The 118752-nt window shown below is 59.3% G+C and overlaps 7 protein-coding genes across 28 annotated transcripts in view; 4 read left to right on the forward strand and 3 right to left on the reverse strand.

Annotated features, from left to right (window-relative positions):
* Window positions 1–16166, reverse strand: part of LOC101100193 (paraneoplastic antigen Ma6E-like) — an 18523-nt gene extending 2357 nt beyond the window's left edge. The window contains exons 1-3 of the mRNA XM_045050402.1: window positions 15972–16166; window positions 105–621; window positions 1–2 (exon numbers count right to left, since the gene is read on the reverse strand). The exon at window positions 1–2 is cut by the window's left edge and continues 1195 nt beyond it. Of these exons, the coding sequence (XP_044906337.1) occupies window positions 1–2; window positions 105–605 (503 nt within the window). The 5' untranslated portion in view covers window positions 606–621; window positions 15972–16166. The remainder of the gene's footprint in view (window positions 3–104; window positions 622–15971) is intronic.
* A 5656-nt stretch (window positions 16167–21822) lies between these two features.
* LOC105259692 (wiskott-Aldrich syndrome protein homolog) lies at window positions 21823–33135 on the forward strand. 19 transcript variants are annotated; one of them, XR_002739732.2, is made up of 5 exons: window positions 21823–22542; window positions 22848–22870; window positions 26627–26755; window positions 27545–27705; window positions 28076–29871. XR_002739732.2 is itself a non-coding variant. In XM_023248800.2 (4 exons), the coding sequence occupies exons 1-4, from the start codon at window positions 21823–21825 to the stop codon at window positions 27379–27381; spliced, it is 960 nt and encodes a 319-aa protein (XP_023104568.2). In that variant the 3' UTR covers window positions 27382–27535. The 19 variants fall into 19 exon arrangements, 5 of the variants coding, with proteins under 5 accessions (XP_023104568.2, XP_023104567.2, XP_023104571.2 ...); XR_002152850.3 differs by lacking the exons at window positions 21823–22542; window positions 22848–22870 and adding exons at window positions 24342–25702; window positions 32832–33135 and having other exon boundaries at window positions 25995–26755; window positions 28076–32398; XR_002152862.3 differs by lacking the exons at window positions 21823–22542; window positions 22848–22870 and adding exons at window positions 24342–25702; window positions 32979–33135 and having other exon boundaries at window positions 25995–26755; window positions 28076–32398.
* Window positions 33136–45609: 12474 nt separating this feature from the next.
* Window positions 45610–47304, reverse strand: TREX2 (three prime repair exonuclease 2). The gene is made up of 2 exons (XM_006944101.5): window positions 47166–47304; window positions 45610–46635 (listed from the first exon to the last, which is right to left on the reverse strand). The coding sequence occupies exon 2, from the start codon at window positions 46599–46601 to the stop codon at window positions 45891–45893; it is 711 nt and encodes a 236-aa protein (XP_006944163.1). The 5' UTR covers window positions 46602–46635; window positions 47166–47304; the 3' UTR covers window positions 45610–45890.
* Window positions 47305–49141: 1837 nt separating this feature from the next.
* Window positions 49142–74928, reverse strand: HAUS7 (HAUS augmin like complex subunit 7). 3 transcript variants are annotated; one of them, XM_045051374.1, is made up of 10 exons: window positions 74773–74928; window positions 73781–73896; window positions 69232–69299; window positions 66420–66481; window positions 57654–57745; window positions 56959–57117; window positions 56750–56846; window positions 55977–56189; window positions 54817–54931; window positions 49142–49273 (listed from the first exon to the last, which is right to left on the reverse strand). In XM_045051374.1, exons 1-10 carry the CDS (start codon window positions 74869–74871, stop codon window positions 49206–49208), a joined length of 1089 nt encoding a protein of 362 aa, XP_044907309.1. In that variant the 5' UTR covers window positions 74872–74928; the 3' UTR covers window positions 49142–49205. The 3 variants fall into 3 exon arrangements, with proteins under 3 accessions (XP_044907309.1, XP_019680036.1, XP_044907310.1); XM_019824477.3 differs by having other exon boundaries at window positions 56959–57120; window positions 74773–74927; XM_045051375.1 differs by lacking the exon at window positions 74773–74928 and adding an exon at window positions 74382–74574 and having other exon boundaries at window positions 56959–57120.
* Window positions 74929–83855: 8927 nt separating this feature from the next.
* LOC111558761 lies at window positions 83856–86971 on the forward strand. The gene is made up of 2 exons (XM_023249368.2): window positions 83856–84177; window positions 85829–86971. The coding sequence occupies exons 1-2, from the start codon at window positions 84123–84125 to the stop codon at window positions 86113–86115; spliced, it is 342 nt and encodes a 113-aa protein (XP_023105136.1). The 5' UTR covers window positions 83856–84122; the 3' UTR covers window positions 86116–86971.
* On the forward strand, window positions 86385–91149 carry LOC109496649. The gene is made up of 5 exons (XM_023249324.2): window positions 86385–86492; window positions 86905–87051; window positions 87155–87387; window positions 89972–90296; window positions 90736–91149. Exons 1-5 carry the CDS (start codon window positions 86385–86387, stop codon window positions 90862–90864), a joined length of 942 nt encoding a protein of 313 aa, XP_023105092.2. The 3' UTR covers window positions 90865–91149.
* A 7784-nt stretch (window positions 91150–98933) lies between these two features.
* Window positions 98934–113579, forward strand: BGN (biglycan). Of its 2 annotated transcripts, XM_019824478.3 has the most exons (9): window positions 98947–99091; window positions 106371–106498; window positions 108521–108772; window positions 109095–109207; window positions 109550–109763; window positions 110307–110417; window positions 110634–110727; window positions 110813–110951; window positions 112343–113579. In XM_019824478.3, exons 3-9 carry the CDS (start codon window positions 108523–108525, stop codon window positions 112538–112540), a joined length of 1119 nt encoding a protein of 372 aa, XP_019680037.1. In that variant the 5' UTR covers window positions 98947–99091; window positions 106371–106498; window positions 108521–108522; the 3' UTR covers window positions 112541–113579. The 2 variants fall into 2 exon arrangements, with proteins under 2 accessions (XP_004001049.2, XP_019680037.1); XM_004001000.5 differs by lacking the exon at window positions 106371–106498 and having other exon boundaries at window positions 98934–99091.
* The last annotated feature ends 5173 nt before the right edge of the window (window positions 113580–118752 follow it).

The raw sequence follows: 118752 nt of genomic DNA on the forward strand, positions 1-118752 counted from the left end.
GCCTGGCCTCCTTCCTCACCTCCAGCTGCTGCCCCGCCTCCAGCTCCTTCCTGGCCTCCAGCTTCTGCCTGGCCTCCTTCCTCACCTCCAGCTGCTGCCCCGCCTCCAGCTCCTTCCTGGCCTCCAGCTTCTGCCTGGCCTCCTTCCTCACCTCCAGCTGCTGCCCCGCCTCCAGCTCCTTCCTGGCCTCCAGAAGCTGCCTTGCCTCCAGCTCCTGCCCCATCCCCAGCTCCTGCCTCGCCTGCCAGGGCAACCCCTGCTTGCCTCTGGGTCTGTGCAAGGAAATTGAGTGTATCCTCTGACTCTGATTCCGGGGCCTGGGGCAGAAAGACCACAGTCCAGGGTCCTCCCATGCCTGGTATTTGTCGGGGGATCACACTTCGGTTTAAATACTGAGCCATCTCCACCAAGGCGACCTTGGATCTGAACTCCTTTCTGAACACCTTGCCCAGCACTCGGTATCTGCCCAGGGGCTGGAGGGCAGCCTTCACGGCCTCCTGGAATTCCTGGTCCTCACAGTCGTCGGGAATGCCCAGGATGAGCAGCGAGCGCTGCTCATTCACGCCCATCCACCTGCACCAGTCACGCAGCACTGCCACTGCCATCGCCACTGCTCACAACCTGAGGGTGGAGAGAAATGACTGGAGAGGGGCACAGACTGTCGCAGCGTGAGCCCCAGCCTGTGAGTGCAAAGGGGCGAAGGGTGTGTCCAGAGCACACAGCGCCCCCCCCCTCACCGCACAGCCAAGCCCATCCTCCTCACACTGGTGGCCCCCTCTGCCTCTCCTCCTGTTTTGTTTGATATTCCAAAAACTTTTTTGATACTATACTAATTTATTTACTAGATACAGAGCTAGTCACCTTTTCTTTTTTTTTTCTGGCATCACCTTTAGGAATTGCTGTTTCTCCCAAGGAATATGTCAAGGTTTCAAATTTTTTATGTACATTTTTCCATAATATTCTCTCCCTTCTCTTTCTGATGTCTGTCTGATCTATAGGGATAGCCCTCTTTCATTCCTGATACTGGTAGTGTTCCCTTCCTTCTTTCTTGATTACACTCAACAGGGCTTTACCACTTTTGTTTCTCTTTTAAAAAAAATTTGGGGGGGGACACCTGGGTGGCTCAGTTAAGCCTCCGACTTCGACTCAGGTCATGATCTCATGGTTTATGAGTTCAAGCCCCATGTCGGGCTCTGTGCTGACAGATAGCTCAGAGGTGGGAGCCTGCTTCAGATTCTGTGTCTTCCTTGCTCTCTGCCCCTCCCCCATCCCTTCTCTCTCTCTCTCTCTCTCTCTCTCTCTCTCTCTCTCTCTCCCTCCCTCTTTCTCTCTCTCAAAAAAAAATTTCTTTTTTTAATTTTCTTTAGGTTTGGGGCACCTGGGTGGCTCAGTCGGTTAAGCGTCCAACTTCAGCTCAGGTCATGATCTCCTGGTTCACGAGTTTGAGCCTGGCGTCGGCCTCTGTGCTGACAGCTCTGAGCCTGGAGCCTGCTTCAGACTCTGTGTCTCCCTCTCTCTCTGCCTCTCCCCTGCTTGCACTCAGTTTCCCTCCCTCTCTCTCTCTCTCTGTCTCAAATGAAAACATTACATTATTTTTAAGTTTATTTACTAATTTTTGAGAAAGAGAGAGCTAGGGAGTGTCAGAGAGAGAGGGGGAGAGAGAATCCCAAGCAGGCTCTGCACTGTCAGCACAGAGCCCATTGTGGGGCTTCAACTCACAAACCGTGTGATCATGACCTGAGCCAAAACCAAGAGTCGGACACTTAATCGGTGAGCCACCCAGGCTCCCCTTGTGTCTCTCTTAAAAACAGAAGCCGACATATGGCTTTGTTAAATGTCTCGATAATTTGCTTTCTAGTACTGATTTCTTTTCTTAGTTACAGCATTTTTTCAGCCAGCTAATTTTGCATTTACTTTATTCTTTTTATAGTTTCTTTGAATGCACCATTAGGTCATTGACCTTATGCCTTTCTTCTTTTCTAATATAAATATTTAGAACAATACATTTTCTTCTGATTGCTTCTTTAGCTGCCTCCCAATAATTTCAGTAAGTCTTGGGTTTATTATTCAGTTTGAAATATTTTCCAAGTTCCTTCGTGCTTTCTTCTTTGAGCCACGAGTTTCCAAATATTTAAAAATACGTTACCGTTACTAATTTTAAATAAAACTCCCCTGTGACCAGAGAACTTATTATGTAAAAACACAATCCTTTAAAACTCATGGAGACTTTTTTATGGCCCAACATATGATGTATCTGGGTGAATGTGCAAAGCACTTTTGTAAAGAATCTGTATTTTCTGTGGAGGACAAGGTCTTGCCCCTCCCACGGCTAGAATCCTTATTCCATCTCCCATCTCGGAGGCGACCCGAGGCCCCCCCCCCCCGGTACCCCCCCCAGAACCCCTCCCCCACGCACCCTGGGCCAGTCAGTGCAGTACCTTCCAGCCCATCCCCCTCCCCGCACCCAGGCTCACAGCAGGGTGGCAGCACCCATCTAGTCCCTGGAAGCAGGGCTCCCCGACACGCTTAGACATTAGCCTTCCTCTCCCACTTCCTCACAACCGGAGCTCTCCGTCCCCCCTCCCAACCGTTACCCCTCGCTCCCTTGCTCTCCACACCCTCAGCCAGTCACCCTCCCTTGTGGCCCTCCGAGTCGCGCACCCACCTTAGCCGCCCCCTCTAGCCTCCCCACACCGAGGAGTCCTCCCACCAGCGCCTGCCAGCAGGGACCCTTCCCACACACACACACACACACACACAACCCGAGCGGGCGCCCCCTTCTTGCCAGGGGCAGTTGGCGCCCTTCTTTCCCCGCTCCCCCTTCCCCCGCGCAGAGCCCGGTAGCTTCCCCCCCCCCCACGCCTCCCCAGTCCTAGGCTCCTCCCCATCCCCCCCACCTCAGCAGGGCGCTCCTCCCCCTCCCCTTCCGCCACTCCCAGTAGCCGTTAGTCCTCCCACCCAGTCTGAGCACCGGGCACCCTTCCTCTCCCGCACCCCCGACACCAGTGGTCAGGAGCTCTCTCCCCCTAGCCCCCGAAGCTAGCCGCCACCGCCCAGCGGCCAGCCCTGCCCTCTCACCACCCCACCAGGGAATCGTCCCCGCCACCGTCCTCCCCAGCGGTGCTCCCCTCAGGCCTCCAGCCTCTGGCACCAGGGAGCCCTCCTTACCTGCTCCTCACAAGCTTAGATATTAGCCCCACTGGAGCGCCCAACCAGACGCCCCTCAGCCAGCAGGCCTCCTCTCGGGCCTCCGACACTGTGGAATCTTTCCTTCCCTCGGGTGCCCCCGCCCCGCTCCCACACCGCCACGGGCGTCCGCGTTAGTTCTCCCCTCACCCGGAAGCATGCCCACCGTCTCCCCAACCTCCATTCGTGCCACGAGGACTCTGTTCCGGCCACCGCCCCCCGCCCCCGACCACAAGCCCTCTACTCTGGCCACCGGGCACCACCAGGAGCCCTCTATTCAGGGGACTGCCCCCCCCCACCCACAAGCCCTCTATTCGGGCTAGGAGGCCTCTATTCCGCCCAACGCCCGCCCACGAGTCCTCTATTCCGCCCAACGCCCCCCCCCCCCACGAGCCCTCTATTCGGCCACTAGGCCTCTATTCTGGCCACAGCCCCCACACAAGGCCGCTATGCCGGACACCAGCGCACCCCCCCCCACGAGTTCTCTTTTCCGGCCACCGTCCCCCCCCTCACGAGGCCTCTATTCCGGACAGCCCCCCAGCCCTCTTTTCTGGCCAGGAGCCCTCTATTCCGCCCAGGAGCCCTCTATTCCGCCCAAAGCCCTCCCCCCACGAGCCTTCTATTCGGCCACTAGGCCTCTATTCTGGCCACAGCCCCCACATAAGGCCGCTATTCCGGACACCAGCGCACCCCGCCACGAGTTCTCTTTTCCGGCCACCGTCCCCCCCTCACGAGCCCTCTATTCCGCCCAACGCCCCCCCGCCCCCCACGAGCCCTCTATTCGGCCACTAGACCTCTATTCTGGCCACAGCCCCCACACAAGGACGCTATTCCGGACACCAGAGCACCCCCCCCCCCACAATTCTCTTTTCCGGCCACCGTCGCCCCCCTCATGAGGCCTCTATTCCGGACAACCCACCCAGCCCTCTTTTCTGGCCACGAGCCCTCTATTCCGCCCAACGCCCCCCCCCCCACGAGCCCTCTATTCAGGCGAATGCCCCCCCCCCACGAGCCCTCTATTCAGGCCACGAGGCCTCTATTCGCCCAACGCCCGCCCACGAGCCCTCTATTCCGGCCAACGCCCCCCCGCCCCCCACGAGCCCTCTATTCGGCCACTAGGCCTCTATTCCTGCCACAGCCCCCACACAGGGCCGCTATGCCGGACACCAGCGCACCCCCCCCCCCACGAATTCTCTTTTCCGGCCACTGTCCCCTCCTCACGAGGCCTCTATTCCGGACACCCCCCCCCCCCAGCCCTCTTTTCTGGCCACGAGCCTCTATTCCGCCCAACGCCCTCCCTCCACGAGCCCTCTATTCGGCCACTAGGCCTCTATTCTGGCCACAGCCCCCACACAAGGCCGCTATTCCGGACACCAGCGCACCCCCCCCCACGAGTTCTCTTTTCCGGCCACCGTCCACCCCCCCTCATGAGGCCTCTATTCTGGACCCCCCCCCCAGCCCTTTTTTCTGGCCAGGAGCCCTGTATTCCGCCCAACGCGCCCCCCCCACGAGCCCTCTATTCAGGCGAATGCCCCCCCCCCCATGAGCCCTCTATTCGGCCATAGGCCTCTATTCCAGCAACAGCCCCCACACAAGGCCGCTATTCCGGACACCAGCGCACGCCCCCCCCCCCGCGAGTTCTCTATTCCGGCTACGGCCCCCCCCAACACGAGCCCTCTACTATGGCCACGAGCCCCCCCACAACGAGCCCTCTAATCAGGCGAATGCCCCCCCCCACGAGCGCTCTATTCGGGCACGAGGCCTCTATTCGCCCAACGCCCGCCCACGAGCCCTCTATTCCGCCCAACGCCCCCCCCCCGCCCCCCCCCCCCCGCCACGAGCCCTCTATTAGGCCACTAGGCCTCTATTCCGGCCACAGCCCCCACACAAGGCCGCTATTCCGGACACCAGCGCACCCCCCCCCCCGAGTTCTCTTTTACGGCCACCGTCCCCCCCCTCACGAGGCCTCTATTCCGGACACCGCCCAGCCTTCTTTTCTGGCCACGAGCCCTCTATTCCGCCCAACACCCCCCCCCCCCACGAGCCCTCTATTCGGCCACTAGGCCTCTATTCCGGCCACAGCCCCCACACAAGGCCGCTATTCCGGACACCAGCGCACCCCCCCCCCACGAGTTCTCTTTTCCGGCCACCGTCCCCCCCCTCACGAGGCCTCTATTCTGGACACCCCCCCCCCCGCCCTCTTTTCTGGCCACGAGCCCTCTATTCCGCCCAACGCTCCCCGCCCCCCACGAGCCCTCTATTCGGCCACTAGGCCTCTATTCTGGCCACAGCCCCCACACAAGGCCGCTATTCAGGACACGAGCGCGCACCCCCCCCCTCCCACGAGTTCTCTTTTCCGGCGACCGTCCCCCTCCTCACGAGCTCTCTACTCCGGCCACCGGCGCCCCCCCACAAGCTCTCTATTCGGCCCACGGGCCCCCCCCACGAGCCCTCTATTCAGGCGAATGCCCCCCCCCAACGAGCCCTCTATTCGGGCCACGAGCCCTCTATTCCGCCCAACGCCCGCCCCCCCCCACGAGACCTCTATTCGGCCACTAGGCCTCTATTCCCGCCACAGCCCCCACACAAGGCGGCTATTCCGGACACCAGCGCACCCCCCCCCCACGAGTTCTCTTTTCCGGCCACTGTCCCCCCCTCACGAGGCCTCTATTCCGGACAGCCCCCCAGCCCTCTTTTCTCGCCAGGACCCCTCTATTCCGCCCAACGCCCTCCCCCCACGAGCCCTCTATTCGGCCACTAGGCCTCTATTCCGGCCACAGCACCCAAACAAGGCCGCTATTCCGGACACCAGCGCACCCCCCCCCACGAGTTCTCTTTTCCGGCCACTGTCCCCCCCTCACGAGGCCTCTATTCCGGACACCCCCCCCAGCCCTCTTTTCTCGCCAGGACCCCTCTATTCCGCCCAACGCCCTCCCCCCACGAGCCCTCTATTCGGCCACTGGGCCTCTTTTCTGGCCACAGCCCCCACACAAGGCCCCTATTCCGGACACCAGCGCACCCCCCCCCCCCGCGAGTTCTCTATCCCGGCTACCGCCGCCCCCAACACGAGCCCTCTACTATGGCCACGAGCCCCCCCACAACGAGCCCTCTAATCAGGCGAATGCCCCCCCCCACGAGCCCTCTATTCGGGGCACAAGGCCTCTATTCGCCCAACGCCCGCCCACAAGCCCTCTATTCCGCCCAACGCCCTCCCCCCACGAGACCTCTATTCGGCCACTGGGCCTCTTTTCTGGCCACAGCCCCCACACAAGGCCGCTATTCCGGAAACCAGCGCACCCCCCCCCCACGAGTTCTCTTTTCCGGCCACCGTCCCCTCCCCTCATGAGGCCTCTATTCCGGACACCCCCCCCAGCATTCTTTTCTGGCCAGGAGCCCTGTATTCCGCCCAACGCCCCCCCCCACATGCCCTCTATTCAGGCGAATGCCCCCCCCCATGAGCCCTCTATTCGGCCACTAGGCCTCTATTCCGGCCACAGCCCCCACACAAGGCCGCTATTCCGGACACCAGCGCACCCCCCCCCGCGAGTTCTCTATTCCGGCTACCGCCCCCCCCAACACGAGCCCTCTACTATGGCCACGAGCCCCCCCACAACGAGGCTCTAATCAGGCGAATGCCCCCCCCCCACGAGCCCTCTATTCGGGGCACGAGGCCTCTATTCGCCCAACGCCCGCCCACGAGCCCTCTATTTCGCCCAACGCCCCCCCCTCCCCCTCCCCCTCCCCCCCCCCCTCCCCCGCCACGAGTCCTCTATTCGGCCACTAGGCGTCTATTCCGGCCACAACCCCCAAACAAGGCCGCTATTCCGGACACCAGCGCACCCCCCCCCGAGTTCTCTTTTCCGGCCACCGTCCCCCTCCTCACGAGCTCTCTACTCCGGCCACCGGCGCTCCCCCACAAGCTCTCTATTCGGCCCACGAGCCCCCCCCCAGGAGCCCTCTATTCAGGCGAATGCCCCCCCCCAACGATCTCTCTTCGGGCCAAGAGCCCTCTATTCCGCCCTCGCCCGCCCACGAGCCCTCTATTCCGCCCAACGCCCCCCCCCCCACGAGACCTCTATTTGGCCACTAGGCCTCTATTCCGGCCACAGCCCCCACACAAGGCCGCTATGCCGGACACCAGCGCACCCCCCCCCCCACGAGTTCTCTTTTCCGGCCACTGTCCCCCCCTCACGAGGCCTCTATTCTGGACAGCCCCCCAGCCCTCTTTTCTCGCCAGGACCCCTCTATTCCGCCCAACGCCCTCCCCCCACGAGCCCTCTATTCGGCCACTAGGCCTCTATTCCGGCCACAGCACCCAAACAAGGCCGCTATTCCGGACACCAGCGCACCCCCCCCCCACGAGTTCTCTTTTCCGGCCACCGTCCCCCCCCTCACGAGGCCTCTATTCCGGACAGCCCCCCAGCCCTCTTTTCTGGCCAGGAGCCCTCTATTCCGCCCAAAGCCCTCCCCCCACGAGCCTTCTATTCGGCCACTAGGCCTCTATTCTGGCCACAGCCCCCACACAAGGCCGCTATTCCGGACACCAGCGCACCCCGCCACGAGTTCTCTTTTCCGGCCACCGTCCCCCCCTCACGAGCCCTCTATTCCGCCCAACGCGCCCCCCCCACGAGCCCTCTATTCAGGCGAATGCCCCCGCCCATGAGCCCTCTATTCGGCCATAGGCCTCTATTCCGGCCACAGCCCCCACACAAGGCCGCTATTCCGGACACCAGCGCACGCCCCCCCCCGCGAGTTCTCTATTCCGGCTACGGCCCCCCCCAACACGAGCCCTCTACTATGGCCACGAGCCCCCCCACAACGAGCCCTCTAATCAGGCGAATGCCCCCCCCCCACGAGCGCTCTATTCGGGGCACGAGGCCTCTATTCGCCCAACGCCCGCCCACGAGCCCTCTATTCCGCCCAACGGCCCCCCCCCCCCGCCACGAGCCCTCTCTTAGGCCACTAGGCCTCTATTCTGGCCACAGCCCCCACACAAGGCCGCTATTCCGGACACCAGCGCACCCCCCCCCGAGTTCTCTTTTACGGCCACCGTCCCCCCCCTCACGAGGCCTCTATTCGGGACACCCCCCCCCAGCCCACTTTTCTGGCCACGAGCCCTCTATTCCGCCCACCCCTCCCCCCCCAAGAGCCCTCTATTCGGCCACTAGGCCTCTATTCCAGCCACAGCCCCCACACAAGGCAGCTATGCCGGACACCAGTGCACCCCCCCCCACGAGTTCTCTTTTCCGGCCACTGTCCCCCCCTCACGAGGCCTCTATTCCGGACACCCCCCCCAGCCCTCTTTTCTGGCCACGAGCCTCTATTCCGCCCAACGCCCTCCCCCCACGAGCCCTCTATTCGGCCACTAGGCCTCTATTCCGGCCACAGCCCCCACACAAGGCCGCTATTCCGGACACCAGCGCACCCCCCCCCCCGCGAGTTCTCTATTCCGGCTACCGCCCCCCCCAACACGAGCCCTCTAATATGGCCACGAGCCCCCCCACAACGAGCCCTCTAATCAGGCGAATGCCCCCCCCCCCACGAGCCCTCTATTCGGGGCACGAGGCCTAATTCGCCCGACGCCCGCCCACGAGCCCTCTATTCGGCCACTAGGCCTCTATTCCCGCCACAGCACCCACACAAGGCTGCTATTCCGGACACCAGCGCACCCCCCCCCCACGAGTTCTCTTTTCCGGCCACTGTCCCCCCCTCACGAGGCCTCTATTCCGGACAGCCCCCCAGCCCTCTTTTCTCGCCAGGACTCCTCTATTCCGCCCAACGCCCTCCCCCCACGAGCCCTCTATTCAGCCACTAGGCCTCTATTCCGGCCACAGCACCCAAACAAGGCCGCTATTCCGGACACCAGCGCACCCCCCCCCACGAGTTCTCTTTTCCGGCCACCGTCCCCTCCCCTCATGAGGCCTCTATTCCGGACACCCCCCCCAGCACTCTTTTCTGGCCAGGAGCCCTGTATTCCGCCCAACGCCCCCCCCCCACATGCCCTCTATTCAGGCGAATGCCCCCCCCCATGAGCCCTCTATTCGGCCACTAGGCCTCTATTCCGGCCACAGCCCCCACACAAGGCCGCTATTCCGGACACCAGCGCACCCCCCCCCCGCGAGTTCTCTATTCCGGCTACCGCCCCCCCCAACACGAGCCCTCTACTATGGCCACGAGCCCCCCCACAACGAGGCTCTAATCAGGCGAATGCCCCCCCCCCACGAGCCCTCTATTCGGGGCACGAGGCCTCTATTCGCCCAACGCCCGCCCACGAGCCCTCTATTTCGCCCAACGCCCCCCCCTTCCCCCTCCCCCTCCCCCTCCCCCCCCCCCCCCCCCCCCCCCCCGCCACGAGTCCTCTATTCGGCCACTAGGCGTCTATTCCGGCCACAACCCCCAAACAAGGCCGCTATTCCGGACACCAGCGCACCCCCCCCGAGTTCTCTTTTCCGGCCACCGTCCCCCTCCTCACGAGCTCTCTACTCCGGCCACCGGCGCTCCCCCACAAGCTCTCTATTCGGCCCACGAGCCCCCCCCCAGGAGCCCTCTATTCAGGCGAATGCCCCCCCCCAACGATCTCTCTTCGGGCCAAGAGCCCTCTATTCCGCCCTCGCCCGCCCACGAGCCCTCTATTCCGCCCAACGCCCCCCCCCCCACGAGACCTCTATTTGGCCACTAGGCCTCTATTCCGGCCACAGCCCCCACACAAGGCCGCTATGCCGGACACCAGCGCACCCCCCGCCCCACGAGTTCTCTTTTCCGGCCACTGTCCCCCCCTCACGAGGCCTCTATTCTGGACAGCCCCCCAGCCCTCTTTTCTCGCCAGGACCCCTCTATTCCGCCCAACGCCCTCCCCCCACGAGCCCTCTATTCGGCCACTAGGCCTCTATTCCGGCCACAGCACCCAAACAAGGCCGCTATTCCGGACACCAGCGCACCCCCCCCCCACGAGTTCTCTTTTCCGGCCACCGTCCCCCCCCTCACGAGGCCTCTATTCCGGACAGCCCCCCAGCCCTCTTTTCTGGCCAGTAGCCCTCTATTCCGCCCAAAGCCCTCCCCCCACGAGCCTTCTATTCGGCCACTAGGCCTCTATTCTGGCCACAGCCCCCACACAAGGCCGCTATTCCGGACACCAGCGCACCCCGCCACGAGTTCTCTTTTCCGGCCACCGTCCCCCCCTCACGAGCCCTCTATTCCGCCCAACGCGCCCCCCCCACGAGCCCTCTATTCAGGCGAATGCCCCCCCCCCATGAGCCCTCTATTCGGCCATAGGCCTCTATTCCGGCCACAGCCCCCACACAAGGCCGCTATTCCGGACACCAGCGCACGCCCCCCCCCCCCCGCGAGTTCTCTATTCCGGCTACGGCCCCCCCCAACACGAGCCCTCTACTATGGCCACGAGCCCCCCCACAACGAGCCCTCTAATCAGGCGAATGCCCCCCCCCCACGAGCGCTCTATTCGGGGCACGAGGCCTCTATTCGCCCAACGCCCGCCCACGAGCCCTCTATTCCGCCCAACGGCCCCCCCCCCCCCCCCCCCCCCCCCCCCGCCACGAGCCCTCTCTTAGGCCACTAGGCCTCTATTCTGGCCACAGCCCCCACACAAGGCCGCTATTCCGGACACCAGCGCACCCCCCCCCCCGAGTTCTCTTTTACGGCCACCATCCCCCCCCTCACGAGGCCTCTATTCGGGACACCCCCCCCCCCCGCCCACTTTTCTGGCCACGAGCCCTCTATTCCGCCCACCCCTCCCCCCCCAAGAGCCCTCTATTCGGCCACTAGGCCTCTATTCCAGCCACAGCCCCCACACAAGGCGGCTATGCCGGACACCAGTGCACCCCCCCCCACGAGTTCTCTTTTCCGGCCACTGTCCCCCCCTCACGAGGCCTCTATTCCGGACACCCCCCCCAGCCCTCTTTTCTGGCCACGAGCCTCTATTCCGCCCAACGCCCTCCCCCCACGAGCCCTCTATTCGGCCACTAGGCCTCTATTCCGGCCACAGCCCCCACACAAGGCCGCTATTCCGGACACCAGCGCACCCCCCCCCCCCGCGAGTTCTCTATTCCGGCTACCGCCCCCCCCAACACGAGCCCTCTAATATGGCCACGAGCCCCCCCACAACGAGCCCTCTAATCAGGCGAATGCCCCCCCCCCCACGAGCCCTCTATTCGGGGCACGAGGCCTAATTCGCCCGACGCCCGCCCACGAGCCCTCTATTCGGCCACTAGGCCTCTATTCCCGCCACAGCACCCACACAAGGCTGCTATTCCGGACACCAGCGCACCCCCCCCCCACGAGTTCTCTTTTCCGGCCACTGTCCCCCCCTCACGAGGCCTCTATTCCGGACAGCCCCCCAGCCCTCTTTTCTCGCCAGGACTCCTCTATTCCGCCCAACGCCCTCCCCCCACGAGCCCTCTATTCAGCCACTAGGCCTCTATTCCGGCCACAGCACCCAAACAAGGCCGCTATTCCGGACACCAGCGCACCCCCCCCCACGAGTTCTCTTTTCCGGCCACTGTCCCCCCCTCACGAGGCCTCTATTCCGGACACCCCCCCCAGCCCTCTTTTCTGGCCACGAGCCTCTATTCCGCCCAACGCCCTCCCCCCACGAGCCCTCTATTCGGCCACTGGGCCTCTTTTCTGGCCACAGCCCCCACACAAGGCCCCTATTCCGGACACCAGCGCACCCCCCCCCCGCGAGTTCTCTATTCCGGCTACCGCCCCCCCCAACACGAGCCCTCTACTATGGCCACGAGCCCCCCCACAACGAGCCCTCTAATCAGGCGAATGCCCCCCCCCACGAGCCCTCTATTCGGGGCACAAGGCCTCTATTCGCCCAACGCCCGCCCACAAGCCCTCTATTCCGCCCAACGCCCTCCCCCCACGAGACCTCTATTCGGCCACTGGGCCTCTTTTCTGGCCACAGCCCCCACACAAGGCCGCTATTCCGGAAACCAGCGCACCCCCCCCCCACGAGTTCTCTTTTCCGGCCACCGTCCCCTCCCCTCATGAGGCCTCTATTCCGGACACCCCCACCAGCACTCTTTTCTGGCCAGGAGCCCTGTATTCCGCCCAACGCCCCCCCCACATGCCCTCTATTCAGGCGAATGCCCCCCCCCATGAGCCCTCTATTCGGCCACTAGGCCTCTATTCCGGCCACAGCCCCCACACAAGGCCGCTATTCCGGACACCAGCGCACCCCCCCCCCCACGAGTTCTCTATTCCGGCTACCGCCCCCCCCAACACGAGCCCTCTACTATGGCCACGAGCCCCCCCACAACGAGGCTCTAATCAGGCGAATGCCCCCCCCCCCACGAGCCCTCTATTCGGGGCACGAGGCCTCTATTCGGGGCACGAGGCCTCTATTCGCCCAACGCCCGCCCACGAGCCCTCTATTCCGCCCAACGCCCCCCCCCCCCACGAGACCTCTATTCGGCCACTAGGCCTCTATTCCGGCCACAGCCCCCACACAAGGCCGCTATGCCGGACACCAGCGCACCCCCCCCCACGAGTTCTCTTTTACGGCCACCGTCCCCCCCTCACGAGGCCTCTATTCCGGACACCCCCCCCCCCGCCCTCTTTTCTGGCCACGAGCCCTCTATTCCGCCCAACGCTCCCCGCCCCCCACGAGCCCTCTATTCGGCCACTAGGCCTCTATTCCGGCCACAGCCCCCACACAAGGCCGCTATGCCGGACACCAGCGCACCCCCCCCCACGAGTTCTCTTTTCCGGCCACCGTCCCCCCCTCACGAGGCCTCTATTCTGGACAGCCCCCCAGCCCTCTTTTCTCGCCAGGACCCCTCTATTCCGCCCAACGCCCTCCCCCCACGAGCCCTCTATTCGGCCACTAGGCCTCTATTCCGGCCACAGCACCCAAACAAGGCCGCTATTCCGGACACCAGCGCACCCCCCCCCCCACGAGTTCTATTTTCCGGCCACCGTCCCCCCCCTCACGAGGCCTCTATTCCGGACAGCCCCCCAGCCCTCTTTTCTGGCCAGGAGTCCTCTATTCCGCCCAAAGCCCTCCCCCCACGAGCCTTCTATTCGGCCACTAGGCCTCTATTCTGGCCACAGCCCCCACACAAGGCCGCTATTCCGGACACCAGCGCACCCCGCCACGAGTTCTCTTTTCCGGCCACCGTCCCCCCCTCACGAGCCCTCTATTCCGCCCAACGCCCCCCCGCCCCCCACGAGCCCTCTATTCGGCCACTAGACCTCTATTCTGGCCACAGCCCCCACACAAGGACGCTATTCCGGACACCAGAGCACCCCCCCACCACAATTCTCTTTTCCGGCCACCGTCGCCCCCCCCACGAGCCCTCTATTCAGGCGAATGCCCCCCCCCATGAGCCCTCTATTCGGCCACTAGGCCTCTATTCCGGCCACAGCCCCCACACAAGGCCGCTATTCCGGACACCAGCGCACCCCCCCCCCCCGCGAGTTCTCTATTCCGGCTACCGCCCCCCCCAACACGAGCCCGCTAATATGGCCACGAGCCCCCCCACAACGAGCCCTCTAATCAGGCGAATGCCCCCCCCCCACGAGCCCTCTATTCGGGGCACGAGGCCTCTATTCGCCCAACGCCCGCCCACGAGCCCTCTATTCCGCCCAACGCCCCCCCCCCCCACGAGCCCTCTATTGGGCCACTAGGCCTCTATTGCGGCCACAGCCCCCACACAAGGCCGCTATTCCGGACACCAGCGCACCCCCCCCCACGAGTTCTCTTTTACGGCCACCGTCCCCCCCCTCACGAGGCCTCTATTCCGGACAGCCCCCCAGCCCTCTTTTCTGGCCACGAGCCCTCTATTCCGCCCAACGCCCCCCGCCCCCCACGAGCCCTCTATTCGGCCACTAGGCCTCTATTCTGGCCACAGACCCCACACAAGGCCGCTATTCCGGACACCAGCCCGCACCCCCCCCCCACGAGTTCTCTTTCCCGGCCACCGTCCCCCCCCTCACGAGCTCTCTACTCCGGCCACCAGCGCCCCCCCACAAGCTCTCTATTCGGCCCACGGGCCCCCCCCAGGAGCCCTCTATTCAGGCGAATGCCCCCCCCAGGAGCCCTCTATTCGTACCATCGGCCCCCCCCAAGAGGCCTCTATTCAGGCAACCGCCCCCCCACGAGCCCTGTACTCCAGCCACCGCCCCCTCCCCCCCAACCACGAGCTCTCTACTCCGGCCACCAGCGCCGCCTCACGAGCCCTCTACTCCGGCCACCGCCCCCCTCCCCCCACGAGCCCTCTATTCAGGCGACTGCCCCCCCCCACGAGCCCTCTTCGGGCCACGAGCCCTCTATTCCGCCCAACGCCCGCCCACGAGCCCTGTATTCCGCCCAACGACCCCCCGCCCCCCACGAGCCCTCTATTCGGCCACTAGACCTCTATTCTGGCCACAGCCCCCACACAAGGCCGCTATTCCGGACACCAGCGCGCACCCCCCCCCCACGAGTTCTCTTTTCCGGCCACCGTCCCCCCCCTCACGAGCTCTCTACTCCGGCCACCGGCGCCCCCCCACAAGCTCTCTATTCGGCCCACGGGCCACCCCCAGGAGCCCTCTATTCAGGCGAATGCCCCCCCCCCAACGAGCCCTCTATTCGGGCCACGAGCCCTCTATTCCGCCCAACGCCCGCCCACGATCCCTCTATTCCGCCCAACGCCCCCCCCCCCTCACGAGACCTCTATTCGGCCACTAGGCCTCTATTCCGGCCACAGCCCCCACACAAGGCCGCTATTCCGGACACCAGCGCACCCCCCCCCCCGCGAGTTCTCTATTCCGGCTACGGCCCCCCCCAACACGAGCCCTCTACTATGTCCACGAGCCCCCCCACAAGCTCTCTATTCGGCCCACGGGCCCCCCCCAGGAGCCCTCTATTCAGGCGAATGCCCCCCCACGAGCCCTCTATTCGTACCATCGGCCCCCCCAAGAGGCCTCTATTCAGGCAACCGCCCCCCCACGAGCCCTGTACTCCAGCCACCGCCCCCTCCCCCCCAACCACGAGCTCTCTACTCCGGCCACCAGCGCTGCCTCACGAGCCCTCTACTCCGGCCACCGCCCCCCTCCTCCCACGAGCTCTCTATTCAGGCGAATGCCCCCCCCCCACGAGCCCTCTATTCGGGCCACGAGCCCTCTATTCCGCCCAACGCCCGCCCACGAGCCCTCTATTCCGCCCAACGACCCCCCGCCCCCCACGAGCCCTCTATTCGGCCACTAGACCTCTATTCTGGCCACAGCCCCCACACAAGGCCGCTATTCCGGACACCAGCGCGAACCCCCCCCCCACGAGTTCTCTTTTCCGGCCACCGTCCCCCCCCTCACGAGCTCTCTACTCCGGCCACCGGCGCCCCCCCACAAGCTCTCTATTCGGCCCACGGGCCCCTCCCCAGGAGCCCTCTATTCAGGCGAATGCCCCCCCCCAACGAGCCCTCTATTCGGGCCAGGAGCCCTCTATTCCGCCCAACGCCCGCCCACGAGCCCTCTATTCCGCCCAACGCCCCCCCCCCCACGAGCCCTCTACTCCAGCCATCGCCCCCTCCCCCCCAACCACGAGCTCTCTACTCCGGCCACCGGCGCCGCCTCACGAGCCCTCTACTCCGGCCACCGCCCCCCTCCCCCCGCGAGCCCTCTATTCGGGCCACGAGGCCTCTATTCGGGGCACCCTCCCCCCCCACGAGCCTTCTATTCCGGCCATCCTCACCCACCTCGGCTCCCCGCCCGGGCACCCGCACCCGACGCAGCCGGGAACTCCGAAGCCCCGGTGCTAACACGGCCCGCGCCCACCCTCTTACCTTCTCCAGCTGGGGGACCGACCCCACGCTCCCACTCACAAGGGTCTGAAGAACTCGCCTCAGCCGCAGAGCCGGGAACTGCGTGGCCGCCTCTCCCAAGCACTCGGTGCGAAGGCCACGCGGGCTTCCAGCTCTCCCAGAAGCCCCCAGGCCGAGAAGCTAGAAAGTTCTCGGCGACGCGCTCTTTACGGAGCAAATGATTGGACCAGGAGAGCACGTGAGGAGGCAAAATGTTACTGTAGCGACTGGGCCTCGCGAGCCGTGGGGGCTCGAGGTTCCAAGGCTCGGAGCCTGCAGAAGGCTCCCCGCCTTCACTTTGCACCCTTACGATGGCCTCCCGACAAGGCGGTGGCGTCGGAGGGACAGACCTGCAGACCCAGGGCTCATCGTGGCGAATCGGGCAGAGTTCCTTCAGAGGTGGCTTTCTGTGGTGGTTGGTAAGGTCACAAACATATTCTCTATTTCTATTGATTTCGGATCTAGCTGTTTCAACTGCTGAGGCAGACATGTTAAAATCTCCACCTATACTTGTGGGAAAGTCTGTTTTTCTCTGGATTCTGTCAACTTTTGTTTCATGTATTTGGCAGCCCTTTTATTGGCTGCAAGGAAGTCTATCAGTTCTGTGTTCCTGATTAATTGATGCTTACATCATCATTACCTTTTATGTCGGGCGATAGTCTTGCCTTTAAATATGTTTTGTCTAATTTAATAGAGCCATTCCCACTTTCTTAGGCTTACTATTTGCATGCTATATAATGTGGGATTCTCTCACTATCAACATATCGGAGTCCTTATTTTTATTATTTTTAAGAAAATTTTTTTAATGTTTATTTATTTTTGAGACAGAGACAGAGCATGAACGGGGGAGGGGCGGGGAGAGAGGGAGGCGCAGAATCCGAAGCAGGCTCCAGGCTCGGAGCTGTCAGCACAGAGCCCGATGCGGGGCTGGAACTCACGGACTGCGAGATCATGACCTGAGCCGGAGTCGGACGCCCGACCGAATGAGCCACCCAGGCGCCCCATATTTTCAAATTGCATCTCCTGTAGACAGCAAAATCCTCGCTCCTTCTTCATTCTGACAATCTGTGCCTTGCAGTTGCAGTGTTTAACCCGTTAACTTTGACTATACCTTTTGAACGGTTGGATTTAGGTGTGTCTTCTTACTGTCCGTCTCAGTCTGCTCATCAGGCTGCTGTGACAAAATATCACAGACTGGGTGGCTTATAAACAACAAACTATTTCTTTCTCACAGCTCTGGAGTCTAGAAAGGCCACGATCAAGGTCCTGGCAGATTCTGTGTCGGGTGAGAGCCCGCTTTCACAGTTAACAGACAGCCATCTTCTGCCCATGTCCACAGGAGTGGGTGAGGGACCTCTCCGGAGCCTCTCTTATGATGGATGGCACTAACCCCATTCAAGGGCTCCTCCCCACGACCTAATCACCTCCCAAAGTCACCTCCTAACTCGCTGCGATTGGGATTTAACATGTGAATTTGGGGGAGGACACGAACATTCAGTCTGTAGCACTGTCTGTCCATCTATTTTTGTTCCTATGTTCCCCTTTTCCTGCCTGAGATAATGAATTATTTAAAATTCCACCGTAACTTATCTACGGCTTTTTTAGGCAGCTATCATTTTGCATTGCATTGTTTTTACAGTGATTCCTCTACAGACTACAACGCATACCCTTAACCGTTCACTTGTCTACTTGAGGTTAGTGTTGTACCACTTTACGTAAACGTAAGAACCTTCCCACCATATAGATTCATTCGCCCTCTACCTCATCCCTCATGCTGTAGTTGCCATATGTGTTACGTCTACCTCTATTATAAAGCCTACAATACGCTAGTATAGTTTCTACTCGACATGGTCATACGTGTGACAAAGATATTGAGAGCAAATAAGTATTCTTCAATAGTTGCCTACATGTTTACCATTTCTGGCGTTCTTCATCTCTAACCAAAAAATCAAATTTTCCCTCCACTGTCATGTTTCTTTAGAAAGACTCCCTGGGGTGTCTGGGTGGCTCAGTCGGTTGGGCGTCCGACCTCAGCTCAGGTCATGATCTCACGGTTTCTGAGTTCAAGCCCCAGGTTCAAGGTGAACAAGGCACACATCCTCAATTTTGGGCCTTTCACATGGGGATTCCATTCACTGTGGCTGGGGGCTCAGGGAGAGCACCAGCCTGGGCAGAAAAGCGTGAGTTGCATTTTGGACATGTGAGTTGCACGCATCCAAGTGGCGATGTCTAGAATGCAGCTGGATAGAAGGGGCAGGGACTCTGAGGAGACGTCTGGGCTAGGGAAAGAGTGGGGCATTATGGAAAGCTCCAGGTGGCCCGGGGATGAGTCCACCTACAGACGTGTCTCACCTGCCCCTCCTCCCAAGTGTACACACAGGCCTGGGGACGGGCCCCTAGTGGGAACAGGCAGTGGGGGGCGAGGTGCAGCTGGCTGCAGGTCGACCTCAGGCTGAGTAGCTGCCCTAGGCTGCTGGAAGGTGGGCCTCCCGTCCGCCAGCACACCTCGGAAAAGCTGGATAGCTCTCGCAGGTCCCTATGATTGGTGACCCTTCTGGCCACAGCCCTTGCCGCCCAAAGGAATGCCTGGAGACAGGACACTGCTGGCTGCTCTCCCAGCAGCCATTCGCCCTTACTTCTTTGCTCTGAGGACCCCCTTTTTTGTTTCAGTGTCTGTCCCTCCCTCACACAGCTCAGGGCATGATAACCCCCAATCCCCAAATCCAGAGGCAGGTCTGATTGGTCCACGGCCAGCGGCGCATGGCATCCCTAGGGCAACTAGTAGTGATCTGGGCAGCCCACCACCCACAAGGCCCAGCAGGGTGGGAGGAGAGGACTCACATTCTGTGTGAGGAGGAGGGCTTCTCTTTCTTCGGGCAGGGTCAAGGAAGCACGTGGTCCCAACTGCTGCTGACAGACCTTCCCCAGAACACAGAGAGCAGCCTGACTCCGGAGCCAAGACTCGATGCTACCAGGAGGCTGGGTCGGGGCGCCTGGGGGTGCTCAGTCGGTTGTGCGTCCGACTTCAGCTCAGGTCATGATCTCGTGGTTCACGAGTTCGAGCCCCGCGTCGGCCTCTGTGCTGACAGCTCGGAGCCTGGAGCCTGCTTCGGATTCTGTGTCTCATTCTCTCTCTGCCCCTCGCCCACTTGTGCTCTGTCTCCCTCTGTCCCTCAAAAATAAATGTAAAAAAAAAAATTAAGAAGGAGGCTGGCTCTTGGGGCAGTGTAGCACCTAAGGACACAGAGTGTGGGGGGGGGGCATCAAGGGACAGTGGTAGTAGGCACATTGGGAGGGTCAGTGAAGGGACGGGGTGGCCATACTGGAAGGGACAGTTGAGGGACCGTGGTGGCCACACTGAGGAAGGACAGCAAAGGAAAAGTGTTGGCTCCCCTCTGGGAGATTCAGCGGCCAGAGCAGCAATGCCGTCATCGGCAAAGCCCCAGCTCCAGCCTGAGCTTCAAGCCCACAAAGGCCAAGGTGGGCTGTTTGGAAGGGAGGGTTTTGCTCCCTCCTGGCACCCAAGCCCGACGCCACTGCCCCCACCATCCTCGCTACGAGCGCCCCATCAAACCTCAGGGACCCCAAGGGTATGAGGACTGGCCCCCCATGTGACATAACATCTCCCCCCGCACGAGCCACTCAGTGTTCTGACCCTGGCGCCGGGTAAGGAGCAGCCTCCGTGACCCGGCACGCTGACTGCCACGCGCATTCCCAGCTACCGCACACCCCAGGGCCCCCCCCCGCCCCGTCTCCCAGCAGGACGGTTTGGACCGCCCCCTCCTCCACCCGCAGGCTCCGCTCCATGCATGCCACCTTCACCACAGGGGTGCGCAGGTGCGGGGACCTGCATAGAAACAGCTTGTGCTGTCCATCTGTCCACAAACCAGCTCACCTCCCATGTCAATCCCGGGCTCTGTCTGTCACCCTCAGTTGGTGTCAAGGCCCTGCACGGGCCCCGCACCGCCTTCCTCCATGGGAGGAATGGGCTGGCAGAGCAGGTCGGCCACAGCGTAGGTGGCATGGGGGGCACGGGTGGCGTCCTCCCGCAGGCACCACCCCAGGCCAGCCACCTGCGACTTTGCCCCACGCCCTCCTCGGGCCTGGCCTCCCTGCACCTGGCTCAGACCCCACCCTCCCCAGCGAGAGGTTCACTCACTTCCACTGATGACTTAGATTCCCCTGGACTCCTTCTTCAGTCCCCTTCCCCACTGGGGTCCCTGGGACCTGCTGCCCTCAGGGCACCATCCCCTGCCTGCAGTGGGCGAGGCTGCCTCTCTCCAGGAAGGTTCACCCTCCTCCCACAATGAGGGGAGGCACATGGGAGGAGAGAGGGAGCAGGACGGCCCTGTGCCGATCACTGTTGGAGCCGACCGGGGCGTCCACAGACTTCTGTCCTATTACGCTCTCCGGGCTCGGGCTCGGCGTGTGTTTGAAATTCTTGGGAATAAAAAACTTGAAAAAAGGCTAGAAGGGAAATTTTCCTCCTGCTACAACGGTGGGCTTACCAGTTTCTCTTCGTAGGTCTATCACCTCTGCTTTAGGCATTCTGACGCTGTCCAGGCTAAGTGTAGTAATGCCACCACCGCCGACGTGAGAAGCCCAAACGGTCAAACACAATGACACATCGTCTCTCTTTTCTTTGTTTTCGCAGCCCTGTTACAACCATTCCACAGTGGGTGCTGGCACGCACTCCTAGAACCTGCTCCTGGCCTGCGGCTCTCACGCCCATCCTTCCATAAAGGTTGAATGTTCCGGGCCAAAGGGGCTACCTTCCCTGAGTCTGTCCCACCCTCCGCCATCCAATGACTGCCAGCCGATGTGGGGCGGAGAGGCCCAGTCCCTTTCCCTCAGCAGGCTCAGCCCATTCCCTGGGATGTGGGTTTTCTGGGGCTGCTGCCGTGAGTTGCCACGAGCCAGGTGGCTTAAACCTCTAGCAGTGCACGCCCTCGTGGCTCTGGGGGCCGGAAGGCCAAACTTAAGGGTGTTAATAGGGCTGCGCTCCTTCCAAAAGCTGGGAGCAGGGGAGCGTCTTTCTTGCCTCTCCGGGTCTCGCGGGGCTCTCCGCATTCCTGGACTGGTGGCCGCACGCCTCCATCCCCTGTCTACGCCTCCGTGCGGGCTTCTCTCCGTGTGTCTCTTCTGTCTCTCACAAGGACCCCTTGTCATTGGATTTAGGGCACACCTGGAGAACCCAGGATGACCTCCAGATTCTTAACTTCATCACACCTGCAAAGACCCTTTTTCCAAAAAAGGTCACAGTCACAGGTTCCAGGAGTTAGGATGTGACACATCTTTTCAGGGGCCACCGTACACCCAACTAGACCTCAAGAGCCCAGGCCCAGGCCTGCCCAGCCAGTCTCCCCGGGGGAGGGTCAGAGCCCGCAGCGAAGGACCACAGGGGACTCTTCTGCCTCTGTTCCGGGGAAGGGCCCCCAAAGCTGTGTTGCCCTTGGCCTCCTGCGAGGCCTGCTCCCTGCAGCCACAAGTACCCTGAGTGAGTGTCCCAGCTCTCCCCCTGAGCCAGGGGTAAGTAGCTGAAGGCCTCTGGCTGCAGACCAAGGCTCTCCTGGCCAGGGCCTAGGGCCATTTGAAAACAAGAGATGCCCGAGCTCTGCTTTTGTGAGGAGGGGTACCGCTCAGAGGCAGAAAGGGTGCCCACCTCATACTCACTTCCCAGCCCCCCGCCCCGGCGGGGGGGGGGGGGCGGGGAGGGGGGTGTTAGGGGGGTGCTGGGTGGGTGAGACACGCAGTTCGCCGGTTCTTCCTCGTTGCTTTTCTTTGCCAGCCTCTTTCATAGTCCTGACCTCAAGTAACCCATTATCAGTGGAGCATGCGTCCGGAGTCAGCCCTGGATTCCAATCCTGGCTCTGCCACGTGGACGGTGACCTGTCGGAAAATGGAGAGCCCGGTGCCCAACCTGCAGCCCAGCTCAGTGGTCACGAAAGGGTCTGGGGGGCAGGGGCGGCAGATGGAAAACGGGTGCGGCTCTTTCCTTCATCTGTCTGCGCACGGACTTCCCCAAGGTCCCCCCTCAGTGCACCCCCTTTTCTCCTCTTTGCCCTCCTGGCTTAAGTGCGTTGGTCTCTTACTGGGTGCCCCCACAGCATCCCATGGATCCCAGATGGATGAACAGATGACTGGATGGACTCAAAACTCCCGAGGTCTGACCCACGGGAGGTGCTCGGCCAATGCCGCCCCTCCCCTGGCCCCTTGGCGGCGGGGGGGGGGGGGACACGGCGGGCCGGCCACTGCTACTCAAGTCCTGGAAGCAGCCCAGATGGGAAGCAGAAGTGCCCCGGGGTGCCCTGGCAATCAGGCCAGATCCCCCGTGGGGCGCGCTGGGACCGGCGCGGGGCCCAGCCGCCCTCCCGCTGCGACGCGCATGCTCCATGCCCCCCACCCGCCGCGCTTGGTTCCCACGCCGCCGCCACCGCCGCCGCTGCCGCCCCGGCCCCGCCCGCTCCCCGCCCACCTCCAGGCCCTGCTCCTGGCTCTAGACAGAGGAGGACGGACAGCCTCGCAGAACGCGCCTCCTGAGAGCGGCGCCCAGGTACCAGGTCGAGACCGGGCGGGGAATCCCGCCATCTCCTGGGGCCGCTGTCCCCGAGGGCTTCTCGGAGGCGGCAGCCTTGGCCTTGGGCTTGCCGGGGGCGGGGGTTAGGACCGACAGCCTGGCAGCGGCCCGCGGAGCCCCAGTATGCCGGCCTGGCAGGGCTGTGGCGGCCCAGAGCGGGACCCTGCGGAGGCGGGGGGGGGGGGGGGGCGTCTCGGCAGGCAGGTGGCCATGGGGCGAGGGAGAGGGCCCCTGGAAAGCAGCCTATGTTTATCGACTGCCATTCGCCTCTGATCCTGGAGCTGGCAAGGGAGCCCCCGGAAGGGTAAGTTTGGATTTTGCGCCCGTGTGTGTGTGTGTGTGTGTGTGTGTGCGCGCGCGCGCTGGGCAGGCCGGCAATTCGAGGTGGCGGCACTCCTGCTCAGGGGCACCTGGCGAACTCAGCAGGCACAGGCGGTAAGGGTCCCAGACGTGTCCTGGCCGCTAGCTATCAAGGGGGCGGGGGGCGGTGGTGCCCCCCCTTTGGTGAGACCGTTGGTGGTGAGGAGCTCCCCAGAAGAAGGTGTAAGAAGAGGAAGCCAGGGGTGGGATGGAGGGCCCGCAAGATCAAGAGAGGGAGGGAGCGAGCTGAGCGGGGAAGGAGCTCCCGCAGTCCTCCAGTCCCACAGATGTGTGCCTGGCAGCCCCTGCGGGCCAGGCCCCTGCAGGCATTGGCGATATGGCAGGGAAGAAAATGGCAAAACTCGCCCCACGTGGGTCCAGGCCTAGTGGCAGGGCGCACACGACAGGACAGCAAACATCTTAAATGAAGGATGCTAGAGTGTGTTCATCGGTGGTAAGTGCCCTGGGGAAACTAGAGCAGAGGGAAGGAGGTGAGGGGTTGGGTCGCAAGTCTGAGTAGATGAAGGTATTTCAGAAAACCTTGAAGGAGATGAGAGCGTGTACCGGGCGGAGGGAACAACCAGTGCAAAGGGCCTGAGGTATGAGTGGACTGGTGTGTGGCAGGGAATGCGCAGAGGACGGTGTGGCAGGGGCAGAGGGAGCAAGCAGGTGGGAGGGGGGCAGGGCGAGGCCAGGAGGGGCCACATGGGTCTACTCTGAGTCAGATGGGCACCCCGGGGAGGGCCGTGAGCAGGCAAGGACAGAACCCCATTAGGAGGTGGCCCTGTTTACCATCAGTTCAGCCTCTGCCCCGCCCCCGCCCCCCACCGCCCAGGACAGGGGAGACCCCAGTTGCAAGGCTGATCCTCAGATGATCCTTAGAGGGCTTTGTTGGGTGGAGCAGCGTGGAAGGCCCTGGGGTGACCTGCGGCCTCCCTAGGCCCAGGGCCCTGGGGCCGACCCACCCAGCGGGCTGCAAGCGCTGAGGTCCCCAGGGAAGGCTGCCGGAGCCAGGAGGAGGCAGCCGGGGTCTGGAAGTGCCAGGCCTCAGAGGAAGTCCGCCAGGAAGGAAGAAGCCTGACGGCAAGAGGCCTGGCGCCACTCCTCCTCACAGATGAAGAAGCCCCAGTTCCTGATCCCAGTTCCTGTGTGGGGTCGCCTCCTGCCTTTCCTGGAGTTTGTGTTCTGTGTTCTTTTCCTGGGGAAATAGCCCCATCTCCTGGTCTTCTGGAGGCACCAGCACGGAAGCCCACTGGCTGCCTCTTTTTTTTTTTTTTTTTTCTTTAATTTTGTTTAAATCTTTCTCTATTTTTGAGAGGGACAGAGAGCCACAGAGCGCAAGCAGGGGAGGGACACAGAGAGAGGGAGGCACAGAATCCCAAGCAGGCTCCTGGCTCCGAGCCGTCAGCACAGAGCCCGAGGCGGGGCTCGAACTCACGAACCGAACCGTGAGATCCTGACCTGAGCCCAAGTCGGAGGCTTAACCGACTGAGCCACCCGGGTGCCCCTCCCTTTTCATTTTGAACACCGGCAAGCAAACAAACAGACGAAATCGAGAGGACAGTCTAAGGCAGCGCAGGTGCCCACCCCCCGGGGCTAGCGGCGGCCTCCAGCTTGCCTTGTTTGCTTGTTTCTCTCTTTCTCGGTTTCTCCCTCCCTTTGTCCTTCTATCCTTCGCTCCCTGCTTTTCTCGCTCTCTCGCTCTCTCTTTCTCTCCCTCCTTTTCCCTTTCCTTTGTTTCTGCTGAAATAGTTTACAGGAAGCGTGCATACCATTTTCTCCCTACGTGCTTCAAGAAGGAAGGACATTTCCTCCCATGACCCAGGGCCGTTATCCATCCAACCCATGCCCGGCGCGGGCTCCTGCTGTCGTCTGAGAGCCTCTGCACAGTCACCCTCCAGGCCCCCACTGCCTTTGACTCCTCTTTCCTTCACGCCAGCATCTCATCAAGGACTTTGTTACACTTGACCATTGGCCGTCTGGTTATCTTTTCATCTGAAGCAGCCTCTCTCCCCGGCCTCGTCTTTTCCCCCTGGCGCTGAGACACGCAGGGGACCGGGAACAGCCCACCTTCTAGATTGGGCCGGTTGCTCCCTTGTAGCTAGTGTCTTTAAGTGGTCCCTCTGTCCCCAGTATCCTTTATAAACCGGGTGTGGGGGCACAAGGCTGCACTAGAATTGGGTCCAGCTTTGGCAAGAGCCTTGTGCCCTCCCTGGGGTGGCATCGTCACAGGAGGGCTGTCCGACCTGTGTCCAGCAGCCGTTCGCTTAGCTTTCTGTCTCGGGACCAGCGGTAAGCAGGGGAAGACATCTTGACATCGTGCGGCTATCCACGCCTCCGAGGCGTGTCACCCGGCGGTTTTCGCGTCCACTCCGCCTTAAGGGATTCTTTCCATCTGATTAATGTAAATGTCTTCATCAGACGCATGAGTTTATTTCTTCTGGGCTAGTGTTGGTTGACAGCTCGTCACTGGCGATAAGGGACCTTGCGGCAATTTAAATGCTCCGGGACCCCGTCCCCCCATCCTCTCTCCTGTAGCATGAATAAGCTGGAGTCACCCATGCAGCAAAAGCATCCTGGGCCCGCTCCCCACCAGCCACTGCCTGGCTCTTCCTCTTCCCCACCGGGGAATTGCACATTCTGGCCTCCAGCTGGGTGCGGAGCACATCCTTGGAGCAAACTTTCTTCGGCCCCGCTGTTTCCTGGCACTGAGAGCCGATGCGGAGGAATCAGACACTGCCCGCTCTGTCCCTGACAGACTCTTCCTGCCCTTGGTGTGAGCCCCCGCTGCCTCCTGTCCCCAAGGCACACACGTGGTCTCTCCCCTTTTGCACCCCCACCCCGGCCCCAGTCTCAGCCCCGGGACCGCCCGGCTTGGGCCCACCCAAGGGCCAGATATGAGCCATGCCCTTAGCCTGCTACCCTCTTTGCTGACCCGCAGCCTTCGGCTCTCAGCCTGAACGTGACTCCTTCAGAGAGCACCCCTCCCCTAGCTATCGTGGCTCCCTCCATAGCGCGTTTCGCTAGCCTGGTCTTCCTCTGTTCCTTGACACTGAGGTTGTTTACAGGTGGAGTGGTATGTGTGTGTTGGGAGTTTTTCTGTGAGGACCCTGACCTGAGAGGAAAAGGGGTCAGCAGTGGAGCTTCCGGGGATGGCTGGAAAGTCGGGGTGCAGGGGTCCTGCCCCCATGGGAAGAAAGGAATGAGAAAGAGGAAGCCAAGGCTCGCCGGAGGTGGGCAGGACTCCCTGTCTGGCGGCCCACCGCCCAGGTGAGGGGAGAGGGCGGCAGCTCGGTCTGGGAAAGTGTTATGGGTTGGATTGTGTCCCCCAAGAAAGATGTGTTCGAGTCTTGCGCGCCAGCAGCTGTGACTGGGACCTAACCTGGATGAGGTGGTGCTGGACTAGGGCGGGCCTCATCTCGCACTTGGCTTTTGCCAATCCCCTGAGCTTGTATGTACCCCCGCGATGGCAGCCATTCTCTTGAAGGCCGGACCCAAGGTGAGCGGGGCTGCCTGACCGTCTCCGTCCGCCCCCTCATCATGCCCCAGCCTCACAGCTCTGGCAACCCCGAGTCTCCCCTTAGCTGCTGAGTTCTCTGAGTCCCCACCCCCACCCCCACCCCATGTTTGGCTGCCGCCCGCCCATCCTGTGACCCATGGGGCTGAATTCCCCTGCAGCCCCAGGAATTTCTCACTTTAGGTGCCGGTATCGTTTGAAGACGTGCCCGTGTACTTCATCAAGACAGGATGGAAGCTTCTGGACCTCAGTCAAAGGATCCCCTCTACAAGAGAGTGTTGCTGGAGAACTACCGCCATTTGGTGTCACTGGGTAAGGACCTCACACCCACGTCCAGTCGCCGCTACTGGATCTCTGAACGGAATCGCTTGTTGGTTACCATAAGCCCGAGAATACGTGCATTGACCCGTAAGTGGTAACCGCACGGGCCCCCATCATAGTACTTTTGCATAGAAAGTCGTGGGTTGACTAGACCTCTTCTACCCAAAAGGTGGACGCACGTTATCCTTGAATGTGTATGTGCGCTCTTTGAGACTTCATTTATTTTTGTCAAGGCTGCACTGTACAGAGTTTAGCGGTTTCTGTTCCTTGAGCCAAGCCAGGCGAAGAGGCCCAGGAGAAGAAGAGCGTTTGGTTTTGCAGCCTGAATCAATCCAGAAAGGAGCTGGGGTGCCCCCCCCCCCACTGCGACTCACTGCAACCCACTGCGACTCACTGCGACCCACTGCCTGCGGGGCTGCAGGGGGCCTGTTTCCTCCATTTTTTGTCTCCAGATTTAAACTCTATAATCTAACCACACACAGGGAGACTACTTTCTTCCTCTTGGTTCTTTCTGACCCTCACTGGGCAGATGCAGGGTTCACAGCGCAGTTCCGGAATCGTCAGTCGATGCCACATGTCCCAGCAGCCTCCTGACCTCCCTGCAGGCCAAGGAATAACACCGTTATCCGGCTGGCCCCAGTCACCACCTACTTGGGGCTCCCCGTGCCCGCCTGGCCCCCATGCATCCAAAGTCCTTTGCTTCCTTAAAGGGACTCTGCCCTTTATCGGGACCTTCCCAGGGGCAATCTCTAGAGAGTTCTTTGTTCTCTGTTCTTGAAGATGCTGACGCCGGTCTGAGTTCAGGAGTGACTGATCTGCTTCGTTTCCATGGACCGGACTTTTAGCCTCCAAGCCTCACCTGGTCTCCTGGCTGGAGCAAGGGGACGAGCCCCAGGCAGCAGACATCCACGGGACTCGGGCTGCTGCGGGGGTGCGGACGGGTGAGTGAGGGCCGCGCAGCCGGCTCACTGAGCCTTTCGGCAAGAGCGGCCACCTGAGCAGGGCAGTGCGGCCACCTCGGGTGGGAAGTTCCCCTTTTGTGCCAGACTTTACTCTCCTGAGGAGTCCCTGTTGAGGTGCCAGATGGAGGGAGCGCCTCCTGCTGCGTCACATCAGTTCCGGTACTTCCAGCTAGTTCCCACCACTTCCCCTCTTGCCCTCCTGTCCGCTGACGGTCATCTTGCCTCTTCCCCCGCGTCCTCGTCTCCCCCATTCATTCCTTCTCGGCTTTGGTGTGAGGGTGAGAACAACAGACCCTAAACAGAGCTCCGGGGAGAGGGTGACACTGTTTGGTGTTCGCTGTCTCTGCAGGTGACGGGATAGAGAACAGGACGTTGACTTCAAAGCAGAAGCATTGCCCCCAAGAGCTCCCGAGGACTGACCCTCGGGCCGGTAACGAGAGCCAGGTGGCCCGGCCAACAGGGGAGACTGCTAATCGCACAGGGAAACATGCTCGTTCCCCACAGACGGGTTCCGGCAGGGATGACCAGCCCGGGGAGAGAGGTCAAGGCGGCTCCTCCGGTGAGGGAAGAGCGATGAGGCAGAGAAGACAGGACGGCGTGAGGCAGGATTAGGGTCTCAGGCCGCGGGGTGCGCCGGGCGCCGACAAGCGGCACCTGTGTCCGCAGTGTGGGAAATCCTTCAGTCGCAGCTCCAACCTACTCAAGCACCAGTGCACCCACAGCGGCCACAAGCCCTACACGTGCGGCTAGTGTCTCAAGGCCTTCAAGGGAGCGTCCCAGCTCATTCACCACCAGCGCGTCCACAGCGGGGAGAAGCCGTTCGCGTGCCAAGAGTGCGGGAAGGCCTTCGGAGGCGCTCCCCCCTCTTCAAGCGCTGGGCGACTTGCGGCGAGGGGCGGCCCTGCGGGTGTCCGCACTGCGGGAGGGTGTTCCGGAGCCGCTTGTCCCTCCCGGAGCACCGGCGCGCCCCGGGCGGCCAGCGCGGCCTAGCCTGTGAGGGGGCAGTGTGGCTCGGCGACCCCGCGGCAGCCGCGGGGGTGGGAAGCCCTCGGAGAAGAGCCACGGGGGAAAGGCGCCGGCCTGTTTGGGTGCGAGGGCCAGAAAGTCCGGGGACACCGCGAATGCGCGGCCACCGGCAGTACAGCCTGCTCGCCTGGGAGAGGGCCCGCTTTAAAGCCTGGGGCCTCCCGCTCCCCTGCCTTTGATCGCTGACGACACGACTGAAGCACAGAGACCTCAGAACAGATCCATGTTCTGTGCTGGAACTGCCCAGATCCCCCTACCCCACGCGGGTCAGCGCTGCGCTCCAGCAGGGCCCTGTCGTGGGCACAGCCGCCTCCGGTGAGGGACGAGTGGTCTCTCGTGTCGTGGGACCATCCGCTTCGCTCCAAGACTTCTTTGTGTTTCCAGATAAAAACACTAAAAGCACTTTAATCCTTTCAGAGCTCATAAACGGGGGCGGGGGGGGGGGGGGGTGGCGTGACGGAATTCTACAACTAGACTGTGGCCGGCCCGTGACATCACCTCAAATGCATCAAGAAACCGTCCGAAAACGGCCTTGGGCGAACACATTCGTGGACAGCTCACGCCCAGGTGTCAGGCTGCGGGAAGCGGTGTCTCCTCTCTAAGCCCGCAGCTCCACGGGAGGAAACGGGACACCCTGCCATCATGCTGACTGGTGGCCCGCTCTTTTTCCAGGCCCTCTGTCCCCGTGCCAGAGAGGCTCAGCCTTCTCCTTTGAGAAGCAGCCCCCGGGGCCCATCTTCTCGGAGCCCTGGGGCGGGGCAGGGGAGTCAGGGGACACTCTGGTCCCTCGCAGGAGCGGGCTCCGGGCAAGACCCCGCACGAGCTGGCCTGCTGCTATCCGTCTCCTCCCGCCCGGTGCCCCAGGCTCACCCTACTTACTGCCGTCTGCCTCCCACACCCCAGCAGCACAGACCAGCCTGGCCTCTCTGCCCCTCCTCCCCACCCTCAGTGCCTAAAGCTTCACACTTAGCTGCTCTCCCTCAAGTGGCCACCTCTTGTGGCTGGTGCCGATCAGGAACAAAACGAGACGGGCTACGAATTTGCACACAGCATGCCCAGTGATGGCTCTCTCATTGGACCTTCGTATGATATTTCTTACAATACTGCACGTTCACTTGCTTTCAGCATTTTTGTATTCGGGAGTAACGTAAGCTAGAGATTTCGGCCATATAAGGAAGGGTGTTGGTGAATCGCTCCTGAAATAAGAATCCCGCCAACCCTGTGAGAAGACCTCAGGCAGGAGAAAGAGACACCCGATGGGTGCGATGGGTGCGGTGGTGAGCCTGGCCCCTCTTCTCCCTCCTCCCCCTGAGCCCCACGGAAACAGGGCGGCCCCTTCAAATGGCACTTTCCTGCAGCCTCCTGCTGGCCAGGGGGTGGCGGCTGCTGGCAGGCTCTGCCCTCTTCTGTCCGCACCGTCCCCAGAGCCGGGTTCAGGAGTTCGGCCCCTGGGTGCTCTCAGCCCAGCGTCCTGGTTGGCTTGCCTCCTCCTTCCAGCCCCCTCCACTGCTGGGACCTCTGGCGGGCAACTGGTAGGTATGCTGAGCACCCCCTATGGGCCTCCGAGGATCGTGTGCGCCTTCCCTGCCACACAGTGAGAGGCTCAAAGCACCCTCAGGACAGTGTGGGGAAGATCTGGAAATACAGGATTTCTTCCGAGCATGCTTCTTGGAGCTCCAGTCACTAGGACGACTCCAGGAGCAAGAGATACAGATAGATAGAAACACATTGACATAGAAGTTTTATATAGCTATATTAGAATGATTTTTAGACACGACTTACGGAAAGTTCAAGAGTTCTTGCAACTTGCTTTTATCTCAGAGCCCCTTTCACAGGGTCTGTGTCCCCTTGTCCTTCGATTGCCTTCTGCTCTTTGTGTCACATTCATCTTTGTCGGCACCTCAGAAACATGAAGTATTAAGGCCACTGTCTTTGAAGTCCACGGACAGGACGTGTGGAAGCACGTGTTTTTATGAGGCACAATCTTTGCCAGGGCTGGGGTGGATTCAGGAAGCCAATCCCAGTGCAGAACAAGAGACAGTGGCGGGAGGCATTGGGATGACAACTGCCACGCGGTGGTGGGAACTAGAAAGAGATCAGATCCCGGGGCTCTGATGTCTGTTTCCATCACCGTAGTAAGTGAGCCGTCTCAACTCTGCAGGCCAGTCAGTAACTGGCTTCACTAAAGAAGAGTCATAGCCCCCGTGGAATGTCATCCCATGGGTTCTACTGGATGAGCCACCTTGATTTTGTGGTTTTCTTTCTAATGTGCTCTGAAATTGGGCTCCCACACAACTGAACGCAAAAGCTCACGCTACTGGAGGACATCCTGCCGGCTTTCCAGTCCCTTCCCCAAGAACTTCCCTGGACGTCGGCCCCGTCGCGCTTCTCGACTGGTGTGCTTCAGGGACGGCCCCGTAAGACACGGTGCCAGCGCACAGTGTGTCTGACGTTGAGACCACTCGCCCTGTGAAACTGTGCAGACTTTCCAAGAGCCATTTAAATGCTGTGGCGGTGCCTCCACGTAACTGGTGAATTGCCTCGACCGCATTCATTTACTTTGGGCGCGAACAAATGAGGGTCTAAGAGTGCCGGCCTTAAAGGAGCCCTCTCGTGCTGTAAAGTAACCAGATGGCAGTTGGGCTAAAGGTCCCAGGAAAAACTCTAAGTGTGGAATCGTGGGGGAAAGCCAAGACACTACGTTGGCGTGAAGGGAAGGCAGAAACCCTGCAGGGCGAAACACATGGGCATCAAGAGCTGCCACCCCCGGCCGGTGGGACACCGTGACTCAGATCAGGAAGGACAGAGTGACGCATCCTTCCCCCGAGAGACCCAGCTGTGTCTTCCCCCCAGTTGCTTCTTCAGGCAACATGGCGGCACGCACACTCACTCGGGTGGGTGCCCCGTCCAGCCCCGTGCGGGCCTGTATAGAAGGTGGCTCCACCTTCACCCTTCTGTGGTTTGCCTCGTGGCCTCCTGCTGTGGGGGGACTCCAGGGTGGACACCTGTCTGTACTATAGGCCCTGCAACCTCTCCATCTCCGTCTTCCCCCAGCCATGTTTGAGGTCCTCGGCCCTTTCCTCTGTCCTTTATCTCTGATGGTCATTGAGCCACCAGATCCCGTCCGCCCTCGATTATGGTTGCCCCAGCTGCGCCTGCCTGCGTGCGGCCGTGTTTGAGTTGCAAGGGCGGTCCTGCAGTTGTCACCTGACTGACGGCAGCATCCTTGTCTGGGGCTTTACGTAGGCCCGGGAACATAGATCTCTGCAAAACGGACCGTGTCTACAACCTTGCTCGGATTGTAGCTCGCGAGACTAGCTCTGCTTTGCGAAGCTGGCAGGTGCTCCAAAGAGATAGGGAAAGCTGTGTTCCCTGTGACTGTGTGGCTATAATCCCAGACTTGCCCCCAAGGGAGGGAAAAACAGGCCTGGGAAGGGGGCTCTCAGGATTGTGTTGCCATTGTCGCCAAACATCCTTAGCTTCTACGTGTTTGCTTTGCTCTCGCTCCCGAGGTTGGTTCTGCTGGTGTTATGGCAGCAGGGGCGCAGCAGGATGCCTATGGCATGGCTGATTCTCCGTGAACGTCTCAGGACGGGCCAGGACCTTCACTCCTTTCCTCAGCCGGAGGAGCACAGCAGGCTTTCAGGTGGGGATGCTACTACGTGTATGTCTTGTCGGGCGGCAGAGACAAGTGCGTCTTGAAGCCACGGCCAGAGCGAGCAGCAGGGGGGCTCTTGAAACGGGAAGGAGAGGTGGAGGGATTTCAGCCAGGGTAGGGGGAAGAAGAGGGGGCACATGGTGCGGTCAGGAACCCCCAAAAAGCAGAGGGATTTTGGTAGGACTGTTGGGGGGCAGATGGTCATGAGAAGCAGAGTGCAGAAAGCCTTGGATGCCAGACGAAGAACTTTCATCTCCACCTGCTTCCTGATGAGGAGTGATTTTTTTTTAACATCAAAGAATTATTCTAACATTGAGGAGGGGACGTTAGTGTATATCATAACCTCTAGAGCGCGTGACTTTGAAGGCTGGCCACCAAGTATACACACGACAGTCAGCCAGATGCTTCTGATGTTCATTAGGTGTTGACCCAGGACTCTTTGACGTGAGCACCTCAAATGACGTTCTCAGGAATTGCCACTTACTGTGGGCTCACTAGCTCATCCCCTCTCATGCTCCTACTGATGTGTCTATGACTTCACAACACAGGAACCCCCCCCCCCCCCCAGGATTTGCAGGTCACCGATTCATCTTTCTTTGACCGCCTCATGTAGAGGTATCATCCTGCGTGGGCCACAAGACCTGTTGAATGCTTGCTGGTGGACATTTGGTTTGTTTCCAGCCCGGGGCCATGACAAATAAAGCTGCTATGAGCACTTGAGTGCAGTTTGTGTGTGTGTGTGTGTGTATGTGTGTGGATATGTCTTCATTTGTCCTGAGCGTACGGCTAGCAGTGGGGGTAGGTCTTATGGTAACTCTACGTGTGACTTGCTGACAAGCCGCCAGACTAAGTTTTCCTAAACACCTGCCCCGTTTTACATCCCTACCAGCAGCGTCTGCGGGTTCTGGTTATGACACGTCGTCCTTAACGCTTATCTGTCCTCTTCATTCCAGCCGTCCTGGGGGGGGGGGGGAGGGGCGGGGGCAATGAAATGGTATTTAATTGTAGTTTTGATTTTTATTTCCCTCTTGGCTAATGATGTTGAGCGTCTTTTCCTGTCCTTCTGAGCCACTCATATATCTTCTTTGGTAAACGGTCTGTTCAAATCTTTTGCCCATTTTTTTTGTTTTTATTTTTTTATTTTTAAATTTTTTTTCAACGTTTTTATTTTTATTTTTGGGACAGAGAGAAACAGAGCATGAACGGGGGAGGGGCAGAGAGAGAGGGAGACACAGAATCGGAAACAGGCTCCAGGCTCCGAGCCATCAGCCCAGAGCCTGACGCGGGGCTCGAACTCACGGACCGCGAGATCATGACCTGGCTGAAGTCGGACGCTTAACCGACTGCGCCACCCAGGCGCCCCCTCTTTTGCCCATTTTTAATTGATTTGTTTGTCTTATCATTTAGTTGTAAGAGTTCTAGATACAAGTCCTTTGTCAGGTATGGTCTACAAATATTTTCTTCCAGACTGGGGCTTTGCATTTCTATTTTCATAACAGTGAGGGTTTGTTTTGGTTTTGTTTTTGTTTTTGTTTTTGTTTGTTTATTTTTTTTGAAGAGCAGAAGTTGGTTTATTTGACGAAGCCCAATGTCTGGATTTTTAAAATTTTATAGTTTGCACAGTTAAGAAGTCTCTACAAAACTCGACTCCGTACAATTTGATCCTGTTTTCTTGTAGAAGTTGTAGGGTTTTTGCTCCTACATTTAGGACTATGATCCATTTTGAGGTAATTTTTGTGTGTAGTGTCAGGTGAATTCACAATTTATTTATTGTTTCTATACAGAGATCCAGTTTCTCCAGCACTGTCTGTTGTAAAGATGATCTTTTCCCCAATTGAGTGGTCTTGACATCTTTTATATTTTTTTATTTTTTTTAACATTTCTTTATTATTGAGAGACAGACACAGAGCGTGAGCAGGGGAGGGGCAGAGAGAGGGGGAGACACAGAATCCGAAGCAGGCCCCGGGCTCTGAGCTGTCAGCACAGAGCCCGATGCGGGGCTGGAACTCACAGACTGTGAGATCATGACCTGAGCTGAAGTCGGACGCTTAACCGACTGAGCCACCCAGGCGCCCCAAATTGTCTGGACATCTTGCTTGAAAATCAATTGTGTGAAAGTCTACTTCTGGACTCATTGTGGTGCCCCATCAATTGGCTTGTCTATTTTTATGTTACTTTTTTTTTTTTTTGGTTACTGTCGCTTTATAAATAGTCTTGAAATCGGGTAATGTGAATCCTCTGATATGGTTCTTTTTCAGACTTGTTTTGTCTATCCTGTGTCTCACTTCTGCATGAGTTTTAGAATACCTTGTCCATTCCTGTGGGGGAGGGGGGGAGAAGCCTGCTGGGATTTTGATTGGGATTGCATCGAATGTATACATCCTTCTGGGGAGGACAGACATCTGAACACCCTGAGGCCTTCAGTCTGTGAACCTAACATAGCTCCTCATTCAGGGGCCTTCCCTCCTTCCTCTCGACAGCAGCTTGCGATTTCAATGTCCAAGCCCTGCACACGTGTTAGCATTTCTTGATTCCCACGTTGTTGCAAAGGCCCTATTTGTAAATAAGGTCGCATTCTGAGGTACTGGGGGCTAGGACCCCAACATATCTTTTGGGGGGACATGATCCACCTCATGGCATCACCCAGTATCCATTCCAGCCTTCTTCTCTGGGGATAAGATCCCAATTTTGTTCAGGGCATCAGTAGGCTCAGCCTCAAGTGACAGGTCATGACAATCCTGTATCCAGCTTTCCCCAGCCTCTCTTCCAGCTAAGGGGGGCGGGGGGCATGTGATCCGCTGTGACTGAGACTTAAGTGGAAGTCTGCTGGGAAAGTTTCTGGAAAAACTGTTGCTTTCTTGGTATAAGAGGACAGGTGTGGTTATCCTTGCCCTTTCCCCCTTCTGTCCTTGAATGTATATGTGATGGCTGGAGCTTCAGCAGCCATTTTGTGATCATGAGTCAGCACACATTTGTTCCTATGACGCCTTTGCGTAGCCCAGCCCATATTTGATAACAGCCTCAGCTATAATATAAAACAGAACTGTGCATCCCACGTTCGTGGTTCTGAGAACCCATTGTTCCAAGATTAAAAAAAAAAAAAAAACACCTTTCTGGCAAAGACTTCTAACAGGAAAACAAAATCAAATTGAAACAAGGACGTAAGAATCAAATTAATCTTTTGTCTTTTCTTTCAGTTAAAATATTCCTCGCTTAATATATAACTTATTTTCTCCCATATTCTGGCTAGTTCAGTGGGAACAAGGTGAAAGGAGGTGGAGAGAGAATGAGTCAGGCAGGCAGAGAAGAGGTGGGGAGAGAAAGAAACAGGAGGAAAGAGAAAAGCAAGGTTGAGGAGGAGAGTAGAGGATATCTCGGCTGTCTCCTCAGACTATGAGGGTGGGATGAAGAAATGAACAAATGCAGTGTATCAGGAAAGTGCCCACAAGTCCAGGTGACCACTGTGTGTTAAATACAGATTTTCTGTGTGTTGAATACAATCCAGGACTGTAAATGTCCTTTCTCTTCCTTGCGATTTTCTTCATAACATTCTCTGTTCTCCAGCTTACTTTTTTGTAAGAATGCAGTATATAATCCATGTAACATCCAAAATATATGTGTTCGTCGACTGTCTATGTTTTTTGGTGAGGCTTCTGGTCAACAGTCAGCTATTAGAAGTTAAGGTCTGAGGAGTCAAAGTTACACATGGATTTTCAGCTGTGCAGGCGGCCAGCACCCCTAACTCCCATGCTATTCGAGGATCATCTGTAATAGAAAACCTGACTGTGGTGATTAAATCCAAGTTTAATTTTCTTATGTAAGGAATCTGGAGGGTAGCTTGCTCGTTCAGCAGCAGGGCATTGGTGAGGCCCAGTATCTAATTAGCTTAGCTTTGCCTCGTGATCACAAAATAGCTGCTGAAGCTCCAGCCATCACATATACATTCAAGGACAGAAGGGGGAAAGGGCAAGGATAACCACACCTGTCCTCTTATACCAAGAAAGCAACAGTTTTTCCAGAAACTTTCCCAGCAGACTTCCACTTAAGTCCCAGTCACAAGTGGATCACATGCCCCCCGCCCCCCCCCTTAGCTGGAAGAGAGGCTGGGGAAAGCTGGATACAGGATTGTCATGACCTGTCACTTGAGGCTGAGCCTACTGATGCCCTGAACAAAACTGGGATCTTATCCCCAGAGAAGAAGGCTGGAATGGATACTGGGTGATGCCATGAGGTGGATCATGTCCCCCCAAAAGGTATGTTGGGGTCCTAGCCCCCAGTACCTCAGAATGCCACCTTATTTACAAATAGGGCCAGACACACTGAATGACTGAAGACCCAGATACGGGGAGAAAATGGCCGCATAAGGATGGAGGTAGAGACTGGAGCGACACGGCCACAAGCCAAAGAATTTCTGGGGCCTCTGGCAGCTGGAAGAGGTGAGGACTGATCCTCCTCTAGAGCCTGTGGAGGGTATGCAGTCCTGCTGACCCCTTCCTTTCTGCCGGTCCTGCCTGAGCGCCCTCCCACGTGGCTGCTGCCGAGGTGGGTGCCATCCTGACCCCAGACCCCGGGACACCAGCCCCACGGCCCTTTCCACTGTGGCCGACGCTGTTCTCGAAACTAGAGGGCACCCGGCTGGCCGCCTCGGTTTCCCAACTCTGCCCCCCTTGGGGATGGCTGCTTGCAGTTCCCTCTGTCACTAACCACCGGTCGTGTGGCGGGCCGTGCACCTCACTTTTCTTCCTGCGAAACTGAAGTTCTTTCACAGACACAGGTTGTGATAAAGGGGAAGAGAGCCTGCGTACTTTCAGTCAACGGATCGACACTGAGGCCACGGTGAGCAAGAGAACATCCCTGCCCTTGTAGAGCCGGCCTTCTCTCCAGGGACTGGGCTGCCGTGTGCAGGGTGGGGGTGGGCTGGAATACGGCCAGGAGCAGGGGAGAGACAGTGAGAGGTGGTGGAAATGGCGGCTCGGGAGAGTGGACATTGAAGCAGGGACCTGGTTGAGGGGGGTGTCTGGAAAAGCAGTCCGGGCGGAGGGCACAGGCAGTGCAAAGGTCCCGGGGCAGTGCGTTGGCCTCCTGGGGCTGCTGTAACCAGTACCACAAATCGGGTGGCTTAAAACAATAGATATTTAGTCTCTCACAGTCCTCACCTCTTCCACCTGCTGCCGGTCCCCTGCATTCCTTGGCTTGTGGCTACATCATTCTAATCCTTGCCTCCGATGTCACCTGGCCTTCTCTGTGTCTGTGTCCCTCCCCTTCTGTCTCTTATAAGGGCACTTGCCATTGGATTTAGGACCTGGGCAGGTGAGTCTGGCTGATCGCATCTCAAGATCATCTCAGATGTAACTGTATCTGCAAAGACCAAATAAGGTCATATTCACAGGGTCCAGGGATTAGGACGCGGGCGGACCTTGCGCATGGCCCCCGTTCGGCCCACCACGGATGGGAACATGCGTGTCGTGTTGTTCCGTGTGGCTGGAGCTCAAGGAGCCGGAAGAAAGGATGACGGAGGCCGTGCGAAGAGTACGTGCTCAACACGTAATCACCTTCCGGCCATGCTGCGCTGTCGCCGTTTACAGATGAAGGAAGCTGAGGCCAACCTGTTAGGTGACCCCGGCTGGTCACAGAGTTGGGGAACAGGGAGCGGAGGGGCAGGACCCGGCACCCAGGCCCTGCCCCTGCACAGCCCACGCCGGGTCCTTTCTCACCGCCATCCTGGGGCCCAGACCAGAGTAGGCACATGGCGGCGGGGGGGGGGGGGTCAATGCCTCGTTGCTCTTTGTCGGTGAGCAGGCTCTCCAGGTTCTCAACCTCTCAGGCACCGGAGGGCAAGGACGGTGCTCCATGTACCCCAGTTGTCGGGGTCTGAGAATAGGTTTCTAGCCGTCAACGTTTTCTGAAGTGGCCGGAAAGTCTGCGCCCAGCCCTGTACCAGCCGGCCTCCTCCTGCCCTCCTGCCGGGTGGGCCACCAGCCCTTCCCTGCCGCCATCACACCCGTCATCCTGCGCCAGTGGCCCCGCGCTTCCTGCCTTCTCTTCCCGGCCCGTGTGTCAGGCCCAGGGCAGCCAAACAAGCGCTTCCCCAGACTCCTAGTTTGGCCAGGTTGGTGGAGGTGAGAAGAGGCAGGGAGCCAGTAGGAGAGCTTGCTGGGGAGGGGACAACCCACCTAGGCATTTGAGAGGCCACGCACCGAGTGTGCGGGCAAGCTGACCCTGGCATCCGGCAGACAGCGGCCTCGCGAGCGTGTGAGCAGGGCCGTGTGCTGAAGGGCACTCCGAGCCTGCGGTCTACACCGTGAGGCTGCGCCCGGGGCGCCGCCTCGCTCAGCCTGCGCTGCTGGAAAGGCCAGTCAAATGCAAATGTGGCACGAGATTCCCCGTCGGGAGACCTTTCTCTTGTCCCTTCCTCAGAGCACCTGGGTGAGAACCCTAAATAAGCCTCTGGCCAGCCTTTCGGCCCAGGAAGGTTCTTCTTAAGGACCCCTTTGAAATGCAAACCCCGAGGAGAGTAGGCCCCTAGCGCCGGCTGCACTGAGAAAGCTGTCATTGTCCTTAGGATAAAGGGAATGCGAGGGCACAGAAGGCCCCCCTGACTACCAGGTGAACTGGCCGTCAGCTAGGACAGCGATCTTGAGAAGTGTGCAAGGTTTTGTACACTAATTATACCCCAATAAAGCTGGGATGAAAAATAAAATTTCATTTTAGGGGCGGCTGGGTGGCTCAGTCCGTTACGCATCCGACTTCGGCTCAGGTCATGATCTCACGGTCCGTGAGTTCGAGCCCCGTGTAGGGCTCTGTGCTGACAGCTCGGAGCCTGGAGCCTGCTTCGGATTCTGTGTGTCCCTCTTGCTCTCTACCCCTCCCCCACTCGTGCTCTGTCTCTCAAAAATAATAAACATTAAAAAATTAATGAAAACAACTTTTTTTCATTTTAAATTAAATTAAAAGAGACAAGCCCGGGGTGGCAGGTAGGAGACAAAAAATAAAGAGCAGGCTCCGAAAGGAAGCAAGGTAACACGTGAGTAAAGAAAACCTCGCTGAGGACACCAAGGCCCCTCGGCTGCTCCAGCCCAGACCCGGGAAGCAGGCGGTGCCTGGTGAACGTTGCTGGGCTCCCGGAGAGCGGGAACATCTCAGAAGCCTCCAAACAAAAGGGAGCGGCCACAGCAGAAGCGGATATAGGTGGGCCAGCTCCCCAGGCAACTCTAGAAGCCAGAGGCTGGGGAAGTGGCCTCAGCCAGGTGCACTGCAGCCTGCGAGCCCCACTCCCAGCCGAAGGCACCCACCGGGCAGGGGAAGGGGAGCAAAAATTCGGAAGCTGTCCTAGAGGCTATTATGCCCAGAATTCGTGATCCCCAAAGACCGCCAGGGAGCCGAGTCCGATGCAAAAGCAAAAGAGCCTTTATTTGAGCTAGCTCGAGCTCAATCCCCTACCTGCACCGACGCAGCAGTGAGATACCTGGGAGAGAGCGAGTTTCAAAAGGACAAAGGTTTTATTGGGGCCTAGGGGCAGTTGGTGAGGTAATGGCTGTGGCCTCAGCCGATTGGCTGGGGAAGGCTCGTGGCCTCGGCCGATTGGCTGGGGAAGGGTCGGAGTCCTGTTACCGCTGGGCGTGTTTTGATCGGGAAGTTTGAATGGGTGAGAGGGAGGTTACTCAAGGGGAGGAGGCGTGGTCAAGGTGAAGGACACAAAACAAGATGGAGTCGGCAGGCGTAGGCCCGCCCTTTCAGAGGCCTCGGGAAGCAGTGGCGGGCCATCGAACTGGGCAGTGCTGTCTCAGTGAGTGACAGAAGGCCCAGGGAACAAAGCCCGGAGAACAGGCATTGAGCTGCTTCGTTCTCTGGGTCACCTTGGCTAGGCTAGGGTACCCACTTTTTGGACAAACGTGACTGTAAACGTCACCGTGAAGGGATTGTTTCGGATGGATGGACACCGAAATCAGTAGATCCCGAGGAAAGCAGATCAGCCTCCATGGCTCTTTCCTGCGTCTCCGGCCTCCAAAATCGTGTGAGCCAGTTTCTTGTACTTATATCCCGCTGGTTCCGTTTCTCAGGAGAATCCTGACGGATACGGTCCTCGAGCCATAAGCACGAACACACAACAACTACACGCATAGAAACTGCAAGGCGGGCAGGCAGATGTCAATAACATGCCATCATAACAGCATATTTTCATATAATGGCCTAGAACGGGATCGATGCCATAGTCCAAAACAAGTCAAAACGGAAAGGAGTCAAATAGCACAATTGTCGAACGAGATTCTGGAGGAATATAGAAAAGTGCACATGTCTTAAGGAGACACACGTTGTCACAGTATGTGCAACTTGTTTTCAAAGTTATTTATACACCTGGCCCCTGTTATGGGTTGAGTGATGTCCCCTCCACGAAAACGACATGTCGGGGTCGTAACCCCCAGGACCTGTGGAGGGGACCTTATTTGGAGACGGGGTCTGCACAGAGATGATCAAGTTACCGTGCGGTCATTAGCGCGGGCCCCAATCCTGTAGGACTGGGTCCTCACGAAAAGGGGTAGTTTGGACACAGAGACATGCACACGGGGAGAAGGTCACGTGAAGATCAAGGCCGAGATCCGGTTGATGCTTCCACAGGCCGAGCAGCGCCGCAGATGGCTGGGAAGAGCCAGAAACCGGAGGAGAGGCCCGGAGCGGACTCTCCCTCGGAGTCGCCGGAAGGAGCCAACCCGGCCCACGCCCGGACCTCAGACTCCTCGTGAGCCAAGGAGTTTCTCTTGTGTGAGCCACTCAGCGTGTGGTGCTGTTACAGCTGCCCTACGAAACTCACACAGCCCCCCAACAACCTTAAGCAACACATCCTCAGACCACTATCCAATACAATTAGAAATACATAGTAAGAGATGGTCACAAAGGCTTGACAACTCAGAAATTAAGCTAAATTCTACTCTGGAAGCATCAGCTCAGGGAAAAAATGAAAGCGAAAGGAGAAACATTTGTAACACAAAGCAAAGAGGAATGTTTCATGGCAAACCACAGAGACACAGAAGATCTCACTGGCAGAAAAGTTAGTCTTTGGCCTTAGTTATTCAAGATAGAAGATGAGAAAGATATGCGTCTTCCCCTTAAGAAATTAGAAAAAAACAGAAGAAAAAGTAAACCCAAAGAAAATAGACAGATGGATTTAATAAAGATAGAAGTTGAAGCTAATGAAGCAGAAAACCAGAGGGAGAGAGAGAGAGAGAGAGAGAGAGAGAGACAGAGAGAGACAGAGACAGAGAGGATGATCAAAATCCTGGGGTTTTTTTCTTTGAAAAGCCCAACAAATGAGAAAGGAGAGATTGCTGCAAACACTGAAGAAACAGGAAGAATTATGGCATCGCGCCTGAACGCCTGGCAGAAACTGACTTTATAGACCCTGAAACAACGAAGACGTGCTTGTGATATTTGTAAGCAGAATCTAATGAGATCCACTCATGTAGAATCATAAGTACGCGTGTGTGAATGGGGCGCATCTAAGTATGTGGGGGGGCATCTTGAGGGGTGTGTTTGCATACCCGTGTGAGTCGGTGTGTGGGTGTGAATGGGGAGGAACGTGTGGTGGCGGGGTGCATGCGCAGGAGCTGAGGTGCAGAGAGCAGGGTCCCCACGATGCGACACTGCTCTCAGGGACAGGGATCCGCAATATGAATTTCTTTTCCACACACTCGTGTGCCCCGTATGAATCCCATACAAGGCCAAGCGTCGTTTAGAGAAAACACAAACAGCGGGTAGCTTCCCTGAAGAAACAATGGCAGGAGGGCCGGCCGTGTCCTGTCTCCAGCTTTCTGCTCGAGGCTCGAGGTTCGGCTCATGGTGGCCCACTTCACACTTTGCCCTCATCACCTTGTTTCCTGCACAAAGACAAGCTGAAAATGCTCCTGGCCTTGTTGTTTGGGTTCTCATCCCTCTGCATGGATAATTCCGTTTTCAATTGGCTTGCGTCGTTTCCCCAGGAATGCTCCTGGTCACAGATACATCCCTATTGGCAGACACTGATGTGGCTTCGAAGCCAGTGACACATCTTGATGACAGGCAGGTGGCTGGCCAGAGTGAGCTGGAGTAGTGGTGTTGTTTCTCTGGGTCTGTCCCCTTTCAAGCCGCGTAATTACTGTGAGTGCCCACCCCCCACAACCTGCTGTGTCTCAAACGCTCGCTGTCACTGTTCAGCTGGGTGCCGTGGTACGGATGTGCGGCTGAGGGACACTTGGGTTCTTTCCAGTCTGGGACTGCTGTGAATAAAGCCGCCATGAACCGTCACGTGCAAGTCTCTGTGTGGACACATAAGGTCATCTCTGTCGGGTAAGTAAATACCTAGGAATGGAATCACTGGGGCATTATGGGAGGTGCACGTCTCACATTTTAAGACACGGCCAAACTGTTTTCCAAAGTGCTTGCATCATCTTACATTGCCACCAGTTCTGCCACATCCTCGCCAGCACTTGGGATGGGCAGTTTTATATTTTAGCCATTCTAATAAACGCTAAACGTTCGGGAATTTGGGGAGCTGATTGGGAAACACCACCATTATTAGAAATGAAATTATATGAACTCCCACTCACATTATATTAAAAACAAAGGAGAACCTAAAACCCCATCACGTCTTATTTCGCTGCACTCTACTGTTATGGATGCATTGACATCCATTTGGCAGGGACGTACATTAACAGTACATTACGGTGAATCTCTTCCCAGCCCCACATTTGATGACGTCGTGTGGGTAACCTAGAATCGGCCATGGCAATCAGCATACACAACAAACCAGGGCTTGGTCCATTATTATTTGTTGATTGTGTAAACTCGAGCCTGTAGTCAGTACATTGTGACTAGCCAAAAAAAAAAAAAAAAAAAAAAAAAAAAAAGAGGAACTACTCTTCCAATAGCAGAAACTATTATCCAATTCAGCTTTGGTGCTCATGTCTCTGTTTCACTTCCTCTTACTCATTGAGATAAATGAAAATAGCAACCGACATTTACATGGGAACCACACTCGTTCACCAGCTGCAATCACGGTTTGGGTGTAGATACAAAAGTTCAGCAAAAGTCAATGAAGGGATTTGGTAAGCATGTTGCAAGATTTGTAAGGGATTTTGCAAAACTTTGGCCATATGGAACTTATAAATAGCATATTGTGCATTTTATTGTATATTTTGCGTGTGTGTAGTATTTTATTATTTGTAAATTGTGTGTTCACATTCTTCATATCGATAAAACTTATAATGAAGTTATTTATGTATGTACGTGTGTGTGTGTATATATATACACACACACACATACACACACACACACACACACACACACACACACATAGAGAGAGAGAGAGAGACAGAGAAACAGATATACCTACGTACACAGATACACGCATTCATGGGTTTACATTTTCTTCCCGGGAAAGCTGCTGTCACCCCCTTCTGAGCACATTGCTGCTTTCCAGCAGCAGCACGGCAGCCCTAGCCTGGCTGTGTGACACACGAGGCAGGACGTTCGGCCTGGCCCGCCAAGCATGGGCCTAAGGAGGGTGCCTGAGGCCAGGCCACCAAGAGGTCAGGGGAGGCCAGAGTGCTGAGACAGACGCATCTGGGCCCAGAGACCACTCTGGGGCAGCGGCAGTGGCCACTGACCAGGCTGTCACCTGGTCTGCGACAGACCCTGCCCACCCGGGCCTGGACTCGAGCCCCTCCTGACTTGCCCGGCGAGTGAGAAGGGAGCCTCGTGGCATCACCGCCTCTGCGAGTCGGTGGCCTGGAGCCTGGCCAGCTAGATAATGGACACGTGGATCTGCTTGGGCACCAGAGGACCTGAGCGTCCCTGGCTGCCTCAAGCCTGGTGGCGTCCCCTACTCTCAGCTTCTGCCTGGTGAAGGCTCTTGGACTGAGGACCCACTCAGGCCCGGCCTCGGGGCACCCTTCCAGGTGGGTGCCCATGGGGGCAGGGAGCCAACCAGCCTTCCTCGGGAAGTTCAATGGCACACAGACCACACTCCGCAACTAGCCCCCTACAGGTCTTTCCCTTACCACGTACCCTCCCCCACCCCCCCTATTCTGTCCTTGGCCGGGCCAGTGGCACTCCCTGCAATAGAGCCCCAAACCCACTGCTCCTCTCTCCCTCGGTTGCCAACCTCCCAGTCTGAGGCCTGCTTTAGTCCATCCTCCACAAAGCAGCCCGACAGGCACTGTGAAAACTTAAACCGGATTTTGCCCCTCTCCTGCCAACAACTGTCTGTGCCTCCTCATCGCCCTCAGGGTCAGTGCAGACGCCCCGGCCCCGGCAATGGGAATGACCCGACGGGGCCACTGCCTGTGTTCTGATGTCACCGTTCTTCTACCTTCCACGTTGCAGTGGCTCTAGTCACTCTGACCTAGTTAGAGTGTCCTGAATGGGCTCAAGGCTTCACTCAAGGGAGTCACGCGGGTGTGGCCGCCCCACCCACCCCACCCCTTCTCACCTGCTCTCCCTGTCTCCCGGACGTCCCGCCCCTGCCTTGCCCCATCGTTTGGTCACACAGGTGGGGCCCCCAAGGCAGGTTAGCTGGCTCCTCAAAGCCCAGCAGAAGCAGCTGCTGAGAAGCTGTCCTCCCCACAGGGCAGCCTCCTGGCCCTCCTCAGGCCAAGCCACAGGGGCCCAGGACAACCTCCTTCCTAGGTATCGCCCCCACTGCACCGGCCACCCCACCTCTGCTATGCACCCCCCCCCTGCTGCAGGCCCTCCTGGAGCTTGACCTGCACATATAAGGCCCCTTCTGCATACGTGTCTGTGTGCGAATGGGGGTGCTTCCCATCTTGTGTGCCCATCTTGTTTCATCCTGCTGTCACCTCGCAGGGCAGGGACAGGGGCTCCAGGAGAGGAAGGAGATGCCCAGGGCCCACAGGGGCGAGGACTGGAGCTGGCCTTTGCACCATCTCCCTCCCCAGCACAGACTCGGGACCAAGGCACATGTTCCTGAGGCCCCGTGCACTCATTTCTTGGGCTTCGGGGTGACAATGCAGGGAGGGGACGATAGGCCAGGCAGCAGCAGACCAGCCAGGGAGGAGGCCCACGGCCCCCACCTGTCAGTCACCCACCGGGTTCTCAGCAAGGAACGACCACAAGGAGGCGGCCCCAGGGGGCTCTGCTCTGGCCCCTGGCCCAGCTCCCTGCCTGCTCCCTCTAGGCAGGGTGGAGAGGGAAACTGGAGGTTCAACTGCTGAGTACTCGTCCATGTTTATTGAGAGGCCAGGTGAGGGGTGGCCAGCAGGGAGCTCTGGGGCTACAAGGCTGGGCAGGCCCGGGCAGGGAGAAAGCCCGGCAGGCGCGCAGGCCCAGGGACAGCCACCTCAGAGGATGGGGAGAGGGACAGTGGGACACCGGTCCGCTGCCGGCTCCGGGCCCCAGGGCCCGACTGAATGGTCAGAGCTGGCGCTGCCCATGGTGCTGGGGGCGGGCCTCACGCCCCTGGGCGGTGGCGTCACCGAGCCCCCGGCATTCAGGCTTCAATGCTCGGACGATCGGGTGGCTCGTACATGGGCTCGATGCGGGCCCAGCTCCGGGCCTGCTCGTCTGCCCAGCCGAGCAGCTCAGCGGCGCGGTGCAGGAAGACCATGAGCAGGGTATGTACGTCGCCCTCGGCTGAGTGGGCGGCACTCGGCTCGGCGTGGAAGTAGCGGCGGAAGAGGCTGCCCAGGCTGTAACCCTTAAAGCCCTGGGCCCGGGTGCCATGGCTGTGGGCGCGGTCCAGGCCCCGAAGCGCAGGCAGTGTATCCAGGCAGATGGTGTCCGGGGGCAGGTGGGCGCCCAGGCGCCGCAGCTCTGTGCACAGCAAGGGGAAGTCGTAATCGAAGCCATTATGGGCCACGAGGCAGACGGGGCCCTCCTGGCGGCTCAGGAAGGCCTGTAGAGTCCGCACGACAGAGCTGTCAAAGCCGGCCTTCCGGCACCGTGCCAGGCTGTCACTGCTCAAGCCGGTGATCTCGCTGGCCTTAGCGGTGAAAGGACGCTCTGGGCTCATGCACAGCGTGAGTTTGTCCAGGATCCGGGGCAGCACGGGGACACCAGACTCATCTCGGTCTGGGTTCTCCAGGGAGGAGCGGTGCACCGCGAACAGAGATATCTCGGCCACTTCGGGATCTATACTGGGGAGCCCAGTGGCTTCCAGGTCCAGGAAGACGAAAGTCTCGGCCCGGGGCACCTCGGACATGGTGATGTGCTCACGGGGACAGCAAAGCCTAAAGCTGCCAGAGCAAAAGGCAGAAAACCTGAAGGCCGAAGTGATGGGGATGCCTGGGCCCAGCCACACACAGCCGACCCCGTGGCCAATGCTCCAACCCCTTTGTCGACGGCGAGGCCTCCTAGGGCCTCACCACCCTCTCCATTCTGTGCCCCAGTCCCTCCCTGGCCATCATCACCACCACCAGCTAGTCAACGGCAAAAGGCAGGCCTGATGTGCCCGGATCCCGGCCCAGAGGCCTCTGCCGCCTGCCTCCAGGTACAGGAGACACAAAGTGAGCCACGTCCACGTCATCAGGGACCCGGGAGGTGCTAGCCCAGGATGGCATCTTCACTGAGACACCTTAGCGAGGAGCCTCAGGCACAGCACCCTGCGCCTGCAACCCTAGGGTCAGCTGTCGGGAAGCAGGCAGCCGAGCCTCCCTGGTTTGGCCTCCTCTGGCCTTCTCCCTTGCACACAGGTGCCTTCCCCAACCTGGTCACCTGCGTCTGGGCTCCCGGCAGCTGTCCTCACCAACCCTGCTGGCCGGCTTACCTGGGGCGGCTGCTCGCCGGCTTCTTGGGCTGCTGGGCACCTGTCTCCACACAGGCTGCTCCAGGCGGCCTTTAATCAGTGGCCACGGCCCGCCCCCAGCCGCCTGTTGGGCAACGAGGAGGCCTAAGGCCGCAGGACCTGCGCGGCCGGCTTGCCACCCCCTCACTCACTCACAGCTGCTGAGACATACGCCCCATGTTTACAGATTGGAAAGCAGGCTCCCGGGCCACACGCAAGGCTCCCCACAAGCTGGAAGAACGTGTCATCACAGGCACGAGGAGGAAACGCGAGTCTGAGCAGGGCCAGGACACGGCAGCCGAGCCGAGGCCCCTCCCACCAAGGTGGCAAGCCTTCCCCTCCAGGGCACCGCTCCACCTGGGTCACAGGGGACCCAGCAGCCCCTCATGAGGCTAAAGGGGGCCTAGGAGCAGCAAAGAGGTGCTTGCACAAGCCATGCTCGGCCAGTAGAGGGAAGGGCGCATTCAGGATGGGACCTCAGTGTCGCCCCAGTGATCTTGGGGCGGCTTCCGTGCTGCCTGGCCGTGGCTCGCACATCTCACAAGCTCATCCCCACCGGGAAGGGGAGATACTATCCGTTTCACAGGTGCAATGACCCGTACTATCTAAGAGACCCTTAGCAGAGGCCGCCAGGAAGGAGGGAGAGAGGCGGAGCCTGACCTGGCAAGCCAGGTGGGCTCCAGCTGAACCAATGTGGCTCCACCGAGTGATGAAGGACGGGCAACGCGAGAGGTGGGGGTACGAGGCGGCCTCGGCAGCGACCCCAGCCCCAGGACCATGGGAGGAGAGGTGAAGCCCAGCCCCTCCCGGCCCACCGGGCTCAGTCAAGGGCAAAAGGCACATTCAAGACAGGTAGAAAGCAAGAAGGCCCTCCGTGGCCAGAAAGTGGGTGGCACCGTCCCGAGTACCTTGTTCCAGAGCAAGCTATGCCAGCCCTTGGTTGGTGGGTGCCCGCGGGCCCAGCCTCCCACCAGGGGCACGGGGAGGCAACAAAGATGCTGGCTGTGGCCTGCCTGCCACAGGCCTCCGTGGGTCCCTTGGACCGTGAAGCTGCTGGCGCAGCTGGACAATGGTGACCCTGGGCCCGCCCGTCCCGCTCCCTCCCTCAGCAGCCTTCCCGTCCGGAGCAGCCGCAGGGAAGCTGAGGAGGAGCGGGCGCAGGAGCAGGGGAGGCTCGCAGCCAGGGCAGGCCTGTGCGGTGGGCCAAGTGTTTAGAGGGAGGCCCCTCCACAAGCCCCTTCCGGCCCGCCGCCGGGCTGAGGGAGGCAGAGACCCTGCCAGTGGTGCCTGTTCCCATGCTCGGAGGGAGGGAGGTGGCCACGACGGGCGCACTGCTCAGGGAGATACTGGGTCACCCTGGGAAGCCCAGAGAGCAGCTTCCCGGACAACCAGTCAGGCCACTGGCAAGAATTTGCCAGGCGGGTGCAGGGAGCCCTGGGGAGGGAGGAGGAAACACGTGCCCGCCCACTCAATTCCAGATGCGTTGGGTGCCGGGTGTCGGTGGCTGGGCCCGGGGTCTGCAGGGAGTCCTCACGTGGGACCCCAAGGTCAGTCACAGTGCAGACGGCAGTGGGGCGGTCAGGTCCCACGGCGAGGCGGAGACATCTGAGGCTTGGCGTCCCCAGGTTTCACCAGGCAGGGGCAGGAGCAGAAGCAGTGCCAAGGCCACCTGGGACAGCAGGAAGCCCAGAGCCCGGGATCTGGGACACCACCACGGGGAGAAGGGCAGACTGAGCAGTGGGGGAGCCACGGCCCCCTCAGGCCCAGCCAGACGGCAGAGGCGGGGAGGCAGTCAGGAGGCGGCTTCTTGGAACCCGAGCTTTCCTTTCTGTCCAGCTCAAGTCTGCCCTCTCCCTCCTTCTGTCCCAAGCTGCCGATGGGGCTGATGGGGCTGCTCCCGCAGAGCGTGCGGCTGTAACTGCCTCTCCCGCCTCAGGGCTGGCCCTGCGCCCCACCCCCCCTCCGCCCCCTGCCCCTGCGGCCCGGCCCTGGCTCCTCAGGGCAGAGCTTCCAGTCCCCAGACTACTCCATGTCTTTCAGACTGTCATTGAAGACCTTGTATTTCTCAGTTAGTTCTTCCATTTTGGTGGCTGCAGACAGAAAACAAAATACAAACAGCAAAGTGAGCCCTAGTGCTTCCTGGCCCAGAAGAGGCCACTCCGCACCCCCCTCCCCCCCAGCCAGGCCCACACTGTGGTTCCCTGGTTCTCCTCCGGCCCCGGGCCCGCCTGCGCCTGGCGCTCAAAGGGCTTGCAGCCCGGGCGCCCGGCTTCCAGCGTGCCCCCAGACACCGCCGGGCCAGGAGCTGCCCCTGTGGGTGCCAGGCCGAGCCCCAGGTCAGGTTCCACTCACTGGGCCGCGTCCGTGCCCGTCCCCACCGTCGCTCCAGAGCCCAGGAGCTGGGGCTTTCTCTGATTCTGCCGGTGTGTTCGATCTCAGTCAGAACAGCAAGCTACGCACGCAAGCAAGGCAAATGCCACGCGCCTTAGCTGCCCTCCAGCCTGCAGGCGACTGCCACGACCTGCTACCCGGCTCTCAGGGAAAGGGGATGCCACCATAATTCGCAACTGCCTCCTGAGGTACCAATTTCAGACAGTGACCCCTGGGCATGACGTACAGGGACTTTCACTCACACCCCTCCCCCACCCTGGGGGCTCGGGGCACCACTCTGGGCTCTGCCTTAACTTAAATAGACACCTACTCCTTCTTCCGTCTCCTGGCTGGCCCTCTGCCCTCCCACTGGGCAAGGTCTCTCACTGACATTTGGTCCTGCCTGTCTGGAGGGGGCCCCCACGGCCCTCCCCACTTGTCACCAGAGCCCCCACTGGGTGCAGTTTACCGCCCTGATCACACTTCTCCACCGATGGGCTTTTCCTAGGTCCCTCTGGGTGTAACCTGCCTCTCTCGAATCCTCAGGCCATCCCCACCTCGAGCCCCACTCCAGCTCCACTCCGCCCTCCGTGGGCCGCCTCAACCCTGGGTGCTCCATCAGTCCGCACCCCTCCCCTTTGTCCTGGGCTCGCGTGGCTCAGAGCTGTCTGGGCTCTGGGTTTAGGCCAGAAGCCCCCCACCCTCCGAACGTGCAAGGCATTAGCTTCTGGAGGCCGCCGGCTTTGTGTCCGCAAGCCTGGACCCCGGCACTGGACCTAGGGGTGCGTATTTTCAGTTCTGTCCACGGTGCACTTGGAATCCAGAGACACCCCGTCAGCTCCGCGCTCACCGGTCCCCACCCTCTATTCTCCTTCCTAGCCTTCTCTGGAGGGCCTGCTGGCCACGGGCCGCTGAGATTGCTTATGCTTGCTGTCACTTTGTTTCCCTGTCTCTTTTCGCTCTATTCTCACAGATTTGTTGCTGCTCCTGCTGTCCCACCCCCCACAGAGCTCTTTCCCGTGATGTTTTTCAACACTTTTAACTTCTAAGAGTGTGTGCTTGTTTTTCTCTTTGTTGGTGTTTCCTAGTTTTCTAGGTTAGGGTTTGCTGCAAAGTTCTCTTCTCTCCAAGACCCACGAGCCCTGCTGGTCCAGGTCTCTCTTCTCTCTTCTCTGGCGTTGGTCCAGGCTGGGGAGAGGGGGCCGCCCCCGCTCCACTCTGGGGGAGACACTCGTGCTCCCCAGCAGGAGCCCCGCGGGGCGCAAGGCAACGGAAGTGGCCTTCCTGCCGTGGGCCCTCGGGCCAGACAAAGGCGGGCTTCTCCTGCGCTGCCGGCCACACCAGGGGCCTGGGCTGCCGTTCACGTCAATCATTTTCTTTACGTGACAGCAGGCTAAGGCCTCACTGGCAGCACCGACCTGCCTCACTGGCCTGCTTTGCCGGCTCTCTCCCCTTCCGGCCCGCCCACCACTGCCCCTCCCCGGGGCCGCTGGCCGCAGGGCCCTGGGCCAGCGGCAGCTCTGGCAGACAGGCTCCCCCTTCTCCCTTGGGCCATGGCTTTCTCCATCCGCCGCATGCGACCAACTGCTACCATCCACCCCTCCACGCCGGTGCCGTCAGCTCCCCTCCGCTGCTCTCGGCACCGAGGCAAAGGGGGCTTCGGGTCCACCCGGTCGACACGGTGACTAGCGAATGACAATGGGGTGGGCTGCCCGCCCCACGTCACCAAAGCCCTCTCCGCGCACACAAGGGCACAGCTCAGGACACAGGCTCGGCAGGCACTCCAGCCCCTCGCTTTGGGTTTCTTATACTGGGAAGGGAGGTGGCGCAGACACACGGACCTTCCCCCGCCGCGGAGCCTGAAGAGGTCACGGAGGCCGAGGCCCTCAGTTTGTCAGATGGGAACAGGGAAGGCGGGAAGGCCGTTCCGACCGGCCCTGGCACGGAGGTGGCATTGACCGCTTCTCTGGGGTGCGTCTGCAGCCTAAGGACTCAGGTCGAACAAAACCTAGGAGCTGCAGCGATGAGAGCCGAGCCCCGGCCCTGCGCCCCGGGCGCAGAGCTTTCCCTCACTACTGTCCAGACCTACAGGACGCCAGGCTCTCCAGGGCGAGCAGGCAGTCCTGTGCACCCAGCAGTCCTGCAGTCAGGTGAGACGGCACACGGCAAAGGGCGGTAATGACCGCTGTTCTACTAATGACAGCATGGTTCAGAAGCATTTTATTAACAGCAATTAAACACAGTGCAGGGGGGAAGTCACAGTGACAGTGGTGACCAGGAGGAACGTTACAACAGCTTTTCAAATGGACGATTTTGTGGGAGTCAGTCAGGAAGAAGAGAGACCTTTGAGTGCCCGGTATACACGTGGCAAGTATTCATGCCAAGGCCAATGCCGGCTGCCTGAGGAGAGGGCTGGCTGGAGAGTCCGTGCAAAGGGATGACTCAGAAGATCTGTGACCCAGCGCCACTCCTTGGGGCTGTGCCGGGGGGGGGGGGGGGGGGACACATTTATAGGCGAATGCGTCCACCGCTACCGCCTGAGGCAGTGGCTAAGAGCTGAAGCCTGGGAGGAGAGGCTGGGGAGTGAGGACTTCCGACAGTCCTGGCAGGGCCGCATGTGTGCCCACGGCTGTGCACGTACCCAGGAGAGACCCGACAAGGACCCGAGCAATCACCTCGGGCTGACCTCGAGGCTCGGAGCAAGCAGGAAGCGAAGGAGAAGGAAACGTCGTGAACTATCTGGCTGAGTGTTGATGAAAAACGAAGCTACACGTCCAAGAAGCTCAAAGAGCTCCAAAGGGGATAAAGCCAAAGCAGTTCACACCAAGACAGATAACAAAAGTGTTCCAAGCCAAAGACCAGGATGATCCTGAGACCAGGAGGAGAAGAGGGGCTATAAAAGGGTCTCCATGAGATCAGCAGCTGGTCTCACATCACAGGCTACGAAGGCCTGGACACAGACTGTGGCCCACACAGCCTAACCGTACAATCTGACTCTCTACAGACCGAGCTTGCCACCCTCAGCTCCATGGCGATGAAAATGAACCAATTACGGAGACCGACGTGGTAGATGCGTCTCACGGAGACGTAATCATCAGAGTCAGGATGGCAGTTAGCCGTAGACAAGAGGAGACACACGACCTGGGACAGGGCGGCACCTGAGCCCGGCAGGGGTGGGGGGTGCGACTATTTCATATTTCCATCCCTATGAGTTCAGGTTCCTCCCTAAACACTGTGTTTTGTATTTAAAAAAAAAGACCTTTCCTGAATGCACATTTCCATGATAAAACAATAAATGTACTCGGCCGAAACTTTAATTGAAACTAAATGCAGACACACTTTTGGCCCATCCAATAACAGAAATGCCAGAAGGGCCCGATCTAGCACTGATGAGGACGCAGGAAGACGGGTACCGCGTGGCCTCAGCGACGGAGACGGGCCTCGCTGCCGTGACGCCAAGAACCGCATCCTAAGGACACGATCTAACATGGGAACACTGCATCTCCCGAGCAGACTGCCGGGGGGAGGGACGTGGAGCACATAAGTGAGCCGTGCTCATGATGCAGACTGTGAAAACTGGGGAGCAGGATGGACGAACCGCGCGTGAACTAGACAGCCCCTGCCCCTGCTGCAGACGCTCGCCCTCTGCCAGGGGCTCATCCACATTATATTATATTATATTATATTATATTATATTATATTATATTATATATAATAGTAAAAAGCTGAAAATGACCTACAGGCTCAATAATATAAAATGTTAAGCAAATTACAGCAAATACATGGATAGAATAGCGTTTCACAATTAAAGATATTATATTACTTCAAGGGGTGCCTGGGTGGCTCAGTCAGTTAAGTGTCCAGCTCTTGATTTTGGCTCAGATCATCATCTCATGGTTTGTGAGTTCAAGCCCCACATCAGGCTCTGTGCTGACGGTGCAGAGCCTGCTTGGGATTCTCTCTCTCCCTCTCTCTCTGCCCCTCCCTGGCTCATGAGCGCACTCTCTCTCTCTCAAAATAATAAACTTTAAAAAATGTTACTTCGAGAACATGGGAAAATGTTTATAACATTTTTAATGTGTTTTTTAATTGCTTTTAATGTTTATTTATTTTTGAGAGAGAGAGAGAGAGACAGAGCTTGAGTGGAGGAGGGGCAGAGAGAGAGGGAGACACAGAATCTGAAGTAGGCTCCAGGTTCCAAGCTGTCAGCACAGAGCCCGACGCGGGGCTTGAACCCACGAACCGTGAGATCATGACCTGAGCCGAAGCCGGACACTTAACCAACTGAGCCACCCAGGCACTCCAATGATGCTTTTTTTTTTTTTTTAAGTAAGCTCTATGCCCACTGTGGGGCTTGAACTCACAACCCCAAGATCAAGACTTGTGTGCTCTAGTCACTGAGCCAGCCAGGCATCCCAGGAAAATGCTTTATAAAATGGTCTCAGGGAAAGAACATAATATAAAAGTTTATATGTGGGGCGCCTGGGTGGCTGAGTTGGGTAAGCGTCTGAGTTCAGTTCAGGTTATGATCTTGCAGTTCGTGAGTTCGAGCCCCGCGTTGGGCTCTGTGCTGACAGCTCAGAGCCTGGGGCCTGCTTCAGATCCTGTGTCTCCCTTTCTCTCTGTGTCCCTCCCCCATTCACCCTCTGTGTCTCTCTGTCTCTCAAAAATGAATAAACGTTAAAATAAATACACAAATAAATAAGTAGAACTGTATATGTGCTGTGATTACTTACACAAAAAAGTAAAAAATGATGAGAGGAAAAATAATAGAGATAAACAGACCAAAATACTAACATCAATCATCTCTGGGTCATCAGGTCATAAACGGTTTTTTTTTGTTTTTTGTTTGTTTTGGGGTTTTTTTTGGGGGGGGGAGGGGAGCACAAGCGGGGAAGGGGCAGAGAGAGGGGAATAGAGGATCTGAAGCAGGCTCTGCGCTGACAGGCTGACAGCAGTGAGCCCAATACGGGGCTTGAACTCACGAATCGTGAGATCGTGACCTGAGCCGAAGCCGGACACAACCGCGTGAGCCACCCAGGTGCCCCAACAAACTGTTTTTACCATACCTCCACACACGTCTGGGTTATCCCAATTTCCCACAATTAATTTTTTTTATTTTATATCCATAGAAAGCATTTTTTTTCAAAGGAGGGAAAACCTTATGCATCCGAAGAAGCAGCAAGCAAGGGGCAGTCCCCAGCTACTCCCCCAATGCTGGTCGAGCAAGAAAGGGCCACACACGAGGCGGGCGACCACATACCTAGACTCGTGAGAGAATTGCTGCCGCCCCAACAGATGCGCTCGTCCTGCTGCTGCTTCGCCATCTGCACGGCTTCTGCCGAGGTGTCGGTGACCTGCGTGACCGCTCTCAGCAGCTGTGAGGGAGGGGGAGTGGCACAGAGGCATCAAATGCTGCTGAGCCCACCTGCAGAAGCCATCCCCTGCTTCCCCCAAGGGCAGCTGGAGAGTCACCAATCAGAGTTCTCCGTCCTCACTCCTTTCTTCTGGGCCCAGTGGGGATGCCGCGCTATTACGTGCCCCATCCCACACTAGTGGCCCAGCAAAGCCAGAGCACGATGGGAAAACCCATGTCCCAAGATAACAGAAGGGCCTCTCCAGTGGGAAAGTCCTGTACCCCATGGGACCCTGTCGGCAGATCTGTGGAGGACAGGCTGGACGGAGGTTTGGAAAGTCTAGGAGTCTTTGTGTTAAACCGACATGGTGCTCGCTTAGGCAGCACTTAAGCTAAAATTGCAAAAAACCAAGATAAATGCCATGGAAGCCCTGAGCCAATGTCAGAGTTCCACGTGTGGCAACTGCACTCATAATCACAACCAACCCAGTGTTTTAGGCTGGACTCTAGGGATCTGAAATGTGAAACAACAAATGAGGAGGTAAATATTTATGTAGTCAGCTGAGCAGCGTGAGACCACTTTTTCCCATCTGTGTGAGCTGGGTCAAGAGCACAGACAGGCAAACGTCTGGCCGTCTGGCTAGCTGGCTGGCATAGTTCCTGGTCATACACAAGAACGAACCGGCCACGATACATTTGGGTATATCATGAAGACAGAGTGACCCCAATACAGGGACAAAAAAGCTAGAGGCTGGGCTAAGGGTCCCATATGGTCCACTAGGACCCAGCACAGGCAGTACACAAACCTCTTCTGGCCCCAGGGTCTCGGCTCACCTAACAGCCCCCTGAAATGCGGTAGGATTCTCAGGGAACATCCACGTCGGCCCTCCCCCTTCCACGGCACCAGGAGAAGTGCCCTCCCCAACCTGTCCAAGCCCCAGGCTGAGGGCCAGAGCCCAGCCGTGCCAAGCCCGGCCCAGGCCCCTGCCCTCGTGTGTGCGCGGCTGGGGGCTGTGGAGGCAGCCGGAAGGGAGGGGGGGAGCGGGGCAGGAAAGGGTGATTCTTACTTGGTTGCACGAAGTCAGGGTCTGGTGCACGGCCTGGACGATGGGGCCACACGGGTGGAGGTAGGGGCCCGGGCGCCGGCAGCACTCTCCCAGCTCGTCGTCGTAGACTTGGAGGAAAGCCACAACGAGCTGGTGGAAGTCAGAGATGACCAGGCGCAGCTTCTGGTCCAGGGTGCTGGTGTCGGCCCCGCTCACAGCGCCCCCTTGCTTGTGCTGCTCAAAGCACAGCAAAGCCAGAGGTAGAGGGGTCCTCGAGGCCCTGCCTGCCCCTGGGGCACCAAGTCTCCTCCCACGTCAGATACACAAGACCGGAGGCAGAGAACAACTTGGTTTTGCACAAAGCCACCCAGCTTCCAGCCTCAGTGCAGCTGCTGCTGCCTGTGTGGGCCTCAGTCTCCTCCGCAGGAAGAAGAGGACAGGCCAAGGACTGGTGGGAAGGCCATGTGCAAGAGAGCCCGTGAAAGGCCAGACCTCAGGACCCGGTGCACAGCCTCCGTGAGGCCGATATCTTCCATTCTTCCGAAAGCCTCTCCACATCTGCCCAGAGTCTGCCTGCCTCTCCCCTTCACATGGGCTGAGCACCCACAACATTCTAGAAGCCATGGAGCCCTGCGCGCACACCACCTCACTTAACCCTCACAACACATTCGCTGTAAAGGTGGGGCCCCTGAGGCGGGGGAAGTAACGTTCCTTGCCCTGGACACAAAGCGGGGCCCTTGCAGTCGGGCCCTCAGCCCCAAGCCCCGCGGCCCCCGGGAGCCGGCACCCCTCACCTCCACCCTGAGCGCCTGCAGTTTGGCGGCGCTCTCCTGCAGCTGCCTGCCCAGCTCCACCACGTTCACGTCCTCCAACTCAACGCAGGGGCTGGCCCTGCAGGGAGAGGAAAGAGGACGTGCCCAGCTGTATGCCATCGCAGTCATCAGAGCACCTGCCACACGGGGAAGGGTGTGTCCTGGGTAACGGGACCAAGTGGGACACGTACCTCTGCCAGGCACCGCTCTGCTGCCTAAGGAAGGGCTGAATGTCCAGGGACCATGGCTCACACTCGGGGCTCAGGAGCGTCTGCAGGTGGGGGCTGGAGAAGAGCTCCCCCAGAAGCACCTCGTTCTTCTCTCTGGTGTCCTCTAAGTGCTCCTTCACACTGCTGGGGCATCCCCAAGGCCACGCTGTCACTGGCCACAGCACAGCCTCCAGATCTGCTGAGGTCCCCGGCCGAGGAAGCCCTCAGTCCCCCAGGGGAGACCCCAGGGGCAAAACGAGACCAGGCAGAGAGGCCGGGAGACGATGTCTCCACCAGTCCCTGTCCTGCTTTGGTGGCCATGACCAAGCCCCATTCCTGTGAGAGCCCGCCTGCCTGCAGGGACAGCGCGGGCACCCATGTTCCTCTGCAGGCCAGCCTGTCTTCTCCGAGGCCTGCAGAGCACCTTCACACCGACAGCCCGGCACCGTGAGCACTGTGCTGTTAGCACTGTCCCACGGGGACGTCCTTCCCGGGCTCGCACCTCACCACGCGCCAGTGTACAGCTGCCACCACCAGAGTGGCGAGTAAGACCCCGGCTGGAGACGTACGTGGTGGTGGGCCTGGGTGCCCAGTGGGCCCCCCAGCCCTACCACCTCCAGATGGAGCTCCAAGGTGCCTACCGGCCATTCTGTGGAGAGCCCGCCCTGAGCCTTTACCTGGAGCGGCTGCAGCATCCGGCAGTCAGGCTCTGGACCCCATCCAGCAGCTGGTTCATGAAGCGCAACTGCTTCTGGGCGCAGGCCCGGCCCTGGGCAGGGAAGGGCGCACCCACTCACTAGGCCAGACGTGCTGGGGGGTCCCCTGCCCCACACCTTGCCCTGCTGGGGCCAGTGGGAAGGAGTGGCCTGCACCAGCAACTCCCCGCGCCCGACCCAGCAGCATTTTGGAGCGGCTTGGGGCCCACGGCCTCAGGGGCTGCTGTCATTGAGTGCTCCCAGCCTCGGGTGGCGATGATGCCCGGGACCAGGCTCTGGGAAGTGCAGCGGAGATATACGGGAGCAGGGCCCCGGGGCAGGGGCTGGGGGCTCACGCGGTTAAGCACAGGACTCTTGATTTTGGTTCAGGTCGTGGTCTTGCGGTTCGTGGCATCAAGCCCCGCATCAGGCTCTATGCTGAGAGTGAGGAGCCTGCTTGGGACTCTCTGTCTCCCCCTCTCTCTGACCCTCCCCTGCTCTCTTTCTCTCTCACTCTCATAAACAAATACACCTTTGAAAAAAGAAAGGAAGATACACGAGCACGTGCCCATCACACAGCCCACAGCACAGCTTCTTGGGTGGCTGTGTGGAGCACGGCACGGCCTGCCGAAGGCAGAACACGGCCCGCAGGGACTGAAGCCGCTCTGTTCCTCAGGAGCGCCCCCGGGCGGAGACTTATTCTCCCTGCAGACTGACCTCTGCAGCCAGGAATGGCCTATGATGACCCTTCTCCTCACAGGAAGAACAAGTGGCCAGACCTCACGGCTGACAGAGCCCCCCGGCCTGAAGGCAGCTGGGATTCCCAGCAGGGACCCACCTGGCCAGGAGCTCAAGGCTTCAAGAAGGAGAGGAGACTCACAGGACCCAAACACTTACAAGCTGAGAGGCCCGGTCCGCTCCAGACAGCCTGGTATGAGCAGCGGTATCAGAAAGAAAGCCGGGGCCTGCCTCTCCGTTTCAGATCTTCCCTGCCGCTGCCCTCACAGACCCACTATCCTGAGGGATGCCACAAAACGATTTGCTCAGCTGGCATCACTATAAAGCCCTCCAAGAAGCATCTGCACTTAAAGTGGGCATGGAAGGCACAGGCTGTGGTAGAAGGGCTGTGCGGTTCCTGGCGGCACTTCAAGCCTGGCAGCCCCGGCTTGGGGAGTAGATTTGGGGACAGGAACGTGCTCTGCTACGTTTACAGCCCAGCTCCCTCTCCATGGGTGTCAGGCCTCGTGCCTACAGCTGCCTGGCACTTCCCTACAAGCCTGGCTCCCGGCTGTGTAGCCACGTCAACAGGATCAGTGGCTCTGGAAGCTTCTCAGTCTAAAACTGGGCGATTGGGCCTGGTCAGTACCTCCTGTTGACCCATTCTCCCAATCTGGCCAAGTGACACTGAGCCCGAGTAACATACCTGAGGGCAGCATGAAAGCAGAGGCAGAGGTTGGGACACTGTCTAGACAGGAGACAGCCCAGACAGAAACATGACAGCAACTATCACTCAGGACCTCACAAAGCCTTGACCAGTGGCCAGGGCTGGGCCACCCTGCCTGCCGTGCCCTCCTCAGCACAGCCCTGACTCTGGTAGCCCCCCGAATGCCCGGGAAGAGACTGGCATCCCTGCTCTGGGCTCTGCCAGCCCAGGTCAGGACTGGGACTGTAGTGCTGAGCCCACTGGGCGGTCCCAGCCTATGTGTCCTGCCCGCTCCCTGGTCACGCTCCGGCAGCCTGGGGCACTCCTCTCCTAGAGGTGTTCCATTCCATTGAGCTGCGCTGGTGATTTGTATGTGAGATGTAACGCACACACCATGAATTCACCCTTCTTAAGTACATAGTTCAGGGCTTGCTATGACAGTCACAGAGCTGCACAGCCCTTAGCACTAGGTAAGCACAGGACATGACCATCGCTCCCCAAAAGCAATCCAGTCCCCATGAGCAGTCACTCCCCATACCCCATCCCCCCCACCCCTGCCAGCCCTAACCCCTAGCACCCACTGATATCCTTTGGCTTCTATGCATTTGCCTCTTCTAGACACTTCCTATAAATGGAATCTTACATACGTAGTCTTTTGTGACTGGCTTCCTTCACTCAGCATAATGTTTTCAAGGTTCGTCCACGTAGTAGTTTATTCTTTATTATTACTTGTTTATCCACGCACCGATTAATGGAAATTTCAGGGCTTTTTCCTACTCTCTATTAAGTAATACTTCCTGTTCATGTACAAGTTTCTGCGTGGCCAGTCCTGTGGGGTCCGCAGCTGGCAGTGGAAGCACTGGCCATGAGGCACGGTTTAGAGGAACCAGCAGGACTGTCTGCCACGGTGACTGAACCGTCTGCCACTCCCAGCAGCAACGGATGAGGGCTCCAACCCATCCTCATCCTCACCGATGCTTGTTACTTTCCTTCTTGTTTGTTTTTTTAAATCCTAGCCCTCCCACGGCACATGAAGTGTGATCTCATCGAGGTTTTGGGAAAAATGTATTCAGCTCCTCTGCCCAGTTTTCTGTTGGCTTCCCTGTCTTATTATTATTGAGTTGTAAGAACTCTTTATGGATTCTGAATACCAGACCCTTATCAGATATATGATTGACAAAGATTCTCTTTCATTCTATGGATTATCTTCAATTACCTTCAATTTCTTGATGTCCTTTGAAGCACCAGAGTAGCTCATTTTAATGAAGTCTAATTGATCTATCTTTTTCTCTTGGTTTGTGCTTTTGGTACCAAAATGACTTTTTAAAACTGTTATGAACCCATGGATTTGAAATAATGTTGACAGGCCTCAGTCTACTGCGGTCATCATCCTTCCGATGCGTTCATCATCTCACGATGTTCCCTCTCTGGCCAATGAGGGCTTCTATTGATAGCTGCCTGCTGAGTCCTTCAGATGTAACTGTAAATCCTTGGATGCCTGCCTTGTTCTCTTGTGTAACAAAGTGTTCCTGACTCAACTGGTACATTTCCTGCCCCAGGCCTTTGTTACAACTGGACTGTCATTGTTCTTGTCCTTTTAAGAGGATAAAGCAAGGAAACACACACACACACACACACACACACACACACCCCACAACACACACTCAGGTTTTAAGTTAAAATACATTAAGAGCTCATGCTGATATTCCCAATTCAAATTCCTACAGGGTTTGACCAAACCTAATTATCTTATACCCATATCTCCATATCTCCTTTCTCCCATGCCCCCCACCAACTCCCAGCTCTCAACAATGCCAACATGAATTATTTTGTTTTTATTTTTTATTCCATAAAAAGGAATGAAGAACTGATCCATGTTCCAGCATGAATGGCCCTTGAAAATATCGTGTTAAGTGAAGAAGTCATTACAAAAGGCCACATACCATATGACTCCATTTATATGAGATAAAGACAGGAGAGTAGCGGGTACCAGGGCCTGTGGGTAACAGGGAGTGATGGCTTAATGGTCACGGGATCCCCTTTTAGGGTGATAAAAATGTTCTGGAACTTGATAGAGCATGCTATGGTTGCACGACAATGCAAACGTACTTAACGCTGATTGCACACTTAAAAGTAGTTCAGACGGTAAGTTTTACATTATGTGTATTTTACCACAATAAAAAATATTTTTTTAAAACAAAATAGAACCCTTCAGAGCTTGCTGGGAAATTTTTTTAATGGTTAAAATGGTAAATGTTATGCTATGTGCATTTTACCACAATGAAAAAATCTTTAAAGATAAAAAGGAAGGGAGGGGTTCCGGTTCCAGGTAAGATGAAAGGACCAGCTTCCTCTCCCACTAAATACTCACCTCTCAGAGCAGGACAGAATGTATGTGGCAGGTGTCTATAGTCTCAGAAGGGCAAGTATCAGCAGGCATGTCAAGGACGCATGCCAGAATCCTAGGTGACCATCGAGGCTGGTGATGATCTAGCATGTTCTCTCCTCTGGTCTCTAGACCTGCACTCAGCCCAGCTCAAACCCAGAAGGGAACATAACAGTAGAGACAGAGAACTCCAGAAAAGGAAAAGGAAACCCCTAACACTCAGAGAGAGTAGGGGAAATCTCCAGGCTCTTTTCTCTCCTTCTGCTCTGTGACCCCAGACCCCAGGCAATATCATGGCACTGGTGGCCGCAGCAACAAAGGTGGTTACTAAAAGAAAACTGCAGAAGCCAATACTCTGGGAGCAGGGAATCTTCCTCTCCATTCAGTGTGGTGCAGTCACAGAAGTGGGTGCTTTATGGCTGCGGGGCAGCAAAGGAGAGCCCTTTCCCCCAGGAACCAGATAGTAACAAAGAGAGGACAGGGAGTGACAAACTAGAGAAAGGGATCCCATAAATCTGTTTTGAATGTCTGGGCTCACCCCCACCTGTGCAGGGGTAGATCTGATCTCCAGGAGCATACTGACAAATGATCACAGGGGAGAGACCGACACCAGATCCCAGGCTGACAGTCAGGCGGTCCACATGCAGGGAGGGCCTGAACAGTAGCACAAAGGCTGTGGAAAGCGGGCCGACCCTGGAAGCACAGGCCAGAGAAGGAGGCAGAACGTGCAGCTTACGCCTGACCAGGTCAAGTACCTGCTACAACACAAGTATCAACATTCTTCATAAAACTCAACAAGACCCAGAGTCAAAGTCAACGTGCGTGAGAAAAGACAATGAACAGACGCCAATCACAAGATGGCACTGATGTTGGAATTACCTGACAAATTTAAAGCAGTCATTATAAAAATGCCAAGTAAGTAATCATGAGTTCTCTTGAAACGAAAGTTAAAATAGAAAACATCAGCAAAGAACCAACTTTTTTAAAAATATTTTTTAATTTATTTTGAGATAGAGATAGAGAGAGCATGAGCATGGAAGGGGCAGAGAGGCGGGGGGAGGAGGGAGAATCCTAAGAGAATTCCCAAGAGAATCCCAAGCTCCACACCATCAGCACACAGCCCAGTGCAGGGCTTGAACTCCTAAACTGTCAGATCATGACCTGAGCCGAATTCAGACCTTAACCAACTGAGCCACCCAGACACCCTAAGAAACAATTTTTAAAAAAAGTATCTTTTTTTAGAGCTGGAAAATAAGAATAACTGAAATAAAAAACTCAGTGATGAACACAATAGCAGAATTGAGGGTACAGAGGCAAGAGTCAGTGAACTTGGAAACAGATTAACAGAAACTATCCAATGTGAGCAACAGAGAAGGGAAAAACATTTAAGAGCATCATGGACTTGTGGTACAATAATAAAAGGTCTGATAAGTGTGTCATAGGAGGCCCAAACGGAAAGGAGACAAATGTGTGCACTGATAAAATATTTGAAGGAGTAACGGCCGAAAACTTGTCAAATTTGGGAAAAGACACAAACTTATAGATTTGAGAAGCTGAACGAATCCAAACAGGAAAGCCAAGGAAATATTCGCACAAACACATAATCAAATTACTGAAGACTGATAACAAAGAGAAAGAAAAAAAAGTTTTAAAGTAGCAAGAGAAAAACAATGTATGACCCACAGGAGAAAAATTACCCAAATGACTGCAGATTTCTCACTGGAACCTGTGGAGAGAAAGAACTGCCAGCCCAGTACCCAGTACCCACCAGGAATAAAGGGGAACACTAAGAGAATTTGGACCCAGCAGACCGCTTCTAAAAGAATTGCTAGGGGTACCTGGGTGGCTCAGTCGGTTAAGTGCCCCACTTTGGCTCAGGTCATGATCTCATGGCTCATGAGTTCGAGCCCCGCATTGGGCTCTTGTGTTGACAGCTCAGAGCCTGAAGCCTGCTTTGGATTCTATGTCTCCCTCTCTCTATGCTCCTCCCCTACTCTCTCTCTCACTCTTGCATGCTCTCTCTCTCTCTCTCAAAAATAAACATTAAAAAATTAAAAAAAAAAAAAAAAAGAATTGCTGAAGGCCATCCTTCAGACAGAGGTGAAAGGATACCAGAAGGAGACTTGGAACATCGCAAATAAAGGAAGAATAAAGGACAAAACCAGATAATCAACTCAGTAGATGCAAAGAAAGCATTTACAAAAATTCAACACCCTTTCATGACAAAAGCACTCAACAACTAGGAATAGAAGGGAGTATCCTCAACCTGAAAAAGGGCATCTATAAAAAATTCACAGTTAACATCATAGTCAAAGGTGAAGATCAAATGCTCTCCTCCTAAATCAGAAACTAGGCAAGGATGCCCACTCTTGCCACTTCTATTCAACATTGTACTGGAAGTGCTAGCCAGAGTAATTAGGTAAGAAACCGAAATCAAAAACATACAAATTGAAAAGGCAAAAATAAAACTATCTCTATTTGCAGAAGACACAGTCTTTTATATAAAAAATCCTAAGGGAATCCACTAAAAAACCATTAGAACAAATAAGTTTAGCAACGTGGCAGGATTCAAGAGCAATGTGCAAAAAGCAATTGTATTTCCACACCCTAGCAATGAGCAATACAAAAATGAAATTAAGAAAACAACTCCATTTATAATAGCATCATAAAGAATAAAATACTTAGGAACAAATTTAGATGTATATACTGGAAGCTACAAAACAGCTTTTAAAGAAATTAAAGAAAACCTAAATAGGGATGCCTGGGTGGCTCAGTCAGTTAAGCATCTGACTTTGACTCAGGTCATGACCTCACAGCTTGTGAGTTCGAGCCCCACGTCAGGCTCTGTGCTGACAGCTCAGAGCCTGGAGCCTGTTTTGGATTCTGTGTCTCCCTCTCTCTGCCCCTACCCCAACTGAGCACTCTGTCTCTCTCTCAAAAATAAATAATAAAACATTTTTTTTTAATTTTTTTAATTAAAGAAAACCTAAATAAATGGAAAGACAGTCCATGTTCATGGATAGAAAGACTTAATATAGTTGATGGCAATACTTCCCAAAACAATCCACAGATTCGACACAAACTCCATCAAAATTCCACTTGGCTTTTTTGCAGAAATTGACAAGCTTATTGTAAAATTCATGTGGAAATTCAGTGGAATCACTAATAAAAGCCAAAGCAATCTTTAAAAAGAGCAAAACTGAAAGATTCACATGTTACAACTCACTACAAAGCTACACTAATGAAGACAGTGTGGCATAAAGTCAGACATAGATCAATGGAACAGAATGGAGAATCAAGAAATAAACCTTCACATTTCTAGTTAACTGATTTTCATCAAGGATGCTAAGACAATTCAATGAGGTAAGAATGGTCTTTTCAATACATGGTGCTGGGAAAACTAAACAGCCACATGCAAAAGAATGAAGTTGGAGACACACTTTACACCATACATAACTAACTCAAGATGGATCAAAGACCTAAATGTAAGAACTAAAAACGATAAAACTCTTAGAAGAGGGGCACCTGGGTGGCTCAGTCGGTTGAGCATCTGACCCTTGATTTTGGCTCAGGTCATGATCCCAGGGTCATGGGATCAAGCCCCGCGTCAGGCTCCACGCTGCTTAAGATTCTCCCTCTCCCTCTGCCCCTCTCCCCCACTCATTCTCATTCTCTCTCTTTAAAAATTTTTTAAAGACTCTTAGAAGAAAAGATAGGTATCTATCTTTGTGACTTTGGATTTGGCAATGCATTGTTAGCTATAACACCAAAAGAACAAGCAACAAAAGAAGAACATACATAAATCGGACTTCATCAAAACTAGAAAGTTTTGTGCTCTAAAGTATAATTCTGGAAAGCGAACAGACAATCCACAGAATGGAAGAAAATGTTTGTAAATCTAATATCTGACATGGCTTGTATCCAGAACATATAAAGAATTCTTACAACTCAACAATAAAAGACAACCCAACTAAAAAGTGGGCAAGAGAACTGAACATAGACACTTCTCCAAAGAAGATATCCAAATGGCCAACAAGCCCATGAGAAGACACTCAACATCATTAGCCACCAGGGAAATGCAAATCGAAACCCACACACCAGGACGACTGGACTGAAAAAGATGAACAAATTTTGGTGAGTATGTGGAGGAACTGGAACCCTCACACACTGCTAGTGGGCATGTCGAATGGTGCAGCCACTTTGGAAAACAGGTTGGCACAACATTCTTCAAACCGTTAAATGTACTACATTTACTACGTTGACCTGTCACTACCACTCCTAGCTATGTACCCCCAAGAGAACTGAAAACGTGTCTTCAGTTAAAAACATATACACTGACATTCATGTTATTATTTAAGAGCCAAAACGTGAAAATAATTATTTCAAGAGTTTGACAAGATTCTAAGGGTAGGGGTAGGGTTCCTTTGACTGATGCGGGTGTGGATCAGGATCACCTCTGTTCAGAAAGTTGCAGGGGGCCAGCGAGTCAGGGAAAGTGCATGGGCTTAGACCAGAGGCCTGGGTTTGAGGCCAGGCTCTGTCACTGGGTGACCTAGAGCAAGTTGTCTGACACTTCCCCTGTGAAATGGGGCTAAGATAAGTACCTAGTGCCAAGGGTGAGTGTGACAGCTACTGGCATATAAAGTACCCACCACAGTGCCAGTGCATATGAAGTCACTGACCGAGGACAGGATGTGCTCTGTCCCTTCAGTCACCATAACCAGAGATCTGCCTCGGGCCTCCTCAGTGGCCTTCCCGCTTAGCCCTAGGGGTGGCTGGGGTCTGTACAAGGGAATCCTACTGATTCCTGTCCCAGGGGGCTGAGGAACAGTGGCTGGGATGCTGGCTTCCTGAGGCCAGAGGAAAGATACCCCTCCTACCCCTAACCCAGCCTCACCGAGGTCCCCAGCCTGTGGGGACGGAGAAGACCCTCTCTTACCTTTAGGAGCTCCTGGTCATCCAGCCCACACAGCATCAGCTCCTGGCCTAGTCTCACCATCTCTGTCAGAACACAAGGATCCTATTACCGCAAAGGCTCACCCAGGCGGGAGAGGACACCGTGTGCTCAGGGGCACACCGACACGCAGAGTGCCGAGCGCCGCTCTGGGGACAGTGCTCCCGCTCCAGCATGGGTGGGCCGGTGTCCAAGAGGCCAGGCTGGGCCCAGAAGGCCTAAGTGGACAAGGAGGCGGGGACAGGATACCTAGGAATGCCTCTGGCTGTGTGACCCGCATCAGTTTCCTGGGCTGAAAATAGGGCGTCACATCTGACGTTCTTCCATATAAGGAACACTGTCTGGCTTCTAGGAGAAGCAGCCAGCCTCCTGAGGAGCTGACAGAGGTCAGGGAGCCTTCCTACAGGCCTTTATCATCATCATCTCCTTTCACCTTGCCGGCAGCTCTAGGAGGCAGACCTCAGCTCCATGGTACAGATTGGGAAACTGAGTCACTGCCTGGTGCCCAGCCACACCTTACAGGGTGCCCTGGGCATTTTCTGAGCAACCATCTGGTACAGAGAGAAAGGCCCAGACTTGGAGCTAGAAAGCCTGGGGCCAATGCCAGCTCTGAACCCCCGAAGTAGCTCTGTGGCAGTGCCCTTACTCCTTCATGGGCGAAGCCCATCTCTTACGCCGACATGGCTCAGTGATCCAACAGGCCTAACTCTGGCATCTGCTTTGGAAGGTTTGGTGCAAGAAACAAGCAGAGCGTTTTTGTGAAAGCGCTAGTAATCCTGGAAACAGAGTACAAATACCAGTCATACCCCAAGCATGCCTACTCTACCCACAACCCTTAACGCCAAACCCTCGTGTCCTCCACAGCTCCTCTCCTGCTTAGGCCACGTCCAAGTCTCGGTGAGTCCGGCCAACCCCCCCTTCACGATAAGCCCGGGATCTGGCCAACGCTCTACCTCCACTACCATCCCGTCCCCATGTCTTGCCTGAATCACCGCAACAGCCCTCCAGGGCTCTCCCGGCCTCCGCCCGGGCCTCCCGTTCTCAGCTCAGCGGCCGTAAGGCCCCTGCGACACCACAGCTTTAAGCTTAAGTCAGGCCACAGCTTTCCTGACAATAAAAACTGTCCTTCCATGGCCCACAGACCTAGCCTGATCTGGCCCTGTGGCCTCTCTCTCTGCCCTCGCCCCACCACTCTTCCCTTGCTCTTCACTCTGCAGCGGCCACCCCGGCCTCCTTGCTGCTCTTCACAGCTGCAAGGCACACGCAAGCCTACCTCAGGCCCTTTGCACTTGCTGTCGTGTTACCCTGAACACCATTCTTCCTGAGATCTGCCAGCCTCACTTCCTCCCTTCTTGCAAGTCTGTGTTTAAAAGGGAGGCCTTGGGCACCTGGGTGGCTCAGTCGGTTAAGCGTCCAACTCTAGATTTTGGCTCGGGTCACGATCTCACGGTTTGTGAGATGGAGTCCCATCTCTGTGCTGACAGTGTACAGCCTGCTTGGCATTCTCTCCCTCTCTTTCTCTGCCCCTCCCCCGCCCATACTCACTCTTTCTCTCTCTCAAAATAAGTAAATAAATATTTTAAAACGAAGAGAGAGAGAGGGAGGCTTTCCCCAACCATCTTATATCCACAGGAGCACCCTTCACCGCCCATGCACCACTCTGCCCTCACCTGGCTTGCTTTATGGCACTTCTCACCATGCAACACAGAACTTTGCTGCCTCCATCTATCACCTGTTTCTCCCAGCTGGCACGTAAGGGCCGTGTGAGCAGCACCTAAAACGATGCCAGGCGCGTGGGAGACACTCCACAAATACCGGTCAAATGAATTCATGAATTGTCCGAATCCTCTTTGGAGGATTATACCCTTTGACAAGCACCCATGTCCTACCACCTGCTCTGACACTTGGCACGCTTCCCCGGGTGGGCGAGGCTGAGGCTGTCACCCCAGCTCTACAGAAGAGGAAACTAGGCTGGGGATGGCGAGGTCGAGGCTTTGGCTGGACTAAGGGCACGGTTAGTACCTGTGGGTGGGTGGGTGTGAAAGAATTCAGATGCAGGCTGATGGCCGGGCTCACCTGGCCTTGACGTGGTCCCATCAGTAGGAAAGTGCCAGCCATAACACACCGGGGAAAGGGCAGCACCGCTGTGCAGCCCAGGCCGGTCCTTCATGCTCCAAGACACGACACCCTGTTCTTCTGGGCCATTTCAGCCTCGGGGACAACTGTCCCTGGATAACTAATCTGGCAGTGACAGCCGGGGCCTGCACTGGGGCTCCAGGGTCCAGGTCACCCGCCCTGGAGTAGATGGGCCAAACACAGTCCCACGAAAATCTGACCTTCGGAGACACCATTGTGAGGACTGTCCCCTATCCCCTTTTGCCTAATGTTCATCACCAGATTAAGAACCGTTTCTGCCAACAAAAGATCGAAAAGAAGCAGTTACAAGACAAGCCCTATGGAGAGCTATCAAGCGTGCACACGGCAGAAAGATGGGGACGGAACCACCAGTGGCATCGGCAAGAACCAGTCCCCACCTCCGGTGCCCTGGCGGGTGGGCTGGCAGGGTGACACATTGTTGGTCTCATTCGCATGCCCCTGTGAGAGGAACTCTCCCACTGCCCTACGCACAGGGTGTGAGTGTGCCCTGATTCTAGAAGGCTCTGGCAAGATCTCCAGGGTGTGCGCTGGCCAGAAGTAAACACCAATCCAATGGGAAATTCACTCCGTCTTGCTAAGGAGGCCACGCACAAGCTCAGAATCCACCGCCCAACTCCAAAGTCCTGTAACGCAGACTCACCTTGGATCTTCACCTCGACTGGGGCCCCCTTTAGTGAGCTGAACTTGTCCTGCCAGGAGGGGCAGACCCTGCAGGCAAAGAGCAAAACTGGTCAGTCCTGAGCGGGCCGCAGAGGCTCCTCGTGACCCCTCCCCGCACGTGCTCTAAAAAAGTGAATTACTTGTGCGTGAGCTAAACACCACTGAAATGTTCACTTTGATATGGACGCTTTTATGTGATGTGAATGTCAACTCCATAAGTTACCAGGGGGAAAAAAAACCACAAGATATTTCTGCAAGTGAACCTCAGAAATGTGGATTTGAACACTGAAATTTAAATTCTCATGATAAACAAAATGACCACCCAAGAGGAAAATCCTGATTTCCTCAGAGCTTGAAGCTCTGAAGGAACCAAGGGGCTGGCTTTTCTTTCAACCATGCTGCAGGTTCATTTGAAGGCTGTCCACCAAGGCCCTTCCTGCCCAGGCATCCTTGAAGCCCTGCCTGGGTGTCCCCTGGGAAGCTGGGGGAGGGCCAGGCCCACAGACATCCTGGCATCCCTCCATCACAGCAGGACCCGGGCACTGACCTTCCACTGAGCTCCCACCTCCCAGACCGCAGGCCCACTGAAGCCAGGAGCCAACTTTTCATTTTATACATCTGGGCTCTAATGCCATGGCAGCCAGCACAGAAAAGGCAGCCAGTGTGTATTAACAAATGAATAATCAGGGCCTCTTGCCATAGAATAATGTGCCATTAGTAAATGCCCATGCTTAGCTCTTTCAACGGAAGGACGTTTTCTCTTTTTTGAAAATCTTAAATCAGCAGGACATTAGGCTACTCCAGTTCACACCTTTAAACCATTTGGGGGCTCCTAGTGTGATAGGTTCTGGAATCACAGCCCCAGCCCCTGGGTTGGGAGACAGCAATCCCAGCTGTCCCCCTAGGTCCAGCAGAGCCCCAGCCCTGATGATACCAGATAGATACATGGGACGGTGGCCACTCATAAGCATCTTGCCTTAAGACACCGAGCTGATGGGCAAAACCGTTTCCAGAGACCACATCCAAAGGCAGGAGTCATAAGCAACACACGGCTCAGGCCCCCCAGACTGGGTCTCCTCCATGATCACGGGACGATCTAAACACTGCACCCCCAGCCCCTAGCACCAGGCCTAGCACAACACCAAGGCCGTGGGGACATCGCTCCAGCTGCTGAGACTAACACCTGCCTGCCAGGGAGCCTCAGGAGCTGGCTAACAGGGCAGGCCCCCCCTACAGAAAGATGAAGAGGCTCTTTCCACAGGACAGTGGGGACCGGGACTCCACTCTGCCATCATGGTGTAGTGGCCTGCCAGCCCTAGGGACCTGCTGACTTTGCATGGTAGAAAAGGGCAGGGCAGCTGTTCCTCGGAGCGGGCTCACTTCTCCATCCTTGGGGCCACACCTCCGAATGAATGCCTGCGTCCCAGGCCACACCTGCCCTGACAATACTGGGACCCTGGGAGCTGGTGGGGCCACCCTGCACCTGAGGCCCCGGGCTCCATGCCGCAGAAGTACTGCAGAGAGGGAGCCTCAGCTATATCGCCTGTCTTCAAGACTCACTGAGGCAGCCAACTTTTCTGCCAAAAAGGGGTGGGGCAAAAGGAGTGGGAGAAGGAGCCCCCCGCCGTGTGAAACGCTAGGAGGCTGGGCCCTGGGCCTGGTTGCTGGGCGACGCTCCCACTCATAAGGCGCCAAGGAGCAGAGAGCACTCAGCAATCCATCAGGCTGGACCACAGCAAACCACTTCAACACACTAAAGAACAAATCCACAAAAGACTAAGCGACCTCACTTGGAAAGGGCTTTCATTAAAGTTGATTTTCCTGAAGCAGCAGGGAGCAGGGCAAGAAGGAACGGCACTCAAGGCCTTGAAAAGCAAGCACAGCTCTTTAGGAGCCAAGGAAAGCCAGGCGCCCTGAATTCAGCAATGCAGGGGACCCCGTGGCCCTGCTCTGCCCCACGCTGCGGGCCAGCTCGGCACACGGGCCGGCCAGAGCCAGCACACTGAGCCCCACGGCCGACGCTAGCTACAGCTCCCAGGTTCCACCCGGAGTGGGGTGAACAGAGCGGCCGTAAGCAAGAGCTGAAACGCAGAAGCCACATGCAAAGAAAGCCTACATGAAATATGGGAGAAACTGAACTCTATCCAACCCTCTTTTCGGGCCCTTGAAAGGCCCAGGGCACTTTTGCCAGGTTGCGATCGTAAGAAGCAATTATCCGTTCCCTGCCTATTCCTTCAGAGGATTCAGCTTCTTGTATCTATAAAAGTACTAAAAACACTTCAGGAATGTACCCATACACTCCCATGCATCCCTCTCTGGGCAGCAGGTGACCCAGTCCCCAGCATCAGATTGGGCCAGGCAGATCTGGGCTCTGTCCACGAGAGCCTCTCCAAGACGTGGCTGTGGCCTCCCTCGTTCTGGGAGAATGCTCGAGACCCCATCCCCACTATTGCCTCTCCTCCTGGATTCCTGGACCATGCACTGGTCCTTCCAGGGCTGGCAGTGACTGTCACATGAGCCATGTGTCGTTCCAAGCCAGCCTCCTGCCATCCTGGGGCTGTTGCAACAGTCTCCATCTTGGTCTCCCTGCCTCCAGCCTCTCCCCTCCAAACCCATCCACCACAGAACCCCCGAGTCACCTTGCCAAAGCTTCCAACTTCAGAAGGTCGCTCCACGCTGGCCCTGCCTAGAGCGTGAGGTACAAAGGCCTTTACGCGGCTTGCAAGGCTCTGCATGAGCTTCCCCAAAGCTGCTCTTCAGGACACTGCTGCCCAGCTCTCCCTCCCACACCTCAGTCCCTCACCCCTGTTGAAACGAGCACCCGCCATTATCTGTCCCCTCCCAGATCAAATGCCACCTCCTCCTTGCCAGCACCCATAACATTCAGAACACAGAGATATGCCCAAGTCTGGGGCTCATGCCTGAGCCCTTTGCAGCACTGGAGTCCCCGTTCCTTGAGGACACCCGTCCGAGCCTGAGGCGCCCAGAAGGACACATGGGTGCGCATATGTCCATGCACCTGCTTGTCAGCCCACAGCCTGGACCACACGTGCGGCCTGGGGCTGATGCAGGAGTCCTACCTGCTATCTGCTCTCCAGCAGCTCCCAGTACTTTGCAGAGCCAGACAGGACAGCAGGCCAAGACAGAATTCATGGGCTGAGGGCTCTGGTAGTGATATGCTCAAAAGGTTGTGGGTATCCAGGGGCAAGATGGATATGTTTTGCCCTGGGAGCTGGGGAGAGTTTATTTTTTTTTATTTTAGAAAGAGAGAGAAAGGGAGAGGGAGAGGGAGAGCGAGAGGGAGAGCGAGAGCGAGCGTGTGAGCCAGGGAGAGGGGCAGAGGGAGAGGGAGAATCTTATGCACGCTCTAAGCTCAGCATGGAGCCGGGCTTGATCCCACAACCCTGGGATCACGAACTAAGCTGAAATCAAGAGTTGGATGCTCAAGTGACTAAGCAACCCAGGAGCCCTTGGGAGCTACTTTAAAAGGAGTCGGGCCATGTGAGCTGGGTCTTTGAAGGCCATGTAAGAGAATGTGTAACATGCAGAGACCTGAAGGGTGTTTCCAGGAGGGAGAGAAAAGGTTATGAGTGCTCTGAGGCCTGGAAGACAGGACAGGCTGCTGGAAATGCAGAGGCCCTAACATGCAAATGCCTCCTCTTCCTCCCAGCCATTCACTGGACACCCAGCCCAGGGCAAGGCCTGCTGCCGTCCCGTGGCCTGGCAAGTACACCAGCTGGGTGCAGGCTGGATCCTTGCTGCTTCAGTACCGGGCGCCTGCCCGGGCATCTTCCTTAGCTGCAAGGGCAGACAGGCAAGGCTGAAGAGGAACAGGCCCACGCCTGGCCTCCTGAGAGACTCCCGTACCAACCGTGCCCACTCCAGAGAGGGCCCCGGGGTCACGCCCAACAGTACAGGAGGCTGTTCTCCATGAGGCTTGGTCAAGCCTTCCGCACTGCAGCCTTAAGACAGATGCTCAGCTCAGGGGCTGCTGCTCCTAAGGAACAGACTTCCCTTAAGACTTTCTGGATCTTTGCCCTTGCCATCTGGGCAGGCTTTGCTCCCCCTGCAGAGTGCCAGGCACACACAGCAGGGCACACCTTGACCTGAAGGACTGGGAAACAGGGTCTCGGCCCTGGTTGTCACTCCTCAGTGGCAAGACGTAAGACAGTTCACAACTCCAGACTGAGAATGAAGGGATGGGGGCCCTGTCAAGTCTGAAACTAGTAGAGCGAGAAGAACACTCAGAAGCACCACGCAGCACTTCAGCAGGGCAGCAAATGGCCCACTAGAGCCCTGGTGTGGGGGTGGGGGCAGCACCTCCAAGGCAAATTTGAGCCCGGCTTTCGTGGCTGGCACTTCTTTCCCAAACAGCTGTTCTCCTGATGTCCGGGGGTAAAGGTATGAAGCCCTCTGGGAGTACCACTGCTTGTAAAAATATCAACCCCTCCCCCCTCCCCAGGTGGGCTGAGTGGCCCCGGGGAGGGGGGGGTACCCCAGGGACTGGGAGGAAGAAACAAAGATGTTACCGAATACACATCCACTCCAGGATTTCCAAGCGGTACTTCGAGGGACTACACAGCAGTTCCTGAATGGTCTTGGGTTCTGTGATATAAAGACCCTCCAGGACCGGGCAGTTGAGGTCCTAAGCAAGGAAAGGGAAAACCAGGAAGCTTTAGAAAGTCTGACCGAAGGGCAGAGATGCACTTCTGCGCTCATGCTCTCCATGCACCTTCCCTCACACCAGGCTGGTGAGCACACGCGCTCCCCACCCCCGCGGCCGGCACGCGGCCAGCAGCGCTGCCCCTCCCAAGGTCCTTCCGTCTTGCCCAGAGTTCAATTCCCCTCGTTCTCAGCCCCCCTGCAGTGGCCTGCCACCCCGCCTCCTCAAGTACGCCCCCTCCGCGCAGTGTAACCTAGTAGCAACTAGGGGCTTTGACGAGATTGCGAGATTCTGATCCCGGCTCCCGGCTAGGGGACCCAAGGAAAAGTCGAGTGAGAGCGCCCGTAGCGCTGGTCTGCAGGGGACGGGAGGGGGACCGGCGAGGGGTGGGGCGGAGCAGAAGCAGGGCGTGCGGGACCCCGGCCGGCGGTCGGACCTGGTGGAGCGGGTCTCCTCCCCACGGGCACCTGACTCCCACTCGACAGGGTGACACGGACCCCGCCCGTCCGTCTCCCCCTAGACCCCGCGAGGTCCTGGAGGCCAGGGCCCGTGTCCTCCCCGCGTCTGCGCTTGCTTCATGCGCCCAGCCAGGTCCCGCAGAATTCCTGCAACACAAGTTAAGGGGCAGCACCCGCGTGACGCCAGCCCGAACTACCAGGCACGGACCACGCAGACGGCAAGCGTGGAGGCCCAAGAAGCAGAGACAGGTGCCCCCCAGCCGCCCCTGCAGCGGGACACAGGCCGCAGCCGAGAGCTAACACAAGGGCGGGCGCGTCGCGCCGCCGACTTCCGCTGTAGGCCCTGCCCTCCCCGCCGCCCGGCCGCCGCTGTCCGGGTGGCTCCCTGGGCCCGCGGCACCTTTAGCTTCGCGAACACCTCCACGGCCGCCTTGAGCACGCCGTCGTCACCCTCGTCCCGGTAGGCGCCGCCGTCCCCGCCAGCACCCAGTCCAGCCATGTTTCGCGCTCTGAATCGCGCCCCGCCCCCGCCCCAGGCTCACCGGCTGACCCAGCTGCCAATCACACCCAAAGCGCTGCGCCCGTCCCGCCCCCCTGCCTGTGCCCGCCCCCCGCCCCTCCCACCCTCCCCGCGCCCCCATTGGGCTGCCGCTCCACGCGCGCTGTGGCACCACCCAGGAGGCCGGCCTTGGGGAAGGGGCGGGGCGCGGGCTAGCGCGGCCTGGCTCTCCGTGGCCCCCTCGCTCACGTCGCCTCTGCTAGCTGTCTGGGCGGAGGAGGCGTCCGGGCGAGCCTTCTCCGGGAGAGGGCGCTCCTGCCTTGGGCGGGTTGTCCTCTCGAGGATGGAGAGGCGCCTTGTGGGTGGGACGTAACTGGGATTTGAGCATCCCGCTCCCCGCGCGGGGCTCTAGCTCCTGTTTCCCACGCTCACGGGTGCAGCTAGAGGGACGTTTCTTGTGCTCCAATCCGGCCCCACGACTCACTAGCTGGATCACTTTGGGCAGCCTACCCAATCTCTCCGTGCCTCCTTGCCCTCACCTAATGGGGAATGACGAGAGCGCTTACCTCATTGGGTTGCAATGAGAGAATAATTCCTCTGACAATGCCTGGCACGTACAAAGCACTGTGTAAATGTTCACTATTATGCTGGGCCCTGCTACCGCCCCCGCCTCCTCCCCGGCTCTCTTTCATCTTCCTGGAAGGTTCGGTGGCTCCTTCCCTCCCTGTCCACTTGTAAATTTCTTAGCATCTCTCACAGCCCTCAAACTCAATGAGTCTGGCATGAAATTTCACCACCCATCTGCCCCCAGACCTCCAACGCCCCCATCCCTGCGACTTGTTGTTCAGACGAGGCGGGCAGCTGCTGTCAGCTCCATCCTGTCCGGAGCCTCTCCCTCCTCTGTGCCCTGTCTGGCCACGTCCTGGAGAGAGGGATCAAGAGGCAAGTCTAGAGACAGGGAGACCCAGGGCCCTGACAGGACACAACTGCAGTCATCTGAGTGACAGCCAAGGGCTCTCAGCTCTGTCCCAGGAGGCGGGGGGACGCAGGAGTGTAAGTTAACAGAAAAAGACTCCAGCCCGACTTTGTGGGGCAGGGCCTGATTCCCTACTGAATGCTTTGGAATTGCAAGCTATTCTGAGGACCCAGCGCCTTGGAACTGAGCTGAAGAGACATGCAGGGCACCACAAGGCCCCTTCCCCTGTCCAGCATGGCTGCTGCCTTGGGCCCTTCTGGCAGCTGAAGGCTATAGGGGCTTTGGGTGTTTTTGGTTTTTTTTTTTTAATTTTTTTGCCTCTTTTTGTTTTTGTTTTTCTTTCTTTCTTTTTTAAAAATTTCATTTCAATCACAGCTCCAGCTCAGACATTCAAATTCTTGTGGGTTTTTCTGTGGATCTTTCCTAGGACTGGGGAATTTGGCGGGAGAAACCACAGCAGTGTGGTGGCCTCCCCCACCCTCCCCATATCCTCTGCTCCTAAGGATCAGGAAGAAACCAGCTCCTGTGTATTCTGGAAGAAAATTCCCCTTCTCCACCCAGCCCGATGGAGCCAGTACTCTAAGCAGCCCTTCCCCAAACTCAGCAGCTCTGTCCATGGCATGGGGTGGGATGTGGAGGGGTTGGCAGGGCCTCGAAGGGAGAAAACCATCTTGAGAGGTCAAGGGGTCCATCCCCTTCCATGAGGGACGTGCTGGCTGGCCCTCAGCTCGTGGAGATGGCTGCTGAAGACACAGCAGCAGGCCGCAGCCTCCCTGTGCACACCACCGCTAAATCATGGTGCCTCCCAAGCTTCCTCCACTGGAAAGGCTGGAGGCTAGGCTGGGAACAGAGGCTACTGGGCCCCTCAGGGAGGGGGGAAAGAAGGGGCCAGCTGGTAGAAGCGTCTGGAAACTTGGACTCAAGCTCAACACAAGGAAGCACCTCTCCCAGAAGACACTGTCTAAACACTGGCTGGCTGCCTGGAAAGGGAGAGCACTCCCTGTCTTGGGAGGTGTGCAAGCCCAGAGAGGTGGGTAGGGATGTGAAAGGGTGGATAACTAGAGTAAAGGAGGAGAGTGTAGCCCTCTGAAGGGCACTCCTGCCCAAATCGCCTGTGTTCTACGAAGGAGGCTTGGGTGCATCAGGGGCCAAAAATGAGGCTGAAGGACGCATCCACCTAGGAGCTGGTTGGGTAGGGGTAGGGGGTCAGTGGAGAGTGCGGGTCCCCAGGCGGACCTAGGCACTTTGTGCAACAAGAGCCAACCTCCTGATCGTGGGGGAAACTTGGCCATGGGTCCCAGCGGGGCCTCAGCCATGTGTCAGTACTTGGAAAACAGGTTGGAAAATGAGGCCAGTTGACAGGCACTGGCCCCACTGTACCAGGGATGGGCTGGCGGGCAGTGGAGGCCAAGGCGGTCAGCCACGTGAGGCACCTCGCCTTGTGCAGTGGGCACAGAAACGTAAGCCAAGCAGATGCCCTCACCCACTGGCCTCCCTGCCCTGGGGCAGCAGCTGTTGGCGGGAGGTTATGCAGGACATCCGGCAACAGGAGGGTCCGTGAGAGCATCTCCACTGCAATGTTCAAGCTGTCCTTAGCAACAGACCCCAGGGCTCAGGGGGAACCTTAACCAAGGCCCCCCTCCCCCAGCAGACCCCGCCAATCACAGGAAGCTGGAGTTCAAAGGTTTGCCTCTCCATCAAGGAAGAGAAAGCAGACTGGCCTCTGCTGCATCTGACAGGGGCCGAAGGCCTTGTTCCCCAGAAACTCCTGCCCCCGAAAGAGGGGTGCCTTTGAGGGACAGAGGCCCCCTCTAACTCCCTCTCTCCTCACCCCCCTCCTCCTCCCCAGTAGGAAGAGATGGAAAGACTCCTCGCCACGTCCCCTGGTGAGCACCAAAGGCAGGCTCTTGAAGAAAAGGCAAGTGGCGAATGTGTGTGACATTTCGGAGGAAGAATTCAGTTCTTCTCCACCCCGTGGGAGAAGTAAGTGGCCATTCCTGACTCTGGATTTGGGGGCGAAATGAGACAGGGTAACGAGGTCAGGCTGAGGATGGTCTGAGGTGCAGACTTTCCACAGGCGAGGCGAAGGCTGCCTTCTCTGCCCCTCCCTCTCCCCTTCCTCCTTCCCCAGCCTCATTCTTCTGCCCCTGACCGAGCTACCCCACCGCGCTGGGCTGTGGGTCACCGCCCACCCTCGTGCCCAGGTCTCGAAGCCAGCCCACAACATGCATGCCAGCCGGGAGCCTGCTCAAAACGAGCCGTCTTCACAGGTGGGAGGGGGGCTGGAAAACCAGAAAGTAGGGGCTTTTGCAAATGAGACCTGGAGGAGCCACAAAGACTGCAGAGACCCCAAACTGCCACATGGGCAACGAGGCCTAAAGGGCTCCTGGAACAAGGGTGATGTTGACTCTCTTTCAGGTGGCTGTCCTTCACCCACCTCAGGGCCCTGGGGACTCGCCTGGCCAAGCACACACACTACTGGAGTCTAGTAAGTCCAGAGGACTCCAGAGCTGCCACTACGGCCCCGACAGATGTGAGCCTGCCACAAGTACTGGGTGGATGAGGTTGTCAACCTAGGAGCTGACTGATGACCATCCATTCGAGAATGCTGTCATTCTACACCTCTGTGTGGACACCGAGAGTCTGGCACATGAGGATGGGGAGGCTGTCCTGGGAACTTGGCATTCCTCTTCCGATCCTTTCTGGTCCCTGTGCTGGGGAAGGGGCCATGGCAATAGAAGGCAGGGGCAGCTGGCTCCCTGCCCACGGGAACACTAAGGAAACCTCGGCCTGCCTTAAGCCTCCTGATTCAGAGCCTCGGCCTCACCTCCCGCTGCTGAGGGGCCCTCAGAGCCGAGGGGACGCTGGGACTTCCGAGGCCACAGCCTCCTGCAAGGGCACACTTCACATGCCTAGAACCCCGATCAGATCTCAGACTACTCCTAGGGTCTGTGAGGTCCGTCCCCTCTGCAGGCATTTCTGGGGGTGTAGACGGAGCCAGGCTGCGTATTTGGGGGTGGACCCATGACTCGTGAGGCTGATCCTAGCCCCCATAGATCCGGGGGTGAGAATGAACAATGTCGAGTGCGGGGGGGCGGGGGGGGGGGCATGGTCAGGGTCTTCACTTGCCTTCTTGAGCCAGGCTCTAAAAATGGGGTGGGGAGGGGGGCCCCTGGAGGCCTTTGGGATCCCAGCTCCAGGTCTCATGCTCCCCATCTGCAGCGGCCCAGGCCGCGATGCGATGCGCTGCCCTGGTGAGGGGTGGGGGGTGGCCACCCTGTGCTGGCGACAGTGCTCAGTGGAGGCAGGGGCGGAGGGGCGGGGGAGGGGGCGGCCCCGCACGTGTGTGGGGGCTCAGTCGCCCCAGGCAGCAGAAGAGGAAATGGCGGGCGGGATGGCCCCCTCCGTAGGGAGACACTCGGGTCTAGACGGCTTGGCAAAGCCGGCAGGGCTGAGTCACATGCGTCTGGAGCTGGAGATGCAGGCGCCAGGACTGGAACACGACCGTGCCCACTCCGGAGGGCCAGGCGGGGGAGGGGCGCTCAGCCTCGTCTTCCCAGTGCCAGGCCTCCAGCTGGCACCCAGCCTTGCTCCCCGCCTGAGGCCCCTCAATGCCCACCTGGCAGTCGAGCAGGGCCCAAGTTATTTGTAGGAACCAACTGAGTTTTAGGCGTGGCCGTGCTCCCTCAACCCGGCCGCAGCAGCCTCCTGGGACCTTTGTGCCCCAAAGCCCCCCTTGTTGCACTCCACCCCCTCCGGCCCACCTTCTACAGGCACCTTCCCCCAGGGAAGCTGAAGGCGATGGCCCCTCTACCTGACTGCCAGTGCACCTCGCTCCCCACCACCCCATCCCCAGCCATCGTGGTCCTGCTCGGGGTTCTGTGTTCCCCTTCCCTCCTTCTCCTTTCTCTGTCTCTCTGCCTCTCTCTGTCTCTCTCTCTTGCCCTCCCCCTGCCTCTTGTCCTCCCTCCTCCTTCACTCACTCAGGAACACCAGGTCTCTGGATGGGCTGATGTATTTAGTGCTCACAAAAGCATCTGCAAAAAAAGTTGTTTAATTGGGACCAGATCCTCTGAGGTTTTAATGGCATTAAAACAAGATGGGTTTTCTCTGGGGAAGAAACTGCTGGCAACAGGAAGAGGGCACAGAAAGTTTGGCTTTTTTTCTTCTCAAAGCTTGAAGGGGAAAAAGGCCCCTGCACCTTTCTTTATATACTCTAGATGTGTGAGCGCGCACCCTGAGAGTGCATGCCACACATTCCCATCGACAGAGCCGGGCACCCACGTGTGTTTGCACCTGCACACAGGCACACACGTTGGCCCTGGTTTCCATGTTACTTGAACACGAAATGGAAGACTCAAGGACAGGGCTGTTCCCTTATTCCCACGGTCACCCCAAGGGTGTGTCTTTGGCTGCAGAGCCACTGTCCCTCCGTGGTTCCTTGCAGAAGGCCTGGTCTATAGTGGGGGCTTGACACACTTATCAAATGACAGATAGAGGGAGGGCTGGACCAGCAGCCCAGATCTTGGCCCCGAGCTTCAGATTCATCTACGGAACTGCCTTCTAGATATCACCGCCTGGCTGTCTCCTCGCCAACCTCACACCTGACCGGATCGTGAGGTAGATTCCTGAGCTTCTGCCCCAGGCTCACTCCCCCCTCAGCCCTTCTGCCACCAGCAGCGTCTACCTGGAGCCAGCCACCTTCACCTCTCCCCCAGACTGCCTCCCCTAGCTGCCTCTGCCCTGCCTGCCGTCTTCTCCCTCGTGGCCCCACCAAGTCTGTGCTCCGCCCTGCAGCCTGTGAGATCCTTTTATAATGGAAGTCAGATCATGTGACTCCTCTGCTCAGAAGTCCACGGTGGCTCCCTGTTTCCTTCAAGGTTATAGGCGAGATCGGCCCGCCATCCATAGACCGCCCTATCAAGCTAGCCCTCCTGCCCTTCCCAGCCTCACCCCTCACTCGGCCTGCTGGTTCTCAACTTGGGCCACACCCCTTTCTGCCTCGCAGCCTTGCTCTGGCCATCCTTCCCGTGGGGAGGACTCTGCTGGAGCTCTGCTTGCAAGGCTTTCTGCTCTTCATTCACATCTCCGCCCAGATGTCACTGTCTCTAAGTCCCCATCTGATCCCCTGTCCCTCCAATCACCGCGGCCAGTCTCTTTCCTTCTGATGGGGGTCCCTGTGCTCCCCCACTACACGGCCAGCCCGGGGAGCACAGGGGAGGTGGCTGTGTGGCTCCCGCATGGGGCCCGGCCCACAGCAGGGGCTCAGGAATGTTCCCCGAGCAAAGAATCCATTTTCCAATCCTCCCTTGATGGGAGGAGAGCTCTCAGCTGTGCAGTTCTGAGGAGGCCTGAGGGATGAGGGGTGTTGCTTTGGCACCCTCCCGGCCACTGATCGGAGCCCCAACTGATGAAGGTATGTGTGCGCCTGGGTGTGCCGAGTGTGTGGACAGTGGGCCACGTGGAAGGGAAGGGCAGGAGGAGAAGAACCAGGAGTCCGTTCCTTGCCCTTAGAATCCCAGGGTTGTGCAGCTAGAAGCAACCTCAGATTCTAGAACTTTGTAAGGAGCCCACACCCACCACATTAAGATGGAAAGACCGAGGCCTTGAGCACAGAGACTTGCTCCCGACATCACATGGCCAGTCTGTCCAGGGCAGAGCTGTGAGCCCAAAACTCTTTCCAGCAACCCCCAGGCTGTATCCCTGGTTCCTGGAAAATCCCGACACCCCTCCCACCCTGCGCTCCAGACACTAGGCTCAGGGTTAGTGTTGGCCGGGGGCCCTGCCTGTCCCAGCCCAAGTCCACGAGTGAGCTCTGTGTGTAGGAGGGGTGGGCGTGGGAGGGCACCTCAGGTTCTGCTGAGCACCCCCCACCCCTGCAAGCTGGCTCTGCTCTCTGGGAGTTTTCTCAAGGTCCCCATGATGTCCAGGTGCCCCAAGACTGACCAGAGTAGGTGGCCAGGTGGCCACTGGGTCCCCAGCGCAGGAAGGACAGCAGGACAGAACTCCACGGGAGCTGGGGAACTGAGAGGGCCCAGGCCTCGCCCCTTCCTGCCTAGGTGGGTAGAAGCGGGGTCCCTCCCTCCTCCAGACTGCTGTGCCAGAGAAACCTGGGAGCAGGCTTCCTCCCACCCCCAGCCCAGCTAATGGGAACCAGATGGCAGGATGTTTAGTCAGCGCCTGGGGAGCGGCACGAACAGGGGAAATGGGTTGGGGGCCAGGATTCCAGAATCTATCCCCAGGCAGGGGGAGGGTCAAAGCAAGGGCTCCTGCCACAGTCCCAGTCCGACTCCAGGGGCCCACTTTGGGAAGGGTCCTACCCCTCCTCAGGCAATGCCTGGACCGGGAGACAGGAGGCCCGGCCTCCAGCATCTGACCTACCCCCCTCTTGGTTCCTTCTCTGTACTGGGGAGGCTGGGAGCGCTCAGACTTCCAGGATCCCCGCCACACCTTCAGCCTCCATTGCCTGAGTGCTCCTGCCCCCCAGAGCCTTAGCAGACCACCAGCTCGGGACATCCTGTGTCCCCCAGGGCCACACAGGCACACTGATGGCTTCACCTCTGGCTCCCAACGTAGTTGCTCATGCTCAGTCCACAGACAGTCTCTGTCTCTAGTCTGTGTGTGGCACAGTCCCAGATTCAGGCCATAAACCAGAGCCCTGGATGGGAGAAGGGAGAGGGTGCCAGCGGCCCCCGTGTGCTTCATATGGGACTGTGAGCTGGCACGGGGGCTCCTTGAGGGCAAAGGTGCAAGCATGTGAATGCTGAGGAGCCCGGTGAAGACCCTCTTGCTGGAGACTTCCGCCCTGACCCACCCCCACCCCCTCCTGCATCTCACACCACCCCCGCCCCGTGGCCCTGGACAGAGACCTTGAACCCCAGATGGTGGTGGGAAGCTCCTTCCAGATGGCCCTTCTTGGCCCTGCTCCCCCCTCCCTGCACCCTCCCCCAGTTTCCCCCTCTCCCCTCCACCCGAGCCTTGCCCACAATTAACTCATTTTTTCAGATTGCTTCCAAACATAAGTCAACGCTGGACAGAGCTGTAGGAAAAGCTTCCTCAAAGCTGGCCCCAAAAAGCCATGTGGTGAGACGGGGCCTCTTTGCCAGCCCCCACCCGCCCGCCCTCGGCTCTCGTAGCGGGGCCTGGGGCTGGGGCCCTCTGAGGGTTGGCCCGGAGGCCTGTGGTCAGATACCCCCTTCTTCGGCCCACGCTCCGCCCCACGGCCCCTTCCCTCGGGCCCGGCTTCCTTTCCCCCTGGTCCACAGGTGTCCCTCTGACCAAGAGGGGAGGCGTGGGGCCTAGAGGCATCTTCGGAGTGCCCGATGACGGTGGTCACACTGGGACCCGGCAGCCCCTGGTTCACATGCAGTTTACGGTGGGGGTGGTGGCACAGCTACGGAGGCTGCAGGATGGGTAACTGTCCCCTCCACCGACTTTTTCCAGAGGAGAAAATGGAGGTCTGGAGGGAAGGGAGCTGCCTAGAGGTAGTTAGGGAGCTGGAAGGGGGACCAGCCTGAGGCAGGCCTTGTGCCCAGGTGGCACCGGGGCCCCAAGGGCTGGGGTCCATGCTCGCCACCCTAGCTCTGCCCAAGTGTGGTTTCCTCCGGAATTGGGAGGCCTCAGCACTGGCGCCCATGGCAGAAGCCCACAGGCTTGGCAGGTTCCGGGCGGCCCTGGCACCTGCCCCCTATCCCGGGGACCCAGGAGGCCCTGAGGCCTGCTGCTTGCAAGGCCCGGCCCCTCTCCTTTCCCAGCCATGGACGGAGGACCTGGCAGCCTGGGGTGGGCGGCTTGCCCTGTGGTGGGCCTCACAGGCCCACTGTGTGTGCAGACAGAAACCCCATTCATGGGGGCCACTGGGCCTGGTCCAGTGGAGAATAAACGCGGGCCTTACAGCAAGAGACCAAGAACACTCAAGTCCAAGAAAAACTCAATCTCTCTTTCTCTTCAGGTGGGAAGAGAGGACGTTGGGGGAAGTTGGGGGCAAGGGTGGGGGGTATTTGTTTGGGGGGGGGGCCTTCCTGGGGGAGGGCTGGGTCAGGGAGGCTCGGAGCACTGCCGCCAGGGCCAGGAGCCTAGGGAGCGGGACTGCTCGTGTCCCATCCTGCTGTGGCTACCGCTTTCACCTCTCCCAGCTATTCACGCCCTCTCTGGGCCCAGGTGGCCTGCGCGGCCCAAGCGAAGTGGCCATGAAGAGTATGATGTTCCAGTCCCGGCTTTTTGGGTGGGGTGCTGCCCTGGAGGGGTCCCGGCCAGGCAGGCACCGCCGACTCCCATGGGCATGCCGACCCTACAGCCGCCGCCGCCCAGCCAGCCGGGGCCCCCCAACGGTGAGTAGGTGGCACCAGCAGGAAAACTCTGGCAAGCGGGGAGCAGTCTGTCTTGTTATTAGAATTCCCCCCCCCAACCCTGAGGCTGGCGCAGGAGAGAAAGCCGGTCACCCCAAGGCTGCCCGCCTGGTACTCACCTTGGGGGTTTCAGCAGGAGCTAGGAGGGACCCAGGGGCCTCAGGAAGCCCTCTCTGGAGGGCAAGGAGGAGTTACAGACTCTGGGAGGCCTGGTGCCTGTAGCCCAGGGTGAGGGCAGGGGGAGGAGAGACACCCCCTAGGAGGGGCCCCAGCAGATGGGGCTGGAATAATGGATCCAGCTTTGTTGGTTGGGGAGCCAGCTGCCCCGAGACCTACTGAGGAGACCGGGAGAAGTGTGGGAGGCTGAGAGTGGCAGACCCGGGGCTTGGGTGGGATGCCATAATGGGCCCCAGTAGACCAGCTATGGTGTGACCTTCGTCCCATATGCCAGTGGTTGGCACCATACTTGGTTGCCCCACCCCAAGGCCTGAGGGCGGGATGAGAGAAGCAGTGGGTGGGCCCAGGCCCCCACCCCCCGCAGATAGCAGGATCTGCAAGGGAGGCCCATGGTCAATGTCACCATGTGTTAGAGAGGAAGGAGGCAAGCAGGGTGACCCGCTGGCCACTGGCCTGCTTGTGACATTGAGCAGCACTGTTTCTCTCTCTCTCTCTCTCTCTCTCTCTCTCTCTCTCCATTTCTCTCTCGTGCTTGGGGTCCCCCACTCTGGGGCTATGAAAAGGCGTGCGGGAGACCAAGGAGTCTCTGATACTTGGTAGCCTGGGAGCGGCGGGGGTGGGGGGTCTATGACAGAAGGCTGCAAAGTCCTGAGGGCAGGAGAGAGAGGCAGAAGTGAGGCCTAGGCAGAGAGAGGAGGGAGGTGGGCCAGCCTGTGACTGGTCTCCCCACTTAGGAAGGAGGTATGGCCTCAGCCACACAGGGGTCCCAACCAACTGAGCCCACACTGGCTCCTTCTGCAGATCAGGTGCGACCCACCTTCGGGAACCGCAGCCTGGACCAGCCACAGGTGCAACCCACTTCCAAGGAAGGAGCCCACAAAGCCCCCGCCCAGCACCCAGCACCCAGCTCGAAGGCCCCCACAGGCCAAAGCTGGCTCAGAGGGAGGAGTCACCCCGAGCAGCCTGGGAGCAGGAGTGGTGTCACAACGAGGGGCCTAGCAGCAAGCGGGCCCAGCCACAGACCATAGCCAAAATGGGGGCTGAAGCAAGGCCCCAGGCCACCAAGCTCGGGCCCTTTCAGGCCAGCAGGGCCTCCCGAGCCCAAGAAGGGACAGTGGCCACCAAGGAGGGCCAGGGCAGGAAGGCAGGAGGCCAGGCACCCAGGCGATAGGGCCCAAAGCCCAGAAGGCCCCCCAAAGGTGAGAACCGGCCAGGACAGGTAGCCCCCAGATGAAGCCTGCAGGGGGTGATGGGGCTGTGCCTGAATCTCAAGTGGCTGAGGCTTGGTCACACGTCTCCCAATCATACCAGCGTCACCAGCCCCTCGGGCCCCCACCCTGCTGTCAGTGTGCCCAAGCTGAGTGGCCCCGCGTACAGGGCCCCGGGCGAGCTCCTGTCCCTCAGCAGGCCCCTGTTGCTACATGACCAGGCTGGGGCTGTGTCTGTTGTCCTCTAGGGGCCTTCCACCAACCTGGCTCAGGGGGCCGGCACCGAAAGAAGGATCATGGCCAAGGCCAAGGTGGCCGCAGCACCAAGAAGACCACAGGCCACGGGCAAAAAAGGCCTAGAGGCAGGCACAGGCACGGGTTCACGGACCTGGGCACCTCACAGCAGGCCACGCCATCCCTGCCAGCCTCCTGCCTCCTGACCCAGGAGGCCATCACCCGCAGCAATGTCAAGATGAAACACGTCCCTGCCCTGACTGACCCTGGCCTAGCCATGCTCCACCTGGCAGGTCGGTGACCCCTTTCCTCCACACTCACCCTTATGGCAGGAGTAAGAAGGCCACGCACTTGGGGTTCTCCTCTAGTGGGTCCTCGGCCACTGTGGCTGCAGCATCGCTGTGCCTGGAAATGGCCCACCTACCTGTGCGTCCTGGTTAGCAGTGAGAAGATGCCCTGATGCCCAAGAGCCGGCTCCTCCGGTCCATGTTGGGGAGGTACCGAGTGGCAGAGGGGAGGGGGACAAGGGAGCGCAGAGTCCAGCTGCCCTGTGTCTGCACAGAGCATGAAATGGCCAAGATCCCATCCCGCACGTTCCCCGGGCTGCCAAATCTGCGGCGGCTGGACCTGAGTCAGAACAAGCTGGATGCCCGAGGCCTGCACCCCTGTGCCTTCAAGGTGTGCAGCACCCTTCTGCTTGTGCTCCCGGGAGGAGGGCCGGCAGGTCTGAGATGGCTCCAGGCGGCCACCGTGCCTCTCCCCACCCTGCCTGGGGTGATCAGGCCCGGAGGAGGTGCTGTGCAGACCACCCAGCATGGTGGGCTTCAGTGATTTGGGACAACACGGTCCACAGCTGGGTGTGGAGAGCAGCGTGGATCCTTGGACCCCCACAAGGGATCCTTGCGTCCCCACAAGAAGTTCTGGGAGAAACCGAGCAGCGATTCTCAAAACCCGCAGACAGACCTGCTCCAAGCCGCAGTGCAACCAGATAGGTGTCCCTCGGGCAGAATCAGCCCAAAGCCATGCCCAGAAGGCCTAGCCTGCCTAGTGGCACCGCGGTCCCCAGCCCCCTCTTCCCCCTGCCCCCCAGAATCTGACACGGCTGAAGCTGGATGGGAACTCGCTGTGCACAGTGCCAGCCCTGCAGCAGCTTTCAGAGTGTGGGGGTGGGCCCTGGGGGCAGGAGTTGACAAAGCCAGGCCTGGGAAGGGGGGCGGGGGGCGGTGGGGGGCTGTTGGTGAGGCAGAGGAGAAGTGCGGGCGAGGGGAGGGCCACCCGGGGCAGCCTGGCTGGAGGGCAGAGAAGGGAGGACTGGCTGGGACAGTGGCCCTGGCCTCTAGGAGCTACACAGGGAGTTCCCAGGGGGCCCCCAGACCCCTGCAGTCAGGTCACGTGCCTGTCCGCCCACCTGCCCTGCAGGGCTCAGCCGGCTGCTGACGCTGGAGGTGGAAGGGAAACAGCTGCAGTATGGCAACATCTCATCCCTGGCCTTTCAGCCCCTACACAGCCTGCTCTACCCGGGGTTGGACCGAAACTGCGGACCATCCTACCTGGCCTGCCAGCCTCCCTGCAGGTGAGCCAGTGGGTACAGCTGCCCATGAGGATAGTTTTAAAGATAAACCCACAGAGCCTCGGTGCCAGAGGGCCTCTTCTCTGACTGACCTAACCTTCCTGAGGCCCACAGTTGGGCCTTGAGGACCGTCTTCGACCTTCTGGGTGTCCCTGAACAAGGCTCAGGCCCGCCCTGGGCCCCCCGGCCCCCCTGTGCTGGATGGTGCTCTTTGAGGCCGTGAGGAGCCCTGGCACAGCTGGAAGGTGTTGCTGGGATCCTCTGCAAGATGGCCATGGCCCCAAGAGGGACAGACATGGCAACACCTGCAAGGGGATAGGGAGCCAGGCCAGGCAGGTGGGCCCCTCACCCTCACCCTCAGCCCTGGCCCTAGGAGCTGTACCTGGGCACCAGTGTCATCAAGGAGGTGACAGAGGGCATGCTGAACCACAGCCTCGGCGTACTGGTGCTCCGGGAGTACCTCCTGGCACCCCGTGCTTGGATTGACCTTCCGAGAGTGCTGCCGCCCGACCTGGCACTGTGTGAGCTTTACCCCAATGGGCACGCGGATGCCCGAGAGGGGGGATTCACTCAGAAGGACCCAGAGAGTCACAAGGAGGGGTGGCTCCATTGCTTTCGGGCCTGGTCTCAGGTGGGTCAGCTGGGTCATCTGCCTCCCTGCTCAGGGCTCAAGGTGACCTGGGCCCTGAGCCACCCACCTGCTACTCCAAGAGTTTCCTCTGTCCCTCCCACCCAGCAAGATCCCCAAAGCCACAGAAACCCCTTCCTCTGCTGGGAATTGCCCTGTAGGCCCCCAGCCAGCTCCCCTGGGAGGTGGTGTGGGCAGGGACAGAGGGGCAGCAGGGGCAGCGGGAACTGGCCAGGTGCTGAGTGAGATCAGCTAGGAGGTGACAGGGCAGGAAGGTGCATGGAAGAGGTGGTGGGCACGGGAAAGAACAGCATGTGGGTGTCCTGGGGCATACCAGACAAATGCCACATACAGGGTAGCTTAAGATAAACAGATTTCTACTCCCACAGCTCTGGAGGCCGGAAGTCTAAAATCGAGGTGTTGACAGGGTCACACTCCCTCCACAGGCTCTAGGGCACAATCCTTCCTCGCCTCTTCCAGCTTGGTGGCCCCGCGTGTTCCTTGGCTTATGACCACACCACTCTAGTGTTGGCCTCCGTTGTCACATGGCCTTTTCCTCTGTGTGTCTCTGTGTCTGTCCTCTTTTGTCTCTTATAAGGACACTTGTCTGTCATTGAATTTAGGGCCCTCCCTAATCCAGGATGAGCTCGTCTTGAGATCCTTCACTTACATAGGCAAAGACCCTTTTGCCAAATAAGGTCATGTTGACAGGTTCGGGGCAGACGTATATTTGGGGGCTACTATTCACCCCACTACGGGAAGGGTCCAGAATGAGTCCTTATGATCTGGTTTGGACAACTGGGTGGAGGTGCCAGCAGAAGGGATCCCGGAGGAGACTCGGCTCTTACAGGCACTGCCTAAGGAGTAAGGACGTGGTCCTGGGAGCAAGCAGCAGGAGGGCTGGGAAGTACAATCCGTGGGGTCTGGTGACCGCCATGGCAGGGCAGGGGGTGGTAGGCAGGGGTCAACAGACACTCCAACCGTACATTCCAGGGACCAGAGCCTCCCGCCCTGTACCCTCATGTTCCAGGAAAATGTTACCAGGACGTTTGGGTTTAATTATTCTTTTTTCCTCCCCCCCCCCTTGCCAAGGGGGCAAAGGAAAGCAGACAGCAGCCTAGGGAGGGGCCTCCCAGCCACTGTTCCACTCCCACCACGGGGCCTGGGCAGGGGGCCGGCGGCCGGTCAAGGCCTGCTGGTGCCGCCCCGCTTTCCTCTGGCTGGTGGAAGAGGAGGGGGCCCCTCCGCTGGCAAGGCGGAAGCCCTGGAGCCCCAGCCCCCGTGGGCTGAGGGGCGGCATGGGCCCCAAGGCCAAAGGGCTGGCCCACCCACAGGAGCTGGGGATGTCACAGCCCGCGTGGAGTGACCTGGGCTGACGTCCACCCAAGCTGCACCATCTGCTTCCCTGATCCCTCAGGGTCCCCAGCCGCGGCCCCTGGGAGCCTTAGTTTTCTCTCCGTCCCCATCCGTCTTCTGCTGATCAGACTGAGTGAGACAGGAAGAGGACAAGAGAGTGTGTAAGGACGAGAGGAAAGGGCTCTGGAGCTGAGCGGGGCAGAGTGGAGACAGACTGAAGTGGGCCAGCACCTGTATCTGCACTGCTTTGTCCCCTGGACGTTTTAGGAGCCCCCGAGGCGGGGGAAGGAGTGGGAGAACGCTGGCCTCACTAGCCCTGTGGTGAACTGGGAAGGGCCCCACCCAGATCCCCTTTTCCCAGCCTCTTCAGACAGAGGAGGACGCAGAAGCCAGACAGGGCCTGGCCTGACTCACGGTCAGGCTGCAGCTGGCCTCCCGGCCCTTCCCAACGGTTGAGAGCTCTGGTGGCCTCTGCCACCTGGGAGCCAATGCCCACTCTCTTCTTGGGTGTGGACCAGGCACCTTGATTTGCAGCTTCGGCTGTGGCTGCGGTTTCTCCTGGGCACCACCGGCTCACCCCACACCTGAACACCCATCCTGCAGGAAGCTGGAGACCCTCGACCTGTCCCACGACCCGCTGGTGCACGTGCCTTCCTTCCGCCACGGGGCCTTCGGCGCCTGCCACCACACCACAACCACACAAGCGCATCCCCGGCTACGCGTTTGCGCACACGAAGCCAGGCCTGGAGCTCCTGTCCCTGTCCCACGAAAGCCTGTGCACCGACGGCGTCCATGGCGTGTGCTTCCTCGGCCTTCGCGCCTCCCTGACCAGGCCGCTGCTGGATCGCAACCAGCTGCGGGCCGTCCCCCGGGGCCTCGGGGGCCTCAGGGGGCTGCGGGGGCTGCGTCGGAGCCACAAGAAGATCAGGTGGGGCTGTATGCCTGGCCCAACACGCTGTCCCACTACGCCCCACTGCCAGCCAGGGGAGAGAAGGGCAGCTGAGGCCGGGGGCGGGGAGGGGGGGCCCTGCCTGGAAGGTGGGCCCACGGGAGGAGCCCATCACTGCTCCTATCCATATCCACCTTGGTTGTCACGACAGGAGGCCGTGCCCAGTGGTTGGCAGGCCCGGGCAGCCACGGTGGAGGGCTGCAAGCGGCAGAAATCTGGGCAGGGGTGGCCAAGGGGGAGGTGAGAGGGCCCTGGCCCAGAGACAAGAGGGCTGAGCCTCCAGTGGGGAGGTGGCAAGTGGTGGCCGTGACCTGCGTGACCAGCTTCCCTGGGTCTGTTTCTCTCCTCTTGTATGACACCTGCCTCTGCTTTCTGGGGTCTTCACTCCTCCACTTGACCCTGCCACCCCACTCTATAGACAAGTGCCCCTGAATTCCATCTGTGTGACACTCCAGTGGCTCAGGACTCCAACCTCATCCCCACGCACCTGGAAAACAGCCTTATTGACCGGCGCCGCATCCTGCCCACCGCCTTCTCCTGCATCTGAACCTGCCTCGGCAGTGTGGTCCTCCGGCCCCAGCAGGGGGCAGGGGCTGGGGAGGGATCCTGGGATTCCTGCCCCCCTCTGCTCCTTAGGACTGGTTGGGGAGGGGGGGGGCCAGGTCTACCTCCACTTGATCTTTGCACTACTAACAGAAAGATCTAGAAGACCCAGCTGTTTCAGATGCTCCCACTTCCCATTGACTGCTGAGGCCCCTTCACTTAGTAAATGGCCCAGCAGGGTACCGCGCTGGTCTGCACTGGAACATAATAAATGCATCTCATTCAAGCCCAGAAGCCTCCATCAGCCTCCCTCTCTCCCTCCTGGATTTAAGCTACACTTGCGTGCTGGCTGTCTATTGTGCAGGCAGTTAAGAGGGCCTGCTTCTAGAAGCTTCTCCAAGAGCCTCCCCAGCCCCACCCACCCCGGCCAGGGTACTGAAGTCCCCAGTAGCTCAGCCCCAAGCCATCTGGGGGCCAGGCTCACCTCAGTTGCTCAGGACAGTATCAGTACCTCTCTTCAGGAAGCATCCCCGTCCCAGGTGTGGACCGACACAGATGGGCTCTGCTGGCAAAGCAGGCTGATGTGGAGGCCCCTGGTGCCTGCCCTTCGTCCTAAAACCACTCACACTCACACCTGTACCAAGGCCGGGGACACCCCTCATCCCTCCTCCCCCTAACCCAGGTCCCAGGGCCCTCACCCTGGTCCCCCACCCATCCCCGGTGCATACACATCCCCATGCCAGCCTGAGGGTCACCATGGCCCCACCCAAAGCCCTTAGAGGCAGGGGCAGGCATCAAAAGACGTGGGACCCAAATGTACCTTTATGAGACCTGGTACCAGGGAAGGGTAGGGAGTGCTTGGTGTGTGGGAGGCCAGACCTGGCCGGAGATGCTGACTGTCTGGCGGGCGAGGCAAATGCACACACCAGCAAGCTGTGAGGGCTCAACCCTGCCGAGCGCCGAGGACAAGACAGGACCGCCATGCTGGGTGGGGACACGGGCTTTGCAGAGCCCCCTGAAGCCACTGGGGCAGTCCCTCTGCTTGTGCGAGGGGACCACTGGGAGCAGGGTAGGGTCACCAGGTCAGCCTTGACAGCTCACGGTGCCACCATACCTGGTGCTGGGGCGGGTGAGGGGTTGGGGGGGGGCGGGGCACAACCAGCCAAGAGCACAGCTGACCCAGCCCCCTGCCCCAAGGGAGTGAGAAGCTCATGGTGGTGTGAGGGCCAGAGAGAGAGCCAAGTGACAGGCATCAAGGATGTGGCAGGAGCAGGACGGGCCCCAGATTTCAGTGCTGCTGCTGGATGTGGGTGGAGTGAAGGAAAAAGGGCACCAAGTCCCCCAGTGCAGACGCCTTGCCCCGCCACCACCTCTGGCTGGGGTCTAGGACTATGAACTGCAAGTCTTATGTGGGTCCCATTCCCGCAGCCAGTCCCCCACCCCCAACCCTCATCCCTACCCCCACCCTGGAATTCTCAGCAGAGAAAGGGCCAGACTCAGGCAGGGGGCGGGGAGAGGCCTGGGAAGCTAGGGGAGTGTTTGCTTTGGACTCATCTTTACATTCCTTCTCCTCCGGGCCCAGGCCCGCAGATATGGCACTTCCTGTTTGGGCTGGGTCAGAGGTCAGCAGCCCTAGAGGCGCTGGCCCGATGGGAGGGAGGGCCTGCCTCGTTCCCAGCTCTCATGAACCCTCCTCCCCAGCCAGCCGCCTGGCCTGGGCCCTGCACTCCTGCTCCGGTCAACCCCCGGTCCCCTCCTCCCCCATAGTCATAGAGGTCAGGCCCTAGGGAGGCACAGGAAGTTCAAGTTAGGTGACCCCCCCCATCCCCCGTGGGCCTCCCCTTCCTGCTGCTCTTACCTCTACTGAGCAGATGAGGCCAGAGGGCCTGGGAGAAGGGCCACACCCCAAGGCCCACCTGCTTGTCAGGGCAACCTGGCCTTGAGGGACAGAGAAGGGCAAGGGACACAGGAGGCAGGCAGCCCAGGTAGTTACTGGGGTAAATTCCACTTCAGACCGGCAGCTACTTGGCCCTTGGGGCTGTTGTCAGGTGGGCTGAACCCAGGCCTGGAAGCCTGTCCTTGATCTTCCTGAGCAGAGCTGGGCCCAAGACAGCACAGACGCAGCCAGACCCCTAGTGGATGTCTCCCATTGGGCTCCCCAGAAACACACTAGGACTAGGAAGCAAGGGTTAGCTCACAGGGAGTTTACTGGGACGTCTTGGGGCCACCACCTGGGGGAGGGGAGGACAGGAACAGGAGTGGCCCAGGGAGAAGGTGGCCCGTGACTGATGACCGTCCAGGCAATCCCCACGGGGGCTCTGGAGCTGAGCCAGTCCTGAGTCGGGGCAAGGGGACTGGGAGTCTATATAACCCATCATCCTTGCGTGGGGCTGCCCAGCGGAGAGTAACATTCTCTCCTGAAGGCACAGGGTGCCGGCAGCTGAAGGCCAGGACCTTCAGTCCGACAGGGGAGATGGCCCAGGCAGCACGGCATGCCCACAGTGGGACATCCCCGGACAGAGCCCCAGCCGAGTGTAGCCGAGACCTGCCGGTGCGACCAGGCCCGCCCGTTGCCCTGCGCCCACGCCTTCCTCACCGGCATCTCTGACCCCATATCCTCTACTCACGCATGCCAGCGTGGCAGCGATTACTGTGCTCCTGTTCAGGGCAGAGCTGGCTCCACTGGGGCATACGGTGGTGGGCACGGCCCGGAGCGCTGGGCGTCTGAGGGGTGACTGCAGTCAGGTGGCAAGAAGGGCGGCACTCGTCCGCCCCCAGATTGAGACAGGGGTATTGAGGTGGTGGGGGTGACACTGAGGGGAAGGACGGTGGGGACAATGCAGACCCAGAAGGGGACACCTGGGCCAACAAGTGCAAGCAGTGGAAAATACGGACAGGGAGCAGATGTGTACCCCTTGGGGCCAACCCCCGTCTCCTTCCCCGGGACCTCAGTGGAATGTTGTCCCACTGCCCACCCCTCCCAGCTACAGGCCCAGAGTCCTGCCCATCGGCTTCCAAATTCTCCGACCTGCCTGCTCCTTTCTGTCCCCGGTGCCCCTAACTGAGGGCCCGCCTCCCGCCCCTTGCCAGGCTCCCTGCTTAGCTTTGGGCACATTTGCTTCCAAGCCTTCCTCCTGCCTCGTACCGTGGTGGCAAGCTTGGTTCACATCCGGGAGAAACAGGCCCTGGAAGGAGCAAAGGATATGCCCGGCATGGTGTGCCCATGCCTGGGCTCCCCTCCCATCCTTGCCCGTGTAGCAACTGCCACCAGGGCAGCCACGCAGGGCCCATCCAAGAGACACTGGCCACCCGGCCCCTTCCCCTGTGCCTGCCCTCACCCACTGCCCCAGATGGAGCCTCCTGGCCCCACAGGCAGCAGGAAGACCCAGGGGCGGGTCCTGGGTGCCGGCCTCCCCCCACCTGGGGAAGACCATGGCAGCCTCCCCGTATCTCACCGGCTTCTTGGGCAGCCCACAGATGCCTCCCTGAAGCACAGCCCCCTGTCCACCTTCCCTCATCTAGCCACACCCCAGACCATGCCTCTCTAAAGATAGCTAGACACAGGCCCAGCCCCCATGGAGACCCCTCTGGGCCCTGAAATTATAGCCCTGACGGCCTGGGGCTGAGAGCCACTGTGTGATTATGTCCTCAGGGGCAGGTCAAAAAAAGCTCTGGCATAGAGAGTGCCAGCTTTCACTGGCCGCACCTCAGCTATCGGAGCTGGGAAACTTCCAGATAGTGGAGGCTCGGCTCACTCCGCGGCAGCTCAGTTTCCTCTTGGGCCTGTTCAACATGAGCCTCATCCAGAATGGTTCCTAGCCCCCTGCACCCAGAGGGTCCCCCTGAGCACTTAGGCATGGAACCTCAGGGCTTCAGGATGTTACGACTCCAGCCTCCAGGGACCCTCGAGGTGGGAGGGGCTGCCTCCTGGTGACTGTGGGCCTGGTTCTCACCCTGTCCCTGCCCAGCTACTCAGAGTGTGGAGCTTGGTAGTGGATGAAGCCAGTGGGCTGCGAGTGACAGTCACGTGCAGGGCTGTGAACTTGGAGATGCTGGCTTGCCTTCAGGGGCTGCAGCGCCCAGGAGTCCTGAGGGCCGTCTCTGAGATCTCGGCTGAGTTCCGGGCAGGGTCACTTGCTCGAGCAGTGACCTTGATATGCATGATATGTCCCTGCCTGGGCATTTGTCCAGAAGGCAAAGGCGTCAGGGCACTCCCTTGGTGAGACCACTTGCTTTGGGCCGACTTTGCAAGGGTCCTGTGTGGGCACCCCAGGGAAGGTAGCCCAGGGTGCTGCTGGAGAGCCACCTCCTCCCAAGAAGCCCTCTCTGCAGCCCCATCCAGCGCTAGTACCTGGGCCTGTGCAGTTTCCTTTGTAACACTCATCAGAGTTGGTCACCATCATGCTTCTTCGAGCACATCCTTGCTTCTGGTCCAGCAGCTCATGTGCTCAGGGGGGCGGAGAACAGTGAGGCTGACTGACTCTGTGCCCAGGGGAGGGAAAGAGAGACAGACGGGAGATCTAAGGAAGGAGTGAGGAGCAGGAGGGAAGTGAGGAGGGAAGAACAGATAGGGGAGTGATGCGTAGAGGCAGACAGGGATGAGCAGGGACCCAAGCAAACAGTGCAAGGCAGAGAGGCCAGGAAGGCCCCAGAAGGGGGCTGGCAGAGGGCCCCTGGAGCTCAGGGCCATGCTGTTCTTTCCAGGCCCCAGAGGCTCACGGGGCCAGCCCAGCCGGGTGGGCTGGAGCTCAGGAGGAGCTCCCTCAGCTGCCATCACCTTGGTAGGGGCCTTTTCAAGCCCTTGGGAGCCCCGCCTGCTGGGCCACCTCCCAGGGCCCCAGACTCTGCCCTCCAAGCAACCCTACCAAAGACAAGGTTTCGTGCCCCAAAGGGAGCGGCCGCTCGAAGCCTGCCTGCTGTGTGCCCCGCTTCTTTCCTGGGCCTCCCCCCTCTAACTTTGAAGGCAGGGCACAAACAGCTGCAGGCCAGCTGTTAGGGGACGGGCTGCCGCTGACTCCAGGTCCTTCACACACAGCCCTACAGGATGGCAGGGGGCTTGGATTGCCCCACCCCAGGAGCCCCCCACAGCTGCTTACGGGCCCTGCCTTCCCCTCTGCTCCCTTCAGCCTGCACACACTCCCACCTTAGCACCCCTGCCCCTGCCAGTCCTCCTCTCTCCCGACCCGATACCCCTGCCCTGCTACCTTCGAGCACCTTCCCTGCACCCTGGGGCTGCAGGCCGGGTACCGGAGAGCTGGCTGGGGCAGCTAGGCGAGGGCTCGCTGCAGTCTGACCTGGGGCACCAGGATCACCCCTGCAGCCATCCCCTGCAGGATCACTCTGCAGCCATTTGGGGAAAGTGTCCGGGCTAGGGCTCTGGGGCCCTGTGTGCTGGTATCCCAGAGTCCGGGGCATGCCGGGAGAGGACCTTCGTCACCCATGGGTCCACGCTGGCGGGGGCCGGGGTCTGCCTCCCACGGCCCCCATGACCCCCATGACTTGGCCGGCCCTGTCCACCGAGTGTTCTTGTGGAGCTAAGACAGCTGTGCCTTGGCCTCCTTCAGAGCCTGGGGGCCTCAGGAAATGCATGCGCTTCCTTCCTGCCTTGCCCTCCATGCTGCCTTCCCCTGCCTCCTGTCGCCTCCTCCCAGCACTGGGAGGCCAGAGGGCAGGAGGCCACTGCTCCTGCTAGCCAGCAAGGACTTGCTGTCCCCGGCACAGCTTCAGCTGGGGTCGAGGTAGTTCCTTGTGCTTCAGGGAAAGCCGAGGCCTGGGGACAGGGAGGGGAAGAGGGAGGCCCAGGACTGAGGTGCTGCCTGGCTGGTCTGGGAGTGGCCCCCAAATTAGAGGGCCAAGCCGGCCGAGTGACTCAGTGGGCCTTGGGCCGGGCGTGCAGTTATGCCTTATTGCAGACTGCAAACCACAGACACAAGAGCCTTCCAGGCGCAGGAACCGTATTTACAGAAATATTGCCCCAGATGCATCCCCCAGCTGCAGGAAAGAGCTCCAGGGTGCATAATGCCCTGTGCACAGGGCGTTGCCTCATGGTCACCCCCAAGCTCCCTCCAGGAACGTGCCTGGCTGACGCCCAAGGGTGCGCACTGCGCGGGGGACAGTGAGGTTGCCCCACCTACTTGTGGTGATACTCTCCCCTCCCCTGCTCCCCACACCCTCTGCACCTTGGTATGTGCTGTTCCTTCCACTGCCAATGTTTCTCTTTGGCCCCAAGAACCCTCTAATGTACTCTCTGCCCCTATAGATTTGCCTACTCTGGATGTTTCGTGTGGAATCACAGTATGTGGTCCTTGGTGACTGGCTTCTTTCACAGAGCACGGTGTTTTAGACATGTTGTGGACACGTTTTTCCTCCCATGCAGCCATGGTTGGGGATATCGCAGCTAAGGGAGGCTATCTTCTGTGATATAGTCTTTCTACTGCCAGCGATGTTGGGAGTGTGTCTCCCATAAACAGGAAAAAACAAACATGGAGACAAATGATGCGTGCTCCCAGCCAAGACCCTGTTTTTCCCACATCTCCCTTCTCCATGGTCCAGCCTGGAAGCTTCTTGAAGGCAGGCACCACAGCCTGGTCAGGCCACCATGTGTCTCACGTCCCCGGCCGGGGCCCCTGAACTGAAGCTGGTGCACATGGGAGGGGGAAGCCGCACCCCCAGGCGGAACCTTCTAGATCCCACCTGCACGTGGCCCGGGACAGCTGGCCAGGTAGGCAGGACACTCAGACCTATTCTCCTTGGACCCACCTCTTCCTGGCGTCCTTCAGCCTCTGCCCGGCTGGTCCTCTATGCAGTTTTCTCTTTTGATCCCTGGGGCATTGTGTTCCATCTTGTGGCCTGCTTTACTTTCCCCCCTCTCTGTTTCCTTTGCAGAACTCAGTGTTGCTCCCTACCTTGGTTTCTAGCTCCATCTAAACCCTCACCTTTGTTCTGGGAGCAGCGCCTGCAGGAGTCTTCCTCAACGCGGCCAGGCTCTTGGCCTCACTCCGCTGGACGCTGGGGCACAACAGACCAGGGGAGGATTGGGGACCCCTGGACGGGGAGGAGGTGTGCTAAGGCCCTCGGCTCTACCCGCAGGTGGAGCTGGGTGCGTCCTGGCCCTCAGGAAGCTGCTGAGCTCCCAGCGATCACGTGGGGTGGTGGCTGACGATGGCCTCTTCCTGGGACGCTTGGCAGGCTGGCCCACTTCGCCCCTGTCAGTGGCCAGCACAGGGCTCAGCCCAGAGGAAGTGCCCACCCACAGAGCATTCATTGCGTTGTAGGGGACCGCACGGATTGAGCAAAGAAAGATGACTCACTCTTCCACTCTCAGCTTGTCTGAACCTCAGGGCTGGCAGGCGAGGGAAGACCCTCAGAGTCTGTGATGCCTTCCTGTCCGTCCCTCGCGGAGTCCCGTCTTGAGATCACACAGAGAGGACCCGTCCTGTGTTTTAGGGCAAAAAGGGCTGCAGCGGGGTGGGGGGCTGGGGTGTCCAGAGTACCTGGGAGCCTGCCTCAAGCCCTTCCAGAAATCCACAACAGCCGCCTCCCTGACTGCAGAGAACCACCTCCTTGTTCAGGCCCAGGCTGCCGGAGGTTCTGGGCGGGCTCAGAACAAAATTCCAGGGGCCACTCGCTGGACTAGCAACCAGAGGCCGCCTCCCCCTTGTCTCCCTTCCCTTTCTGCCATCTCGCCTTCGCCTGCAAGTGCCAGCAAGATAGTTCCCGCCCCTCTCTGGGCCTCAGTGTCCCTATCTGGGCAGTGGAAAGTTTGACTCTCTAAGGCTGTGCCGGCCCAGAGACACCAAGGGTCCTTGTGGGAGTGGGAGTGTGTCCCTTCCCCATGCGCGGGGGGGGGGGGGGGGGGGAGGGGGGGAAGGGGAGGGGGTGCAGCTAGCCCAGCCGTCTACAAGAAAATTGCTCCCTTTGAAGCTTCCAGGGGGGCCGGGAGGCCTGCCCCCTCCCTCCCTTCTTCCCTCCCTCTCTCCTTCCCTCTCCGCCCCACCAGCCCCCTCCCTCCTTTCCTCCCTCCCCGCCCCCTCCCGCCGTCCCCTCCCTGTCGGCCAGCCCGCCCAGCCTTTAGCCTCCCTCCCACCGCCTCTGTCTCCCTCTCTCCACAAACTGCCCAGGAGTGAGCAGCTGCTCTCGGAGGGCCCGACGGAGACGGACAGACACACTGACTGCCTGACACCCAAGCCTGCCAACTAGCCAGCCTGTGCCCGGCCGCTTGCCCTTCCCAGGTAGGGCCCCCACACCAGCCCCACACTGTCCCCACTGTGTCCCCACGCCGGCCTTGAGCTGCCCTCCTTGTCTCATCCCTGGTTCCACTGTGCCCTCGCCATCCTCAAAATGCCCCCACCATCCGCATCCCTACCCTTGTCCCTGCTGCCCCCTCACCCCCCTCTCCTACTCCCAGGCTGTCTGTGATCCCCAGATTCCCGCCAGCGCTGCTGCGGGCTCCTGGCCCGCACCCCTGCGGCCCCCTTAGTGCTTGTCCCTTTTTGCATTTTTTCCCCACCCCCCTTTCCTCTCCCCTCTGACCTCACTCAGCTGCACTCCATATCTGCCCTCCCTGTCTCCCTCTCGGGTTCTTCCCCGTGACTGGCCCCACAGAGCATCGCTCAGGGCATGGCTGGGTGGCTGGCATCCCAGCTCGGCCAGCGGCTCTTCCTTCACCGCCGGTCCCGAGTCCCGAGCGCGCCCCGCACTCCTGCTCTGTGCCTCCACACTGGGAACACGGGTGGGAGGGCTCAGTGCTAGGGAACAGTCCCCACTGTCCCTGGTGTGGGCTCACAGACTTGGTTTCCCAGGCTGCCTGCCCAGGTATTTCTCCCTTACCCACAGGCTAATTCCCTTCCTCTACGTCCTCCTGGCTGAGGTGGAGGTCCACAGGGCCCTGGCCCTCGGGGGCCCTGGGTGGGGCTGCCCGGATGGCTCGGCTCTGTCTGTCCCCAGAACCCCCTTGGACTGAGACTCAGAATGCGGGGCTGTGGGCAGAGAGAAACTCAGGCAACCGTGCCGTGTTACCCTAGGCAGGCCTGGCTTTGGGCCTCGCATGGCTTCTGGGGACCCTGGGGAGAAGTGAGGCCACAGGCCCACTTCCAAACTAGGACACCATTGTCCCAGGATGGGTGCCTTTTTAAAAAATGTTCTATTTACTTATTTGTGAGAGAGAGCATTAGCAGGGGAGGGACAGAAGGAGAGGGTGACACAGAACCCCAAGCAGGCTCCACACTATTACCCCAGAGCCCAACATGGGGCTCGAACCCACGAACCGTGAGATCATGACCTGAGCCGAAATCAAGTTGGACGCTTAACCGACTGAGCCCCCCAGGTGCTCCCCAGGATGGGTGCCTTTAAGGATCAGTGAGGTTCAAGAGCTCTCTGACCAATTGCCCTGTCCCCCAGAAGCAGCACCCCCCCCCACGGGTGCATGGGGCAACTCTGGAATGGAGAGAGAGCCTCAGGTCAGAATCAAAAGTGTAGTGCAAGGTTACCCCCAAAGTTCTCTGGGAGGGGCCGAGCGGTTCCTGCTGGTCTCACTCCCACTCCATCCATCATACAAAGGGGGCAAGTGAATCCCAGAGACGGGCAGGAACCTACCCACAATTGCACAGCAAATCAGGTGCAAAGCTGGGGCCAGGACTCAGGGCTCCCGACTGACAAACCCTGGCTATTGACCCCATACCACCCAAGGAAGCCTGAAAGTCACTGGGGCATTGATAATGACAGCCTGTGGCCAACTGCACCTCCTGGGGATTGGAGTCAGAGGTGACAGGGCCACTGGCCCCTGTCCTGCAAGCTCCCAAGATGGCGGGCATGCTGAGGGGCCTGCCAAGCGACTTAAAAGAAGAGCAAAGGAAAATGGAGCTCTCTGTATGTGCCACCGAGTGCCATGGAAGGTTGGGGGATGGGAGCACCCCCTCACTGCTCCGTGGGTGCGGCTGGGGCCTGGGCACTGGTTGGTTCTGCTGAGCGGAGCAGGAGGCCCAGAGTACTCCAGGCCAGGGTCATGGGTTGGGGCGGGTAGGGTAGACCTTGCTCAGGTCAGAGAGACTGTGGTGGAACAGTGTTCACTAAGGGCCACTCTGGCTGCAGATATGGGCCAGTCCTGTCCTCAGCGTGCTCCTGCATCCGTGTCCTCCCCCACTCGCTGGCTTGCCAAGTCTCCACCCTGCAGGGACTGATTGGCATTGAGACAAGCGGGAGATGCTCGGGGCTCCCTGGATGCCAAGAAGGAAGGCTCCTGGGGATCTGCATCCAGGGGCAAAGGTCAGCGGGGAGTGAGAGTGCATAGGCGCAGCTGCAAACACGCACGTGAGCGCCTCCTGGCGACACGCAGCTGCCCTGAGAGACTGTGCAGGCTGCCCACGTCTGGCCCACGGGACATCATGGTTAGTCTTTGAGGGCAGGACTGGGGGGGCAGGGGGGATGTTGAAAGGACGGCACCACGCCGGACAGCGAGAGCAGACTGGGAGCCAAGGAGCCGCTGCAGAGTGCCGCCCCGGTGGGCCCGGCCCACCCGTTCGCTCCCTGGGCCACCTTTAAGCCCCAAGGACCCAGGGCACAGTGGGCATTAACCACCCACCGCTTTCGTGCCCTGCCCTGAAGCAGGGTCCGGAGTCCCCGTTTAGCAGATGGGGAGCCTGAAGCCCAGCTTTTTCGCTGCCGGGCTGGTGGCAGTTCTGTGCAGCCTTATTTCAGAAGCCCAGAAACCTGGCCTGCCGGCCCCTGTGACCAAATTTCTCCCCAGCCCTACCAGTGGCCCTGGCCCACTGGAGGAGCGCAAACGAGGAAAAACAGGAGGAAAAGGGGCCTTTGAAAGGCCCCAGAGCGTCCCTTCCTGGGCTGTGCCAAGTCCCCAGAAGGAGGCGGAGCCTTCCAACAAGGCCCTCCCATCTCTCCCAGCCCCCCTCCTTCCTGGACCGCGTCCCTCTTCCCCTCCTGGGAGAAGCCCCGCAGACACCACACGGTCGGGACTGTTCCAGCAGTCACTTCTCCTCAGTTGCCTGGGGACACAGCCGTGGCACGAGAGAGGGGCGGTCTCCCAGGATTTCCTTGGAGCACACAGGCACAGGCAATGGCCCAGGCGTGTCCACCATGACCCCGCAGATAGTCCCAGCTGCAGCTCCGGGGCCTCATCTGCTGAGCCACTGGGTCCTTTGTCCTGCATGACCCCAGGGCCCTTCCCTCACCTTCCTTGCACACCTTCCAACACCCCTAATTGTGAAAGAAGTCTTCACATCCCCACCCACCACACCCTTCCCATCTGTCACCCAAGAGTGACAGAGCTTGTTCTCTGCCCAGAGCTGCCTCCTTCCACACCCGTGGGCCCCACTGGTAGGAGGGGACATACCTGCCCAGGGCTTCTCTCAAATTGAGGGGCTGGGGATGATGGTCGCTCTCCCAGGGCATCCTCCTATGAGCCGGGGAGGGGGGTAAGCAAAGGCTCCCGCCAAAGGCGGGGTCCTAGCAGCTCTGGCCCCTCCTGTCAGCTGGCACCTGGGGCAGTCAGTGCCCCTCCCCTCCCTCCTGTCGTCTTCTGCCGAGACACTGGGACCCACACCTTGGTCACCCACAGAACGCCTTCTGTAAATCCCACCTTAGAGGGAGCCGGTAGGGAGCAGGCAGAGGGGGCTCGGCTGGAGGAATGGGGTGGGTATCTGCTCAGTCCTGTCCCCCCGGGCCTGAGGCCCGTTGAGGCTAGCTGGCCAGCCCCGTGGTCAGGCCCTTCCGTCTTCCAGAGCCCATTTCCCAGTGGCCCCTGCGGGAAGGCCCCTGTGGGCGTGGGGCCTCCTCAGCCACTTCGTCTAGGGGGTGGGTGGCTGTGATCCATCCCCCCAACCTGGGCCCACAGCCCCAGGGTCCCCCGGGGCCTCCTTCACTCCCTCTGGGACTCAAGGTTCCTGGAAGCAGCCTCACACCCACCCCATTTGGCTCCCCCTCCCTCGATCTGCTCTGGGTCGGGGCAGTGGTGGGGTGGCTGCGGAGGGGACCTTCTCCCAGGGGGCCTACCAGCCTGCAGCATCACTCGGATGACTCACCTGCCTCCTCCCTGTGGTAACACATCTTGAAGTTTTAAGGGGCAGGGCTGTCTACCCAGCTTCCTTGCACCCAGCTCTCCCAGTCCATGGCATGGGAGAGCCAAACTCTGCAAACACCTGGGGCTAACCTGCAGTTTCCCCCCCACCACCTGCCCCTTGAGGGTCAGATGGCCAAGGGGGACACAGCAGTCAGAGGCTGAGGTGGCCGCTGGATCGGGAATTTGAGGAAAAGACGTGCGACTTCAAGGAGAGGGGCAGAGGGCAGAGAGAGGCTGGTTCTGGCGGCCCTGTCCTAGGAGACCAGAGGCAAATGTGCGGTTCACCTTCTTGCAGTCTGAGTCCCTGCCTACCCTTGATTACAGTCCGCCAGGACCTTAGAGGCCGCCTGGCTACAAGCAGGCATGCACTGGGGGAGCCCTGTGAGGGGCTCTGAGGGGCCAGAGCCCCTGGCAGAGAGCAGGGAACCTGATGCAGGGAAGGGGATGCAGGAAACCCCGGGCCCAGGAAGGCAAGGGCCTCACTCGCAGGTGCCTGGCCACTCTCCTACCCAGAAAGTGGGGCCAAACCCCCTTGTCTTGGCCTGGCTCAGGTGGGGAGCAAGGCAGGCGGGGCGCCATGCTCTGGGAGCCGGGCTGAGAACATCTCGCTGTGGGGTCTGGGGCCTGCTAGGACCTAAAATGCTCCGGGGCAGTTCCCTGGCCTGGTGACCAGGGGTCTTGATGCCTTTTCCGTGTGACATCCCTGCAGGCCCGTAGCCAGCACAAACAGCAAGGTTGCGATTGGCCTGGTGGGTGTGTTGGGGCCAAGGAGGGGCGTATGGCCCCACCGCCAGTGGGGATCTCCTGATATTGGCAGTCAGAGGATTCATGATGCAAGCAAGGGGGCAAAGGCCCCACAGAGCAGGGCCCTGCTTTCCAATGGCATCACCTCCCAGCCTAGGTGAGGGAGCTGCCAAGGAGTCTTTCCCAGGGCCCCAGAGGCTGGTCTGCCCCCCCCCCCCCCCACAGCACAAAGAATATAGGGTCTTGTGGCTTTGGGACCTGTGGCAAAGTCTGCAATCACAGAGGGTGGGGCCAGACACAGGCGCAGGTAGGCAGAGAGTGGAGTCCCAGTTCTACCATTTCCTTATCGTGTAGCCTTGGGCAAGAGTGTGGGGCAAAGTCTGAGCCTCCATTTACCTATTCAAGCCTCGCTTTCTTCTTTTGGTCATTGGGAGGGCCATTAAGAAATCATTTGAGTCCCCTGCCCCGCCTCTGGCAGGTAATAACATCCTCCCTCTTCCCCGAAGATTCTAGAATGTGGTGAGCAGGGGTTCAGGATTCCTTGTGAGTGGGAGAAGGAGGAAGGACACACAGCCCAGGTGTGAAAGGACCAGGAAACTCAGGATCCCCAGCTGGCTTGGGTCATCTGCTGCCTGACTCCTGGCCGACAGTTTGACTCTCCTGTTTTCCAGAGGTTTCCTGGCAGGGTGGGAGAGGGGTGGATGGCTCTCCTGGACGCTGTGGGGAGAGAGGTCCGGCCTAGCCGGCACCGGCCACCCCACCATCTCCCCGGTACCAGCGCTCTGCACACAGCCAATAGGTTGGCTCCTGGCTGGCTCCCTGGGGCCTCCAACCCCCACATCCAGGTCAAATCCGTACCTGAAGGCTGACAGAGCACAGGACCCAGCTCTGTCCAGTCACACCAGCAGTGTCGGGGCCATGGCAGGAAAGAGCAGCTCGCGCTGTAGCCTAGAGGGCATGCGGGGGCGATAGCGGAGGGCCCAGCGTGGCCTGGGGTGTGGACACAGATGGGGTGGGGCTCAGGGCCCGCCCCTCCCCTCTCCAGCCACCAGCCGCTCACGCAGTCACCCCTGCATACGTGTGCACGTGCAGGCTTCGGCAGACCCATAGCTGGCACCCAAGTGTAGATGAGATGCTGCCGGGGGTGGCAGGCTGGGGCCTGGGAGGGCAGCGAGGGGCAGCTGGGCGTCAGCCTGCGCAGTGTGCCCACCTGTGCAATACAGTTGTGGACAGCGCCCCTGCCCCTGGCCTGTTGTTTGAAGCTGGGCCCTGAGGGCTTTGGTGGACGGAGAGGGGCGGTGAGGGGGGAGGGGGGAGGGTACCCTCTGCTCAGCCCGTCTCCCTCCCACCCGTCCCCATCCACGTAGTCCTAGGGATGGGGCAGGGCTAGGGAGACGGTGGCACGCACGCCGGAGTTCAGGTCGGGTTGCTCGCTGGGGCCAGACACCCCGGGCTGAGGCCTCGGGACAGTGCCCGGCGTCTACGACTTGGCAGCTGCGGGCCACGCATCTGCAAGCAAGCTCCCAGGGCATGCCAGACCTTAAGTCCTGCTCCCGCCGCCCTTGGCCTGGCCTGAATGCCTGGCACGGCACCCCCATGTTCTCAGAGGCCGCCAACGCGTCTTGTTTGGCGCTGACCTGGAACGGTCGCGCTCCGAGGACTGTGCTGGCTTTCGGAGGGCTAGACAAGGAAGGCCCTATTGGTTTGGCGGCACAGCCTCCGGGAAGCCCGGCCTTTTCCCTTGCTCACACCTGTGGGCACTGGGCCGGAGGCCTCACCGCCATTACCACTTCTTTCCTTGGCCCTGAAGGGCGGGGTCCGGCGAGCTCCAAGCACACCTCGATGGGGCTCAAGGCCCTCCCTGAAGTCCTTGGGGACACCCCCTCGGGTTCACCGACCGGCCGGCCCCCTGCTCCCCGTGCAGTTCTACCCGCCGAGTCTTGTGCCAGCTCCGGGAGTGGAAATAAGGCTCTGCTGGGAAGCCTGCCCAGCCCCCACCCCGCCGGCCTGTCCACTGCCTGGGCCGGGCCAAGAGTGGGGGCGGGGGAGAACCGGCCAAACCTCATCCTCTGCCTCTATCGCGGGGCCCTGCTGTGGGACCTCCAAACCCTCGGCCTCGGTCCCTCCCCCCCAAGAGTGAGCCTGCGCTGGAGTCCAGGGCCCCTCCCTCGGCCTCTCTGTGGCCCCCAGATGCAGCCATGTCAAGCACGGCCGGTTTGAGCTGATTCATCTCCTCTGGAGTCCCCATTGCCCCAGGACGGGTCCTACGAGCCCACTTGGAGCCTGGGTGGCCAGTCCCACCCCGGTGGGCCTTCCCGGCGCCTGCCTGTCCTCTACCCTGGGGGCGGGGGGCAGCCACGGGAGGACAGAGGCTCCCTGGGGAGACCCCCAGCCCTTCTCAGCCCCCCCAGGCCAGAAGAGGCCTGTTTCTGCCCACTTTGCCTCACAGCCGCCCCTGGACCCGGCCCGACCACCCCAGCCACCCCCACCTGTCCAGGTGGACCGTGGATCCCAAAGCCTTCCAAGGCTCCCACTGGGCGTTCCAGCCCTGACTCATCCCCCCGTGAGGTAGCAGCTTTGGCAGGGGTGCCGGGCAAGAGGGGAACAGTCTCCTCCCTCTCTCCCATTCCATCTTGCTCTCCTGCCTCCATTCTCCCCTTCCTGTTCTCTCCTACCACTCCCCCTCCTCCCAGCCCTGGGCATCCACTGGCTCCCAGACAAGGGCCCCAAGCAGCGGCAGCAGGCACTCGAGGCCTCGGCCTACCCTGCTGTGTCCCGGAGGTTGCAGAATCAGGGGAAGAAGGAGGGACACACCGTCCAGGTAGGCAAGCACAGGGCCTTCTCCCTACTCGGCCCCATGACCCTCTGGGGGCTCCCCTGGGTCCTGCTCGGCCAGCCCGGGGCTGGCAGGACCTGGGGCGTGATCGTGGGATCTTGAGGCCCAAAGGAGCCGGGGAGACGGGGTCCTCTCCCGACATGGGGGATCCTCACTCTGCTGTGTGACCTGGGACAGGCAGGCAGCTTCTCTGAGCTCATCACTGGGGGCCAGCCCTCAGGAGGGCTGTTGGGACCTGCTGCGGGTGCTCCGGGGCTGACTCTCCAGCTGAGTCCACTGAACCATGCCCTGGGTCTGTGACCTGTGCCTGACAAGCACACCGCAGCCCTGGCAGCCAGAAAGGCGGCATGCTTCTCTCCCACTCTGTCCTCGGGGATGGCGGGAGCCAGGGCACGCTCTATGACCCCCTCGGGGCTGGCCTGAGGAGTGTGGAAGGGGTTGGCGAGGCTGGGATGGATAGAAAGCCGAGGCTCAGAGCAGTTGTGCCCAGACCTGGAGGTGGCCCCTGGCCTGCCGGTGGGAGGAGCCCAGGGGAGCCTGCAGGGGCCCGGGCTGGCCCAGGGAAGTGGCGGCCAGGGCCACACTGCACACAAGGTGCCGGCCTAGAGGAGGCGGGCTCCTCTCCCCAGGACTCCTTCCACATTTGCAGCCAGCAGTTGGGCTTAGGGGTCACCCAGACCCACTGAAGCCCCTGACAGCCCCTCCCCCATCCAAAGCGGGCCCGAAGTGAGGAGGGACTCCCGGGGGTGGGGCGCAATGGGGGCTACAGGAAGCCCCTGGAAGCCAGCCAGGCTCACTGCCCACAGATGCGCCCAGGGCAGCCTCAGTCACCCGAGCCTGGGAGGGAAGCAGGGCAGGCACACATGCCTGTTTCACGAATGGGGCAAACGAGCCCGGCTGGGACTTTCCTGGGAAATCCGAATTGGTGAGGACGGCGGGAGAGGCAGGGGCCCCGGCCTTTTCCTGTACAGGAACTTCTGGATGGGAGAGGGGAGGAGGGGGGTAAATATGGGCACCTGGGGGCAGGTTCGGGCAGAGGGCAGCCTCCCCCTCATGCCCACCCCGCTGCCTGGCCTGGGGGAGCCTTCAGACAAGCCTGATCCTGCCTGCCACCCAGCGGCAGCCTGCTCCCCTCTGGTGGCCTCTCCAGGGGGCTGGGCCACAGGCAGAAGGAAGGCAGGAGCAGATGTGGGAGCCCTGGGGCTCTGCAGGCCAAGCCAGGGGAAGTCTTGTGGGCCAGGAGAGGGTGCTGGGGCCCCGAGGAGCAATGGGGGGGGCCGCACCCCCTCCACCTCAGCGGTTTCGCCCCTGTCAGGGAGGACGCTCCTCTCTTTCTCCACACGGCCTCCGGGGCTAGCCCAGGTGTCAGCCCAGCGTGCCCAGCCTGGCCTCTTGGCCTCTTGACTTTCTTTGAAAAATGTGGACGTGCTGCAAGGGGGAGCTGAGGCAGGAAAGGAAGTGACTCATGGTGGTCTAACTCCATCCCGACTGCGCCCACATTGCCCTGAGCATGTGGGATTGGCCGTGGCCACAGTACTACATTCAAATCCAAAGTCTTCAAAGCCTGTAGGGGGCAAATGGTTGCCCTTCCCTCTCTGCCTCCTCTACTCCCTCCACTAGCCTCCCGGAACCCCCCACCAACCCCCCCCCCGGCAGGCTGCCAGCTGACTCAGTGGTACGTGGAAGACAGCAGAGGGGGTTAGTGCTGCAGACTCGCTAACTGGCAAGGCGATGCACTGCCCATGAACCCCCCAGGCCTGCCTGAGATCAGAGGGGAGCAGAGGGAGGTGTCTCCTGCCTGCCCGCACCCCCTCCCTCTGCCGCCTCCTTCCCTGCCACTCCCACCCTGGGGTCTGGCCGTCCGCAGTGAGGGATGGCGAACGCGGTGCCATCACATGCAAAAGCTCAGCCCCTGGTATTTGGAGGTTTGCCAGGAGGGGGCCCCGAGGGCAGGGACCAGTGGTGGCTGGGCCCTCCTGACAGCCCCTCCTCACCCCGGCCTCCCAGGCATGCCCACCATGTGGCCCCTGTGGCTCCTCGCATCCCTGCTGGCCCTGAGCCAGGCCCTGCCGTTTGAGCAGAAGGGCTTCTGGGACTTCACCCTCGACGACGGGCTGCCCATGCTGAATGATGAGGAGGCTTCAGGTGCCGAGACGACTTCAGGTGTCCCGGACCTGGACTCCCTCACGCCCACCTTCAGCGCCATGTGTCCTTTTGGCTGCCACTGCCACCTGCGGGTCGTTCAGTGCTCCGACCTGGGTCAGTCCCGGGCCCAGGGTGGGATGGGTGCATGAAGGTGCAGGCCCGGCCTGAGCGCCCTACCAAGGAGACACATGTGTGTCCCGTGGGATGGGCGTGAAAGGGTGGGGTCGGGGATGGGGTGACCCCACACAGGGTCCGGGGACTCCTGGTTTCAGCGCGGAACGCTGTCCAGCTGTTCGTTTGCAAAAGAGCAGGGAGTGAGGAGGGCCCTGGTCTACGGTGGAGGCCTTGTGTGGGTGTCCGTGGGCGCCCGTGTCACCGTGCTCTGAGCTGCTCTGGGGCTGGGGCTCACGCTGATGACCGCGGCCCCGGCCCCCAGGTCTGAAGTCTGTGCCCAAGGAGATCTCCCCCGACACAACGCTTCTGGACCTGCAGAACAATGACATCTCCGAGCTCCGCAAGGATGACTTCAAGGGCCTCCAGCACCTTTACGTAAGCCCACCCTGGCCCTTCTGAGGCGCTGCGAGGAGGTGGGCAGTGTGCAGCTGAGGAGTTGGGTGCTTGTGGGTGTGCACACGTATGTGTCGGGTGCGAGAGGGGACTGGGGACCCACAGAGTCCTGCGAGAAGTCTGGAGGCGGGCTTGGTGGGAGCGCCCCAGGTCACGGGTCACATGTGGGGATGTCTGCAGCCGTAAGCACGGGGCAGAATCGCTCCGCCTCGAGGCCTCACTGGCAGCCCCACCGATCACCAGCTCGGGCGGCAAGGGAGGGAGGAAGAGGTGAGGGCAGGGCGGGGAGCTTGTGCCTTTACTTCCCACGCCCCCCTGCCCCAGGCTCTTGTCCTGGTGAACAACAAGATCTCCAAGATCCACGAGAAGGCCTTCAGCCCCCTGCGGAAGCTGCAGAAGCTCTATATCTCCAAGAACCACCTGGTGGAGATCCCTCCCAACCTGCCCAGCTCCCTGGTGGAGCTCCGCATCCATGACAACCGCATCCGCAAGGTGCCAAAGGGCGTGTTTAGCGGGCTGCGCAACATGAACTGCATCGGTGAGTGTGGCAAGGCCTGTGTCAGTTGTCACCCTGTGGCCAGCAGGAAAGGCTCAGGGAGAGGGGCCTCTTGCAGCCGGAGGGGCTGGGTGCCATGGACAAGCCTGGTGGGCCTCACAGGACATTCTGGAGGCTTGTCTGGGGACATGCCCCAGAGCTGCCAAGGCGAGATGAAGAGAGACCCGGGGACCGTAGAGGGAGGGAAGGGAAAGGGCTAGTGCAGCCAGCCAGCCAGCCAGGGGCCACCAGAGGCCAGGCCAGAGGAGCTGAGTGGGCTGCGGTGGAGCCCCACCTTGATCTCTGGCTCCCCTCCTTTTCCTCCTGCTCCCCTTACCCCCTGAGGCCAATGCCTGGGCCAACGCCCTTGGGAGCTGATGGTCTTGAACAGCCAGGAGTTTGCAATTAGCCCAGTAAATCACTGGAGCTGCTTTCAGGGGTAGATGGGGGAGCAGGACCCATCAGGCCAGCCCAAGTCAGGACTGGGGCTGTGCGCGCAGCCACCTGGCTCTGGCGTCAGGGCTGAGTGGGGGGCGTCTCTCCTAGAGATGGGCGGGAACCCGCTGGAGAACAGTGGCTTTGAGCCTGGAGCCTTCGATGGCCTGAAGCTCAACTACCTGCGCATCTCTGAGGCCAAGCTCACGGGCATCCCCAAAGGTAGGAAGACAGACCTTTTCCCCCATGCTGTCCAGCCTCCATGGCACAGATGGGCACAGATGGGGGAATCCGGGGACATCTGGAGCCACCAGTCAACTCAGGGAGGGCTTTGGTAGCCCTCTGTTCCCATCTGTGCCCCCCCCCACATACAGACCCAGCCCGCACACATGGCCTCCCCTCCCGCATTCAACTCAGAGCACCCTCTTTTCCTGGCAGACCTCCCCGAGACCCTGAACGAACTCCATCTGGACCACAACAAAATCCAGGCCATCGAGCTGGAGGACCTGCTCCGCTACTCCAAGCTGTACAGGTGGGCTGCGGGTCCACGTGGGGTGCCCTGCCCCACTGCTCTTTTCTCCCCCAGCGTCTCGGTACATGTCATGTGCCCTTCGCAGGTTGGGCCTGGGCCACAACCAGATCCGCATGATCGAGAACGGGAGCCTAAGTTTTCTGCCCACCCTGCGGGAGCTGCACTTGGACAATAACAAGCTGTCCAGGGTGCCTTCTGGCCTTCCGGACCTCAAGCTCCTCCAGGTGAGAGCTGGGGGGAGCCCCCATGCCAGGGGCTGTAACACAGAGTGGCGCGGGACCTTGCCGTGCGGCCGGCCAGCTGTGTGGTCTGGGCAGCTACTCCTGCTCTCTCTGCCTCTGCCTCCGCATCTGGAAAGAAGCCATCTCAAGGATCCCTCCCTCAGTGCCAGCGAGCTGTGCTGAGGAAGTAGGGAAGGCAAGCGGGGACTCCCCCGGGGCTGGCAAGGAAGGCGGGTCATGGGCGGAGAGAGGGTGTGAGGGATGAGAGGGAGCCGGCCTGCTAGACATTGCAGCTGAACGTCTCCTAGGTGGGCGGGACACCAGAAAGGCACGGCAGAGCCGGGGAGGTCAGGGAACAGTATGCGCACTGGAGGTGCACGGATTTGTGGTGAGACGGACGGGTCCAGCTCGGGACAGGAAGTAGGCTGATGAGGGGGTGCAGGGTCTTGCCTGGGGTTCTCAGGATCCCCCCCCCACCACCACCACCACTCCGGTCCTGGCTTGGCTTCCAGTCTCTTCCTCGGCCCCAATCACACTAGCCAGGAGACCTGCCATTTCTACAGGCTGTCCGGTCAGAGCCAAGTCGGGACAAGCTCTGCATCCGGGGAGGGCGGGGGAGGGCGGAGCAGCCCGGAAGCTGCCGGGGCGAGGCCCAGGCCCGGCTCAGCGCGCCCTCTAGCGGCCGGTGTCCTCTCTGCCTCTAGAGGGCGCTGCTCCAGCCTGAGCACTCCCCCCCCCCCCCCCCCCCGCCCATCGTGAGGTTCCTTACCCTCTCTCTCTCCTGCTTCCTCTGTCCCTCCCCTAGAGAGGGGCTTCGGGGAAGTTGAGAGCTGCTAAAGAGCAAGTACCCCTGCGCACTGGACGGAAGAGGGGGCCACGTGCAGGCTCCTTCTCCTGTCATATCTATGGGTCTCTGGAGTGAGAGGCTGCTGCCCCGGGGGCAGGCCCGGAGCCCGGGGAGCCCAGAGGGAGGGCCAGGGACCCTCTGTGAGCCCAAGGTGCCACCTTTCCTGCATCGATACCCACGTCCCATCCCTTGACCCCCGCGTGCCCCTCCCTTCCCACCCACCACACACCACACCGGGGCCCTTCGTCTTGGCCCCTGGTCACATACCAGTGCCTTAATCCCATCCAACAGCCTCGTGACCACCATACCCAAACCTCGCTTTGCTCCTCCCCACAATGGAAGAATCATATCCTGGACCTCAAAGGGCAGGCGCTGTGATTAAATCACACCCATGAGGTGGCCAGGTGGGACCCAGCCCGGAGGGAGGGCCCAAGCCCTCTGTCGTCTGCCCTCTACTTGGCCCACCCAGGCCAGTACAGGTTCGGAGGGCAGTCAGGGGTGACTGGGCCACCGGCACTGGGCCTGAGCCACCTCCCTCTGCCCTCAGGTGGTCTATCTGCACACCAACAACATCACCAAGGTGGGCGTCAACGACTTCTGCCCCGTGGGCTTCGGGGTGAAGCGGGCGTACTACAACGGCATCAGCCTCTTCAATAACCCTGTGCCCTACTGGGAGGTGCAGCCGGCCACTTTCCGCTGCGTCACCGACCGCCTGGCCATCCAGTTTGGCAACTACAAAAAGTAGAGGCAGCAGCGGCCGCTACGGTGGCCTGGGCGGGGTCTCTGGGGAGCGCAGCAGACATCCCGAAGGGGAGGGCAGAGCGAGCGAGGGAAGCCAGTGCCCAGCTGCACCCAACCCAGCCCCCGCCCTTGATCCTGGACCCCAACGCGCTGCCTCCCGACGCCCTCATCCCGACTCCCAGGCATGCAGATGGGGCACAAGACCCAGCCGCCGTCACGTGTGCCTTGGCTTCAGAGCTGCCCCTGCCCCCCACTTCATAGCCACTCAGAGCACCCTCATAAAGCTTTCTTCCCATTCACCCTAAGATCAAGTCACCCAAGGCTCCGGTCCAAGGAAGACGGTCCCTGGGTCTAGGGGGTGGGAAGGGGCTAAGAGGGAGGAAACAGCCCACCCCACCTGCCTGGCACGCATTCCTTCTTCTCATGTACTTCCAGCTTCCAACCCTCCTTAGCCTGGCCTGCTACCCCTGGCCTTCCATGCTCCCCCCACCCTTCTGCAAGTTCACGGCCCATCTACCCCAGCCTCCTTGCTCTACTGGCCTCTAGACCAGTGTCTTCCTGTCTGTTTCTCTGTCTCTCTCTGTCCCTCTCTCTGTCTCCATCCGTCTCTCTCATCCTCCCTCTCCTCGCTCACATCACTGAGCTGGGTCTGGTGTCTGTCTCGCTGGGCTTCTGCCCAGCCCCAACCTAGGCAAGCCAGGGGGCAGAGGGCAGCTGCCCCCAAGCCTGCCCTGCCCAGACTCTGCCCCCCCCCACCCCGAGTCTGGACAGTCCTGGAGGAGGCCAGCATGTGGAGGTGATGCACCCTGCGCGCAGTCCACAGTCCGAAGGGGAGCACTGGCCCAAGAAAAGGCCCAGCATCCCGCTGGAGTCGGCAGCCAATTTTCCTTGGCCTTTCCCGCCCCGCACGATGGCTAGTTCCCCCCTCCCTTCACCTTCTGGCCCCTGGTATGGTGGGGGTTTCGAGCAATCACACCCAGCTTGAGGAGGAGCTGCTTCTGAGGTCGGTTGTTGTCTTTCAATTAAAGAAACACTGTGCACTATGGCTGTGTGCGCCGCCGCTCTCGGGTGGCATTGGGGACTGAGCGGGGGGGGGGGGGTCGGGGAGGGTCACGATGTGCGGCTGGCGGCCAGGCTCTGCCTGTTCGTGTCCACTCTAAGCCTCGGGCTTCCTCTTTCTTGCTTTCCCTGCACTCAGGCAAGAGTCCCCAGTACCTCCAGGTCTGAGACTGGACAAGAAGGCCCCTTCCACTTCTTTCTAGGCACTTCCATTGCCCCAGCTGTCCTTCTCCTGGGCTCCTAAAGCAGGCCTGGCTGAGGGAGCATCTGCCCACCCAGAGTGGAGCATTTGCCAAGCACCAGCCAGCCGAAGAACCCCAGATGAGACTCTCACCCTGAGAGGGGAGCCTGGAAGTCCTAGGGGCCCCGCATGTCTGTCCTAATGGGATTTGCCGGCTCAGAATGAGGTTAGATCCTGGCTGCTGTCAAAGCTGTGTGCGGCATCCAAGTCAGCACCAGGGGGCGCACTGCCACGCAGGCCGGGCCTCCTAGGGCCGCAAGTTGTGCGAGGCCGCCTGTGCTGGCCTGGCCTGGCCTCAGGGCAGACACACTGTGTGCCAGCAGAGCCAAGCCCAGGTTGCCATATTCTGTCAGTGGCTGCCAAGAAAGGACCCAGAACATGGCCCAAGAAGCCTACTAGCTGGGGATACAGGACTGCCCCAGAAAGGGCAGCATGAGACAGATGGTCCCCAGAGCGATGTGCCCTCAGACGGCAAGCCCAGAAGACCATTGGCATCACAGCCGTGATGCTCCACGGCAATTTCTGCTGAGCTGGGCAGGCCCAGGGCAGGGGCACTGGCCAGGGTCCACCAGTCACTGTCTCAGTCAAGTCCCCTCACTGGCCAGAAGAGGGACAGCCGGCACTGGGGCCCGGAGGAGACAGAAACATGGAGTCCGGTGGGAATGGCGGGTCACCTGGCAGAGCAGGGGACAGCACCCTGCAGGCGGGACCCACACTCTGCCCGCACCAGAGGCGTCGAGGCACCCAGGGGACCACTTGGGCCCGTGGCAGGAGCCCAGGGAGGCAAACAGGGCCACACCCCACAAGAGCTTGTGAGTTGTGGTTGGAAAATGGGGTTCCCTACCCAGAGCAGTTGGTCAGAGATGAATCACTTAGTCTCACTGTGCCGTCCAGTGTGTTGCAAACTATTGGAGGAGGATGATGACCATGGTCATACAAAAGGTGAGAGTGATCGGGCTTAAAAATCAAACCCATGGCAACCCCAAGGCGATCCGTGCCAGGCACCAGCTGCCAGCCCCCGTATACTGTTCCATGTACACGTTATGCCAGGCAGAGTGCCCTCCTCATGGAGCTCCGCACCTGGCTGAGGTCACAGGGAGCCCCAGGTGGCAAAACCGCAGAGGGCTGGGGGGGGGCACCCTGAACTGTGAGTACCTGCATGGGCTCAGGGGCGCCCCGTTAGAAAGCCCCAGCAATGCCAGAAAGGTGGCAGGAAAGACGGAGGAGCGGCCGGGTTCCAGCCCTGGACTTGGGGACAGATTGAACGTGGGGCGACAGGAAGGGAGTGGGCAGGATGGGAGTGTGGGACCCCCACATCTGAGGCCCCTGGAGGAAGAGGAAGGGGCCGCAAGGAACATAACCTGCGGGGGAGAGCACCCCAGGCGCCGTGGGGGTGTGGGCGCAGCTCAGGGGGAAAGCCTAAGGCTGAGAGTGAGCTGAGGCAGGCACGTGTGCATACTCGCACACACACGCACACTCGCACATGCACACACGGGGCGACAAAAGTTCCGGGAGCAACTCGCTCAGGGGGGCCGTCTTGTGAAAGCAGCGGCTGCCAAGCAGTGGACCCAGGGACAGGGGGCTGGGCTGCAGGACATTTCCAAGCGCTCACCGCAGGTCAGGTGCCTTCTGGATGTGGTGCGGCCCAGCTGGAGCCTAAGCCGAATCCACTGCTTGGTTTTAGACAAGTTAGAGCTTGTTGAAGGGGCAGCCAGCCAGGTGTCCGTCTGTAGATCATGGCCGGGGATGGGGGCAGGGCACCTCAGAAGGACAACCCCTCCTTGAAGGGCCTGAAGGGGCGGTGGAGGGGCTGATTTGAGAACTTGGAGGGGTGGTGTTCATTCGCTTCCGGTCCCCCCTGCGGTCTCCAGGCCCCATCCCCATGGGCTCCAGCTCCAGTCTTGGGAGGGCAGAGGCTGCAGGCAGAGGCAAAGCCAACTCCACTCTGGACACGTGGGGCCGGGCGCCCTCACCAGGGTGGCCCGGAGCCACCACAGCCCTAGAGAGCCCAGGGCCACCGCGGCCCCGCGGGGCCCAGGGCCTGCTGCACACAGGCTGCCAGGGCAGAGGCGGGGTGCCCGGGGTCTGAGCTAGCCCCGAGGCTGGAGCAGGCTGGCGGGAGGGCTTGTGCTCAAAAGGCCGCCCAGCCGCAGCCAGGCCTGAGTTGTTCCTGAGCATGAGACTCAGCCCAGGCTGTCCAAGACCTCTGGGGCACAGTTTATTGAGGCTGAGCACCTGAGACGCCCAAAGGGAGGTGTGCTGCAGGCAGGGTGCTGGGGGGCCCAGGACTTTCTCAAGGGCCAGGTCAGGGACTGGTATGAATTTCCCAGGGATGCTGTAACCAAGGACCACGAGCAGGTGGCTTCAAATGGAGATTGACTCCCTCCCAGCTCTGGAGGCCACAAGTCCAAAATCAAGGTGTCAGCAGGGCCGTGCTCCCTCCAAAAACTCTAGGGGAGGATCCTTCCTGCCTCTCCCAGCTTCTGGCGGCTCCAGTCATTCCTTGGTTTGTGACTGCCACTCCAGTCTCTGCCTCTGTCTTCACATGGCTTCCTGCCCTGTGTCTGCGTGTGTCAAATGTCCTTCTGCCTCCCTCTTATGAGGACACTTGCCACTGCACTTAGGGCCCTCCCAGATACTCCAGAATCATCTCTCCATGCCAAGATCCTTAAGCACATGCGCAAAGTCCCCGTTTCCAAATCAGGTCCCACTCTGGTTCCGGGGCTGCAGGTGAACACTGACCCGGGAGGTCCCAGCGTGATGGTGGTCCCAAGGCCTTGGAGGAGTAGGGGAGGAAGAGTCTGTGACGTCAGCCAGGGAGAAAGTGAACACTCCGAAAAGAGAGGGCCCTGGGACCCAGCCAGAAGTTCCCCCACTTCAACGCTGGGCTGAGGAATTGCTGTCCCCAGAGACGGCTGTGACAACCACAGCAAAAGTGGCAGTAGAGAAACCAGGCAGGGGAGGGGTGGCAGCTGCTGGGTCCAGGGGGAGGATCGTGGTGGCAGGTGGCTTAGGACCTGGGAGAGAAAGCATCCGGGCAGTGGAGGAGATGGCGGTGGGGGGCGGGGAGCGGTGAGGTGGAGGCAGGTGACAAGGGGGGTGGCCAGTAGGAAGAGGGAGAGTGGGTTCCTCTCACACAGTGCATGTGTGAAGGCTGGAGAGAGATGGGCCTGAGGCTGGGCCTCTGGTTCTTGGCTTTGTTTCTTGGGCCAAGAGTGCCGTTGAGATGGTCCCGGGAGGAGACAGATGACAGGGATCCATTGACAATATAAGAGTGAGGGAAACTGACCAAGGCCCAAGGCTCCTGATGGGGCAGGACAGGCCAAGAGCACAGTGGGGACGAGGTGTGGGGCTGAAACGAACAGGGGAGGGTGCAAGGAAGCAGGGAGGGCTGTGCCACTAAGCCAAACACGTCCCCCTGCTACGTACATGCCGAACCCCGGCTGTGGGCCTCCCTGGGGCTGTCCCCCAAGCACTCTCAGTACAGAACACAGGGCTTGATGTAAAGAAGAAGTTTCTTGAAAGCTCTCCCCGCCCACCTCTTTATAGACAGAGAAGCCAAGAGGGGCTGGCCAATGAGCAAGCAAAGGGCCATCAGTGACCCTGGGACAGCTTCCCTGGTACCCAGGCTCCCTCACTCCCAGATCTGAGACTTCTCTCTTGGCCTCAGGGCCACAGGCAAGGGACCAACTATTTTGAACCACAGAAAGGGGGCCACCCCCTCTCCTGGCTCATTAGCTGTTTGGGGATTGCCATTTGCTAGAGACGGGATTTTCATGACACCCCGTGGGGCTGTGGCTCAGTGCCTTCAGCTCTCCTGCAGGCCACATACCTTGATCCTTGGCCAGCTGACTGTGACCACAGTGGGCCTCATCACAAAGGCATGTACCCCTGGGAAAGAGGCAAAGGGGTGGTGCTGGGTGTTCCCTGCTATTGATTTTCTCCCCTCAACCTGTTTCTTCCCCCTCAGTGTTCAAGGGCAACCCCAGCAAACAGGTGGCCTGGGCATAGCACAGGGAGGGGGGGCCCGTGTAGCTGTCCAAACAAGGCAACCAGCTCTGAGCTCTGGGAGCAGAATGGACCCCCCACGTGGACAGCAGCCATCAGTAAAATGGACATGGCCTCAGGGGCAATCAATACGTCCCCTGGTCTCTGGAGGAAGGCAGTGACACAGTCCCAAGGGAGTCTCAGCTCTTCTCTTCAGCCGCTCCCAAGCCTGCACATGGAAGGCTCTCCCCTCCCCCTCAGCACCCATTTCTTCCCCACTGTCGTCCCATAGCTGCTGACACCCGTCTGCGAAGAGGCTGACCGATAACTGAAGGAGGCTCCCGTAAGGGCCACCGAGGAAGGCTGGGCCCAGCAGCCTGCCCCATCTCCCCTGGCTCTAGAGCCTGGGGCCTGGGACAGAAGGACTTGCCGCGGGGCCACACTCCAGGGAGCCCGCCACACCCTGGGGGGCCAAGAAGGGAACCCAGCTTGAATACGTGGGGTAGAGGAGGCCACAGGCTTTCGGGAGGCGCTCCAACCGCTCAGGGCTCCACTTCCTAGTGCGGATGCCACGGGGGGTGGGCTGGCACCCTATCCCCTGGCCAGGGCGAAGGCCCGCCCAGCTTCCCAGTTGGCTCCAGGTAGGGCGTGGCGCCCCTTTGAGTGTGGGCTCCAAGGACAGCGCTGAGCTCGCGATGGACGCTCAGGAAATCAGGGACTTGCTTTGGCTTTTAGCTTCCATATTCTTGGCACAGCGTGTCAGGCAGGCCGGGCGCCGGGGCTGCTGTGGGGCCAAGGGAGCCAGAGTTGACGACAGCTGACCCTGTGCGCTAGTGCAACCCCCCCCCCCCCGCCGCTGCCCTCCGTGGGACAGCCAGCTAGCTTTCCAAGAGCAGACACCCAGGAAAAGTGCATAAGTATCAGGTAGG

Source organism: Felis catus, chromosome X (assembly GCF_018350175.1).
Source record: "Felis catus isolate Fca126 chromosome X, F.catus_Fca126_mat1.0, whole genome shotgun sequence".
Classification (NCBI taxonomy): Eukaryota; Metazoa; Chordata; class Mammalia; order Carnivora; family Felidae; genus Felis; species Felis catus.

What these genes read in the sequence shown, in the direction of transcription:
- LOC105259692 (XM_023248799.2), top strand. Translation starts at nt 21,823, where the DNA reads ATGCGTCCGGAGTCAGCCCTGGATTCCAATCCTGGCTCTGCCACGTGG. An exon ending in GCAAGGGAGCCCCCGGAAGG is followed by an intron (nt 22,871 to 26,626) that starts GTAAGTTTGGAT and finishes TTCTCACTTTAG; the next exon opens with GTGCCGGTATCGTTTGAAGA. An exon ending in CCGCCATTTGGTGTCACTGG is followed by an intron (nt 26,756 to 27,369) that starts GTAAGGACCTCA and finishes ACCTCCCTGCAG; the next exon opens with GCCAAGGAATAACACCGTTA.
- TREX2 (XM_006944101.5), bottom strand. Translation starts at nt 46,601, where the DNA reads ATGTCCGAGGTGCCCCGGGCCGAGACTTTCGTCTTCCTGGACCTGGAA.
- HAUS7 (XM_019824477.3), bottom strand. Translation starts at nt 74,871, where the DNA reads ATGGCTGGACTGGGTGCTGGCGGGGACGGCGGCGCCTACCGGGACGAG. An exon ending in AGGTGTTCGCGAAGCTAAAG is followed by an intron (nt 73,897 to 74,772) that starts GTGCCGCGGGCC and finishes TTCCTTGCTTAG; the next exon opens with GACCTCAACTGCCCGGTCCT. An exon ending in CCCTGACTTCGTGCAACCAA is followed by an intron (nt 54,932 to 55,976) that starts GTAAGAATCACC and finishes CCTCCCTCACAG; the next exon opens with CTGCTGAGAGCGGTCACGCA.
- LOC111558761 (XM_023249368.2), top strand. Translation starts at nt 84,123, where the DNA reads ATGGGCATGCCGACCCTACAGCCGCCGCCGCCCAGCCAGCCGGGGCCC. An exon ending in CCAGCCGGGGCCCCCCAACG is followed by an intron (nt 84,178 to 85,828) that starts GTGAGTAGGTGG and finishes GTTGTCCTCTAG; the next exon opens with GGGCCTTCCACCAACCTGGC.
- LOC109496649 (XM_023249324.2), top strand. Translation starts at nt 86,385, where the DNA reads ATGGCCAAGATCCCATCCCGCACGTTCCCCGGGCTGCCAAATCTGCGG. An exon ending in GCCTGCCAGCCTCCCTGCAG is followed by an intron (nt 87,388 to 89,971) that starts GTGAGCCAGTGG and finishes CCCATCCTGCAG; the next exon opens with GAAGCTGGAGACCCTCGACC. An exon ending in CGGAGCCACAAGAAGATCAG is followed by an intron (nt 90,297 to 90,735) that starts GTGGGGCTGTAT and finishes CCCACTCTATAG; the next exon opens with ACAAGTGCCCCTGAATTCCA.
- BGN (XM_004001000.5), top strand. Translation starts at nt 108,523, where the DNA reads ATGCCCACCATGTGGCCCCTGTGGCTCCTCGCATCCCTGCTGGCCCTG. An exon ending in AGGGCCTCCAGCACCTTTAC is followed by an intron (nt 109,208 to 109,549) that starts GTAAGCCCACCC and finishes CCCCTGCCCCAG; the next exon opens with GCTCTTGTCCTGGTGAACAA. An exon ending in CGCTACTCCAAGCTGTACAG is followed by an intron (nt 110,728 to 110,812) that starts GTGGGCTGCGGG and finishes TGCCCTTCGCAG; the next exon opens with GTTGGGCCTGGGCCACAACC.